Source organism: Micromys minutus (assembly GCF_963924665.1).
Source record: "Micromys minutus genome assembly, chromosome: 29".
Classification (NCBI taxonomy): Eukaryota; Metazoa; Chordata; class Mammalia; order Rodentia; family Muridae; genus Micromys; species Micromys minutus.
Genome location: NC_137964.1, coordinates 35,939,390 through 36,061,285, shown reverse-complemented (window position 1 = coordinate 36,061,285; position 121,896 = coordinate 35,939,390). Strand labels below are relative to the sequence as shown.

General features: G+C 46.0%; 4 protein-coding genes and 1 pseudogene across 10 annotated transcripts in view; 2 read left to right on the top strand and 3 right to left on the bottom strand.

The window, feature by feature from the left end:
* Positions 1–3,009: 3,009 nt before the first annotated feature.
* On the bottom strand, positions 3,010–27,764 carry ULK1 (unc-51 like autophagy activating kinase 1). Of its 2 annotated transcripts, none has more exons than XM_080940760.1 (28): positions 27,317–27,764; positions 26,854–26,946; positions 26,729–26,770; positions 17,070–17,102; positions 16,827–16,863; positions 14,326–14,499; positions 14,151–14,224; positions 13,725–13,826; positions 12,790–12,848; positions 12,626–12,708; positions 12,260–12,310; positions 11,866–11,954; positions 10,979–11,126; positions 10,468–10,528; positions 10,209–10,298; positions 9,721–9,846; positions 9,423–9,568; positions 9,221–9,307; positions 8,571–8,839; positions 7,735–7,928; positions 7,364–7,473; positions 7,145–7,288; positions 6,503–6,693; positions 6,181–6,353; positions 5,982–6,100; positions 5,575–5,732; positions 4,821–4,956; positions 3,010–4,743 (listed from the first exon to the last, which is right to left on the bottom strand). In XM_080940760.1, exons 1-28 carry the CDS (start codon positions 27,425–27,427, stop codon positions 4,688–4,690), a joined length of 3,156 nt encoding a protein of 1,051 aa, XP_080796886.1. In that variant the 5' UTR covers positions 27,428–27,764; the 3' UTR covers positions 3,010–4,687. The 2 variants fall into 2 exon arrangements, with proteins under 2 accessions (XP_080796886.1, XP_080796887.1); XM_080940761.1 differs by having other exon boundaries at positions 6,503–6,639.
* Positions 27,765–50,266: 22,502 nt separating this feature from the next.
* LOC308439520 (phosphatidylethanolamine-binding protein 1-like) lies at positions 50,267–52,566 on the bottom strand (annotated as a pseudogene). Its single transcript has 2 exons — positions 52,555–52,566; positions 50,267–51,382 (listed from the first exon to the last, which is right to left on the bottom strand). The product of its transcript is annotated as a phosphatidylethanolamine-binding protein 1-like (transcript).
* A 180-nt stretch (positions 52,567–52,746) lies between these two features.
* HSCB (HscB mitochondrial iron-sulfur cluster cochaperone) lies at positions 52,747–60,874 on the bottom strand. 4 transcript variants are annotated; one of them, XM_080941459.1, is made up of 6 exons: positions 60,613–60,874; positions 58,346–58,442; positions 57,872–57,961; positions 56,827–56,971; positions 54,022–54,069; positions 52,747–52,878 (listed from the first exon to the last, which is right to left on the bottom strand). In XM_080941459.1, exons 1-6 carry the CDS (start codon positions 60,843–60,845, stop codon positions 52,787–52,789), a joined length of 705 nt encoding a protein of 234 aa, XP_080797585.1. In that variant the 5' UTR covers positions 60,846–60,874; the 3' UTR covers positions 52,747–52,786. The 4 variants fall into 4 exon arrangements, with proteins under 4 accessions (XP_080797585.1, XP_080797586.1, XP_080797587.1 ...); XM_080941460.1 differs by lacking the exons at positions 52,747–52,878; positions 54,022–54,069; positions 56,827–56,971 and adding an exon at positions 56,625–56,784; XM_080941461.1 differs by lacking the exons at positions 52,747–52,878; positions 54,022–54,069; positions 56,827–56,971 and adding an exon at positions 56,656–56,784 and having other exon boundaries at positions 57,867–57,961.
* Positions 60,875–62,244: 1,370 nt separating this feature from the next.
* CHEK2 (checkpoint kinase 2) lies at positions 62,245–91,743 on the top strand (the record flags this gene model as incomplete). The annotated part of the gene is made up of 14 exons (XM_080940545.1): positions 62,245–62,572; positions 68,078–68,202; positions 68,293–68,440; positions 69,142–69,232; positions 74,784–74,892; positions 76,954–77,007; positions 79,345–79,406; positions 81,346–81,445; positions 83,687–83,773; positions 84,442–84,605; positions 84,817–84,932; positions 86,039–86,124; positions 90,178–90,258; positions 91,453–91,743. The coding sequence occupies 14 exons, from the start codon at positions 62,245–62,247 to the stop codon at positions 91,537–91,539; spliced, it is 1,638 nt and encodes a 545-aa protein (XP_080796671.1). The 3' UTR covers positions 91,540–91,743.
* A 5,846-nt stretch (positions 91,744–97,589) lies between these two features.
* Positions 97,590–121,896, top strand: part of TTC28 (tetratricopeptide repeat domain 28) — a 381,921-nt gene continuing 357,614 nt past the window's right edge. For both annotated transcript variants that reach the window (XM_080941079.1, XM_080941078.1), the window contains exons 1-2: positions 97,590–97,685; positions 108,465–108,743. In XM_080941079.1, coding sequence (XP_080797205.1) covers positions 97,602–97,685; positions 108,465–108,743 — 363 coding nt within the window. In that variant the 5' untranslated portion in view covers positions 97,590–97,601. The remainder of the gene's footprint in view (positions 97,686–108,464; positions 108,744–121,896) is intronic.

Genomic DNA, 121,896 nt, shown 5'->3' with positions numbered 1-121,896 from the left:
TGGAAAGGCCCTGGGGACGGCATTGTGGCCAACCCAGCTCAGAACCTGTTCCTTCCTGTAGTAGAGTAATAGGGGCCAACGCTGTCACTTCTAGAGTCTATAGTTAGAGAAACCACAGGTAGAAACAAAGCCAAGAGTCAGTGGCCTTAGGGGTCATGGAAAGGACTTGGTTGTGACCCCCTACTCAAGTGGGATCCCACTGGGCTTTGGGAGGCAAAGCCTCACAAAGGAGCCTGGGGAAGAAAGACTAAGAAGCAGCTGCCTGTGCTGAAGAGTTCCAGATAGTTCACAATGCCCTGGTTTCACACGTACTGAGGAAGGACCCCCCACAGAAAGTCCTTCCCAGCACTTGGCACCCCAGTATCTCTTCATCCACCTTGTTACAGAAAGCCTTGATGTCTCTGCTGTTTAGGTGTGGCCTCACCCTTTGGTATAAACATGTCATGGAAGTGTAACCAGAAAGGTGTGGGAGGCATGAAGGTCTTTGTGCTCACAGATAAACATTAACAGAAGCTAGAATGTTAAACAGGCAACCTGTTTTCTGCCTGGAAGGCCGGACCACCTTTGTGCTGTATGAAGCTAGAGACATTTGTATCACTGGACCTTTCTCCAGACCCCTATCATAAATTTGTTTTCCTCCATCAATCTACAGAACCTGTTGGTATGGGCTGTGTGGAGCTTCGATGTGGTCATGTCCCATCTGTACTTAGCCTGCTTTGTGTATGCTTTGTTGTACATGTAAATTTGAGCTAATTACCACCAAAATTATTTTCACCAAACTGTGCTGTGCTTAAACATGTCTAAAATAAACCATGTGGTGTCAGACTCCAGAAGTTTGAACGCTGGCTACTGAGTTCTGTTGAACTGAACTGCCTCGTTGACTCTGACTGCTGTTTAGGTGACAGGGACCATCACCCCTTAACCAGTCAGCCAGGTCTGCCCCAGCACAGCCATCTAGAAGTCCAGCCATACGAAGTGAAGAAACCTCAGGGTGGAAGAGGGTCAACAGCAGGTCCAGAGCTCCTAGTACATTGTGAAATCACACAGCACAGAACCCTGAATGAAGGCTGGAGGTTCAGATCCCAAAGCCCCAGGAGCATGACAGACAAGTCAAGATGGCCAAATAGCATCTTTGTCACACAACCCAGATCTTTGCCATCCAATTGTGCATAAAACGGACTATATTTGCTCACTTTTTCACAGGCCATCAAGGTGACCCTTGATGACTACAGGGACAATGAGAATGAGCAGGCAGAACTAGAGTTGTAAGGCAGCGCTCGGTTCTGTAAAGTAGTGACGGTAGCACATCGCTGTTCAAGAGTATCCTGGCTTGTCTGGGTGTGGTGGTGCAGATGTTATGTTAGTACTGGGGACGTTGTGGCAGAACAGTCAAATGTCAAAGCCAGCATGGACAATTTCACCAGATTCTGCCTCAAAATAAAAACAAGGGCTGGAGAAAATGCCTTGTGGTTGAGAGTACTCAATCACAAGGACCAGAGTTCAGACCTCAGCACACACATCAGGTCATAAAAATATATCTAACTTCAACACAGAGGGATTCGACAGCCTCCCCTACCTACACACCCGCACAGGCACACACATATGCAAATCAAAGGTCCAGGGATATAGCACAATACTGGGACATTCACAAAGCCATTTAGGCTCAGTCTACCCTAGCACCAAACACGAAGATGCTAACAATAGGTACTAGCTGCAAACAGAAAGAATACTGGGAGCTCCCCTTCTCTCATAAACCTTAAACTCCTCCAGGCATGGTAACACAGAGCCTGCATTTCCAGCATTGGACAGGCTGTGGCAGGATTGTGAGTTCAAAACCAAGTACAGCTAACTAGTATGAAGCTATCTGGCACCTGAAACAATGCCTCAAAGGGCAGAAAAAAAAAAACGACTCCAGGAACATGTAGTGCCTCCCTACTGGCTATTCATGTGGGGTGGGCTCCCTACCCCATTCCTATGTATGTATGTCCAAGTATGTTTAAACCATCAGCATCTCCGCTTCCTCTGGAACTCTGCCTCCTTGATGGACTTTCATTTTTAGTATTGTGGTTTACTATTATGTATAGGTATCACTATACCCAGTAATTTATTTTTATCCTTGAAGATAATACAGATTTAGGACACAAGCCTTACAACCAGGTGTTTGCTTTGCATTAAGAAGGCAGCCCAATGCCAGTGCAGTCAAAGGAGACCACAGGCAGATGGAGGAGCAAACCAGTTCTCTGAGGGAAAAAACAGGTGTGTGTAGCACAGGCAAAGTAGAACTAGACACAGTGATATACATCTATGATTCCAACACCTAGAAGCAGGATTGGTGTTTCAGTTGTTTTTAAATACATGGCATGCATGGTGTTTGCAGCCTGCCTGGACTGTTGAGAGCCTAAGGTATTAAGGGTTCAGAGGGCACAAAGGATCTGAACAACCTACCAAATGATGAAGCATACAGAATGGCCAAAAGGTTATAGAATTAGCATCAGGGACTGGAGAGATGGCTCAGCAGTTAAGAGCACTGACTGCTGTTCCAGAGGCCCTGATTTCAATTACCAGCAACCAGCATGTATGTACTGACATACATCAGATGGTTACTGTCATTAGTGGGAAACTGCACCTCAGAGTATACATGCTAAAGATTACAAGTGAAGCTAGGTGTAATGGGGTGCCCAGACAGTCCCAGCTAGGCAGAGGACAGATCATTTGAGCCTAGGAATCAAAGACCCCATTCCCTCAATAATGTTCTACTCCACCAGCCCCCACCCTCTCTGGATCTTCGACTGACCTAGTGGATACTGTTTTCTTCTTGGGACATAATATGAACCCCCTCAGCTAACCCTGGATCAAACTGAGGCTCGCTTCCAAAGCTGAGCAAGCCACCACTGGCACTGTGAAGCCCTATGGGACTCAATTTGGCTGGAGGACATGGGCAATCTGCAAAAATGGACCTGAAGGCATACCTAGGTCCTGGAGGGACAGTGGCACGCCATGATAGAGTTGACACATAAATAAATCCAAATTTTATTTTTTTAAACTGATATGACACAGTGAAACACAAAAGGGGGGACTCACAAACTCATCTTGAAATTGACAGGCCTGAGCACTGCTTTAGGAGCAGGTTTGGCGCACACCACACACAGCCAGCCACACCCATACACAGCCACCCAGGAGCCTTTAGGAACCAGGTGGTGGGTAAGGAACCCCTGCACTAGCCTCCCTGGTGGCTCTGGGTTCCAGTTGGCCACAAAGCAATAAATACAACATGTTACATGCAATGGGGTGACTAAGGAAGAGACTGGTCTTAGAGATTCGCTTTCTTGTACAACCAAGCACAGTGGCAGTATTTCAAGTATTGCAAAGAAAAACGTGTTTGTCTGTGTGTGGCCTATAATTCTGAATGCTGTTGTGGGACAGAAACCCCACATCTGCTGTGTGGACACGCAGATACTTTCAAGTATGCACGGACATTGTGGTGACAAAGGACTGGCAGACCAGGGAGCCTAGGAAAGTATTAGCTTGTGTCCACCCTGGAGCCTGGAAGACGAGCTTCAGCACAAACCCTGAAGTCAACCAAGCTCAGGAGCCAGACTGGCAGAAAAGCTCTACAGGGGCCATGTTTGCACATGTTATTCTTCACCCACATGTGCCCACTGCATGGGGAAGACGGGGACAGGGCACTGCCCTGTCAGCCATCCTCACGGGAAGTTAAGAGATGGCCAGCAGCACATGCTGCAGCCTCGGCCATGTGGCTGGCACCATCTCCTACAAGGGCAGCATCCAGTGTGATGCTTGGCCTGTCCTGCCTCCACCCTTCCAATCCTTAAACATCTAAAGTTTCCTTTTATGAAGAAAAAAAGTGTTGGGAGGGTGGGGACACATCTTAGGAGTAAAATGTGGAAGTTGAGAAGTTTAGAAAGCATGGTGCTTCACACGATGACTGTCCCTAATGAACATTTAAACACGAGGACTGTCTCTCCCTTCGGAGGCGAGCCTGTTGCTTCCCTCCAAAGACCAGACACAGGAGGAGGAGGAGGTGAACACTGGGCTTTTTATACATGAAGACAAGGTCTGCATCTATACAGCATCTTGGAGGACGAAAGCCAGGAACAGGAGGCAGGTTCCCAGCAGTCTGCACTGCCGGCTAGGTTCTCCAGTCTCTGTATGCATAAAGTGCTCCGGTGACTGAAAAAGCTGGGTGGGTAGTCTCAGAGGGAGAAGTTCCTAGAGAGATCAGGAGGCCAGAAGACCATACCCTTTTTTCTTAGACGAGCAATGGGGCAAGTGAACTGTGAGAAAAAGCTTGCTTTGGCTTGTAGTCAGCAACAGTCTCAGGGCCTCGCCTGTCTGCAGGGCTGCCTTGGGCTTTGCAGGTGGCAGGTGCCCACTCGCACCAATCTACCGTCTCTTGGCGCCATGCCTGCTTGTGAGGAGCCATCTAGGAAGAGTATGTTCAGAAACTCCTGTCCCAGTAGGTAAGGGAGCTGTCCCTGGCACTCTGACATCTACCTGCTAGCAGAGACTGGCAGCCTGGGAAGGAAGGATTGCACCAGTCTGCACAGGTCCACAGTATAGAATCTCTGCTGGAGTTGGCTGGTCAGTCTCAGCACCATCGGATGGATCAGTGTTGAGGACAGTCTGCCAGGTCTCAGACCCTACCCTGCAGGTTGGCAGCAGGTAGTCAGGCATAGATGCCACTCAGCAGGGTTGAGAGTCTCCTCTCGATGCACAGCTTACCTGTGGAATGGAGGAGAGAGCATGAGGCAGGGAGGACACACCTGCCACCCCACTCAGGTACAGGGAAGGACACTCACATTTGGCAATGTTCTCAATGTCTGCCTGGTCCGTGAGAGTGTGCTGCAGCCCCTCCAACAATAGCAGGGCCTTGTGATATCGAGGTACACAGCCCTCTCGGTGCTGGAACATCTCATCGAGGGCAGCTGATTGTACCTACAGGGCAACAGCAAAACTGGGCATAGCTGGCCAGACAGGGGGACTGACTGCTCAGCACACTAAGTTTTTATAGCTTCATCTGTGGTCATATTGTGAGCATAAAAGGGTGAAGGAATTAGCTTACAGGTGCCCATAGAGCTACATGACCTGCCTGCTTGGTGGCCACTGTGTTGTCTGTCCCATCTCGATACAACTCCTCCCCCAGGGCGAGCAAAGGGGCACTGATGGCAGTGTTCAAAGCACCCACTCCTTGCCGTCCCTACCACCATGGCTGACAATGCAATTAATCACTAACTGGGTCACAGCTAACTCAGAAAGGAAGAGATGGGGGAAGGCCTATGAACATGTTCCTCATGTAAGGAGTATATGTATGTCAAAGTAGAAACATTGCCTCAGACCCACAAACGGGGTTCTCCTCACAGAGGCCTTCCATGTTAGCTGAGGAAACGACCTCGGGGAGAGGGCTAGGATGCTACCTCAGCTGATAAGCTGCACAGGGCACAGGATCACTATGTCAGGTCCCAGGAACACCACACCTAACTTCAGAGTCCCAGCCCCTGGGACCTAGGAACAATGTCCTAAGCCCTGCCAGACACAGCACAGATTACCCCATACCATCTGCACAGCGTGGCTAAGGATAAGCCGCTCTGCAGTGACACCATGGATCCCATCCAGCAGCCGTTGCTTGTCCAGAAAGAAGCGCTGAAGCCGCAGGCTGAGGCCCTGGCAGGATACCACACTGGCCTTATACAGCTCATTCAGTCTGCGAACCACTAGGGTGGAGGTGTCAATCATCTCAGGTCCATAGCAATGGCCCACACGCCCTCATGGAAGGGCATGTCACACCCATGCAGGAGCTATAACCCCCACCAGCCACAGCCACATCAATCCCAAGTAGCTCTGTCCTGGGTATACCCATATACTTACACTGTGCTGAGCACAGCCTGCGCTTTGACTTCCCCTCCCACTTCAGGCTTGTTCACTCTTACCCCAGCACCACCTCCCTGAGCCCACTTCCTCACCCTGCTTCACAGTAGACGAAAGGCAGAGCTTGCCAGCCCGAATCTGGTCAATGGCAGTCTGCAAGCCTGCGGACAGCAGCTCAGCCACCTTCAAGTACAGAACCAGTTGCTCTGCAAAGCTAGAGAGCAACAAACAGGTCAGGGGCAAGTCAGAGGCACAAATACTGACAGCCATTCTCCATCCCCAGGTAACACCTACCCCCACTCTCGGCTCAACTGGCTGATCTGGTCAGCTACCACACTTTCCTGAAGCTGGTACTCAGGGCCCCCGGCAGCCTCACTGGCACTACCCTTCAGGGCTGCAATCTCCAGAACTTGCTGTGCAAAGGCTAGTGTGAAGCGCAGACTGTGTAGGGTTTCCGTGTGCTCTTGCTGAGGAAGCAATAAAGGTGAGAGCCTGAGATACACTAGTGTACAGCAGGGCTGAATGGTTGATCTGCCAAAGGGCATCTCTCCCCTAAGTATGAAGCAGGCAGGTTAGAAGGGAGCACCCATGCTTGTCACCTCCACACAAGCCTCACCTCCATGAGGGTCTCCTCTGGGAGGTCAGGAGCCTCGAAGGTCACAGCCCCCTCCAAGTTGGCTGCAAGGGGGTCAGCAAGGCTACAGCGGTGGCCTGGGGCAGAAAGCTCCGCAGCTTCTCCACAGGACCCAGGCACTAAGTGGCGGGCAGAGGAAGAGCCAGTAGAGCCCAGGGAGCTGGAAGAGCCCACTGTAGGTAGATGGCTGGTAAGGGACAGGCAGCCTGCCTGCTGCTTACCCTGTAACCTTTGGCACTCTAAACTCCATCTCTAGAGTTCAGATGTGCCTCAGTTCACAACCTCCTGAGGCTTTGAAGGAACACAGTCAAAGGCACTAGCACCCTGGGGCTTCATCTTGGAATACTCTAGCGCCATCTTCCTAGAGATGGTAAGAAAAGGGAACCATTGCCATCACTGTGAAGCGGCCCTAATGGATCTGTGCCGGAGCCTAGGACCCCCAGCCAACACAGGGTGGCCTTTCAGGGCAGGTGGACATAAAAACTAGCATCTTGGTTACCATCACTGTGCATGTTGGAAATGCCACATACTTCATGGTCTATACTTTAGGACTGTGTCACACAACAAGAGTTGGCCTTCAAAACCTCCACCCTACATGCTGCTTTTCCTCAGCACACACCTTACCTGAGAACATTCTGGTGCGAGTACTCTGGGGTGGTGTGGTACCACTGGGTGGGGAACCCACAGTAAATACCACAGGTGCTGGGCTGCTTGCCCCTCCAGCACGAGCTCCTGGATGCAGAGTCCCTCCAAAGCCAGCAGAGGGAGCTGAAGAACAAGACAGGCTCAGGGATGGGTTCATACCAGACTGGCCACAAGTAGCCCCATAGATCCCTCACATACCAATCTCCATAGGTTTCTCCTGTAGACTGTCAGTGCTGCCTGAGTCAGAGGCCTGTGTCCCAAATGCAGCCTTAAGCAGCAGGTCCGTAAGGCGGCTGGTACTGAAGGACCTGAGGTGCGGGGGGGAGGAGCGCAGTAATGTGGGAGATGGCCTCTGGCCAGCCAGCTGGACATATTTCTGCACATAACCATTCCTCAGGCCAGGCATAACTGGACTACTGAATTCATAACTCAGGACGACGCTTCAGTTCTTTAACTGACTTCTCAAATCTCTCACACAAGGAAACAGGCTGGAGCACACAAGGTATCTCCAATACCTGCCACTCTGGGCAGCCAGAAGCACATGATCTGAGTCTTCCCACTCCACTTACCGGCCAAAGGGGCCCCTGGTATCTTCAGTGGGCCGAAGGCCAGAGCCCAGCTGCTGGCCCTGGATGGGACTGGCCTCTGAGAGGTCAGGCAGTGTGCGGTTCCGAGGCGGTGTCATCACTACACCCTGCCTAGCCAACAGGGTCAGCAAGTTCTGAGAGCTGGGAGCTTTGGGGAAGTCAAACGAGGGCCCAGCCTAGGAGGGAAGGGCAGCACTGAGAAAGTTCAATGTTCTGGAAGACCTCAGAAACCAAAGCACAAGACGGGGCCCAGGGAGGAAATCCTTCCCTCCAGACCAAAGCTGAGAACATATATACATCATGAAATGGTGCTGCTGCCTAGGGTCCCTTTTCCCAAAAAAGGAAAACTAAGACAAACAAAACTAGGCAATCTCTCTGAGGTGGCAAACCCAATTTATGACATTTTTTGAAATGGAGCCCATGCTAGCCTCAATATTCAGATCCTTCAAAAAGCTGAGCTTATAGGTAAGTAGGTACCACAATGCCTAGTCTAATCTTTCACACACCCAAATCAGCCTACACCTAACACCTAGTAGTACCATGCCAGCAAAGAAACGCAGCCACGGTCAGCAAACAGACATGGGGCCCAGGTTTTCTTCCCAAGATGAACTGCAGGGCCAGTCAGGAAAGCCAGAAATCCCAATTGTGTGAGGCCTCACAAAGTAAGGGTGAGAAGCCACTAGGGTTACAGGCCCTACCAGGAACCAGCTCTTTAACCCCACTAGGCCTTTCCAGGGAAGCAGCCTGAGGATGAAGCCCAACAGGCAACCAAAGCACCCAGTCCTTTCCCACCCCTTGTCCCTCCTAGAAGCTATTACCTTGGTGGGAGAGCCTAGGATGGGGGGCAGGGGACTCCGTTGTAGGAAGTCAGGCAGCTTAGGTGAGCCACGCAGTGGCCGGCAAGACTGTAGCCCTGGGCATGGCTGGGGTGCGCTGGTCTGGGGTGGGATGAAGGTGGCTCCCAGTGGGTCTGTTGGGGGCTTAGGCAGCTTGGGACGCACAACATGGAAGTCGGACAGGTTGGGGGCACTGTGCAGGCGGCAGCCCAGCCCGGTGGTTCGTGGAGAGTGCTCAGGCACAGAGGACCCTGGGTACAGGAACAGACTGCATTACTAACCTCAGGTCCTCATACAGGCCCACCGGAATGTGTACCAGATAAGCCATTGCCCCACTCAAGGCCTCTGAGACAACCATTCTGTGGATCCTGCACTCCATGAACAGAGGAATGTTCATAGCTACCTCAGAAAGCCTCTGTATCACACAGGCACAGAAAGGCTGTGCAATCTGTCTAAAGCCACACAGCTGTGGTCTACAAGGAACTGAGCAGCAGGAGGCATCCAAAGGTTGAAGCTACACTATGGCAGAGCTTCCTACTTTCTCCCTCACGACAGGAGGGAAGGCCATACAAGAAGGTCATCTACTGTCCCATGCCGGCTCTACAAACAGTAGGGGACTGTGCCACACCTACCCGGTCGTGGTGACCTGCCAGCCCGCACATCAGCTCCTTGTGGGGAGGGTACTCTACTCCAGCTGGGACGCTCTGGGATAGTTCCCACTGGTAGGAAAAGAGTGGCTACATCAGACCACAGCAAACAGAGGGAGTCCTCACATCCATACACTTACAGATGGGAAGGGAATGCCTACCAGTTCCCATTCCAAGATTTGCTCACCTTGGGGAGAGGGTGTATAAGGACGGCCACCTCCTAGTGACAGCTTCCTGGCCAGCATGGCTCCATCAGTGTGGGAGGGGGGTGACGGGCTGGCCCGACCAAAGCCCAGGGGACTAGTGCTACCTGATCTTCTGATGGCAGAGGACCTGCAAACAGAGACATGGCAGGTGAAGTCTCCTACCAAACACAGCTTGCCAAGAAGATGGGTTCAATGAGTTTAGGAGCCCCGGGAAGTTACAGAACTCTGAAACCTGTCCCCACTAGTGGCAGGACTCTCACTAAGGTCAGGGACACTAACCGGGCTGTCTGCTGTTGAGGGGGCGACTGCAGGTTCTGCTCGATGCGCTGGTAGTTGTGCACCTGAGTGGGGACAGGAATGGGGACCGAGGCACCATACCTGTTGCTGGAGAAGGGGCCAGGCCGGCTGTGAAGAGAGGACAACCATTGTAGACAGCACTGGAAAGAAGTTCAGCCCCAGACATTTTGGTAAAAAGTCTCAACTTTGGCCAGGCCTGAAGTCAGCTGGCTTTTACACTGTAACCACTCAAAACTGTATCTGTGTGAGCCCTGTGTATTTGTTGGCTATAATCTAACCTAGCAGCGGTCCTGAAAGCAGTATTCTCAGTTGGTCCCCTCATCAACCCATTTGTACTTCAATAGGCCTTCAGCAGGACATCCACACTGCCAAGGTCAGATCTGAGCAAATACAGGACCTTTAGATTCAGCAGATCGTGCCAAGAAGCGTGGTCATGACTCTGAGTGTCACTGATGTCTATTTATGCTTACCCAGAGGGGCTGGGAGAGCTGCTGCAGGTCGGAGAGGGAGATGGGGTGCGGCCGTGGCTCTCTAGGCCAGCAGAGGCCACCAATGAGCTCCTAGTGGCAGAAGGGATAAGTAGACACCTTGAGATTGATCCATGCACTCAAACTCCCTCAACAGGCTTCCCACAATGGCCTTATTCCCAGGCAAGACTGGGCCAGGCAAGATAGCGCTGGCTCCCCTAAAGACCCACCTTATCCCTGAACAGAGGTCAAAAGGACTCACCCACTACACAGCAGGCTATCAGGTGGAGGCTTGGCACTGGCTGCCTCAGCGACTAGATCACCTGTGGAAGAAGATGGCATCTAACCAAGGTGTCCTCTGCTCTCCCCTGATTCTTCATGCCAATGGCCAATGTCCCTCCTCTCACTGAGCTTGCAATCAGGGCAGTGCAATTACATGCTAATAAAGTGGCTTTGTAGGGCCCCAGTGCAAGCAGTCTACTCCAGGACAAAAGTAAATGGCAGCCCTTCTCAGTCACCTTTGTGTTGTATATGCATCACCTGAACACAAAGGCTCTCCAGACACACCTGTGGGGTCAGAGTATCCCCAGCAAGCTCACAGCTCTGGATGCTCATTCTAAGTGAGCACAGGTCTGAACCCTACGCTCGCAAATCAAAGGCCTCTATAATCACGCTCATGTCATACCTAGAGAGAGTTTTCTGGCAAATCTGTCATGCTCCCACACCCCAAACAAGCACCCCATGTCCAACAAATACTGTAGAATGGGCCTGACCTGGAAACTGGGCTGGGACCATGACAAAGTCATCTGTGTCACAGGAGTCTTTGCTGCTGCCACCAGAGTCCCGGGAGCCCTGCAGAAAGCCAGCAGCATCGGCTGGGGAGGTAAGGGTCTTCTGCAGCTGTGGCATCTCCCCCAGGGACTGTAGAATGGAACAGGGCTGGTAAACTGAGCCCACAGGCCACCAACCTGGTTGACTGGTGCAGACCACAGTGGAGCTCAGACCCACGGTACAAAGAAGGGAAGCTGGGCTTAGACTGTCTGCAGCACGCAGAGCTTTCTTTCAAACAGTAAAGAGAAACTCCTCTTTAGGGTTAGTGCTGGGAGTTCATACACATTCTGCTCAAAAGCCTTTAGCTCTAGTCATTCATGAAGAATCCATGTCTGGGGCACCGTTCACCGCCTTTGCACCCTACCTCTCCAATTCTGTACAGTAACAAGTCAGAGGACAGTGTAGTGTCCCTTTGAGGAGGGTGCCACTGCAAACCAACACCAACCAGATACCACACAGAAGCACTTCGGCCCCCGGGCAGGTGACAATGCTGGCGCAGTTGTGGGCTATACTCCTCACAGAATGAGCACTAACATAGTGAGCCCCTACCACCACACACAGACCACAGAGCCACTCCTAGTCATGGGAGAGCCTAGGGGACCGGGTCAAACCCAGACACTATCACTGCCCAACAAACACTTCTGAAGAGACATTCAGATGAGGCTTAAGTTCCACAGCACGCTCACTGAGCATCAATGAGAGGAGATCCCTTCCCTAGTCAAGCAGGACAGAATCTATACACATCATGCCTGAAGGGCCAGAGGCAGCTAGATCTACTGCAAACCCATCACAGTCCATGGCCCAACAGAAACCCAAAAAGTCAACTCACCGGTGGAGAGGCCAGGTGGGAGGCGGAGCTGCTGCTGGAGCTGCTGCCGGACCCTGAGCTCGGATATGAGGGCACAGGCACAGGTGGGGCTACAAGGGAAGTGGGTCAGTGTGCACTCGGCCAGATGCCACTGCAGGTTTGGAGACACGGCTGCCTCTGACTAACACCACAGTGACAAGCAGCCAGTATCAGGTGATGCCACCCTGCAAATATCACCTCCAGTGCTACCAAGCCCATGACAGCAGAGCCACCCAGGTACACATGGCCTTGAAGGAAAGGCAGAATGAGGCATTTCACCTTTCCAGAGTATCTCCCAAGATACCAATGTGTCACCTACAGACATTGGGGAACATGTCACAAGCCCTGTCTGTGCCCAAGACTGCAAGAGACTCACACTTCTTGATGGGGGTGCTGGCATCTAAGAAAGGGTGGTGGAAAAATTCATCTGTGGATAAAAGGAAAAAATTATCTTGATGCCCCTGACCCAGACTTACCCCAGAGCCCTGGGTGTCAAAGCCAGGCCACAGCTACCTAGAGGATCAGGACCCCAGAAAATGGCTTCAGAGAACATGTGACCCCCATTTCAGCAGGACTCAGTCTGCTGGATTTGCTGAAATTGGGAACCCAGCACACTGTGGTCCTGTGGACTGACAGCAGCTGGTAAACAACAGGTGCCTGCGTGCTCACTAAGGCCAGCTAGCATAAGGCAGTTAAAGGTAATGCCCAAGACCAAGCAAGGTGACAGGTGGCCTGTGCTCACCAAAGTCCATGCGGTCCTTATGGTTACGCTGCAACAGAGCCAGGAGCAACTGCCGCAGGGGAGCTGATGTCTCCCGAGGGATGCTGGAAGAAAGAGCAGATGTATTTGAATAGACTGTGGGTGCCAGGGTGGACCCACCTTGGGGAGAAAGGAGGGCTGCTTACGCAGGAACTAGTGTCTTGTTCTTCTCATAAAACAGGCGCAAATCCTGAGGGCTGCTGGCCTGTTGAGATAGCAATGAAAAAGTTCAGACTTGTGAAGGACCTACCTGTTACCACAGGGCCTGCCACCTACCACTGCCTAGCCCCTCAAGTGTCTTTATCCCCAGCCATCCCAGGGAGAAGACCACTGGGAAGCTCATGTGCTATGTCCACATGAGGACAATGGGAAGTCAGGTGAGGAGGGAGTCATCAGTCCCTCCAACTGAAAATGGGGTGGCCATGGCTGGGTATATATCCCACAGATGAGCATGGAATCCCTCACTGAGTATCTGTTGGGGACACGTCTGGGAGGCTCAGGGGCTGAGATCCTAGTCTCAGGGCGTAGTTGGGGTAGCTCCTGATCTGGGCAGTCAGTCGTTGACTAGGAGCTATGTCAGGCTCACCAGTCTGAGGTCACTACAGACATCAATGCCACTTCTTGCCAAGAATGACAAAGCCCTCGGTTCTCAAACTCTCCTTGATGCAGACTTTGCTTCCAGGCAAAATATATTTATTATGTTTTAGAAGCAAGGGGTTGGGGGATGGGAGGTCATAGTAGAGGTAACCTCTAACTAACCAAATATTGAGGTTTGGCCTAAGCCCTAGGCAAGAGGGTTATTGTTAGGCAGGATGTGCTCGTGCAGCAGAGGTCAGAACTGACTGGGCATGGCCTAGGGCTACCTTTAATAAGAAAATGCAGAATTATGGTAACCCATGGCACAGGCTGTGATAAGGGCTGCCACCAAGTCTGGTACCAATCAATGATCTCAAACTGACTCTTCATCAGACAACTCTGTATCCTTCCATTCTGAGAACCTACCCTGAATGCCACCCACTGACCCTTACCTTCTAGGGCCTTGGGGATTCACTAGGACCTTAGTGCCATGAGGCTCACTCACCTGAAAAGGGGCCTTCCCTGTCAGACACTGGTAGACAATGGTGCCAATGCTCCACAGGTCAGCCTTCCCATCGTAGTGCTGGGACATGATGACCTCAGGAGCCTACAGGATGACAACACAGGTCAGTATCACTGTATGCAGCATGTAAGAACCAGTAACAGGTGCCAGGCAGCAGCAAACTGGAGAAGGTACCTGCTAGGTACTAAACAACCAACACATACCACACAAGCACCCACCAGACAGTTCTAACTGTGGCAAAATGGTGCACAACTATCTACAATCCAAAAATGAGGCCATGACTGAACCTTAGAAGGTATGACATTCCTACAAAGGGTCTCAGGTTGGAGGCTAACCCCAGCTCTGACTGCAACATCAGGATGCTTGGTGTTGGTTTTAAGTGGTTCTGGACCATGAATGGGTACATACCATGTACATAGGAGAACCACAGAGTGTGGCTGCCATCATGTTGCTCTGGAGGTACCGGGCAAATCCAAAGTCAGCTGCAGGAAGAGGCAGCACCCAGATGGCTTTATCTAAAATTTCTGTGGGAAGGGTCCCCTGCTATAATCTCTCAGGGAACCACCACCCAAACAGATCTCACCAATCTTGACTCGGATGTTGCTGGGGTTGGCACGGCGACCCCCGGGATTGGACAGCAGAATGTTCTGGGGCTTCAAATCCCGGTGAATGATGCCCTTGCTGTGTAATAGCTGCATGGCACCAGCAATCTGTTGTAGGAACAGCCTGACAGTGTCTTCACTCAGTGTGCGCATAGCTGTTAAGAGAAGGTAGGCTTGGGACATCATGATCTCTCCCTGGAAAGTGTCAATGGCTTTGTAGAGAGATAAGCTCAGGGGCTAAGCACCAGTCCACTCTACAGAGGCCTTCCAGCACAGAGCCAACCCATCTGCAAGCCTTCAGGCACCAAGGCCAACTTGTCTTGCAACTTCTAGAAGCAAGTTGATCTACCTCCCCTCTCCCCACATAGTCTTGTAGGACCGCCCCCCCCCCATACAAATCCACACTGCTAGCCCTTGGCTGATGATAGGGTTAGCTTGTGTTGATTTCTACTTCTCCACTGAGTAACTCCTAGATAGTCCCTATCCCTATGGCAAATCAATCACCAGACTCAGTCCCTAGTTCTCGAGTAGGTCTTTTACCCTCTAGACCACAGTGGCTTCCAAAAGTAAGTATGTGAAAAGTAGATACAGGGGCCAGAGAGATGCTCAGCAGTTAAGAGCATTCACAGCTCTCAAAGAGAACCTAGCTGCTTCTTACCACCCACACGGTGGCTCACTCACCACCATCTGTAACTCTAGTACCAGGGTTTCCAATACCCTCTGGAAAGTACCAGGTGGTCTTCATGACAGACAAACCAAACACTTATACACATAAAATTAAAAGGTTTATATTCTCTCTGTGTTTGGGTTTTTTCACATAGGGTTTTACCGTGCAGCTCTAGTTGTCCTGGAATTCACTCTGTAAACCAGGATGGCCTTGAACTCAGAGATGTGTCTGCCTCTGCCTCCAGAGTACTGGGGTTAAAGACCTGAGCCTCAAATGTCTGGCAGAAGTACTTCTTTTAAAAAGCAAATTGCAAACAATGGGTATGCCAACTTGATGCAGAGTCCGGAGCTCTATATATTCAGGCTCAACTGAGCATAGGCCTCACTAACAGTAACTCAGAGTGGAGATGTCAGATAATCAGCTAACTCCCTCCCAGGTAGAAGCCACAGCAAGTCACACCTCACTGGTAACCAGGTCTGAAAAAGCAAAGTGCAAGGACTACCAACACAGAACATGGCAGGATGACACCTTAGATACATGCTTGGTACATGCCCACTGAGAACAAAATTCACTTCAGATTGAGTCTAGGCTGCCCCAACCCCTTTTGCTGGGACACCAGCTCACCACAGCCCCATCACTTGGCAGGTGGCTACTTAGGGAACCTTCAGTGGAGCTCAAACACACACAGGCATAGGGGGTTTTGTGAGCACCCTGAGGCACTCGAGATTACAGGTCTGGCCTGTATTGGCCTGCTCACCCTTTCCTCCCCCACAGACACCTGTGGGGCCTGGAGCCTTGCCAGGAACCACCCAACTACTGAAGGTCATGGGTGCAGCATGCTGTGTGACTGCCCCAGGGGACAGGAACAAATACTGAGTGGGCAAAGCCAAGCACAGCTTAGCCACGTGAACTTGAGCACACAGTGAGCCGACAGGCCAGGAGCCTAAGGATAGCACTTCTGCAACTGCCCCATCCCAGAAGACACACAACCCCTCCTAGACCCAGTGTGTCTCTGATGGCTCAACCAGACGACGGTGTCAGTCTGGGGAGGTGTCCAGAGGCTGCAGCAGACTCAAACAACAGGAGACTGTTCTAAATGTCTGTGTCCCTCTGAAGAAAGGTGCTCAGGGGGAGTCCCTACCCTTAAAAAGGAAGCTAAGGGGTTGTCACTTCTGTCACAGCTGGAGCCAGAAAGCATCATCTGGGAAGAGCTGCTCTGAGCCACCAATTCAAACTGCCTTCTGTTTCATGCTTGCCAAGATAACCGTGGACAGGCACTGCCTCCCTCCAGGTCTTGGGACAAGGTCCCTACACTGGTTCCACTTGCCTTTCTTTCCCCAACCCTCAGAGCATCCCATGAAGAGACAGCGATATTCCTTCACTCTGCTCATCTCAACGTGAGCTCTCCTGCTGCCTGAAGCTTCCCTGCTCTGCTGGGAGTACCCCAGTCTGTAGCCGCAGAATCTCCCAGAGATCTCTTGGCTCAACCCCACAGACTCTAAAGCTGGTTGCCCTACCATGAAAACTGCAAACCATCCCTGTGTGTGTGCCTAACACTGCTTGCTCAGACCCTGGCCTGTGTCCTAATACCTGCCAAAACAGCAGATCCTGAGTATTCTGCTTAAGCCATCCACCCAGCACTTGGGATATAATTCACAAATAGCTGAGGGTAGTCAGGTTGATGGGCCTAAAAGAGCTGGACTTGCTTCCTATATAGCCCCAAAGCAGGAGGATCAATGCCACAATCACGCAGGGGACAAATCAAGCTGCAGCGCTTTAAGCTAGAAACAGAGCGGAGAGGGTGAGCCTACTCACTGTGCAGGTAGTCCGCCAGGTCTCCACCATTACAATACTGCAAAAGACAAAGGACACACCATGAGAACTTGGCCAAATTATCTCAGTCTGACTCAGATGCATTAATCCCCATACCAAGTTCTTGGACATGTCCAGTGTAGGTATTCCCAAAATCCCAGCTAGGAATGTCAATAGTGCATGTTTATACCCACCTATGCCTATCCTGCTGGGCCCTGTGCTTGCACTGGGCCCATGAGAACTCACCTCCATGACCAGGTAGACAGAATTAGCCATTTCCTGTAAGACAGAACAAGCCATTTACGATGGAAGAATACCTTACATAGTTTCTCACTGGACATTACTTAAGAGCCCTTGGTCCATGGCACCAGAGCAGAGTGAACATGGCCAGGTCCAGGTGTCCTTTGTGGCCAGGATTCAGTCTAGGAAACAGGACATATGTGGCAAGAGGCTTGGGGTGTGCATCCCTGTTTCATGGTCATACCAAACATGGCCTCAGTGTCTCAGACCCTAGGTCTAAGGATCTCCATAAGGTTCAGGGTAGGAAAAGCTGATGTGCACATGGACCATTACCTATGAAGTTGACTCATGTTCACAGGGAACTGGCCTTAACTCTTAGGTCCAAGACCTGCTCTGTTCCCAGCTCTGGAGTCTACAAAACAGATTAAAGGCTGGTGCTGTCAGTCAGCAAAAAGACCTCCAGTTGTCCAGATCTTGCCTAGTGAGTGGGGCTTTAGAGGCTAATGCAAACTTCTTAGCAAGAGGCACCCGGGTCTCCCTCCACTGTTCTCTCTCTAACTTAGATCCTTACTGGGTACCAATGTACTCCCTCATCTAATCAATTACTCAACACTAACAGCCTGCTGTGGTGTCTCCCCTAGCAAATCATACCTCTCGTGGCCACAAAAAAAAAAAACCACTCTCACCTGTTTCACTGACTAGAAACTTAGAACCTCGGGGTTGGGGGGTATAATCAAGCTAGTCAGGCTGGGTCTAAGCAACCTACAATCCTCAGGAACTCAGTTATAGATGGAGAGATGCGAGGGACCTCAAATCTCTCTTCTTGGGCCTAGACCAAGAGGGGACAGCAAAAAAAAAAAAAAAAAAAAAAAAAAAGAAAAAAAAAAAAGAAAAAAAAAAAAAAAAAAAACCCTTCTCATGGCCTGTGAAGGCTAAATGGGGGACAGATACCCTCATAACCACTTGACCCCAGCAAACCAACCAATGCTAACTCAATGTTCCACTAGACAGCTGCCCAAAATATGTACTCAGACACTCAGGACCTCCACTCTGTCTTCTGCCCAGCTTCCCAACCCCCAAGGCTAGTGCCTCCACATGAACATCCCAAGAGTGACTAAACACCTAGGATGTAAATGTGTGAAGATCCCACTCATGCACCAGAGGGGCAGCAGAGAAGTGTACTCAGGTAGCTCTCAGCTGTGTGCTGCCAAGTGTCACTAAGCTGAGTATAGCCTGGGTGGGAGGGAGGACATTTACAACAATGGGCCTAGACTGCTTCATGAAGGCCTGAATACCAAGACCCTAAGTCCCTGCCTGAACTTTCCTGCCCTGCCCTAGGGGAGGAGCCTTGGCTTGGCCCCATTTGGCTCCACTCCTGCCTCTGCCTCCAAGTCAGCTACAAGGGAAGGAAACTCTGGGGCAGGCCATGCTCTGTAAAGTCTGCAGTCTGGAACCACAAAGGTAGGCTCAGAAACAGAATAGGAAAGAGGTTAGGGGCAGAGGATGGATGGAGGGACAACATCCAGGTAGGATGGGGACCAAAATAAAGAAACAGCATGCGGCCCTGTCAGCAGTGAGAGCTAGGGGAAGGCTAGGGCACAGCAAAGGTGACAGAGATAAGGACCCATAAATAGCCACTACTACACACACACCCTGCTCCCTTCTGTATCAGAGAAGGCCTGTCTCTGTGGCTTCAGCTTACAGCCCAAGCAAGGGAGGCTTCTGGGGCCACCTGCTGTGGGACACACACATACCCCAGAGAGTGGAAGGTGAATACCCAGGCCTGTCCTTATGATTAGGACATGATCATGTTTTATCCCAGAACCCCAAACTCACCCTCCTAGGCAGGACAAGCAGGGACAGTGACAAGGACAAACAAGATCTGGGAAGACCAAGATGGTATACCTCCCTTAGAGCTACTAAGCCAGGATTCCTAACCAAGGGTTACTGGTAGCAGCCAGCACCCCCTAAACTTATCCTGACACACTAGAGGCAGAGCTGCTGATGAACCACAGGCCTTCAGCATCTACACAAAGACCTCAGCATGAAGTGAGGTCCACAATTCACAACAGTGACCTTACTGCCCCACTCAGACCTACTGTGCAAAAAGAGCAAGTGCTTCCACCAGGCCTGAGCAATGACCTTAGTCCTTCCCTGGCAGCACCATCTTGGCAAGCCTCTCAGGCCTGTACACTCTCCTGCTTCTGTGCTTGATTTCCATGAGCCCCACAGTGGACCAGTGACAGGACGTTCCCCAGCCAGTTTCACAAATGAACATGCCCAGCTCTGTGCAGCAGCCGGGCTCGCCCAGGCAGGCTGCCTTCTAAGCCATCTTCCATCTCCCTGCCTAAGCCAACACCCAACCAGTCCCACCCAACTTGGAACTTTACTGCCTGTCTTCAAGAGCTGGCTCAGGCCGTCTCCAGCCTAGAGGGAATGAGGAGTTGGTAAACCACAAAGCAAGAAGGGCCTCCAAGCAAGAGCTTTTCCAGGAAAATGGTTCACTGGGACCTGTCCCCTTCATTATGAATGGGGAGTAGCAGACAGAGGCCAGAACACAACCACAATGGTCAGAGCTTCCCCACCCTGAGCTCACTCAGGATCACTTCTCTGGCCTCTGCTCTGCTCAGTTGGTTTCTACTGCCAGACTCTCGGGAGTTTAAGACTGCTTCCCTAGCACACACTCCATGACTCTGAGCCGACAGTACCCCTTCCTTCTCAGGGACTGCTTTCCCATTACCACGGGGTAGCAGAAAGTCTTCACCATAATGGAGAATGCCCTGGGCTCCTAAAATTGCCACTGTGGCAGCCAGTTGCCACTGCCCAGCCCTTGAAGAAGGTGACAGAGTGGCTAGTGGGCTAGTCACACTGGTGGCAAAGCAAAGCAGGTCTTGGAGGCACACATCCTCTTGCTGAGCTATCCTTCTTGTACAAAGGAAAAAGAAAACTAAGACAGAACAGAACCAGCACTCCCGTAGGAGCTGGGCCTACTACCCACAGGCACTCACTGCTGGCCCAAGAGTCCAGCATCCTGAGAAGCTGCACGGGCATCTGTGCACGTAGGAGGCTGCCCCGCCCCAGACACTGAGATATTTTGCTTAATAGGATCCCAGCTCTCCACCCTCTGCCTGCTCCACTCTGGTCTGGTGATCTCAGGCTGGATCTGGCAGGCAAGTATCAGGCACTGACCCACTTAAGGTGGCAAGGCTCTAGCCACAGCAAATCTGGGCTCTTCTGGACAGTTGACAGAAGGGAAATCTGCTCATAGCACTAGGTGGTGCTACAGGGGAGTGACCTGTGTAAGGAAGGTCCACTCCATCCCTTGGGCTTCAGCAACTACCCTTTGTTGTAGTTCTCTGACCCAGGCTAGCCTCTTAGAGGAGGCAGGTAGGTCTCCAAGCCTACTGCCATATATCAATTTCTGCATTGTGAGTAGTCAGACCCCAGATAGCCACAGAGAGAGCAGAGGACACAGAGTGGACCCTTGGGAATACAATTCCATATAGTTCCTCTCTAAAACCATACTCCAAAAATCTATCTACTGCAATTCTGACCACAACAGACATCTTACCTACCACAAACAGTACAGTCAGAAAAGGACTCACTCCCCACTTAAAGACAGAACCTAATTTCAACAGAGAGTCAATCTGCTTGCAGGAAGTATACAAACTAACCAGGCAGGAGACCAAAGTAACACAGGGCAAGCTGTAGAAGGCAGGAAGCCTCTAGAACATGGTTATCTATCCCACACAGCCACAGGCTCTGCACCCTCCACACTTGTATGTTATCTACAATTCAAAAGGTAAAAAAAAAAAAAAACCTCAAGTCTGTCAGCAGGCTTCAGTAGATACCTCACAAACATGGTGCACTACCATATGTACAGGGAAACACACACACCTTTAAATGTTTCAAAATAAAGATGACCCTATGGGTAGGTAAAGCTACCTGACAACCTGAGTCCCCAGAATCCCACATGGTTGAAGAATCAGCTCCACTAAGCTGTCCTCTAATCACCACAGCAGCACTGCAGTGTGCACGCCACCCTGTAACATATACAGACATTTAAAAGTTCTACATAAAATGATGGGGCCTGGGCAGAGGTGATGCATGACTTTAACCCCAGCAGATTAACTCAGGAAACAAAAGCAGGTAGATCTGTGAGTTCGAGGCCAGCTGGTATACAAAACCAGTTTGAAAACAGCCAGGGTTGTTACAGAGCTCTGTCTAAAAGACATACATACATACATACATACATACACACATACATACATACACACATACATACATACACACATACATGGAGGGATGGCTCAGTGTTTAAGAGAACTGGATGCTCTTTCAGATTCCAGAGAACCATGATTTGATTCTCATCATTTACATGGCAACCACCTCTAATTCCAGTTCCAGAAGATCTAATACCCTCTTCTGGCCTTCACAAGTGGTGTAGACATACATTATTCATGCAAAAATATCCATATGAAAATAAAGTGATTAAAAATAAAAACAAGTAGGCATAATGGTGCACATCTGTTCCCTGCCTCTAGTAAGATGATGCAGGAAGAGGATCAAATTCAAACCCTGAAAGCTGGGGCAGGACAGATGGCTCAGTGGTTAGGAACACTTCCAGAGGTTCTGAGTTCAATTCCCAGAAACCACATGGAAGCTCACAAATGTCTGCAACTCCAGTTCCTGGGAATCTGACACTATCAAACAGATAAAGTAAAAATAATCTTAAAAAAAAAAAAAAAAGAGCCAGAAGGCTGAATGGTTTGATTGGTGTGTGCTTTTAATCCCAAGAAGGAAGAACATTAGAAAGTCAAGAAGTTTAAGGCTAGCCTTGGGCTACTGAAGACCCTGAATCAAATGACTAAGGAGAAGCTGGGTGTGGTAGCTGGTGGGTGTGGTGGTATATATGCCTTGGATCTCAGCACCTGGAAGGCAGAGGCAAACTCAACTATGAACTCAGGGCCTACTTAGTTTACAGTGAGCTCCAGGCCAAAGTCAGGGATAGTCTCCCCACTCCCCAGCCCACCCCAATAAAAAAGAGAAAAATGCATATTCAACTTTGCAGATACAGACTGCAGATTATCTGAACCGGCCTATTCTTCTCTGACTGAGTCCACAGGATAAGCACAATCTCCGTGAGTGGGAAGCTACAACCAAACCCCATCCCAGGCCAGGACTACAGGCTCTCTTCTAAAGCAGATCTCAGGAGAGCTGTCTGTCTCAAGGTCCAAGTGACTCACCCCTGGGCAACCTGGCAAGGTGGAGGGCTTCAGGGAACCGGCCAGACAGCGTACTAGCCTCCAGGGAGTCAGCAGTAGTTAAGGCTGGTTAAGGCTGGCAAGCAGGCAAGGGCTAATGGAACCCACTTACATCCTGATACCGACTCTGCCAGTGCCCACTCTCCCAGAGAAAGAACAAGTCCAGACACTGAATGTTAGAGGAGAGAGCTTCGTCCCTCCTTGACGAAGCCCATGTTCCAGTTGTCTCCCCAAACCTCTGGTGGACTCAGTGCAGGGAGTTGGAGGTTTAACTCACAAGAGTATGAGTTAAATATACTATAGGCCCCAGATTCAAGGAGGGGCTGGTGTTGTAGGTTTTTGTTTTTTGAGACAGGGTCTATGTAAAGGAGGCTGGCCTGGAACCTAAGAGATCTGCCTACCTCACTGGCCCAAATTCTGGAATTAGAGTGCGCCCTACACCTGGTCAGGGTTATGGTTTGAATGTAAAATGCCTGCACAGGTTCATGTTTGAATACTTGGCCCAAGCTGGTGACACTGTGGAGCCGTCATGGCTAGAAGAATGGCTGAAGGTTATAGCTGAGGACCTTGCAGTCTGAGCTCCTTACATCCCTGAACAAACAACATATGGAAATAATCATGTTCACACTGTCATGAACTCCACTCCACCTTTCTTGTTTTTTTTTTTTTTTTTTTTTTTTTAAAGTACACTGTAGCTGTCTTCAGACACACCAGAAGAGGGCATCAGATCTCATTACAGATGGTTGTGAGCCACCATGTGGTTGTTGGGATTTGAACTCAGGACCTCTGAAAGAGCAGTCAGTGCTCTTAACCACTGAGCCATCTGGCCAGTCCTCCACCTTTCTTGTTATGATGAACTAGAACCCACAGCCAAATTCCCTTAACCTGCTCCTGCCAGGTGTCTGAGAGCAAACTGGATACACCAGGAGGCCCAGGCTACCTCAGTGCTCGAGCGAGTCCTTGTCACAAACAAACAAGCAAACAAGGGGGAGGAGAGACTCCTATGTGCAACCTAAAACAAAAGAACATTTATTTTATAAAGAGCCCATACACCATCAGAAAAATCTACACGAACAGTCAGTACCAAGTGGGCACAGCTGTAAGAACTTTTACTCAGTTGTCACCACAGACCCGGATATTTTCCAGGTGAAAAACACAGGCATGGAGAGGCAGCTTACCACCAGTCTCACTTGACTGGCACTGCTTCCAACATGGGAGACAAAGTAAATTTGTTTACCACTACTCTGAGATATTAGCAGCTAAGAATACTAGCTGCTGTCTAAGGTAAGGTGGCCCACGCCTTTAATCCCAGCAAGCAGGAGGCAGTCAGGTGGAACCCTGTGAGTTCAGGGCCAGCCTGGTCTACAAAGTGAGTTCCAGAACACTCAGGGCTGTAATACAGAGAAATCCCATATTAAAAAAAAAAAAAAAAAAAAACAGAACTGGCTGTTCTTCCAGAGGACCTGGTTCAATTCTCAGCACCCAAGTGACACCTCACACCTGTCTGTAACTCCAGTTCCAGGGCTTTGTCATCCTCACAGACATATGTGCAAGCACACCACCAGTGAAGAACACCCAGCACCCTCCTCATACAACTCACAACTACCTATAACTCCAGTTACAAGTCATTTAACACTTCTCCTGGTCTATGCATAGTACAGACCTGCCTCATACACATATAGAAGAAAGACCCCTACACATTAGTTCATTAGACTACCTCGTTCAGCCTCATTAGGAGAAGATGAATTTAAGCCCACAGCAACTTGAAGTCTCAGGGTTGGGTGGCTTCTCCTTCTCTCAGAAGGGGTGGGGTTAGTGCGGAAGGAATTTGTAAGGGTGGGACTGGGAGAAGGGGTGTGTGATCCAAGGTAATGTAAATAAATTTAAAAGAAAAAAGAAACACTAGCAGCCCAAGGGTGGTGCAAGCCTTTAATCCTAGCAGAAGCCAGTGAATCACCAGAGTTTGAGACAAGGTATACAGAACCAGTTCCAGGACAGCCACAGCCAGAGCTACACAAAAACACTGGGTCTCAACAACAAACAAAAGAACAGCAAAACAAAAAACAAACAAAAAATAACAGAAAAAAAAAAAAAAAAAAAAAAAAAGTAACAAAACCACTAGTGAGATTTTACTGAAAGGGTAAGTTCTGAGCCAGTACAATTTTAAGAGATGGACAACTGCCAGATAACCACTGGCATTGCCTCTCTGGGGGGCAATCTGACAACAGTCCCTCAAACTACAGTATGCACACCTCTTGCCCAGGGCTCCGACTTCTAGGAATCCATCTACTTATCAATCCTAGCCAAAGAGCCCAAGGACAGTCATGACCACATTTTGACTTGCCAGAATCCCAGAATAGCTTGTGTCCCTCAGGAGGGTTAGGTTAGTAAAATGAACCACCTAGGTCAGGCCCTAGGCACCACATGACCTTAAATAACCACCACAGCAACAGAGACAGGAGCAAATACCACCTGTGTTCCCACTGCCCTAACCCATGGCCTGACAGTACTGCCAGTGTAGTCCAACCTCGGAGAGCACGTCACTGCAGTCAGAGAACACTGAGCCTGTGAGCTATCATTCCAATAAGGAACCAAGTGTGATTCTTCAGAGCAGGTGAGACATCAGTGTATGACAAGAAACTGAGGCTTCTTTCCTTCTCTAAGAGACTGTGGAGGACAGTGGGGGTGGTATGTCAGGAAAGGGACACATCTCCATGGAGCAACACAAAACCTGCTGGGATATCTAAGAGGAGACAGGACAGCAGGTCTCCATCTGCACGGGGATTGGACAACTTTTTAAATTTATATATATTTTTAAAGACTTATTTATTTATTATATATAAGTACACTGTAGCTGTCTTCAGACACACCAGAAGAGGACATCAGATCCCATTACAGATGGTTGTGAGCCACCATGTGGTTTCTGGGATTTGAATTCAGGACCCCTGGAAGAGCTGTCAGTGCTCTTAACCACTGACTGAGCCATCTCTCCAGCCCTAATCCCCCGTGCCATGAGGTGAAGGACCCTGGACCCTAAAGAGGGTAAGGGACTGATATCTCTCAGCACTTCCTCTGGGCAAAGAGAGCCACAGCATTGCCAATACTGAAAGAAACGGCAGGTGGCTCAATTGCATGAAGCAGACCAAGTGGAAACCTAAGGGGACAGGCCTCAAGCCTAAAGTGGCCTCCATAGGAATGCCCAGGCAGAGGACTGTGGGACTGGAAGTGACCGAGCAAGGTGCAACGAAGGCCAGAGTCTGTCCCTATGAAGGTCATGCCATCTACTCAGCCCTGGTTCCCCTGAGAAGCACATCCCCCTTCCCACAGCACCGGGGATAGGGGAGGAAAATGCATGGGGAAGGTAGGAAAGGCAGGCTGCCGAGGGGCAACCTCCTGAACCCAGAACACCATGTTTCCAGCTGTTGCCAGGTACTCCCTGCCACACAGGACTTTGGCCCTGCCCACATGTCACCTCATGACATGTCACAGCCCTCAAGGTAAAGTTGGAAGAGGTGCAGGGGAGGAAGGGAAGGAAGGAAGGGGAGGAGGCCACCAAAACACAGCTAGCTGCCCGCTGGGAACTTCCCTCAGCCAGGGCTGGTCCCGTGGCCCCAGTAAACAGGTTTCAAAATCATTAGTCAGCACTTTGCTCGGGGACCAGCACCTAGGGTTCCTGGTCCCCACACGGAGCATCCAGGGCCTACAGCCCCTGCCACCACTCGGCTGGGGGACCTGGAAGGCAGCACAGAAGCTGAGTGGTCAGCTGGCTTGCTTGCTCAGGCTGCCAGTACAGAGGTGGAGGCATCCTCCGGACCGGATGAGTGGGCCCAGCCCCAACTGCCGGCAAGAAGGAATCTCCAACAACCCCTCCCCCTTCCAGCCTCTGACGCAGGAGTGGGTTGGCCAATGCCAGGCCGCTGAAGCAATGTCAACAAACAAACCCGCCAGCCCAGACAGGTGGGCCTGGCTGGGACACCAGTCTCAGTAAGGGCCACTAGGTCAGACAACATAGAGAGGAAAAGGGTCTTGGCACCAGGGTACACTAACAAACCACAAGAACAGTGTGACCTAGTCAATCGTCAAAGATTCAACACTAGCATTTATGGCGGCCTTCCTTCCCATGCAGGCAACAAATAAGCTAGGGAAATCCAGGAAAAACTTGGACCAGAGATGAGGTTTCCCCTGGAAGTGGCCTTACAGTTGGACAAGCCAGAGACAGGGCATTTTGAACCCAGATCCTTTTCACCTAAACCAAATACTAATCTAAGAGCCATCAGCTGCCCTCAGGGGGCTCCAGCCCAACCCCCTCCCCCAACCTAGGGCCTGGGGCTGTGGATAGGACCTGGGCAAGTATAGCATTACCCCTCCCCCAAGCCCAACAGCAGCTGCCTCCGGCCTTACCTGGAAGTCATACAATGCCACAATGTTTTCGTGCTTCAGTTCCTAGGACACAAATCCAAGTTTCTCATGAGCAAGACAAGAGCTCACCCACCCTCTCCCCCTCCCTCGAGGCGCCGCTGGCTCACCTTCAGGATTTTGATTTCCTTTCCCAGCAGTGTCTGGGACTTGGCAAGGTTCTTTTTGTTAATGCATTTGACGGCCACCTCCAGGTCGTGCTTCTGAAAAATCAAACGTGGACCTTCAGGGTTGAAGACATCCCCCCCCCTACTTTGCTCCCCACCAAGCTGGGAACACATAGATGGCTCAGGGTGGCTGTCCCAAGGGTCTTGGAATGGAAGGATGCCAGAGGCAGACAGGTAGTCTGTCAGCCGGGCCTGGACTCTAAGTGGATGAAGTCCCAGGCTAGGTTCTGGTCTGACATCGGGACTAAAGAATCCTGGGCTGGCGTCTCCTGGTTTCTAAAGCTGGAGTAGCAGGTGGGTTTCCGGGGCTGGGGTCCTTAACTGGGTCCCTCTACGGATCACCGGAGGTAAGGTGTTCGACTGGAAGTCCCAGAGTGCGGGGCATCCCCCCGGGAGCTTCACCCACCTCGCGGTGTCTACCCTTGAAGACCACCGCGAAGGCGCCGTGTCCAATCAGGTCCTTGCGAGAGAACTCGAACTTGCCCACGGTCTCGACGCCGCCGCGGCCCGGCTCCATAGCGCGCGCCGGCCGGGGGCGCGGGCCCGGGGGCGGCGCTACGGGGTGCGCTGGGCTCAAGCGGAGGCCGGCGGGCCGCGTACGCGGGGACGGAGGCGGGGGCTCATCGCCGGGGCCCCGCGCCCCATCGGACAGGCCTGGGCCGGGTCCCAGTCCCACAGGCCGGTGGACGGAGGGGCGCGCTCCCTCGGCGTCCTCCGCTGTACCCTCCCGGCGCTGACAGTCGGAACCCACTCCGACTCCGGCCTCGGCTCGAACACACTCCAGCTCCAAGTCGGCCTTGACAGACTATGCGGCTCGGAGCCCCGCAGGGAAACAAAAGATCCGCGGCACCGGGGCCTCGGAGCCCCAGACACCGGCGCAGCCGCACTGCGCGGAGGCGGAACAAGGGGCGGGTCCTGCAGAGCCACGACCTCTTAGGTGGCGGAGCTGGCAAGGGGCGGGTCCGAAATGAAGGACACCTCGTGGGTGGTAGTGAGGGGCGGGGCCTGGTGTGGGTGGTGCCTCCACTTGGACATGCCCCGTAGTGGGCGGGACTTTGGCTAGGGAAGCACGATATGGGCGGGGCCGGAGCGGACTGGGCTGGCCAAAGTATGGCTGTGGCAACTTGCTCTGCCTTAGGCATTTTTTTTTTTTTTTGCTTTATTTTCTTATTTTAGTCACGTGTATATGTGTGTGGCTACATGAGTTTATATGCCTTTATATGCCTTATGTATGTGTATATAAACATGCATATAAACATGTATGTGCAGGGAATCAGATCCTGGAATTGGATTTTCAGACAGTTATAATTCCTGCCATGTGGAAACTGGGACCAAACCAGGAGAGCAGTACTGCACTTAATAGCTGAGCCATCTCTCTAGTTCCGCCCTATGTACGTTCTACTACCTGTTTTTTGGGTTTTTCTAATGTTTTGTTTGCTTTCTTTAGGAGAAGTCAAGACAGGATTTCTTTGTGTATCCCTGTCTATCATGGAACTCCCTCTATAGTAGACCCTGCTGGCCTCAAACTCAGAGATCTGCCTGCCTCTGCCTCCTGAGAACTGGGATTAAAGGTTTTTAAACTAAGTCTTCTTACATCATAACCCAGGCCTCAAAATTCACGGATTATCCCCATCTTCTTCCTCCTGGGTACTGAAAATAAAGACAGGTGCCACCACATCCATTTTCTCTCTTTTATTCATTCGTTTATCTTGTATGTAGAGGGAGACTTGAGAACATGCTCATGAGAAGGTCAGTATAACCTGCAAGTTGGTCTGTCTACCTTGTGGCTCCCATTCTTGAATTCAGGTTGTCAAATTTGGCTACCAGGGCCTTTATCCGTGGAGCTGTCCCACAAACCCTCCTCAGTCTTCTTTCATTTATTGTTTTACTTAATTTTTGTCGTTAGAGGGGAGGTTTGAGGCAGGGTTCCACGTAGTCCAGGCTATCCCAGAGATCATTGCATAGCTAAGGAGAATCATGAACTTCCAACTCTCCTACAAATACTTGGATTTTATCTATAGCATGGGTATTCGGTTTGCCTCAGGTGTTTTTCTTGCCTCTCTGGTCACATGGGGACTTCATGGGCATGTTGGAGCACTTGATGTTTACAACTACTGTCATTTGGGGGTGTATTGGCATGTTGGACCATATGCTTAATTTTTAGCTCAGTCACCTGAGGAGCAGCAAGGGCTTGTTGGCCCACATGCCAAATCATAGGCTCTGTGTGTGTGTCTATATTTGTATCTGTGTGTGTCTGTGTGTGTCTGCATGTGTGTGTGTGTCTGTGTCTGTATGTCTGTGTGTGTGAGTATGTCTGTATGTGTTGAGTGCATATGTGTATGTATGTGTGTGTCTGTATGTGTGTGTATGTGTGTCTATCTGTATGTGTGTGTGGCTGTATGTGTGTCTGCATGTGTCTAAGTGCACATCTGTATGTGTGTCTGTATGTTTGTGTGTCTGCGTGTGTGTCTGTGTGTATTGACCCAAATGCCATTTCCAAACACAATCACATTAGGAAGTGTATAGGTATGTTAGCCCACAAGCTTATTCTGAGTCTCATCACATGAAGGACCGTATGGGCATGTTTGGGCTCATGTTATCTATGACCCCAGTCATTTGGGAAGGTAAGTGGGCATTTTTTTTCACATGCCATTTTTTAGCCCAGTAACGCAGGGAAATGTGTGAGCATGTGTGCACACATGCTCTATTTCAGCCTGGTCCTATCAGAGGTAAAATGATATGTTCACCCTCAAGCCATCTCCTAACCACTCTAATGTGGGGGTGGGGAATGGCCATAATGGCCCACGTGCTATATTGAAGCTGGTAATATGGTAATGTGGGGGACGCCATGGGCGAGTGGGAGGACTTGATATTTACAGGCCTTGTCATTTGCAGGTGGATGAGCATGTTGGCCCACATGCTATTTCAGAAGACGGTCATACAATAGGTGTTGGGTATAGGCCCGCTTGTCAATTCTGAGCCCATTTTACACATAGATGATTGGGTATGTCGCCTGACATGCCATTTACAAGATCTTTCACATGAGATATATATATATATACATATATATATATATATATATATATATACATATATATATATACATATATATATATATATATATATACACACACACACACACCATTTACAAATTGGGTTACATTGTAAGTTTATTTATATGTTAGCTTAAGCGCCATCTCTCAGCACAGACGCATGGGAGGTGGTATATGTGCATGTTAGTCATGTGCCATTTCCAAATCTGGTCATACATGGCACCTCTGGGCATGCTGCCCCACATATGTCGGTATTATGAGTTATGTGGGATAATCAGAGAAAGAGACACTGCAGGACGAACTCCAGCTTCTTAGCATCAGGGTGGATCAGCCTGAACCTTGAACAGCCAGACAGAAGCATATGTATCCATTGTTACACAAAAGCCCCAAATCTAATCTATATGTTTTCCTCCTTTTGGAGAACTGTTTGCAGTACTCAACAATACAAGAAGTTCCAGGTGTGCTGGGACCAAAGAGATGCAAAGGCAGTAAAGGTCCTTCAGAAAAACAACTCTGCAGATGACAGAAAACAATCCTGTTTTCTAGGGAGCTTTCTTCAAGGTCAAAGTACTTTTAGAAAGACAGCAGTTCTAGGTTCTGATGCCTACCCTATATACAATAAAAAAAAAAACTACTTCATTCTAATGAAATAGATATAATGATCCTTTCTAAAATATCTTTTTAAAAAGAATTTTTATTTATTTTATGTATAAGAGTGCACTGTAGGTCTCTTCAGACACATCAGAAGAGGGAATCAGATCCCATTACAGATGGTTGTGAGCCACCATGTGGTTGCTAGGAATTGAACTTAGGACCTTGGGAAAATCAGTCAGTGCTCTTGACCTCTGAGCCATCTCTCCAGCCCAGATATAATAATTTAACTAGAGTTCCACTACACACATATCCATTTTGGGGGACACTGTGGACATGTAGGAATACCTGCCATTTACCACCCGATTTCACATGGAGGGGAGGATGGCTTGTGGGTCCAGATTCCAATTCTGAGCCCATTCATACAGGGGCATTTGCTTAAATACCATGCCTGAGGATGGCTGTACGGGAGGTGTATGTGCCCATTGCTCTGCACGAAGTTTCCAAGCATATTCTAACAAAGGAGGTGTCTGGGAGTGTTTGTCCTCAAGACATTTTGGAGAGGGGTTTATGGGTATGTTCGCCCACATGCCATAAACAAGCCTGGTCATATGCTGGGGGGTGTGCATGTTCCCTCACAAGCAGTTTCCTAAACTATTAACATAGAATAGGACATGGGTACCTTGGCCCACGTGTATATTTTGAAGCTGGTCACATTGAAGCACATGTTACTTATGACTCTAATCATTTGGGGATTTATGTAAATATCTCAGCCCAAATGTCAATTCTGAGCCCTGTCCTATGGTTATAGATTGGTCAACATGCCATTTTCTGATCCTAGTAACATGGTGAGGTGTATGTCTGTGTTGGCCTTGTTATATGGGGGCAGTATGGGCATGTTGACCCACAAGCAGTTTTCAAGTTAAGGTCATTTGGGGTAGTGTATGAACATGTTTGCCCACATGACATTTAAGAGGCTGGTGGAGCGGTAAGTGTAAGAATATGATGTTGCCTTTGCCATTTCTGAGCATCATTGAAAGAAGATGTTGTATGGGCATGTTTGCCCACATGCCTGTTTTGAGCCCGGAACATGGAGGACTGTACCAACATGTTTATGACCAGTTCTGAGCCCTGTCATGTAGAGGAGCAGATGAACGAATTAGTTAGTTAGTTTGTTTGTTTTCCTGGAACTCACTTTGTAGACCAGGCTGGCCTTGAACTCAGAATCGACCGCCTACCTTCTAAATGCTATTTCTGAGCCTATTCTTATAGGAGGCTGTCTAAGCACATTGGCTCATGTGCATTTACAAATCTGGTCACATTGGAGACCCCTCCAATCTGGAGAACAGATTCACCCACATGCTGTTTCAGAGTAAAATCACGTGAGGGAGAGTGTGGACAATGTGCCACCATGCCTATCTGTGGCAGATCATAATAGGGGGCTATGGACCTAGCCTGTTTTGAGCAGGCCACCTGAGAGTCTGAATGGGCATGCTGAAGCATACATCATTTCTGATCATGCTCACATGAAAGGAATTATGGACATGTGGACTCATATATACAAGATGTATGCAGTTATATGGCTATGAGGACAACACGCCATTTTGAAAGCTAGTCATATTGGGGTGTATCTGCATGTTTGCCTGCAAATCATGTATGAGGCTAGTAATAAAGGCTAAGTATGACCATTGTGATGATTTGTACATCCTTGGTCCAGAGAGTAGCACTACTAGGAGGTGTGGCCTTGTAGGAGCAGAAGTGGCCCTGTAGGAGGAGGTGTGGCCTTATTGGAATAGGTGCGTCATTGTGGGCTTGGGCTTTAAGTCCCTCATCCTAGCTGCCTAGAAGTTAGTCTTCTAGCAACTTCCTGATGAAGATCTAGACATCTCAGCTCCTTCTGCACCATGCCTGCCTGGATGCTGCCATGCTCACACCTTGATCATAATGGACTGAACCACTGAAACTGTAAGCCAGCTCCACTTAAATGTTGTCCTTTATTAAGAGTTGCCTTGGTCATGGTGTCTCTTCACATCAATGCAAACTTTAAGACAGAAGTTGGTACCAAGGACTGGGGTATTGCTGTGACAGACTTGATCATGCTTTTGTTTGGAAAAATGTGAATTTGGGGACTTTGGATTTGGAATGAAGTGAAAGATTTTAAGTGGGAGTTACTGGGATATTCTAGTACGAATATGGAACTTTGTAGAACTTTGTTACTGAGTGTGATTTGAATTATGCTGACCTAGCCCAAGAGGATTCAGTGGAGAAGAATTTCAGTATGTGGTATTTTAGTGAAGAATATGGCTGCTTTTTACCATTGTCTGAAGAATCTGCTTGAGGCTAAAGTGAATAAATTTATATTAATTGCAATGACAAGGAAGTCTCAAAAAAAATCCCAACAGAGACTGTTCTCTGGTTAAGTCACATGAAGAGCATTTTGAACAAGAGTAACAAGCTTAGACAGGAAAAAATACAAAATATATGGTTCAAATAATAATAAAGGGGCATCAGGAAGTGAAATGGAGCTTAATTCTTCATTCAAGAATATTAAATTGAATTAACGGAGTGGTTACCTCAGTACAAGATCTCACCCTGTTAAATTAAGGTCCAAGCCATGTTAGTTCAAGCCTTTAATCCCAGGAGGCAAAGCCAAGAAGATTTCTAACTTCTAGGCCAGCAAGTTCTAGGTGAAGAAATGCTTAAATCCAGGAATTTAATCTCAGCCTTCAGGAGACAGAGCCAAGTTGATTTCTGAGTTCAAGATTAATCTACAGAGGGCTGGAGAGATGGCTCAGCAGTTAAGAGCATTGACTGATCTTCCAGAGGTCCTGAGTTCAAATCCCAGCAACCATATGGTGGCTCACAACCATCTGTAATAAGATAATGTGTCTGAAGACAGTTAGAGTACTTATAAACAATAAATAAATAAATAAATCTTTAAAAAAAAGATTAATCTACAGAGCAAGTTCAAGAGCTGGTAAGTTTAGGCAATGAAAGAGTTGGAAAACAGAAAGTTTGTACTAGATTAAAAAGGGGCCATGTTCCAGCTCCAGCAAGCAGCTGAACTCAGCAGCTTTGGCCATTTGGCTCTGGCTTTAGAATCAAAAATAGAATGGTCTACTGGGACAATTAATTCTGGTTAGCTAGAACTAAGAAATTAGCAGTGATTATGAAGAGACTAGCATCACTGAGGTGAAATCTTTAGGGAAGTATTTTCTGAGAGTACAAAGAAACTGTGTTCCAGAGATATCCAAGGTTGTACCTTATGTTGCAACTGTACTTGATAATGTGTAAGAATCACCCAGGTGGTACTGGTTTTGAAGGTATAAATGGGTCAGCTTGGAGATCAGCTGAGGCTTGGCACTGTGAGAGGCCATGGAAGGTCAATGATGAAGGTGCAGCCCAGTTGCAGTTGATGACCGAGGACTAAAGGAGTCATCATGCAAAGATGTTGAGGTTTGGCACCATGAAGAGAGCCTATGAGAGGCTATTGGTAAAGCTAGTTGCAGCAGAAAATCCCAGCATTTTGGAGATGCTGATACCATGGGATGACCACCAAAAACAGCAACAGCAGTGGAGTGACCTCATCCAGAACCTAGAGTGCTACAGAGGGCAGAGTTGGAGAATGATCCAAGCCCTTTGGAGGAGCCAAAAGATCATGTGTGGATCCCAGACATTGGAATAAGAAGCTATAAAGTTGAAGTTACCTTGGAGACCCCAAGGTGTTCCAGATGCCAGAGCTGTAAGTTACCTGCTAATGAAAGCGGTTAACAGGGAGTTGAACCAGCCCAAGAGAAAGAAGTTTGTTGCAGTCAATCAAGATGTGAAAAAGAAGTTGGAGACCTGAAGACCATTTTGACATCAGACATGGAGATGCAGAGTTTGGAGTTTGCTCAGCTGTTTTTCTGTCTTGCTTTGGGGATTACAGTTATATGATTGGATGAATCTCAGAAAAGACTTTGAACTTCGGACTTTTAACTTTGTCGAGACTACTATATACTACAGGGACTTTGGAAGTTGGACTAAATGTATTTTTTCTTATGCTATGGCTAGGTATATCCCTCATATATTCATGTGTTTGAACAAGTTTATGGGAGTCAGAGAATGAAATATGATATATGCTTGGCACAGGGAGTGGCACTATTAGGAGGTGTGGCCTTGTTTGAGTAGATGTGTCACTGTGAACTTGGGCTTTAAGTCCCTCATCCTAGCTGCCTGGAAGTCAGTCTTCTCCTAGCAGCCTTCAGACGAAGATGTAGAACTCTCAGCTCTTCCTGTACCATGCCTGCCTGGATGCTGCCATGCTCCCACTTTGATGATAATGAACTGAACCTCTGAACCTGTATTCCAGTCACAACTAAATATTGTCTTTTATAAGAGTTGCCTTGGTCATGTCATGGTGTCTGTTCACAGCAATGAAAACCCTAAGTAAGGGAGGCTGGAGAGATGGCTCAGTGGTTAAGAGCACTTGTTGCTCTTCCAAAGGTCATGAGTTCAGTTCTCAGCAACCACATAGTGGCTCACAACCATTTGTAATGAGATCTGATTCCCTCTTCTGGTGTGTCAAGGACAGTGTGGTTATACACATAAATAAATAAATCTTAAAAAAGAAAAAGAAAACCCTAACTAAGATACCCATGTTGCTCCACATGCAATTTGTGAGTGTGATGACATCAGAGCAGGTAATATAGAGATGTATGGGCATGTTGGAACACATACTTTTTCCAATGCTACTGCCATGGAAGGGAATCCAAGCAGGAGGGCCCACATTTCAATTCTGAGCCTGTCTGTAAGAGTACATGTCTTACTGTTTTAGTGCTAAGAAGAAACACCATGACCAGTGCAACTTATAAAAGAAAGCATTTAATTGGCAACTTTCTCATAGTTTCAGAGGGACATTCCATTTCCCTCATGGCAGGAAGAGTGGTGGCAGGAGGATGTGGCCTGGAGAAGTAGCTGAGAGCATCTGCAGGCAGAAGGCAGAGAGAGAGGGAGAGAGAGAGAGAGGGAGGGAGGGAGGGAGGGAGGGAGAGAGGGCTCCCACAGGTGTTTGTGTAAGACCCAAATTGAGTCTTATCTATTTGAGGCTCCCATGAATGAGACAAGAGATCAGGGATTGATGCAAAAACAAGAGGTTTATTAGTCCTGTGCAATGGGGTGGCCTACATCCAGAGGAGAGGTGACCCTGAGCCCTCTGTCAGTGGAGTTTTATACACTTAGTAACGGGTGGGCTACAGCGATGGTGACTAGGCATGAGAGCATTGGTGGGTTTAGTTGACTTTTAAATCGATCGGCTGCTGCCAACATGGGTTGCATCTCAGGACCTATGCCCAACATTCCAGGGCTACTCATATAAGACACTGCTCCCCTGGAAGGAGTACTGCTTGGTGCCTGCCTGGGTCATATATTAAGGTTCTTCCCCTACATTCCAGGGGCTGCCCTGATAAGGTTGAAGCACTCCTTCCTAGAGGGTGTGGGACCGCAAAAGTCCTTAGTGGGAGAGGAAGCTGTAAAACCCTCAGTGGGAGGATGTAAGGAGGGTGTGAGACTGTAAAAGGCCTTAGGGTCCCTCATTTGAAATCTCAAAGTCCCATCCCCAATGACACCGTTCTTCCAACAAGACTTCACCTCCTAATTCTTCTAAACAGACCTCTCACTGGGAACTCACCAACCAAACATTCAAATATATGTTTCTAAGGGGACTCGCCCCAGTACACATACGGGAATGTTCACCCTCATTTCCGAGCTTAGTCATATGTCTTAGGATTTCTTAACAGCAAAAGTAGCCCTGATTATGGCAGTGATGGCGATGATGGTGTAGGTAATGGTTATGGTGACTGATGGCTGTCATACAGATGAAAGCGATGATGATGGTGATAAACAGCCTTGTATAGTGTACATGGTTCAAATTACCCATAGAACCAAGTAAGTGAATGGGCTCAAAATAGGGATGCTGGCTAAAGACTAGGGTCATGAAGTTTCTTACCCATGTGACCTGCCTCAAAATAAGCAATGTTGGCCTATACAGCCATGTCCCTCAGCATGTAAACTAGTCTACAAAATGGATTTAGGACAATTATTCCCCTACATCCCTCCAGAAAGCCAGAGCTGGAAATGGCATTTCAGCCAACAGGCCCTTCCACTTCTCCCCACAGGACTAGACTCACATATGGGATCACATACCCTACCTCCCATGGGATGGGACTAGGAAATGACCTGTGACTTTTGTCATTTGACATATGAAATACATACCCATATACTCACCAAATGATCAGCTCCAGAAATGGCACGTGGGCCATCATGCCTATAGTCCACCATGTGTGTGGGCATAGAAATACAACATGGTAAACGAACATGTCCATATGTCCCTACATATGATGCACTGGTTCCACATAGACTTATGCATTTGAAGGCTTGGCCCACAGGGAGCGGCACTATTAGGAGATGTGGCCTTGTTGGACTAGGTGTGGGCTTGCTGAAGGAAATTTCTCACTGCTGGGGCAGGCTTTGAGGTATTAGAAGCTGAAACCAGTTCACTTCCTGCCACCTGCAGATCAAGGTAGAGAACATTCAGCTCTTTCTCTAGCACCATATCTGCTGCAGGATTATGTCTAGGCCTTCTTATTGTTAGGGCCGAAGCTAGGGTTAGGTTCGACTTGGGTTATATGTTGGATTGGATGGGGTTAGTGCTTGTCTTAGGCTTAGGGTTATGTTTAACATATGCATCCCTGCCCAGTTGATCTGTCCTGCCTCACCTCTGCTGCCAGCTCTTTATTTATTTTTTACAAGATGTATCTATTTTATGTATATGAGTACACTGTAGCTGTCCTCAGACACACCAGAATCCCATTATAGAAGGTTGTTAGCCACCATGTGTTTGCCAGGAATTGAACTCAGGATCTGTGAGAGAGCCGAATTCCAGTTGGAACCACTCATCAGCAGGACCACACCTGATGCTTGACCTCTTTCACAATATCTTGGTTTTTATCATGAAAATCATCTTTGCCTCAGGTAAGGAAGGATGATCATTTACATATCGAAAGCTATTAAGAGGATGCCAGATCTGCCGGCACTGAGCTCTTGGCTGGCACAGCAATTAACCATTGAAAACACAGGGGCTTTGGTGCAGGCCTTTAATCCTAGCACTAGAGAGGCAGAGGCAGGTGGATCCCATTGGGTGAGTTCCAAGACAACCAGGGCTAACACAGAGAAACTTCTTTTTGAACTCTCTGCTTCCCTAAAGAAAAGAGAAAGGAAATACAGGGACACACCTAGAAACTATTTAATACACTGTGTGTGTGTGTGGGAGGGGGTCATTCCAAAGTATGTATAGGTTTTTCTTTTTTTTTTTTCAGAAGACAGGGTTTCACTTCGTAGCCCTGGTTGTCCTGGATTCCTTAAAGATCCTCTCCATAGTACTAGAACATTTTATCTTCAGGTTGGGGCAAGGATTAGGGTTCTAATGCTATGAACAGAAACTATGAACAAGGCAACTCTTTAAAGATTTATTTGTTTGTTTATTTATTTATTATAAGTACACTGTTGCTTGTCTTCAGACACACCAGAACAGGGCATCAAATTCCATTACAGATGGTTGTGAGCTACCATGTAGTTGCTGGGAATTGAACTCAGGACCTCTGGAAGAGCAGTCAGTGCGCTTAACCACTGAGTCATCTCTCCAGCCCAAGGCAACTCTTATAAGGACAAAATGTAATTGGGGCTGGCTTACAGGTTCAGCGGTTCAGTCCATTAACATCAAGGCAGGAGCATGGTATAGTACAGAGTGGAGTTTATTCAGGTCATGGGGGGAGTTAAGAGGATAGTAGAGGCAGAGAGAGAGAGGAATAGAGGAGTAGAGACTGGCCATGAGCATGTGCAGTGAGAGGGGGAAGAGAAGGGGAAGAGGAGGAGTAAGGGGGGGGAGCAAGGGAGTGAGCAAGAAGAAGAGCAAGAGAACAAGAGGGAGAGATAGGAGAGGGGGCAAGCAGCCACCTTTATAGTATCCGGTCACTGGGGCAGAGCATACCTGGCTATTGCCAGGTAACTGAGGGGTGGGGTTTACCTGGCTGTTGCTAGGTAACAAAGGGGTGGGGTTTACAGAATCCCAACAATAAGTGTTATATTAGCCTAATTTCTAGGGTTCGTATAAAGTTAGGACTGGCCCTGGGCTTTTGTTTAAAAACAGGTTTTCTCTGTATATCCCTGGCTGTGCTGGAACTGCCTCCCAAGTGCTGGGAGTAAAGGTGTTTACCATTACTTCCTAGTAGGTTAGGGCAATTGTTAGTGTTAGGTTAGGTTTAAGATTGAAGTAGGCTTAGGTTAGAAGGCTGGGACATGGGTTAGTGTTTTAGTTAGGGTTTCATTACTGTGGAGAGACATTATGACCATGGCAACTCTAATAAAACAAAACATGTAACTGGGGCTAGCTTACAGTGTCAGAGGGTTAGTCCATTATCATCACAGCAAGAAGCAGGGCAGTGTGCAGACAGACATAGTACTTGAGGATCTCAGAGTTCTACACCTTGATCTCCAGGCAACAAAAAGAGACTGTGTTCCACACTAGCTGTAGTTTGAGCATAGGAGACCTCAAAGCCTGCCTCCACAGTGACACACTTCCTCCAACAAGGTCACACCTAATCCAGCGAGGCCACACCTCCTAGTAGTGCCACAATTAGAACCAAACATTCAAACACGGGAGTCTATGAAAGCCAAACCCGTTCAAAGCACCACAGTTAATGCTAGATTAGGCTTGGTTGATAGAGACGAGACAATATCTAATGGTTTGCCTAGGATTAGCCTTAGAATTAGGTTTAGTCTATGATTAGTTTTAGGATTAGAGCTAGACTTGTGATTCTAGATATGGTTAGTGTTAGGATTATCCTAGATGCGGTATTGTTAGGGCTACGGTGGTTATGTGACAGACCTACACTCTGGGTTAATGCTAGGGTTAGGGTTAGCCTTTGTGTAATGGCTAGAGGAATAACTGGAGCAAGGGTGAAGGTTATAATTAGGGTTAGTTCTTAGGTCTAGTGTTTGTGCTAAGGTTAGGGTTAGAATTATGTTTAGAATCCAGGTGTATGGTTATATTTATGGTTATCCCAGGATTTTGGTTAGTTCAATGTTGAGGGTTAGCATCAGGGCTATGGATTAGTTCATGTCTACGCTTAAAACTAGTTTCAGATTCAAGATTATGTTTGCTTTCTGGTTTTGAGCTAGGGTTATGATTAGGACTAGGGTTAGAGTTTATCTTAAGGTTTTCAGTGCTTTGAAGAGACATCATGACCAAGGCAGCTCTTATAAGGACAACATTTAATTGGGACTGGCTTACAGATTTAGATGTTCAGTCCATTATCATCCTGGCAGAAAGCATTCATGGGAGCATCCAGGCAGATATAGTGCTGGACAAAGAGCTGAGAGATCTACATCTTGGTCCCAAGGCAGCCAGAAGGAGAATGTCTTTTGCAGAGGATGCCACTCCACAGTGGACGGAGCCTGAGCATAGGAAGAGACCTCTAAATCCCACTCTCACAGTAACACACTTCTTCCAGCAAGACCACACCTCAACAAGGCCACACCTCCAACAAGGCCACACCTCCAACAAAGCCACACCCCCAACAAGGCCATACCTCCAACAAGGCCACACCTCCTAATAGTAGCACTTCCCTTGGGACAAGCATATTCAAACCACCACAGAGTTTATGGTTAATATTATGATTAGAGAAGGTTGGGGTTATGCTGACATCTAGAGTTATTGTTCAATTCAGGTGTATGTTAGTGCTAGGGTATCAAAATGTTTAGGGGCTAGCTTAGAGACAGGGTTTTTGGCTAGGGCCAGTGGTATGGCTATGAATATGGTTAAGGTTAGGACTAGACAAATGTTAAAACTAGACTCAGGGCTAGCTTTAATTTGTAGTTAGATTTTGGTTTGTTCTAAATTATCATTAGAGCTGCATTTAATACTTAAATTAAAGCTCAGGTCAGAGTTATGGCTGGCTTAGGATTATACACAGTGTTAGGGTTTGGGCTAGAGGTAGACTTAGGTCTAGGTCTTGTTTTATGGTAATGATTAAGGTTAATGGTATGGTGAGGGTCACATCAGGGATAGATTTAGGGATTGGGCCATGTTCCAGACCAGTTAAGGTTAGGATGGTCCTAGTGTTAGGATTAGGCTCATGATTGGGTTTTGTTCCTGCTAGCTTTTGGCTCTGGGTGATGTAGTAGAGATGAGACAAGTTTTAATTTTCATCTAGGGTCAGGCTTATGGTTATTGCTAAGGTTAGAGTCGTAGTTGAGGATACAGTGAAGGTGAATTCAAGGGTTGGGCTTATGTTTAGGTTTTGGTGCTTATATAAGGATATGTGTATGGTTAGCCTTCGTCATGGATCTGTGCTGGGGACGTCAGAACTAAGGCTAGGTTTCTGGATATTGTTAAGTCTAGATATAGATAAAGGTTATGGTTGTGCATTAAATTATTTTAGAGTAAGCACTATAGCTAGACTGGGGGCTGTAGGAATCAAGTGAAATGGTTTCTGTAGAAGATTTCTTTCTTTCTTTCTTCCTTTTTTTTTTTGTGTGTTGTCTTAGTCAGGGTTTCTATTCCTGCACAAACATCATGACCAAGAAACAAGTTGGGGAGGAAAGGGTTTATTCAGCTTACACTTCCATATCGCTGTTTATCACCAGAGGAAGTCAGGACTGGAACTCAAGCAGGTCAGGAAGCAGGAGCTGATGCAGAGGCCATGGAGGGATGTTACTCTCTGGCTTGCTTCCCCTGGCTTGCTCAGCCTGCTTTCTTATAGAACCCAGGACCACCAGCCCAGGGATGGCTCCACCTACAATGGACTGGGCCCTCCCCCCTTGATCACTAGTTGAGAAAATGCCTTACAGCTGGATCTCATGGAGGCATTTCCCCAACTGAGGCTCCTTTCTCTGTGAGAACTCCAGCTAGTGTCAAGTTGACAAAAAACCAGGCAGTTCATGTGTGTAGAAGATTTCTTAAGAAGCCAGCATTAGGGGCTAAGAGATGGCTCAGTGGTTAAGAGCATTGACTGCTCTTCCAGAGATCTTGAGTTCAATTCCCAGCAACCACATGGTGGCTCACAACCATCTGTAATGAGATCTGATGCTCTCTTCTGGCTTGCAGGTATATACACATATAGAATATTGTATACATAATAAGCAAGCAAGCAAGCAAACAAAGAAGCTAGCATTGTTTCCTTATGACTTCTTGAGAGAAGTAAGTGTCCAGTGTTCTTTTGGACTCATCTCTAACCGTGGCTGTGTTTTGAGTAAAGTGTCCTTCCTGATCACCATGAATCGTTCACTAGTGCTTTGACTACCTCAATGGCCCCATAAGCCTTAGAATGAACTACATAGTTGTTACTTAGGAAATAATGCAGGTGTGGCGGTGGTAGCTCACACCTTTAATCCAAGCACTCAAGAAACAGAGGCAGGCAGATCTCTGAGTTGGAAGTTATTCTGATCTAAGACAGCCAAGGCTATACAGAGAAACCCAGACTTGAAAAACAAAAAACAAAACAAAAAAAGATAATGGAGAGAGAGTTTTTTCAGCTTGTCTAAACAGTTTCTGATAGGAAACTTTCTTTTAATTTTTAAGATTTATTTCTTTATTTTATTTATATGAGTATACTGTAGTTATCTTCAGACACACCAAAAGAAGGCATTGGACTTGAACTCAGGACCTCTGGAAGCTGCACTCTTGACCACTGAGCCGTTTCTCCAGCCCCATAGCAAACTCTTCACAGGTTCTGTAGGTCATTATGAAATAAAACGGAAGCGTATTCTTTCCTTTGAAAATGCACAAAGGACATATCTCTAGGAGGGACTGGGTTACAGGTAGTGACTCCTACCCCATGGGCATGTACTGTTCACTACAGAAGTAGAGGCCTATGGGGTCTTAGCAGTTACATTACATTAAGTTACTAAAAAGAAATTAGGATGGAACAAATGCCCTAACACTTGGACAAAGCAGTTTCTGAGAAATTTAACTTTTTAAAAAATATTTATTTATTTATTTTATGTGCATCCATGTTTTGCTTGAATGTGTGAGGGCACCAATCCTTTGCAATTAGAGTTACAGATGGTTGTGGGAATGGGACTCAGATTCTCTGGAAGAGTAGCCAGTGCTCTTAACTGCTGAGCCATCTCTCCAGCATGGTTTATTTGTTTGTTTGTTTGTTTTGTTTTTGTGACATGGTTTCTCTGTGTATCTTAGATATCCAGGAACTCACTCAGTAGACCAGGCTGGCCTTGAACTTGGAGAAATCTGTCTGTCTCTGCCACTGAAGTGCTGGGATTAAAGGTGTACACCACCATGCTTGGAGAGAAATTTGGCTTATTAGCAGCTGTTTTAGGAACAGGTTACTATAAAAGCAAAAAGAAAGGGTATTCTTTCCTTTACAATAAAAAAAGAAATTTAGAAAGCAAATGATCATCATGTGATTTCTTAAAAGAATTCTGTCTTGGGAATCTTGTGGAGGTTTCTCTCACAAGTGATTTTGTTATAAGCAGTGACACATTGCCCCACAATTGTGAAAGTAAAGACTTATCAGACCAGTTTATTGACACTTCAAGAACCCAGAGAGTGACTGAATTATTGGCAATCTCGAAGAGAAATTAAGTAATGAAGACTCTTAACAACTTGCAGAAAGAGTGTCTGGGAAATTATACTTAACTGGTGCTGTGGGAACAGGTTTTTGTGCAGACAAAAGGAAGCATGTTTATTATTTTGACAATGTAGGAGGTCAGGATGCAAGAGATCATAACTCCTTAGATGTCTTCTTGAGCAAAGGCCATCTTTGAGGCTTTGTGCTTTAAGGTGGACTGTTTTGAAAGCAGTCAGACCTACTCTGTCAGGCTGAATTGTTCAATACAAATAAAGAGTTCTTTGTAGCCACCTGATTAAAGATAGTCCAAAAAGCCTGAGATTAACTGTGTTCCTGTAACCATGTAAAACAAAGTGAAGAAAGCTGTAACTGCTAGACGTCACATACACACACACATGCACATATACATGCATGCACACACATACATGCACACACATGTGCACACATATCCTACTGAGACAGGTTTTCTCTGTGTGGCTCTAGCTGTCCTGGAACTTGCTCTGCAGACCAGGCTGGGCTCACAGAGATCTGCTGGTGTCTGCTTCCTGAGTTCGAGATTAAAGGCATATGCTACCACCACTTGAAATAGCCTCATAGGATCTGTGAAAGCAGAGGTTGTATTCTGTCCTTTGAACATTAAAACGATAAGAAGCCAGAGATCCCATGTCCTAGTATGGCTTTTTGAGGAAGAGGACATCAAACTACCCATTTTGTGGATTTGTTTCTTTTGGGTTTTTAGTATGTCGGTTGTGCTCCCAGAATCCTGTAGCATGGTCAGGTGATGCACTTGCTGAGTTGGTGCATTTGCTCCAATCAAAAGTCCTTAGGTTATTGTTGCCCAACTGCCTGGTGAGACCAGATACTCCTGGATAGGAGTTTTGGTCTGACCGGAGCTATTTTTGATTGATGGAGTTCCACAACTTAGGCCTTACATTTTGTTGAGATGGAGTCACATAGCCCAAGTTGGCCTAGAACTGTGCAGCCATGGTCTTAAGCTTGTGATCCTCCTGCCTCTGTATCCTAGGTGGTGGAATTATGTGAGCCTCATCATGCCTGTTTTTCCAGTCTCGAAGATTTAAGTTCTCACATGGTAGGTAGCATGTCTAAGTCATTATAAACATGCCAAACTGTCTTTGCTGTTGCCTTAGAGCTGGGTTTCCTGACCCCAGCTCAGAGCCAACCTAAAGTCCTTTCTTAGTTCTTTTGTTTCAAAAAGTATTCTTACATCATATGAAACCTTTGTGTTTTCATTGGGGGAGGTAAGACTTTCCATAATGCCCTGTTTCTGCTGTACAAGGTCTCTGCCTGGACCTGGAGCTTGCTGACCAGCAAGGTATAGGGACAACTGTCTACCTCCCCAGCACTGAAATGACTTTTTAAAATATCTTGTCAGTTGAGTATTGAATTGGCATCTATCTCTGCTTTTGGGGTCCTCGACAGCCTAACTACTGACCAGATACAGCCTGGAGTCTACAAAGGCGAAACCTCACTGGGGAATTTGTCTAACTCGGGGGGGGGGGGAGGGGGAATAAAGCGATCTAGGCAAGTCTGAGCAACTTCCTTGTTTATGAGTGATGTAGGAGGGCTTAGCCCACTGTGGGCTGCACCACCATTCCTTTGGAAGGTGGCCTGAGCTATATAAGAAAGCTAGCTAATTAAAGTTGGAGAGATGGGTTAAGAGTACTGGTTGCTCTTCCAGAGAACCCAAGCTTAGTTCCCAGCATTTATGCATTCTCACAACCACCTGCAACCACCATCTCTGGGGGATCTGACACCCTCTTCTGGCCTCAGTGGGTATACATAAGGCACCCTAACCCCATTCCCATAAATGAAAATTAAAGTTATCTAGGCATGAGCCTGTGTGATAGAGGTAAAGATTGAAAGGCCACGAGAGAAGCATGGTACTATGAGTCAGGGCCAGAGTCTCTGAGGGGAGCCCAGGTGATGTCAATGAAGGTGTATCCCATTTGCTGTTGTGACCCCAGGATCTTGGAGATTGCAGAACCATGCTATGACCATCATCATTATCATTGTCTTAGTTAGGGTTTTACTGCTGTGAGCAGACGCCATGACCAAGGCAAGACTTATAAATAACAACATTTAATCAGGGCTGGCTTACAGGTTCAGAGGTTCAGTCCATTACCATCAAGACAAGAGCATGGCAGCATCCAGGCAGGCATGGTACATGAGGAGCTGAGAGTTCTACATCTTCATCCAAAGGAAGCCAGGAACATCCTCAGGCAGCTAGGAGGAGTATCTCCAAGCCCACCCCAGAGTGACACACGTCCTCCAACAAGGCCACACCTTCTAATAGTGCCACTCCCTGGGCCAAGCTCATGCAAACCATCACGAAATCATCATCATCATCATCATCATCATCATCATCATCATCATCATCATCATCATCATCATCATCAGGAGCAGCAGTAGCAGCACCTGTGGAATGGTGTCAGCCTGAGCCTTGGGGAGGTGAGAGTAATAGAGGTAGGGAAAGTGAAGAGAGCTTCCAGAGAACTGTAGCTTCTTGTTCTTGGAAAGCATTGTGAAGGGGAAACAGCTGGAAAGCTGTGGTGGAGGTGGGTACCTAAACAGGACCAATAGGAGAAAGGGGAGGAGGACCCAGGGACTCTGCAGAACAGACCTCCAGCTGTAGGTCCTTTCTCATCATGCAGGAACAAAGTGGTAACTTTTTTACTTTTTTGTTGCTTGGTCTTCTATTTCTCTGGATGTTTGATTCAAGGAACAAATCGGAAACCCCCTAGACAACAAACAGTCCTGCTGTGTGCTCTGGGCTGCAGAGACAGCAGTGGAGCTGCCCTGTCTTTTGAGCACAGCAGATCTCAGACACTGAGCTGACAGGAGCTGATTTACACTGGTAGATGTTGGGTTTGCTTTTGATTTGATTCAAACTATGCCCTGGTTTGAATAAAAAGTATTCAGAATAAAAAGTATGTAACGTGTGATTTTACAGGAGTCCATGGTTGACTTAGGACTTTAAAAAATACAAACATAATAAAAAGATTTTGAATATCTATTTATGTATTTATTTTTCGAGACAGGGTTTTTTGTGTAGCCTTGGTTGTCTTGGAACTCACTATATAGACCAGGCTGGCCTTGAACTAACAGACAATTGCCTGCCTCTGGCAAGGAGGGTATGTACCAGCATGCCTGCTAACTCTGGGACTTTTAAAGTTATACTGTATTTTATATTGTGTGTGTGTGTTTTAAAATATTTGCTGATTATGTATACATCATACAGCATTCTGCCTGCAGGTCAGAAGAGGGAACCAAATTTCATTACACATGGTTATGAACCATCATGTGGTTGCTGAGAATTGAACTCAGGACCTCCGGAAGAGCAGACAGTGCTCTAACCGCTGAGCCATCTCTCCAGCCCTATATTGTGGTTTTAACATGAGGACTTGGTGGTTCAATAGCAATGTGTCTGTGTGTCATGTCGACAAGGGGTCAGCTGTGCCAGTCAGTTTTTCTGTCAACGACACAAACCTGGAAGAGAAATCACTCCGATTAGATTGGTCGGCAGGCAGATCTGTGTCTGTGGGGACATTCTCTTTAGTAATGATTGGGAGGGCCTAGACCACTGCAGACTGTGACACCTATAGGCCCGTGGGCCTGGGTTGTGGAAGAAGAGAGCCATGAAAATGAAGCCGTTTATCAACTGCCCTCCCTGTTCTTTTCTTCAGCTCCTGTTTTGGTTCCTGCTCTGACTTTCCTCAGTGACAGTCTCCATGTGGAAGGGTGAGAGGAAACAAACCCTTTCATTCTCAAATTGCTTTCTGTTATGGTGTTGATCATGGCGATAGAAAGCAAACTAGGACACTCATTGATCTCAGAAGCTAGGTTTCAGAAACAACATCTTTTTTAATTTGTGCCCAAGATTGGGAAGGAAGGAGCAGCCTCTCCAGCTAATGGAATGGGTAAAGTGAGAATTTCTTTCATAGCCCTCCAGAGTTGTCAGTGTTTATCTGATTTCTTTTTGTGGTTAGGCTGGTTTGGTGCTGATCATTGTTCTGAGGAATGAGAATTGTCTTCTTAAGTATGTTAACCCCCTTTCGTCTCTACGGCTGCAGAAGCACTCCACATAATCAGCACATTTGTCTGCATTGTAATTATCTGCTTAAAGGGCTCCTGGTGTGTTCAGACAAGTAGCTGATTCTTTATCGTAAACTGTGGGGCAGGTAGAGACAGCCCTGATACACCCGATATCTTCAGGCCATGCAACTGCTATGATAATCAATAAATCCTGTTAAGTGAGTAAACCCACATCCAGAACCTCAAAATTCAATGTTGGACAGGGTCAAGCTGTTGCATTTGAGTTTGTTTTCTTTGGGAGAACTGGTTCAGATATGTGTGTGTCTATTCATGTGCTAGTGTATGACTGTACGTACAGATGTGAAACCCAGAGTGATATCAGGTGTGGTCTTTTAGAGTTTTCTTTATTGCCCTGAAACACAAAGGCCCTGTTGTGACTGACCTCCCAAGCCAAGCAGCCACCATCCACCATCTTGGGGAGTTAAGCTATGACTCCTTGCAAATGGTCAGCCCACATGGGCTGACTGATCTTGTTCCCTCTCTCTCTCTCTCTCTCTCTCTCTCTCTCTCTCTCTCTCTCATACACACACACACACACACACACACACACACACACGCCAAGCACACATACAAGCTTTCTAGCTTCATCTACATCTAGCTTTCTATAACCTGACAATGTTGCAGGGACCTGGAGAGGGGCTGGATGTATTAGAGTGTATATATGTATGTATATGTATGTATATGTATGTATATGTATGTATGGTTTATATGCATGCCAGGGAAGACTAAAGCAGAGCTCCATCTATGCAGCTGTTGACAGTCTGCATAGTCCTCAGCCCTGTTGGGTTTAGGCATGAGTACCCACAACCCTAGAGGACCCCAATAAAGGGCTTGTGCAGGATCAGCTTCGATTTTTATGCTGAGACTTTGGAAGGAGAGGTGGACATTGCCCTCTTCTGGTGTGTCTGAAAACAGCTACGGTGTACTCATATACATAAAATACATAAATCTTAAATAAACAATGTAATCACATTTTCATTAATACCCGTCAATAAGAAGCAGGCGGCATATGTATTGCTTTATCGTGAATGTCTTCTGTGAGCTGATCCTCAGGTTTTAACTTCCAGAGTTCATTAGCACAGAGTTTAGCTTTCGATCGTTTTTTTCCCCTTTAGAAATTTAGGCTGGATATATAAATCTTGTCGCTCCCTTCAAGTAACCCAGAGAGACCTCTCCTGTTTTGCCTTTCACTCTCTCGGCTGCTCTCTCATTTTACAGACACTCCATGCTGGTCTAATTCACTCAGATCCTCCAAAGTTCTTTCTACTTCAGAGCCTGTCCCACCAAAGGGTTCAGCAGTCTTGAGGTTTCTATGGACCAGGTTGTTCCTTAAGTGTCTGGTGAACACCGACCTATCAGGCACTGTGAATGGGGCACTGGATACTGCTTTCTTCATACCTAGTTCCCTCAGTGCGCCGGCCCCTCTCCTCTCGTCCTCTAACCCAGTATCCATGAGACTTCCATTGGTGATGTGTGTCTAATGGCTCATAAAAGCCCGATTCTATGCAACCGGAACCTCGGATGTATGGTTGTATTGCTTGGGATTCTGAGTCTGCTGTAACACGCAGACTGATCACACCTGCTCCCGTACCCCACAGCCTCCCAAGCCAGGATGCTTATTTAAAGCCTTTCCTTAATTCCAAAAACCACAGTGTTGAATATTCTCTAGTTACCATGGTCTCTCAAACTAGACCAATGTTAAGGTTGCCATCTAGCCAAGGGTGGTAATACACGTCTTTAATCCCAGAACTGGGAGGGAGAGGAAGGCAAATCCCTTTCAGTTTGAGGTCACGCTGGTCTACATAGAGAGTTCCAGGTCAGCCAGGGCTGTGGAGAGAGACCCTGACTCAAAATAAAAAAATAAAAACAAACCCATGTCCATGCAGGCTTGTGGATTTTGGATTTTTCCCTTTTATTTTTCTATCTTTTGTTAGAAAAATAAAAAAAGAGTGACCATCTTGGTTAGAAAAAAAAAGTGACCTCTTCCTCATTGTTAATCAAATTTTCTTTTCTGTATTTATTAAAAATGTTAAGCTTCTAAAGCATTTATGAAAGGCCCATGGAAGAGGGGGAGGAGGGCAGACACTAACACCTCAGAAGTTTCTGGAATTAGGCATGGGCCGACTTAGGCTTCAGAGGATTCCTTAGGAAGGTGCTCTATTGCATTTCTTATTGCCTTGGGTCCTGGACCTGACTTTTAAAATTAAGAAGTGATTCTCTGCGTAATAGTTCTGATGCTATTTCTTGAAACTGTATAATTAGAATGTTCTGTTTGAAATTGTAATCTCTTCTGCACCAGAGACAGAAAAACCTACCCTTCTCCTCTCATTGCCTGGGAAGTGACTCAAGAGCTTAAACCAAGTTCCCAAAGATCCAAGAAATGGTGGGGCTGCTCTGAGCTTACAAACTGCACACAGTCCGGTGTCAACACAAGCTCCCAGCAAGAAGCTAACAGGACTTTGTCAAGTAGTTGGCTGGTTAGAACTTCCATGATTTTGGAGGATGACACACAGAGGCACTTACTTCAGTTCCCTAACAGTTATTCCTTGCCCACCAGTGTCAGACTTAATGTTCTGTGACTAGCACAGGAAAAACCTTTTGGAATGTATTCATAAAACTGTGGTTTCTACCAACCAAAGGGCTAAAGCCATCAGACAGTACCCGAGGCCTTTCACTGCTTTTCTGTAAGTCCTTATTAATGTTTCTGAAACCGATGTGGAGTTTTGATTTATGACTTTGCTCCTTTCCTATAAAAACTTAATGAAGCCGCTACCACATTGAAACATAGAATCTGGGGTAATCTGTTTCTCTGTTCATGTTCATTCATATTTGGCTCCAGAATAAACTCTCTCCACCCACTTTGAGGCCAGTTATGTTTCTGAGGTAAGGACCAGGCAGCATAAAACATGGCTACTGTTACAAGATTCATTCTTGTTTTCTGCCTTTTAGATCCCCGATTTTTTTTTTAATGCAATGACTTTTATTTGTATTTGATGAGGATTAACACACCCAGCAATTCTGGTGACTTTTGCTTACCCCACTGAGAAGCGAGGGGCTTAACAGGGTCTCGCTCCACAGCCACACCTCCACACAGCAGCACTGTTCTTGTTGGAGGGACATTGATACCTATTCAGCCACCTGACCTGGAGAGTCAGGACTCAGCTGAGATGGGAGTCTTGGGTTGTCTCAGTCAGGGGACAGGGTCCTAAAAGCCTACCTCAAAAGATGTCCCTGGGCCTGTTCTGGACAAAGTCTCCACTTCCAGGCAACACTAGCCCTGCTCTCCTCTGGGGACCTGATCCCGGCAGTGTTCTCTCAGTGTTGCTCTTAAATCAATGATAGAACGACTCCATCAGAACACCAGACACCTCCCCAGATGGAGCCTAAACTCAGTCAAACAGAAACGGGGATGTGACCTTCCAGACTCATGATGGCAGCAGCGGGAAGACACCCTCACCCTCTATCCTAGCACAGCTGAGAACGCCCTATGGGAGGGTAGGAAGGAAGGATGGGAGACAACGGCACACTTTACACAACTTGACAATACTGTGGGGGTCGCTGGGTCTGCTGGCATACTCTGCAGCACCCCTACTTCCCAGACAGCTGCTCATACAGCGTGGGCACACAGTCATCCCACTCTGCCTGGTAACACGTGCCTGCCACGGGGGCTCCCAGGCCCATACTTCTTGCGGAAGGCCTCCACCTTGAACTGGCCACGGTTGTCTCCAGACCTGTTGCTGATGGGCTCGTCACAGGTCAGCTGCTGTTTCTGCTCGTACACCAGCCAGACGAGATCTGTGTCGCTGGGAGGACCAGAGCCCATGTAATCCGAGGACAGTGCCACTGCTAATGTCATTGCCCTTCATGTTAACCATCAGGAAATGGTGCCACTCCCTGAATTTGAGGTCCTTCCTGCCGGGAGCATCTGGGTCTATGAGGACCAGAGTGTAATTTCCCTGGGTCAAGGCCATCCCATGAGATGCTGCTGGGCCTATTCTTAACCTGGGTGGGCATCACCTCACCGTACTTGACCTACAGAGTATGCTGGGGTGGCTCGTCTACCTCCTGAAGGCACAGCGGCCCGGCCCACTGTGATGTCCGTGGCCATGGCGACAGGGAGATGGAAGACACTGAGTCCCGTGTGCTCGATCTTTTTTCTTTTTTTTAAATTTGTGATGGGATAACATTATCTAGGAGAATCCTAGGTGGCTTGGCTTGTTCCCAAACAGTATTCCCAAGGCTGCAGAAACGAAGTGAGTTATACATCTTCCTGAAAGCCAGGCCACCAGAAAGAAGCTGTGGTTGCTGCTGGCCCTGGCCTGCTTTCTGTTTCATACATACTCTCCTCTCCTGCTTGTGTTATGATGGCAGACTTCTGCAGTTACAAGAGCTCCCGCAGCCTGCTAGGCCAAATCAAAGTTCATTCCGGAGAACCAATGAGTTTATTACCTACAGATCATGGGTGACCCTAAAGCAGTACATAGGAAGGTCAGCACCCAGTGTGAACAATGACTCCCTCATGACTGTTGTGAATATTATGGGAGATTTTACCCTAATAGACCACATAGTTCCCAAATAAAGACACACATCTCTTGAAGCATTAGAGCTGGGCAGATACCAGGCCTCTGTTTGTCCATTCCTGGTGTCACTCCTTGCCATGTCACTCCTGGACTGCTCTCACAGAACGTGCTCACAATCCACCAACCCCACAGCAACTTCTTTCCCCTCTTTTTCCCCTTGTAGTCTATGCCTGAGATCCCAAGCCTTGGACCTGAAGCCCCGGCTGTTAGACCCTTCTGCCTACCTACAGACTGCAGGCATCTTTATTAACCAATTTTTGATAACTTAGGGGGGCAAAGTTTACACAACAAAAGCCACTATACATGAGGATCTGCTTCTCCTGGACCAACCAGATCTTGGGGTACAGAATTTAGCATCTGAATACAAGCAGCACTAGACCAACCTCCTACCCCTGTTGATGGACCCCTCTTTCTTTCAGCTCTCTCCACCTATACTCTCTAGTCCCCCCAGAGACCCGGACATCACCGGCCGGAACAGCTGGATGCTAAGGGATGTCAACGGTTAGTAAGCTGAGCTATGGTGACCTTTTGCAAGCAGGCACAGCTGAACTCTTGAAGATGGTGCGGCAGATCAGGTGGGCCTCCACTCCACCTCTCACCCACTAGCCCAGCAGAGGTACATACTGTATCACTTCTCTGATGAATTAACTGAGCACACAGGTTCTAACAGGCACTGCTCACCTTGCCAGCCATGCTACCTGAGACGTCAACTGAATCAAAGTCAGATAAATGGTTAAAGCCTATCTGTTCCCTCTGTCTCCTCCTCACTTTCTGTGGTAATGGGGTTCAAATCCACTGGCTTCCATATGCTAGGCAAGTGTCCTACTCCTGAGCTATGCCGCAGCCCCCATATCCATTTCCAATTAGCAGAAGCCGGAGAAGAAATACAAAGTTTATTTTTACAACTTTAAGGCTAGAGAGGAGTCTTGCTTAACTTGATCTTTTCTTCTATGTTTGAAAAGTATCTCATCTTTGTCAGGAGCTCCTTGGCTTTTTCAAAGTCACCTGAAACACACAAGAGATGAGATCAGGAAACAACAGAACTCAACTCTGGCACCCGAGGCAGCCAGATCAAAGGGCCAAGAGGCTGGTGGCTTCACTTGAAGGTAAGAGTGTCCTACAGCAACACTTGCCAAAGTCGAGATGTATTTCTGGCTGCCATAACTAGGGAAGTAGAAGTGAGACCTACTGGGTGAAAGCCAGGACCACTGAAAGCCTCCCCCAGAAAAAAACATCATTTCACTAATGTCAGTCAGGTTGAGAAACTCCAACCTAGACAAAGATAACACAGTGTTAATGCTAAAGTCAAGGTCTTTTGTGGCCAAACCTGAGAATATTAAATATTATGTAATGTGCTCACCCCAGCATGAGGGTGCTTGCTGCACACTGTGCACACTAAAGTATACTTGGGAGGCAGAGGCAGGCGGAGCTCTAAGTTCAAGGCCCACCTGGTCTACAGAGTGAGTTTCAGGACAGCCAGAACTACACAGTGAAAACCGTCTTTTTAAAAACCAGCCAACCAACCAACCAACCAACACCCCCCACAAAGAAAAATCCCACAAAAAAAAAAAAAAACCAAAAATCAACCAACCAACCAGAAAAGATAAACTAGTATATAGAAAACATAGGAAACCTACCAATAAGTTTACTTAGAGAATATCAGTTATACAGCAGCCATACCAGACCACTGTTAAGGCCCCATTTTGGCAAGTGTGGTGGCTCACATCTTTAAGCCCAGGACTCAGGAGACAGAGGCAGGCAGATCTCTGTGAGTTGAGACCAGCCTGATCTACAGACAGATCTATAGACAGAAACTGTCTCAAAAAACAAACAATAAATCTCACCACCACCAAAACCCCCAAAACCCAACCCAAGGCAATATGTGCCCTGGGTTTCCCCATTTTCTGTACCCTTTGTTGCTTCCTAGTTACTCTTCCCACTGGTGCCCATGTTTTCTTTTTGTACAAGATAATTTATTAAGGCCCAGTGGGTAAGGCACACACTTGCTGCTGAGTCTGACAACCCAGGGGGGCCTCACGGTGGAAGAGAACTGACTGATGAAAACTATCCTCCAATCTCCTCATGATGCCCACACACCCACATACATCCTCACTAAATAAATGTAATTTAAAAAAAGAGATGGGATACCTTGTTCAAAAGCTCTGTTTACACTGTCGGTTAATTCTTTCTGTTTAGCTAGAAGAGAAAAACAGTTATTTTACTTTTTCTATCTAAGTTAACCTACGATCATAATAAGTAGGCTTGTTATATGAAGACAGCACTTCGTGACATGCTGCCCCATACAGAGGAAGGACTTGGGCTCAAGGTTTTATAGCCTTTGCCCTTTTGTGGTGCTGAGGGCTGTACCAAGGCCCTAGGCATACTGTGCAGTCTCCACTACGGAGCCACACTCTCGGCCCTTGCATTCTTTTGACACAGGACTGGTCTTGAACTCACTATTTTCCTGCCTCTCTCAAATGGCGCCTTCATGCCTGTCTAGCATCTATTGGCAGCACTAACAGGTCCCATTTACATTTCCACCCATGGAAGATCTGTGGGGAGGGGGAAGAAGGGATAGTCAGTTTGGATAACTCTCCTTCAGAGATCCTGATGTTGAAAGCCTGGCTGGTGTTGCCAAAAGGTGAGGCGGAGCCTAGTGGGAGGAGCTTAGGACACCAGAGGCAGGACCCGGAGAGAGGAATCCTGGGACCTAGGCTCTTGTGGTTTTTCTCCTGCCACATCTCCAGGAGCAACTGGGTCAACCATGGACTGAACCCTTAAAACTGTAAAAGCTTCTCTCATTTCCAGTACTTTTTTACATCAAGGAAAAGAGAATCAACACAGGTGTCAAGGGTGAGCTTTACCTTTCTCTACTGAGCAGTCTTCTATACGTTAATACTCCACAATCATGGCATTAATTACCATTCCTTACCAAGTGTTTAGGAAACTGCTTGCAACTTATATGGCCAGCCAGGAGAATGAAAACATTTTCATTACATCATACCATAGAAGAGAAAGCGCCAAGAGTAACGCAGATACTGAGAGTTCACTCATTTTTCTCTTCTAACATTTATAGTTAGGGAAAAGGTCACCCTTCTGCTGGCTAGTTTTATGACAACCTGATGCAAGTTAGAGTCATCTGAAGAGGAAATCTCCACTGGGCTATAGGTAAGCCTGTAGGACAATTTTTTTAAAAGAATGATTTATTTTTATTTATGTGTATTGGTGTCTTACCTGCACGTATGTGTGTGTGTGTGGCAGAGTTACAGACACATACTGTAACTCTGGAGCTGCACGTGGGTGCTGGGAATCGAACCCAAGTGCTCTGGAAGAGCAGCCAGTTCCCGTAAGTTTTGGCCATCTCTCCAGCCCCAGAGTATTTTCTTAATTAGTGATTGATGGGGAAGGGCACAGCCCACTGTGGGTGGCATCCCTAGGCAGGTGGGTCTAAGGAGAGATCTCCAAGCTGAGCAAGCTAGTAAGCAGCATTCCCACACGGTTCCTGCCCCGACATTCCTCGGTGATGGACTGTTACTGAGAAATCTAAGTGTAAATATTTATTTCAATAAGCAGTTTCCTCTTCAAGTTGCTTTTGGTCATGGTGTTTTGTCATAGCGATAGAAACCGTAACTATGCCAACCCTCAACACTGAGCGGGTCTCATTCGATTATGTGCAAAAAACCCGGGGATCTAAGGAAAGGACCTCTGCTCAAAGATAGCAGAACAGAGCGGTGCACCAGTAACCGGAGCACCGAGGGAGGTAGCAGACAGTTCAAAGTCACCCTTAGTTCCAGCAGTGAGCTTAAGGCCAACCTAGGATACACAAGACTATCCAGGACGTACACAATAAAACAACAAACCCAGTAAAATAGAGGGTGGGTGTGCTCAGTGGCTGAGCACTTACCCAACTAAGTCCTTGGTTTAGATCCCTAACACAAGAACAATATTCAAGACTGTGACACAAAAATCCAACCTGGCTGGGTGTTGATGGCACACACCTTTAATCCCCAAACCCAAAAGGCAGAGGCAGATTTCCGAGTTTGAAGCCAGCCAAGTCTACAGGGGAAGTTCCAGGAGAGCAAGAGCTACACGGAGAAACCATATCTCAGAGAAAAACAAAACAAAAAACAATCCAACTTGAATTCTTGGCCTGTTCTGCTCTATTAGTGTGTGTGTGTGCCACAGCCCCTGTGTGGAAGTAAGAGACAATGTGTGGGAATTGTAGGGACTGAACTCAAGTCCTCCTGGTTGCAAGCAAACATGTACACAAACAGCTTATGACCACAGGCCTTGCTCTGTAGCTTCTGTGTGTCAGCCTCCACACATGTTTGGGCCAGTTCTGTGAAATAATTAGACCTATCCCCTGCGGGTTTTCTAGAGATCCTTCACTGATACACTGTGGAATGAAACAAAAACTGAACAGGTTGGGTCAGAAGGTTAGGGTTTCGGTGCTTGCTCTGCTGAAGCTCTGTGTGATCTGGAGGCATGTCTACCAACTTCTACCTACTAGGGGATTCATTGTCCTGCCTAGAGATAATGACAGCACCTAAATAACACCCCAGATAGGAGCAATCACTGCCATACATTCTTGGAGTATAATTACACTCTTGGTTTAACCTGTCTTCCAAAGTCAGTTTTTGTATGCAATGAGGGCCAACAAGTGTCTGTCCGTCTGTCTCTTTTTCTTTCTAAGATTTATTTATCTCATGTATGTGAGTACACTGTCATTCTCTTTGGACATACCAGGAGAGGGCATCAGATCCCATTACAGATGGTTGTGAGCCACCATGTGGTTGCTGGGACTTGAACTCAGGACCTCTGGAAGAGCAGCCAGTGCTCTTAACCTCGAAGCCATCTCTCCAGCCCCAAGTGTTTTTCTTCTCACTTCCCCTCTAAGGTGGTCATGTACTCCTTGGGGAAATAAAGCATATTTGTTAGCATTTTATCCTTTACCTCGGACAGCAGCCTCTATCTCTTCCATGGCAGCCTCGCTTTCAGCGTCTGCGAGCCTTTCATTGATTTCCATGATTTCCACAAGGAACCGACTGTCTGTTTTATAATCCGTCCCTTCAGAAATTTCTATTCCTTGGAGCTTTAGCTATTTGGGAGGAGAACAAGGAGGAGTTGTGTTAGGAAACACCCAGGGTTATGTAAATGCTGCTCACTCCTGGGGGAAACCTTGAGTATCAGGTGAGATGAGCCCAGAGCCTAGTACATGTTCAAAAAGCACCGTACCGAAGACTCACATGTCCAGCCTGGGAAACTCGAGCTGTCCTAGTAATAGTGGAAACACAGACTGAGACAGGAGTACTTGGCTGCCTGCAGCCCTGGACAGTCACACCCCTGGACAGTCACACCCCTCCTCAGCTGTCAAATGAATGTTTATAAACTTTCTCTTCAGTTCTAAAATCGTCTAGATGCTCTTGCAGAGAAGGCTCCCCAGGCAACCTTTATCATCAAATTTATAGAAAACAGTTAAAGTACCGCAATCGGGGACGTTAGTATATGTAAAAGGATCTAGGTCCATCTCAGGAGGCCGAGGCAGGAAGATCACATGTCAGGTCTAGCCTGGGCAGCAAGTGAGACGGGTTCAAAACCTAGCACCACCAAAGCAAACAAGCAAGCGAACAAAAGAGAGCCCAGTAAAGATCAAGCAGGGCCATGGCTCCGTTCAGAGCTCTTCCTTAGCACAGGGCACTAGGTTCAATACTTAGTACTGAAGGAAAAAACCAGAAAGGAGCTGGATGTGGGTGTGGTGAAGCAAGAGAATTAGTAACTTGGAGCCAGCCTGGGCTACAACAGTGAGGTTTTCTTTCAAAGGACACAAATGTTGGGTTGATGGATTTACAAAGAACACCAAGAAGATTCTACTTGTATAAAAACTTTCCCCTTCTTTCCTCTTCTGTAGTATTTTTAAGGTAAATATCATTAGCTTCCTGGATAAGGCCAGGTCTCATACAGAGGAGTCCCAGACAGATGGGTTGGGAAATCACCTTACAAGATATAGTCCTCTGCTCAGGGGAGCCTGAAGAGTCTTATAGGCATCATTCACCAGGGTCGAATGCTTCTCGGAGAACTGTTTTTCAGTCTGTTCATAGAGGTAAAGACAGTTTTATTATCACAAGAGCCAGTCAAGTTGGTGAGTTTTCTGTTATCTGGGAAGCCAGATAAAAACTGGGAGAAAGGGAATGTCAGGGTGGGGAAGTGGGAAGACACCCTTGTAGAAGCAGGGGTGGAGGGAATGGGATAGGGAGGGAAAACCTGGAAGGGGATAACATGAAATGTAAATAAAATATATCCAATAAAAGTAAAAAAAAAAAAGGCTGGGAGGAGGAAATGAGGTCTCTGGGGCTTGGTCCTGAAGGGGCAGGCTGCCACAGGGTGGAGCTAGTAGCCCAACTCTTTCCCAGAGCATCAGAGCCACTCACCCAGCTGGGCAAATGCATGAGGACTTGTGTGTGTCAGTAGATACCTGAGACTTTTGGCTGAAGAAATCTGGGTGGACAAGACGCTGCAGGTACTGATACCTGTGCTGAAGTTTCGTGACGTCAACCCTGAAGGATCGGTTGCTGGAAGGAAGCTAGATGTTATTTGTGCAACCAAAACAGTAGTGATAGCTATTCCCTAGGGTCCAGTTCTGCTCTTGGGGAGGACGTGGTAAACACGTAAACAGAGGTTATTTTCAAGATGTGGTAGCTATAATGGTGGAAAATGGGACAGGTTAGGAAGAGGTGGCACAGGTGTGACATTAGAGACGAGACCCAGATCAGCAAAGATCAGAAAGGGACATGAGTGGAGAGACACTGAACTGACCAGGAGGTCCATAGCTAGACACACTAAGGAATGAGGTTAGTGTGATGCATTGTAAGTTCTCGGTGACTGAGGGTTCTCTGGCATGCAGAGCAAAGATTTAGCAACACACTCCCTTCCCTCATCTTTACTACCAGGCCTCTTTTTACTTTTTGAGACAGACTTTCTTAACTAAGGTACCCAGCTTGACTTGGAAGTCACTCTATGTACAGCCCGGGCCTGCACTGATTTGCAATGCATCCACTTTAGCCTTCCTTATATGTGGGATTACAGGAGAAGGAGGGAGGGAGGATCTTGTGGATCCCAAGCTGTCATCAAACTTGCTATGTAGCCAAGTTTGCCAAACTTTAAAAAACAAAAACAAAACACTAGGGCTGCTCAATCGTCCAGGGCTGAAATGTTTGAGCCTCCTTCTTCAGCTTTCTGAGTAGTTGGAATTATAGGTAGAGACTACTACACAGGGCCATTAATACCTAGAAGCAGGATCTGAACCCAGGCCTTTGCTAATCCAAGGATAGAAATCAGGGAGTGATTCAGACTGACTCTGCGACTGTGCAGCCCAGACTGTAGGATGCAAACTGAACTCTATCTTCTCACTTTTGGCTGGAGGTTGGGATCGCAGGTGTGCACTACCACACTTTAATGTGGTGGCTTTCCACTTTAATCTTTAGTTCAACTCTGCTCACAGTTCGGTACCTCTCCAATCACTAGGGAAAAACAAACAAACTTCTTGGTCTCTCTCTCCTTCAAATCTTCCACCTGAATTAAACTTGTTTTTCTTGAGACGGGTTCTCACTGCTTATCCCACATTGTGACCCTTCTCCCTCAGCTTCCTGAATACTGGGATTCCAGACAAAGGCTACCACACTTGGTTTGTTTTGTTCTTAATTGCTTTTGGGTTTTTTCTTTCTTTTTTTTTTTTTAAAGATTTTATTTATGAGTACACCTCAGCTGTCAGACACACCAGAAGAGGGCATCAGATCCCATTACAGATGGCTGTGAGCCACCATGTGGTTGCTGGGAATTGAACTCAGGACCTCTGGAAGAGCACTCAGTGCTCTAACCACTGAGCCATCTCTCCAGCTCTGCTTTTGGTTTTTGAGACCTAGTTTCATGCAGCCCAGAGGCTCATCGAACTTGACATATAATAGCTCAGGCTGCCCTCGAATTAGTAATCCCCTTGCTGTATCCTGAGTGCTGGACTCACAGGCACAACACCAACAGCACACCTGGCTTTCGTTTTCCGTTAAATAAATAATTTGAGATGTGATAGTCCCTGTTTTTGTGGTTGGCCGCCAACTGGGGAATCCTCCTACCATAGTCTAGCATGCTTTTAACTCCGGCATTGGGGAGGCAGAAGGGGGGTGGATGTCTGAATTCACAGCCTGATGAGGCTACCTTTAAAAAAACAAAAAACAAAAACAAAAAAAAAAGCCCTCCCACTTTCTGCTTCCCTGAGTCTGGCCAATGGATTTCCCTTTTCCAGAAGCCCCACTCCTCAAAACTCCCTATATTGTAAGCTCGTCCGTTTCCGTTTGTTGATGTTGAAAAAACAAGGTCCTTGTAGCAGAGGCTAGACTTGGATTCCTGAACCTGTGGCTGCCACTTCTCAAATGCTTAGATCGCAGGCATCTGCAACTTCGCTCCTGTTTAACCCCCGCCTCCACCCTGTAGTCTGTAACTTTATTCCCTCCTTACCGTCTCAGGAAAACTAGAATCTCACTATGCACTATATTATACCTATGACCGATATACTTATCCATCTTTTTAGTTGTTTTGAATCAGTCTCCAAAAATTGCCTAAGCTGGTCTTTCTGCCTCAGTGCGCCCAGCTGGCTGGAAATTACCAGCCCGCAGACGCCGCCCCAAGCCTCGGTGGCTAGGGTTACGAAGCCCTAGTGGCCCTCCCGTCACGCCGTGCCGCCTGTACCAGTTCATGAGGCTGAAGTAGTCCCGAGTTGGGTCAGGAGGCTGCAGCGCGCGGCAGTGTGCGCAGAAGAACTCATCCCCACACCCGGCTCCCCTCGCGCGGCCGCAGCTCCAGCATTGCGGCGCGATGCCCTTCCCCGAGGCCGCATCGCTGCTCAGCAGTCTCCTTCCCAGGAACCCTGCCAGCCGCACCTCCCACACGCACAGCAGGGCTCGGGCCCTGGAGCCCCACATCCGGACGGCCGCCTGCGGGCCTGGGTCGCCTGACCGGAGGAAGGGGAGGAAAGAGCGGCTCGCTGCCGATTGGTTAAGGGAACCTAGGAGGCGGGATCAGCTGCGGGAAACCAAGACGCTGAGTCCCGTTCTGCCTTCTGAACTACAACTCCCAGCAAGCCTTGAGGCTAAGCAAGGAAGTCACCTCCGGGCTTTTTTATTGGTTCTGCGGAGGAGGAAGGCGTTCTGATTGGCTGAGGGTGGAGTTTGTATCGGTAGGTTTAGCGCCACAGCACTGGCTGCGGCTCTAGAGTGTTTGTGTCTCCTGGTGGTCTCACGCGGTGAGTCATAAGTGGGAAACTTTTTTTTTTAAGTGTTGGAGGATTCGAATACCGTTCTCAGGCTTTTCGTGCAAATGGGCCCTCTGCAGCTTCCGCTTTGTCTGCTTACTTGAGCGAGCGAGGTGGCGCTGTGCGTAGGCAACTCTTTTTATCTGCCCTTGCGGGGGGGGGGGGGGAGCGAGTTTTTTTTCCCCTTGTTACTTGCGAGCTGAAACAGGTCTGGACACATACGAAGGCATAACGCTGGGCTGTTCGGTGCCAGAGCGAAGGAGTTTTCATAACGAACATTATAAATGTTCGTGCCAATTCCCTAGTTTGCTTTTTCCCCAAATACCTACTGAGAACCCAATCTTCGCTGCTAGGCTCTGCAGGTACTGAAGAGGGTACTTCAGCGTACTCAGCAAGTATGTGGGGTAGGGCAGTTAAGGAATGGATAGGAGACAACCAATCCATTCTCATCTTCTGTACTGCTTTGTAAGTGGCCTCTGGAATTCTATTCATAATCCTGGGATTTTGCTGTGGTCACCTTTGTGTTTTCACTTGTAAATGGACCTGCCTTTCATTTTTGAGGTGGTCATAATGTGCCCGTTCCTTTAAGCTTCTTCTTCTTCTTCTTTTTTTTTTTTTTTTTAAATAAAAAAGTCTATTACCACGTGTCTAAGTCTGTGCAGTGTGCACGGGGGCCAGTAGGGGGTATTCTATCCCTCAAGAGCTGGAATTACAGCTGTTTGTGATCTTCTGGATGTGGGTGCTGGGAACTGTACATTTTTTAAAAAAAGATTTATTACATATAATGTACACTGTAGCTGCCTTCGGACACACCAGAAGAGGGCATCAGATCCCATTACAGATGGTTGTGAGCCACCGTGTGGTTGCTGGGAATTGAACTCAGGACCTCTGGAAGAGCAGTCAGTGCTCTTAAATGCTGAGCCATCTCTTCTGCCCAGGCACATACTGTTTTTGCAGAACCCTTTAAAAAAAAGAATAGTATGCACCCTTTCCTGCTCTAGCTCCCTTTCTTTACTCTTGAATCTTGAGCCTTGTTCCTCATTGTTGGATTCTTGTTTTTGAGGTCGGATATGAAGAGTCATCTGTCCCATGGCAGCACCCCGTCAAAGGCTCATGACGGTGCTTCCTGTTCACAGTCCCAGGGTGGCTTCAGCCAGTCGATAGGCTGTCCGTCTCAGTTGCAGGACCTCTCACAGTATCAGGGAGCATCCGGTTCCTCCACCAGCACGGTGCCATCCTCCAGCCAGTCCTCCCACTCCAGCTCTGGAACACTGAGCTCCTTAGAGACGGTGTCTACTCAGGAACTCTGCTCTATTCCTGAGGACCAAGAACCCGAGGAGACTGGTCCTGCCCCTTGGGCTCGGCTATGGGCTCTTCAGGATGGATTCTCCAATCTAGGTAAGGCATTTTTTATGTAATGCAGTGTGTTGTTCAGATAAACAGGGAAGGTGGTTAGGTTGTTGCAGCAGAAATCTCAGGGCCCCTGTAACTGGCTATGGTGGAGTGCGTCTCTTCCTGGCGGCCTTCTTCATACTGAGTATCAGATAGATTTAAGCCTTATGCATGGTAGAGAGAGCTTTTACACTGAGCTTTATCCAATGTCCTATCCATGGTTACCACCTTATTTTTATTTTCAAAGAGAATCTTGTTAAATTTCATAGGCTGGCCTCATCTTTTTATTTTTCTCTTCAGGTCTCATGTAGCCTGGGTTTATAGCACACATTACCACCAGGTTCTACTCGTTTGTGAGACGAGGGATTCTGCAGCTCAGGCTGGCTCAGTGCTCTTGACCTAGTTCTTTGGGGCCTTGAACTTGCACTGGTCTTGTCACAGTTGGGATTACACATGCCACAGCCATACATGGTTCAAATTTACTCATCTGAATGTGGATATCCAGTTCATTCTGAGCCAGTTTTGAACGATACTTGTATTAAGGTTCTCTAGAGGAACAGAACTGATAGAGTGAATGTGTGTGTGTGTGTGTGTGTGTGTGTGTGTGTGTGTGTGTGTATGGGGGCTGATTAAGTGGCTTACATTGCTGTGGTCCAGCTAATTCAATAATGGCTACCCATGGGAGGTCTAAGAATCCAGTAGTTTTCAGTCCACAAGGCAGGATGTCTTAGTCTTTAGTACACACCAGAGTCCTCTGTGGAATTGGCTCTAACGCCAGAGAAGGAATGCTGGCAAAGAGGGAGCAAGCTTCCTTCTTTACGTCCTTCATACAGGCTGCCGGCAGAAGGTGCAGTCCGGGTTAAAGGTGTGGATCTTCCCACCTCAAAAGGTCTGGATTAGTCCAGATGCAGTGGTACCAAGGAAGCAGAGGCAAAATGAGCTCTGAGGTTTTTTTGTTTAAAAAGATTTATGTATTTTATTTCATGTATGTGAGTACACTATCGCTGTCTTCAGACACACCAGAAGAGGGCATCGGATTTCATTACATATGGTTGTGAGCCACCCTGTGGTTGCTGGGATTTAAACTCAGGACCTCTGGAAGAACAGTCAGTGCTTTTAACCACTGAGCCATCTCTTTAGCCCTGTGAGCTCTGAGTTTGAGGGTAGCCTGGAAATTTTAGGATTGCCAGGGCTACACAGAGAAACTCTGTCTCCAAAAAGAAAAAAAAAAAAAAGAAAACACCAAAAAACAACCAAAATAGGGCTGGAGAGATGGCTGAGTGGTTAAGAGCACTGACTATTCTTCCAGAGGTCCTGAGTTCAAATCCCAGCAACCACAACCACATGATGGTTCACAACCATCTGTAATGAGATCAGATGCCCTCTTCTGGTGTTTCTGAAGACAACTACAGTGTACTTATATATAAAAAATAAATAAAATTATTAAAAAAAAAAACAAAACAACCCCAAACTGGGGGAAGAGGGTTTGTTAAATTGGTTTACACAATATGGTCTGGATGGTCCTTTAAGTTTTCTTCATGATGGAGAGACTTAAAACCTCGTGTTTGCTCAGTGCAGGGTTAGATGTCTCAGTGGTGCCAGTTTGTCTCTGACAGCCTGGGGGGTTCCTAGAGAGCTGCTGATCTTCATTGGAAAGAAGCAGCAAAGAACAGTAGCAGACACAATGAAACAGACACACTTACCCGCAAGAAGTGTAGGCAGGCAAGCAACACCTTTTCCTTGGACCTTTCTGTCTTGGCTCACAGAATGTGGTACCCATTCTGTTATGAAGTCTCTTCCCTCCAGCTAATACTTCACAACTAAGAGGTCTGTCTCTGAGTTGTTTTCAGATTCAGTCAGGTTGACAGTGGAGGTTAACCGTCACCGTTATTTTTTCATGTTTCCAGGCTGTCTCACCAAGTTCTTATCTCACCTCTTGAATGGAAAGGTAAGATAAGAACAGGATTAGGTAGTGTACCCTGTTGTGTGTAGTTTCTACTAACCCTGCTTTAAGCTCTGGGCGGACTGCCATTACCCTGGTTCCCTTAGATCCACAGATGAAAAACACACACACTTTTTTTTTTTTTAATTTCATTTTTTTTTTAAAGATTTATTTACTTTTTTATGTGAGTACACTGTAGCTGTCTTCAGACACACCAGAAGAGGGCATCAGATCCCATTACAGATTGTTGTGAGCCATCATGTGGTTGCAGGGAATTGAACTCAGGACCTCTGGAAGAGCAGTGCTCTTAACCGTTCTCCAATCTGAACACTAGCTTATTTTTAATATGCTTTTTAGCACAATGGCTGAGCAATTCCAAGCCTCCCACAGCTAGCATGCCTTTCCCTCTGGTACTCTTGGCTAAACCCCTAAATTTGCCCTCAGCTTAGTTGCCTGGTTACCTTCTCAAGTACCCCAAATATACCCTTAGCTTAGTTGCATTTCTAATCTCCCACCTGCTACCCCTGGTCCAGTTGGGGAACTGGCCAATGGCTACTCCGCCTGAGCTTTTAAATGGCTGGTGGCTCTCTCTCCCTCCAAAGCATGGTTAATCTTTTTTCTCCTGCATTTCTTAGCCTATGGTGGTGGTGGTGGTGGTGGTGGTGGTGGAACCAGGAGGTTTGACCTTCTCAGCCCATTCATTGGCCACTAGCATCTTTATTGATCAGTCAAGAACCAACTGGGAATAGAATCTTCAGTGTTCACACTCCCAATCAAAGCATCAGAACCACTCCCTACAGTACCCAGCAAGAAAGATCAGTTAATAACCATGATGTCTTCAATCTATGAATGTGGGGTATCTTCCCAGAAGTCAACTTTTAGTTCCTTTGGACAACGCATTGAAAATTTTGATATGCAAGTCTTACCTCTTTTTTATACTTTGTTTTCTTTTATGATACTCATCTGCTTGCTGTGAAGATGAAGCTGTCTGTGAACCCCTGAACCACCAGTCTCAACCTCTTTAACAGTACAGCAGACTTTGCTTATCTAGGGGACAGAACCTTGGTTTTTAACCTGGCCCAGTTTGGAACTCACCAAGTAGACTTGTAGGTTCTGCCTCAGGCTCCTGAACGCTGGGTCACAGGTGTGGACTGTGGACATCATCGACACTACCTCCTGCTCCTGTTTTTCCATCACTTCTGAATCTACATTTGTTAGGGACACTGGTTTATAGCTGTCTTGAACTGACTTTGTTACTAAGGTGTAGCTGGCCTCAGAGTGAGTCAAGAAGGTTCCTTTTTCCTTTCCTTCTTCACCTTCTCTCCCTTCATTTTCTTTGTTTTCTGTTCTTAAAGCAATTCTCTTGTCTTTTATTTCTTTTTGTTTTCTTGAGTGTCTCATGGAGCCCGTACTGACCTCAAACTGTGTTGTGTAGCCAAGGATGACCTTAAACTTCTTGTGTTTCTTCTAGTGCCCTCTGCATGCCAAGGTTACTGGTGTGAACCACCAGGCCTGGCTGTAGATCTGTCCTCCATGCTTCCCTCCCCCCCCTTTTTTTTTTTTCTTGAGATAGTCTTTCTACACAACCCTGGTCATCCTGGAACTCACCGTGTGCACCAGACTGGCCTTAACTCACAGAAATCATCCTGCCTCTGCCTCCCAGTGCTGGGATTAAAGGTTGTGCCACCACCAACCTGCCTGGAGCCACACTGTTGAGTAAAATGCTCACAGCTGTCCTCATGGACTTCATGTTGTAATGGGGAAGGTTTTCGGAGAAGTAGTCCTCCTTGATGTGCAGATGAGCTCTGTTGGGGTTACTGACGGAATAGCTGGCATCCATCTGCTTCTGCTTCCCGGGGTGAGCAGTTACTTAGAGGAACAGAAATGACTCAAAGGCAACTGCCCCACCAAAGCCCACCCCAGCATCTGGAGCATGCCGCACAGCTTCTAGGCAGCTCACCAGGTTGGAGGTAGCCCTATCCTGATGGATCAGTAGGTCTGAACCTCTTCCAGGCTCCTCTGTTGTTTTCTTCTAGGCAGTTGGTCAGACAGTGTGGCTAGTCTGAGTGTCTTTGCCATTTGTCTTGTTGTCTAAGTGACTCACAGCTGTCTTTACTGCTTATGTACTCCTGGGGAGGGTGGACTTAGTGAATCTGGTCAAAAGCTACTTTTTTTTGTTGTTGTTTTTCTGTCTTAAGGATCCTGCCTGCACGATGGAGTTACTGCATCTCATTAGAACAACTCTTTGTTTCACCCATAGACCCTTTGTTAAAATATCCTCTTGTTACACCTCCATTTACTCATCCTGTCTTACAGCGTTTTCCTCCAAGACGGAAGGTTTTAAGCTTTGAGGAACCTGCTACGCAATGGGAATGTGGGTTGTTTAGGCAGTGAAGTTGAGACCAGTGGAGCTGGGGTGGTTAGCGAGGGGGAGAGGCATCGGGGAGGCAAGTGCCTAGACTTGAGCACCTGCTAGGGCGTGAAGATTGTAGATTTTGTACGGAACATAACAGGAAACCAATAATTCAGGTAATTAAATACTTTTCAAAATCATTAAAAAATTATTTGAGAAGCTTTTTGAGAAGTTCTTTGGTTTTTTGAGACAGGTTTTTTTTTTTTTTTTTTTTTTTTTCTTTTTTCTTTTTCTTCTGTTAGCCCTGTCTTTGAACTCACTTCACTTTGTAGACCAGGTTGTCTGGGAACTCAGACATCTGCCTGCTCTGCTTCCTAAGCGCTGGGATTGAGGGTGCACCACTGCTGCCTGGCTTATTCAAGGAGTCTTAATGGCTGCCCTTCATTTCATGGATATGCAGAAACCGCCAATTATTTAACCCACGGTTACAGCCTGGGGTAGTGGCACATGCCTGTAATCTTGGCATTTGGGAGGCTGAGGCGGGAGGATCTGGAATTCGTGTCCAGCCTCATCGACATAGCAGGTTCAAGTCCAGCTGGGTTATGTGAGACTCTCAAAGTGTGAGTAAATTGAGCTGGGCAGTAGCTCAGTTGGTAAAGCGTTTGTCTCGTGTGTCTAGAGGTCTGGGTTTTTATCCCTAGCACCGCATGAATTTGGAATGGTCAGTGCTTGATTGCAAACCTAGCATCGGGGACAGTTGAGGCAGGATTACCATCACTCTTGGCTACATAGAGAATTAGAAGCCAGCCTGGAGGGGTTTGAGACCCTGCCTCAAATACCAGGGTCAAATAATCACATAACAAAATGCCTAAAACAAAACAAAGCCATTGTTTAATTATTTCCTCCCTCCCCTTTTTTTGTCTCTCTGGGGATTAAGCCCAAAGCCATGAATTTGCTAAGCTTGCAATGTGCGCTGACTTATACCCCAGCCGGTGTCCCCCAGTTTTTAATAAAAAAATTTGATATTAAATCTGTACTTTTGATCATCTTTTTACACACTGCTGTTCTGACAGCGTCTTTCTGTGTAGGCAAGTTTGCCAAGCTTGTGCTGTGGGGCTGACATGATGCAACGCTCCACAGACTCAGACCCTTTCTCCAGTTAGCACTGCCAAAGCCTGTCTGATACGCTCTCTGCTGTGTGTTTGTGTATTAACAGACTGTGTTAATGACAACTACTGGTTTGGGAGGGATAAAAGCTGTGAATATTGCTTCGATGGACCACTGCTGAGAAGGACAGACAAGTACCGGACTTACAGCAAGAAGCACTTTCGCATCTTCAGGGTAGGTGCCGTGTCGGTTCTCCCCTCAGAGACCTGGTGATCCAGTAACTCCTGCTGTCAAAACCTGGAAATGAAATGTCCTTTGTTTTAGGAAATGGGCCCTAAGAATTGTTACATTGTATATATAGAAGATCATAGTGGAAATGGGACCTTTGTAAATACCGAGCTCATTGGGAAAGGGAAACGCTGTCCTTTGAGTAACAACTCTGAAATCGCACTTTCACTGTGTAGAAATAAAGGTAATGTTATGAACTTTTCTTAGCTTCCTTTGTAAAGCTTAATTTTTGTGTTTCTAAAGATTATGCTTTAAATCGGTCAAATTAAGTAAGTTAGCATTCAATACCATTGAAGAGTTAGCTCCTGAGCTGTGGCGCTTGTTCGTTTTTGTTTTTTAGACAAGGTCTTACTATAGAATTCCCTGTGTAGATCAGGGTGGCTTTGGACCCTGCCTGCCTTCTGAGTGTCGAATACTTACTTTGTGTGTGTGTGTGTGTGTGTGGTTTATGTGTTTGTGTATTTGTGTAGATGTGAAGGCCAGTGGGTAATATAAAGGCGTCTTTCTCTCATCTCCACCTCATTTACATTTGCTAATTGTGTGTGTGTGAGTGTGTGTGAGTAAAAGAGACTTGTGTGTCCATGTGTCCATGTGTGGGCTTACATGTTATAGTCTGCATGTAGGGGTCAGAGAACAACTGTTGTGAGTTAATTTTCTCCCTCCACTGTGGGTTCTGAGGGCCAAACTGAAGACGTTAGGCATACACGTACACAGCAAATGATTTTTACCCTCTGAACTATCTTGTTGGCCCCCGGGTTAAAAATAATTAGTTTTGTATTACACGATAAATATAATTCTGTAGCTTATATCCTATGTGTAGTTAAAACTTGAGAACCAGTTTTTTGATCATGAATTAACGAGCCCATTTCTGTCCTTCCTCCTCAGTTTTTGTATTCTTTGATCTGACTGTAGATGATCAGTCAGTTTATCCTAAGGAGCTAAGAGAGGAATACATCATGTCAAAAACTCTTGGAAGGTAAATTTGTTTTCCTTTATATAATAAACTAAAACTCATTTTTTTTCCTATGTGTTCTCCTGGGTTAGTTTTCTTATACCTGATTTTATAGCATTGTTGTTTATAAAATAGCTGTCAAACTTTGTGATACATGCACTACTGATTTATTTGATAATGATCAAGTAAATTTTTTCCTTATATATTTTAGTACTGGGATTAGCTTTGCCACCAGTATATTGGCTTCTCTGATAATAACGTGTGTGTGTGTGTGTGTGTGTGTGTGTGTGTGTGTGTGTTCTATACGCTTGCCTGTGAGGATGATTGTGTGCAGAGCCCCAGGGTCTGTGTTGGTGTCTTATTCAGTGGCTCTGCACTTTGTATTTTGTAGCTCACTGAGCCTGGAGCATTCTGACTCAGTTTTTCTTGTTGGATAGCAAGCCCTAGAATGTACCAGTCTTCACCACATCAGCACTGGGATTAGAGACAGGCTTTTAATGCAGGTGCTGAGTATCCAAACTTAGGTTCGTATGCTTGTGTAGCAAACGCTTTATAGGCTGAGATGTCTCCCAGCTCTATTTTATTTTAATTAACTAAGTTATTCTCAACACAGGGTTTTATTTTGTTGCCGTGACTGTCTTAGAACTCATAGAGTCTCCTGCTTCTGCCTCCCAAGTGTTTGGATTACGGTGGGCACCCCCGTGCCTGGCTGCTTTGTTCTGTCATGCAGCTTACTGTGGCCTCAACCTCACTATGCAATCGAGGACGATCTTGAACTCCTGACACTCTTGCCTCTACCTCCCCAGACAGCATTCCAAGCCTGCCTAACTAGTGATGACTTGTGGGAAGCAGCTGTAATGACCTGTGATTCACCACATGTCTGTATGTGTGTGTGGGCACACTTTTGACAAAGTGAGTGTGTGGAGGCCAGAGGACAACGTGGGTCCCCTCTCTCCTGTGTAGATTGAATTCGCCATGCTCCATGTAGATGCCATTGCGTGCTGAGTAACCGTGGTTGCTCTGCCTTATTTGTTTGTTTGCTTAGTATTTGGCAGTGTTAGTGTTTGAACCAGGATTCTCTGATGTTTGGTACAGTGTTAGACTACTGAGCCTTATCCCTGATTAATATTTTTGCTTTTTTTTTTTTTTTTTTGGAACAGAGACTTACTCTGTAATGTAGACTGGCATGAACTCAGTGTAGCCCATGCTGACCTCAAACTCATGGGCAGTTCTTTTCTCTTACCTCCTGAGGGGTATAGGCATTACCTACCATGGCCAGTGTATTTCTTCCCCCCCGCCCCCCCCCCCGTGTGGGGTGTGTGGGGGGAGGGAAGGAGGGAGAGCACGGTGTATACCGTGGTGTGCACGTGGAACTCAAAGGAGGGGCTTCAGGGGTTTTCTTCTTCCATAGATTCCGTTTGAATCTGGTCATCAGGCTTGTCCATGTCCTAACTTGCTTCTTGCTGCTGTGATAAGTGACACAATCGAAGCCAGCTGCAGAGGAGGTTTATCCAGCTGACGCGTCCTGATCACAGTCTGTCACTGAGTGAAGCCAAGGGAAAAACTGAAGCAGGGCAGGAACCTAGGTAGAACTGAAGCAGAGTCTGTGGGTAGTGTTGCTTTCTAGTGGGCCTCCCAAAGGTTTGCTCAGCTTGCTTTTCTCTATAATTCAGGACCACCTGCCTCAGTCATTAATCAAGAGAACGCCCCACAGATTTGTGTAAAAGCTAATCTGATGGAGACATTTTTTTCCTGTTGTGGTTTCATCTTCCCAGATGGTTCTAGATTGTGTCAAGTTGACAAGACAAAATCAAAATGAAAAAAAACAAACAAAAAGCCAGTACAATTGATTCCTTATCAGCTTGACATATAAACAAATCACTATCTTAACCTTTGTTTCCTTGTTTGTTCCCAAGATGTCATATTATTGCTGATGTCATGGGCTGCGGGTAGTGATGCATGCCTTTAATCCTGGTACTTGGGAGGCAAGTGGCTCTTTGTGAATTTGGGGCCAGCCTGGTCTACATAGTGAGTTTCAGGACCGCCAGGACTATGTAGAGAGAACCTGTCTCAAAAGAAAAACCAAAACAAACTAACAAAAATTAAAAAAATTAAAAAATGAACGTCACTTTGTCAAACACAATCTTTCCCCCCCAAGTCCCACAGTCTTTTAAAAAGGAGAATTTGGGACTGGAGAGCAAACACCGGTTGCTCTTCTAGAGGACCCAAGTTTGATCTCCAGTACCTGCATGAAGGCTCATAACTAACTGCCTACAGTTATTCCTGGGTATCTGATACCTTCTTCTAGTCTCTGGGGGATACTGCACAGACCTAGACAGGAACAGCAGCCATACACATAAAATGAAAAAAAAAAAAGTTTTACTTTTAGCAAAGAACCAGGGTTACAGTCAGATCAAAAGCAAAAAACAAATCTCAGTAGTGTAAGCAAGCAGCTCAGTGTCCAAGGTCTGGGCGCCACTCCTGGTCTGAGAAGGCATCAGCAGCTAACCCTCCCCCCATCCCCTCATCGCACACAGTTTGTCTTAGAGTGGAAGGCTGGCACCCCTTCACTGCTGCTGCCCTCTGTGGTCATCTCATAGTCTGGACATTGGCATTATGGGGTCTCCACCTGCAGCTGGGGCTGCATCTTTGTCAGTGAGCTCCTGGGCTCTCTTCAGGGATGCTGCGGCCTTTAGCTGAGGGCTAAACTTCAGCTGCTGCCCAAGATCCCTTCACACCTTCAAAGCTCGTCTCCTCTGGGAGACTCTACACATTGTGAAGTTCCAGCTTGAGATGCAGCTTGGGACTCTTCCTGGGCCACAGCTTTTGTGTGCTGACCCAGATCTTACCTTGAAGATGTTGGTGAGGTTGGGTTCTTATTAATTACAGTAGATTTTAAAGCCCCAGCTAATTAGCATTGATTTTTCTCAGTGCACTGAAGGTTTAATTTCACACTTTTTTTTTTTTTTTTTTTAAGACATGGTTTCTCTGCATATCCCTGGCTGTCCTGGAACTCATTGTATAGAGCAGTCTGGCTTTGAACTCACAGAGATCTGCCTGCCCCAGACTCCCAAGTCCTGGGATTAAAGGCATGCATCACTTCACCCAACTTCACTTTCACGTAATTTTTTTTCTAATTTAAGATTTATTTAGTGTGTATACAGCATTCTGCCTGCATGTATGCCTTCAGCCTCTCAGAGGACCCGAAACCTCATTACAGATGGTTGTGAGCCACCATGTGGTTCCTGGGAATTGAACTCAGGACCTCTGGAAGAGCAGTCAGTGTTCATAGCCGCTGAGCCATCTCTCCAGCCTTTACAGAATCTTCATTGAAAATGTCACACAAATGACTCTAATAGAGTCCTTACAGGACTCAGATTTCTCTCTGAAATTCCACAGGCCAGGCCTCTGTCGTTTGCGTTCCTCTCAGCATTTGTCTGCAAAACAAGTATGCAACAGCTTTTCTACCCCAAAGCTCCAAAGCCCTGTAATCCTTTCCCCAAAACAGCATGGCTGCGGCCATCGTGACAGTCCACTCCTGGCACAGGGACTGAATTACTTTGCTTCCTTTTGCTGTGATAAGCACTGACAAGAAGCAACGTTAGAGGCGGGTGTATTGGTTTTGTGTTGTGATCACCATCCATGCCTGATGGAAGCCAATGTAGGAGCTCCAGCAGAGCAACCATGGAGGACACCGCTTACTGCCTCAGTTTCCATGGCCTGATTAGTCTGCTTTCTTATATGCTAGGGACAGACAGTATTGCATAAACTGGGGTGGGCTGTCCTAAATTAAAAGAAAATGCCCCACAGACTTGTCTACCAGACATTCTAATGGAAGCATTTTTTTTTTCAAGTGAAGTTCCCTTCTAGCAGATGATTCTTGCTATTGAGCCAAGTTGACAAAAAACAAAACAAAAAAAAAAAAAAACAAAAAAAAAAACAGAATATGGGACAATCACTTGTACATGGGCTGGGCCATCTTGTCAGCCCCTGGCCTTCTGAGGTAGGTATGCAGTTTAGTGTAAAATGTTTAGTTCAGTTTCTAGCAGAAAAAGGCAGCTGGGCAAGGTGTAGGCATACGTGGAATTTAACAACTTAAAAAACGGAGCAGGAGAAACAGGAATTCAGTGTTGTCCTTGGTATGATAGTCATTCAAGGACAGCCTGAGCTTCCTAAGGCTCTTGTCTCAAAGGTGAGGGGTGGAGGGATACGTGGCTAGGGAGAGGTCGTAATGGGATGTTCCAGCTCCTAGAACAATTAGGACCAAATCATTATATCAGGATCCAGTCTCAGACAAGTAATAAAGGCGTATTGGTAACTGCTATGCATAGATGAGCTTTGAAAACATTTAAGCTGGGTTGGAGAGATGGCTCAGCGGTTAAGAGCACTGACTGCTCTTCCAGACGTCCTGAGTTTAATTCCCAGCAACCCCATGGTGGCTCACAACCATCTGCGATGGGATCTGATGCCCTTTTCTGGTGTGTTTGAAGACAACTACAGTGTACTCATATATAATAAATAAATCTTAAAACATTAAGCTAAGAGAAAGAAGTACTATTTCATGGATCATTTTTAAGAAAGCCGTTTAGAGATAGCTGGGGCAAGGTATAATGGTTTACCTAATTGGAGCTAGATAGTAGTAATTGCAGAGCATTGGGTATGTACTGACTATGACTAAAATCCTACACTTGAAAATCATTACCATGGTACATTTAATGTTACCTACTGTACTGGCTGGTTTTGTGTGTTAACTTGACACAAGCTGGAGTTATCACAGAGAAAGGAGCCTCCCTTGAGGAAATGTCTCCATGAAATCCAGCAGTAAGGCATTTTCTTAATTAGTGATTCAGGGTGGGAGGGCCCATTGGAGGTGGTGCCATCCCTGGGCTGGTACTCTTAGGCTCTTTAAGAAAGCAAGCTGAGCAAGCCCGGGGAAACGAGCCAGTAAGTAACATCTCTCCATGGCCTCTGCATCAGCTCCTGCTTCCTGACCTGCTTGAGTTCCAGTTCTGACTTTCTTTGGTGATGAACAGCATTGTGGAAGTGTAAGCTGAATAAACCCTTTCCTTTTGACAGTTTACTCTGGTGAGGTTTCAGTGTGTCCTTTCAGCATAAAGACAATGAAAAAAATGTTACATGGACAATATGAAATTTCTCTTGTGTGTGGACACATCTCTGTGCATGTGGCAGTGTACCCCTGTGTGTGTGTGTGTGTGTGTGTGTATATATGAAAGTGCAGAACTTCACATGCCACAGAATTTGTGTGGAGGTCAGAAGACAGTCTTGGGTGTTGGTCTCACCTTCTACCTTGAGACTAGGTCTCTGTTTTCTGCTGTGCATGCATGGCAGGCTGGCCCACAATCTTCTAGAGTTTTCTTGTGCCTCCAGGCTTACTGTTTGTTGCCTGGTTACATGGGGTTTGTGTGTTTGAGCTCAGATTCTGTACTTGTATGACAAACACTTTACCCACCTGAACAACCTCCTCAGGTTGTTTTAATTTCTTACGGTCAAGACAGACTCGGTGTTTCATGATGAGATCATCCTGAAAAGTCACTGTCTGTGATTTTCCCCTTAGTGGTGCTTGTGGGGAGGTAAAGATGGCGTTTGAGAGGAAAACTTGTAAGAAAGTGGCCATAAAGATCATCAGCAAGCGGAGGTTTGCTCTCGGCTCACTGAGAGAAGCCGTAAGTACCCGGCTCTCACACTCCCTTTAGTAACTCTGGAGGGTGTCTCAATCTCAAGAAGCTTGGGTGGCTTAGGCATAGCAATTCTTCAGCCAAACAACACTGGGCCCTTTTAAGTGTCTCTTAATTAATCTAGAAACTTTTATTTATAATTTAATTCTAGAAATAATTGGTTGTGTGTAATCCTGTACATAGTAACAGGCTTTCTTTTCCTTCTAAAGTAGCTATGAAGGGATTGGGGGGAAGCGGGTCTAATGGCCAATGCAGCCTCCTAGCTGCCTTCAGCCTCTCTCATCTTGGTGGAGAAGCTGGTTGTAGAGACAGATGTCTCACCGAGTTTGGACAGCTCACCTTTTCAATCTCACAGGCACATCCCAGGAAACTGCTCCTAGTCATCCCTCGGCTTTATCACAGTGACTTTCCTGCAGCCCAGCCTTGTAAACATTGAATGGAGTAATGCTGGGGATGTTGTAGCAGAGATGAAACTTGTTGGGTGTTAAGAGGTCGAGTGAAAAGGAAAAATAATCTCACAACAGTTGGGTTTAATCCTACCCCAGATGCTCTCTCTGCTCAGCATTCCTTTTAAAAGCATCTGTTGAAGTGTAACATGCTCAGTACCTACAGTGCAGCATTTTGACTTATTCTATGAAGTACGGTGATTACTCTCAGTTTGACGGTATAGTTCCCCTGTTTGCAACTATGAATTTGAAAATGGTAAAGGAGAAGAGCAATGTCTCTCCCTACGCCCTGCTGACCCCATTTGCTCTGTAAGGTCTTGTTTTCCAGTCAGTTAGTTTGCATGCGTGACACCTTCCTTGCCTGATAGGTTCCCGGTTCTGAGGTGACCACTACAAATGTTCTGGATAATATCAGACAGATTAAACAGGTTCTCAGAGACATCACTAGGAAGGAATGCCCCCAACTTCATCATAACTTGTGCAGACAATTCTTTGCCTGGTTGTTGAGGTAACTTCAAATTCTTCCCTCTTTTGAGTGTTGTGTCAGTGGCTAGGAGTTAGTTAATTATAGAAACATGTTTTTAAAAACTCAGGAATACCAGACACGTGCTCTACCACCGAGATGACATTTTTATGTCTGGGTTTCAGTTTTTTAGAATGTGAATAATTTTTTTTCTTACAACTTTATTTAAAAAAGAGAGATACATGTACAGATTTTAAAAAACATTTTGGCATAAAACTATATGAGTGAATAATTTTTACGTACCAGCTATTTATCACGTTTTCTGTAATCCTCGTTTACCGAGTGAGTGAAGTGGCCAGCTGTATTAATTTTTTTTTTTTTTCCCCACAAGTAACCCGACAAAGTAACGTAAAAGTGGAGCCCAGGCACCTCTTCCTGTCCAGCCAGCTGTTTCTGGCTTTAACATTCTTCAAGCTGTTTTTCCCAAGATAATTCTATTCTTACATGGCAGGAGGAATTTCCGGGCTGTGTTCAATTCGTTCTAGGCCTTTGACCTCATGATTCTGGATTTGTTTCTCATTTAGGGGAGAAAAGGGTACCTCCTGGGTTGTTGAAAACTTAGCATCATTCTTTACTCCTTAACTGTTCTCCTCCATTAGACTCTGTACGACCTCTCAGTGAATAGAACCTCCTCACCCCCACCCCTGCCATGTAGTAATGAGTGTGCAAGTGCAAATAAAGTCTGGAGTTAAACATTTTTAATCTGGGCTGAGCGGTGGACAGATGGGTCAGTGGTCAGGAGCATTTCCTGGTCCTCCAGATGACCCGTGTTCAATTTGTCACTGCCATGGCTGCTCACAGCAGTGTGACCCTAGTCTTAGAGGACTGGACACCCTCACACAGACATGCATGCACTCGAAACACCAAAGTGCATAAAATAAAAGTGAAAAAAAAACATTAAAAAAATTTAAATCTGGGTTTCTTAGCTGAAGTCCATTTTACATATATGGAGTCTTGTGTCCTCTGTATGAGCAGAGCCTGGTTTGTAACTCAGCCATCCTAATATAAATATATTTTCAAAATACTGGACATTATGATTATTGTTACTAATGAACTCTGATGCTGTTTTCTTTATTTAAGGACACGGCTCCCAGTGTGGAAACTGAAATAGAAATTTTGAAGAAACTAAATCACGTAAGTATTACTGTCATTTGTAGTAACTTATCTCATGTGTGGAAAGTGTGCCAGGCATTGCAGAAGGAGGCCAGTTGTCGCTCCTTTGCGTGTGAGAACACACATGGACCTGCCTCTTATTTATCTCAGATGAATTTTAGAGTTTTAAGAATACAATCCTGTGGAAAAGGATTTGTGACCTCATGATTTAATACTCAGTATTTTTTATTGAGATCTTGGGGGAGATTTTTATAAAGATTAGTTATATTTGCAAGGAAAATGAAAGTTTTAGTTAGGCTACTTATATCTGAAATTTGAGTCCTTTTAAATACCTTTTATTTGGAGTAATCCAGTAAAGCCATGGTATCTGACAGGTAAGAAGAATGCCATCGTTACATCTGATTCGTGGGTGGGGAGCCATGTTGGATGTAAGTGTGCCTTACCTAACCTATTTTGTAAGGTTGACTTTATGTCTGTGGCAGGCATGGGGCCTGATATTGGATTCTTTTTGCTGGTTTTCTCCGTCTCCTCATTAGTTTCTGAGAACCCATAATGCAGGCTCAGTAGGCGTCGGAGTTAAACTTGACCCACATCTTGCCAGAGTCACTAAGGATTTCCTCTTCTCTCTTTTGACCTCCAGTCAGAATTTTTCTCTCTGCCACCTCCTCACATCCCTCCAAGAGCTACTAGGTTTATTTATTCTAGATTACTGTGTTCGATACAATGTCTCCACAGCCTGTTTACAACTTGGATCCGCCAATTCTCCGGACTCCAGCGGCCAGCCCTGCTACTTGCCTGTCCTGTGCTTCAAGTGCAGCTTCTCCTTCCCTGTCTTCCTTCCCTGCTCTCTCTTTGCTTTCGTTTTCCTTCTGCCTTTTCTCCCCATCCCTAATTCCCCTTCTTCCTTTTTTTTTTTTTGTTAAGAGACAGCCCTGCCTTGTTACCCTGGCAAGTCTGGGAATACTGGACTCACATGACCTTCTGTCTCTGCCTCTTGAGTGGAGTTTTGTTCTTTTCCACAGGCACTGGCTGAATTGGCCAGGCTCACCCGATTTCTGGCTCAAGCAATCTTCCTGCTGAAGCTGGCTTTGCCTAGTTTTGTTTCTTTTTCTTTTTCCTTTCTTTCTTTCTTTTTTTCTTTTTTTTAAAAACACATTCACTGTTAGTAGAATGACTCAGAGTGAAGGAGCTTGCTGCCAAGGCTGGCCATCTGAGTTTGATCCCTAGGACTCACATTGGAGGAAGCAGAGAACCAGTTCCACACATGCTCCGTGGCATGCACAGATACAGAGACGGACGTGATTAAACAACATCTCCCTATAGGTTGTACTGGTTAAGTTCGATACTCATTAAGATGGAAGTCTCTCAACAGCACTTACTAGGCAGCGTTTCCAAGGCCATGTTGGGAAGCTGTGGGTGTTCTTCACGGACTCTCCTACAGTTACAGGGAACCATGAACACTGTGACACATCTCAACTCTTACAGTCTCAACCCGGGAAGGGTTATAGGCTGTCTCTGAGTCTCTTGTGATCAGTCCTCTGTGCTGGCTTCCTTCTGTGTTCCTGATACACACTCAGTCTCTTACCTGCCACTGAGCTTGGCTGTGATTTCAAATAAAACAAGTATGCTTTCTCAGTGGAAAATCGTAATGCTAAGTCTGCATTCTAGACACTCTAAGCCTGGTCTCCCCTGCCCATGGTGCTGTGTTCCCCACACGGATGATAAACTACCAACCATGCTTTAAAGCGCTTATACAACGAGAGCATATTATCATACAGGTTCCATTCTCCATGGCTCCAATGCCGGAGCCACAGGAATCTGGGAGGTATAATTGGGCTTCCTCCCTAACCTTCTTTGTTATTGAGACAGGGTCTAGTGTTGCCCAGGCCAACCTTGAACTAGCTTTTATAGACAAGGCTAGCCTTGAGTTCTTAATTTTTCTTCCTTGCTCTCCCATGTGCTGGGTTCACAAATAGCTCTATGGTCTCTGATCTTGCGTCCTGTTGAGGAAAAGGGCTTGGGATCTCAGGCTGGGTGAGGAAACACTGCACCCCACCCTGGAGTATGCAGCTCCTGTCAGGCTCCTCGAGGTCTGTTTTGAGGAATGAGGAGGAAGTCTGGGAAGGCCCACTGTCATTTAATTTGTAGGCAGGCTCCTAAGCAGACTTGAGTTACTTCTTGCTGACACTGTATGATGACGTGTTTCTTGTGAGTTCTCAGTGAGGAGTTGGCTGCATTCCATTCTGCCTTCTATGCTTGACTTAACAGCATTCCCCAGACAAGCACAACCCAGTGCCTCAGGTTCTGTGACTTAGGATTTCTGGAATTTCTCATTTTCTTCTTTCTTCTCTCTTATAGCCTTGCATAATCAAGATTAAAGATGTCTTTGATGTGGAAGATTATTACATTGTTCTGGAACTGTAAGTAGTAACATTTCAATTGAAACACTTAAGCTTATGTTTCCATGTAAAGAACTGAATGCAGATTAGTCCGGAGGTGGTGGCACACTCCTTTAATCCCAGCACCCAGGAGGCAGAGGCAGAGGTAAATATCTGAGTTCAAGGCCAGCCTGGTCTACAGTGTCCTAGGACTGTATGGAGAAACTCTGTCTCAAGAAAACAGTAACAGATATTTTAAATTCAGTTTTGCTATTGTTGTTTAGCTCAAAGGGATTAAGTAGCTCACACAGAACTACAGCGGTGAAGAACTGAATGAACTGGGGTTCAGACACCAGTTGCCTGGCCCAGATAGGTAGTCTGTTTCCACTCCATACATGTAGGAACACTGTAAGAATGCAAATCTCTGGGCCTCTTTCCAGCTTCTGGAATCAGATTTTCATTTATTTTATCTTTTGGGTTTTCAAGATAAGAGTTTTTCCTTTTTTTTTAAAGATTTATTTATTTTATTTATATGAGTACACTGTAGGTGTCTACAGGTACACCAGAAGAGGTCATCGGATTCCATTATAGAAGATTGTGAGCCACCACGTGGTTGCTGGGAATTGAACTCGAGACCTGGAAGAGCAGTTAGTGCTCTTAACCGCTGAGCCATCTCTCCAGCCTGACAAGTGTTTTCTGTGTAGCCCTGACAGTTCTAGAACTCTCTTTGTAGACCAGGCTGGCCTCTAACTCAGATCTGCTTCCAAGTGCTGGGATCAAAGGTGTGAATCACCACCACCCTGCTGGAATCAGTTTTTTAAACGTTCCCAAAGAAGTCTCCATTGCTTATTATAAATTCCATCTTTCCCTCTTTTCCTACCTGGGCATCTGATTATGGATAAGGCTTATGAGGTCATTAATTTGTTGTAAGACTTATGTTTGATTATTTTTAGTTATGTGTTTGTGTGAGTATGTACCTATAACTGTAGTGGGCTTTGGTCTCCTGAGATGGAGTTACAGGTACATTCGAGTTGGACGTGGGTGCTGGGAACTGAACTCGGGTCTTCTGTGAGAGGAGTGAGAAGTGAGGACGCAGTCCTCCCAGGTGTGGTTGAGGAAAAGGTTTTTATTGTTCATAAAAGGGAGAGCAGAGGCAGCCATAAGATTCCAGAGCAGGGAGAGGAAGTGGCAGATGAGGCATGGCCAAGAGACTGAACCTGGCCATGAGAGAAGAGAGCAGTAAGAAGAGGTAGAGAGGAAGGGGGAGGGAGGTGGAAGACGAGGAGGAGGAGGGAACACAGAGGAGAAGAGGAGAGGGGGCTATGAGAGCTCATGGCTGAAAAGGTAGGTGGGACTGAGAAGCTGAGGGGGGAGGGAGCTCATGAGCTGGAGAAGTTCAGGGTAGGGGATGGGTGAAGAGAGCTATGAGGAGCCAAGGTCCTTTGAGGAGTAGAGTGAGCCTGAGCCAGCAAGTCCTCTGGCATGCTGCTAGCCTCCCCTGTGGGTTTCTATGGACCAGCTATTTCTCTAGCCCTTAAGAGAGTGACATGTATTTCTTCATTTGTGTATTAGAGTCTATTTAGTTTTGGTTTTTGGGAGACAAGGTTTTTCTGTGTAGCCTGGCTGAGCTGGAACTCACTCTGGAGATTAGGCTGGACCATCTTAATGCAGAGATCAGCCTGCCTCTGCCTCCCAAGTGCAGGGGTAAAAGACCAAATTGCTTGGCATATTTGTTTATTTTGAGAAGAGCATTCCTATCTCTGGCTGGCCTGGGGCTTTGAGCTTTGAGTGCTGGTGTTAAAGGTCTGCTCCACCCTGCCCAGCCAAGCTCATTCTTTTTAAAAGTGACGTCAAGACTGAGAAAAACATGAACCGTGTTTCAGCCTCTGGCACGAGGCAAGTGCTCATTGACCCCCCAGTCCTCATTTTTCTGGGTTAGGTGAGTTTGTTTCACTGGTGTCATGCTCTGTCTGTGTTTCAGGATGGAAGGAGGAGAACTGTTTGACCGGGTGGTGGGGAGCAAACGCCTGAAAGAAGCCACCTGCAAGCTCTACTTCTATCAGATGCTTTTAGCTGTACAGGTAGGAGAAGTCCTGGTGGCAGGGAGGGGCCAAGGCACCAAGGCTCTGTGTGTTCTGCTCTAGGCAAAAAGACAGAAATGGCTGCCCCCTGTGACTCAGGTGATCAAGCTCTTGCCTGGTGTGTGAGACCCTAAGGAAGGGAACTGAGGAAGGAAACATATTACCAGGTCCAGTGGCACAGCCAGGAATCTCGGCTATTTAGGGAGATTAAGGCAGGATTCTCAGGTTCAAAGCCAGCTCCCTCCAGCAATTTAGAGAGAGCTTGTTTCAAATAAAATGGAGAATACTTCAGAGGTAGAGTGGTTGCCCAGCACGCACAAAGCCTTGGCTGTCTGTCTCTCTATCTCTCCTATCTTAGGAAAAACAATCTGAACAACCCATCTATGCCACCGTCTGGGGTCTTTCTAGAGGGACGTTGATTCTGCTCCTGCCTGACCCTTGTGGCAATAATTTGGTTTGCAGAGTGTGAAGGTGAGAATGAAAGCAAGGCTGACTGGTTGGGATGATTGAGGTAGACATCTGTTCTTCCACAGACCAGTAATGTGTTCCACAGGAATGGAGGGGACTCTACTTTCCCTTGATCCTAGATCCTGTTACAACCCCTCCCACCTTCCTTTCTCTTTTTCTTCTCACAGTCCTGGGGATAGAACCCACAACCAAAGACACACACACACACACACACCCACACACACACACCACAGAGCACATATACACCATTCCCACATCCCACCACCACATATACTCATATAGGTCAAGTGTACCCTGCAAATGTGTGGCAGTTGCCATGGCAATGGACTTGAGGGTCCTTGTCGCCTAAGGGTGACATTGCTGGATTGGGAGGCTTCTGATGCCAACACACACTGCACTCTCTCACACATAGTACACACACTCTCACAAGCATCACTCACACAAACACCACACACTTTTACTCACACACATACCATACACACACACACTCACACACTCACATACTCACACACACATACATACTCAACACTCACAACATACACACTCACATACATACCACTTTACCTGTATCCCTGGTAGCCCTTTGTAAGCCAAAGGCTGACCTTAACTTCACTCTGAGGTTAACTTGGCTTTGAACTTTTGATTTTTCTGCTTTCACTCCCAAGTGCTTAGAGTACAGGCACGCTTAGCTTCTCAGTTCACTTTAAAAAAAAGGTTTTACTTATTTTATTTATATGAGCACACTGTAGCTGTCTTCAGACACACCAGAAGAGGGCATCAGATCCCATTACAGATAGTTGTGAGCCACCGTGTGGTTGCTGGGAATTGAACTCAGGACCTCTGGAAAAACAGTCAGTGCTCTAACCACTGAGCCATCTCTGAAGCTCAACTAACAAGGTAATTTTAAAGTACTGAAGCTAGCCTTTGCACCTAGGAATAGATTAGTAGTTTAGTTATTGATGTTTATAGCATTTGGGGGTTAAGCATAGTTTATGCTAGGCTAGTCCTGTATCTCCAGCTTTCAGAGTACCTCTGCTTTGTGTGTGTGTGTTTCCGTATTTGTATATATGTGTGATTGTGTGTGTGTGTGTGAGAGAGAGAATGTATGAGTATGTGAGAGTATGTTTGGGGTGTGAGTGTGTGTAAGAGTGTGGGAGAGAGTATGTGTGTGTGACAGTGTATGAGAGAGCGAGAGAGTGTATGTGAGAGAGAGATTGTGTATGTGTAAGAGATTTTGTGTGTGTGTATGTGTGTGAAAGAGTGTGTGTATGTGTGAGAGAGAGATTGTGTGTGTGTGTGTGTGTGTGTGTGTGTGTGTGTGTGTGTGTGTGTGTGTTAGAGAACAACCTGGAGAGACCTATTCTTCTTCCATGATTTCTGGGGCTTGAGGTCAGTTTGGTGGCATGTACCTTTCAAATATTCTTAGGAATTAAACAACAAAATGTATAATTTTGATGGAATTCCTATGATGTATTATCACTTATTTAAATGTTTATTGGACAGACACTGTGCTTGTCTATGAGGAGGTTTTTGTTTTCTGGAATTGTAAAACCATAAGTTTACCATTCTAAGTTGCTTTTTTTTATTTTTACGCTTTTTAAAGGTTTTTATGTGACATAAATTTCTGAGTGCTCAGGCCTGGTACAGCTGTGACTTTGAGGATGCTGATGCATAATTCAGCTTAATTTTGCCCAGGCTAATAGTTAAGTGTTGGGAACTGTGTCTCCTTACGCGTGTGCATACAAACCAACAGTCCTGCCTGTTTTTGTACAGTACCTTCACGAAAATGGGATTATACATCGGGACCTAAAGCCGGAGAACGTTCTCTTATCGTCTCAGGAAGAGGACTGTCTCATCAAGGTGACCATGCTTGTCCTTCTTGTGGCCACTGCTGTATATTTCTGCTCAAACTGCCTTTTAATTTCTTACATTAAAAAAATAGGAATATCAAAAGGTTGAGAATCTCACTCGCCAGTCTTGCCAATTATTGTTGAGATGGCCCAGTGTTCCACCATCTAATGAGCAGCTACTGAACTCCAGAGCATATGAACCTCTGTGTTCAGAGGGAGGGAAGCGGGTCTAAATGGACCAACGGGTCACAGACCCTACCTTTCTTCCTGAGCCTAGCTTCTCTTTAGAATCTCCTGTTACAGTTGCAAGACAAAAAGCAAGAAGACCCAAAACATAAAACTTGAGTGACAAAGGTGCATTTCATTTCTTTCCTGTGATGATGTAAAATGTAAGAGTGTTAGGTGCATAGGTATTCATTCCCTAATGTGTTGATAGCTGGCTTACACAGTTTTTGTAAGGTTAAAATGATCATAGGCAAATTATTTCTCAGGGTTCCTAGGCCCAGGGATTTTCTTTTAAGCAAAATTATTGTGCAAAGGCACGGAACTGTATACATTTTGGGTTAATGGCGGGTGTCTGAATGACAGATTAATTCAGTTTCCGTGTCTCTTGGGATGGTGAGATATGACAATGTTTGTATTTCTTTTTTTTTTTTTTTTTTATGCTTATAATTTTAGATCACTGATTTTGGGCAGTCCAAGATCTTGGGGGAGACCTCCCTGATGAGAACTCTATGTGGTACGCCCACTTACCTGGCTCCTGAGGTCCTTGTCTCCAACGGGACCGCTGGGTACAGCCGCGCTGTGGACTGCTGGAGCTTAGGTGTTATTCTTTTCATCTGGTAGGAGACACTTTCGTGGTTCCGAAGTCTGGGTGGGTGAAGTCAGATGAGATCGTGCCCGTGTCCGGGCAGAGAGCTTCTGTTTGTCTCAGGTCACGCTTTGATCTTTAACTTAAGAAAAGCTGATTTTTCCTCATTGCAGAGAAGCCTGTGCCAATGCCGCTGACAACGCCAGTTGACTTTTTTCCTTTCTTTCTCTACCAATGTTAAGCCTAAGTGGGTATCCACCTTTCTCTGAGCATAAGACCCAAGTGTCACTGAAGGATCAGATCACCAGTGGAAAGTACAACCTTATTCCTGAAGTCTGGACAGATGTCTCAGAGAAGGGTATGATACTGAAGGGTCACAGACTCGTGGTTTGCTGACATGTGGGTGTCCTGCTGGTGGGAGTTTCTCCTCAGACTGCTGCTTCTCTCCCATCTGGTCATTGCGGTGCTGGGCACCACAATGACAGGAAGAGGACATGATTCAGATCCTGAGCGTCAGAGCCTGAGCATCTAGGTCTGCTACTTGTCACATGTGTGCCCTTGAACAAGTTATTTAATGTCCTTGAGTCTCTGTTTTCCTTGTTTGTAAACAAGTGGTCATTAACCCTGGCATTAAAGGTTTTGTGTGGGGTTTAGTATAACATAGTCAAGGGCCTGTCACCCATTCAAGTGTGCTAAACGGCTCCTGATAACAAACATTCTTTGAGTAAATAGAATGTAAGAGCTCAATGTCATTGGTTATTTGTATTTTATTTATTTATTTACAAATATTATTTATTTTATGTATGCAAGTCTTTAGACACGCCAGAAGAGGGTATCAGATCTCATCACAGATGATTGTGAGCCACCATGTGGTTGCTGGGAATTGAACTCAGGTCCTCTGGAAGAGCTGAGCCATCTCTCCAGCCTGTATTTTACTATTTAAAAGTGCAACCTTGCAACTCCCCGGATAAAAGGTGTGTTAAAATCAAGTGTCTAATGATATAACCTAGGTGATTGTCTCAAGAATTTAAGGGAGAATTTTGTTGCAGCATGCAAGCCAGCCTTTGGTTTTTGCTTGCTTTCGAGGTAGGGCTTTATTTGCTTATAGGAAGCCCCTCTCTGGTCTCTAATCATCAAGCAATGGGATCTAGAGTTTCAGTTGCATTGTAAGTATCTCAGAACTGGGTAGAAGTTCAGTTTAAATTTGCCTGGACTCGAGCAAGAAAAGGAATGGAAAAAGTAGTGATGTCAGAGTAGGGAGAGAAGGGGTGCATCCTCCTTCTTAAGGTCCCAATCTTCTGTATTCAGAGAGGGAGGGGCTTGGAGGGCTCTCTCCACCAAATCTGATGGTTCTGTGCTTCCCTCCTCTCTGGCTGGTGGTCTGTAGATCTGGCGTAGTTTAATGCAGGTGGAATGTATTTATTCTTTTTATTGTGATTTTTCCCAATTCTCTTGCTACTTTAGCTCTGGACCTTGTCAAGAAACTGTTGGTTGTGGACCCAAAGGCTAGGCTTACCACAGAGGAAGCCTTAAATCACCCATGGCTTCAGGTGGGTACAAGGCAGTTCCTTTTTGTCTAACATTCAGGGGAGCCCCTCACTGCTTTAAGCGAGGTGAGGCGGAGGGTTGTACAGTTTCTGTGTTGTTGGGTTCATTATGTAAGTGTTTTCAGTCTGCTGGTAGGTAAAGTGTGTGTGCAATTGTTTCTAATCAGTACACACACATGTGGAGGAGGAGATCGAGAGATGGGGGAATGGGAGGAGTGAGTGAATGAATATGTGTGTGTGTTTTGGGTGTCACCTCTTTCCATGTGACTCTTGGCTCACTTCATATCAGGTTTTAGTTCTGTCTGCCCTGAGATTTCAGTGTGGCTGAAATTTCTTTGAGAGTTTTGTCTTTCTCAACCTCCAACCATCTCTCTTTTCTGCTCTTCTGCTTGGTGGAGTAGACTGTGCTGGGGTCCAGCCATTTTTCACCTTTAATCAAGAAAACTGGGGCAGGTCCAGGAAGGCAGTCTCCCTAAGGGAACTCAGCCACTTTCTGAGCCAGGTGGCTGTTTTAAAGGGTCTCATTCTTGTTCCAGATGAGCAAGCTTGTTCTTAGCGCAGGCTGTAACCTGCACCCTTTTTAGTGTGCGTGATATCCATGTTCACATGTCCCTGTTGCTTTCAGATTTTTGTGCCAGGCTCATTCAAAACCTGCTGTTAGTGTAAGAGTGTCTGTCTGTAACGTTGGGAGATTAATTGTTGACTTGGAAGAGCATCATCCACTTATCTGGTAGATGTGTTATTTCTACTCTTCATCTTGGCCACACTTTTCTGTGAACTTCCTTCTGGCCTTTGTCTCCTTTGGGGATGTCATAGGTAGCTGGAGCTTTCCTGTCTTTGGTTCTCTGTTCGGGAATCACCTTGAAAAGTGTTCTTATGGGGTTCTGGAACATTGTTCCCTTTCTGTGCAACCTTACACACCTAAGTTTTGGTCAGACTAGCTCAGGTCTCGAACAGCAAATCCTTAAGGAAGGAGAGTAGCTGGACCTGAGGGGATGTCTCACCAGGCCCAGCACAAAATCTGACAACCCGAGATTGATCCCCAGAATCCACATGGTGGAACAAAGAACCGGCTCCTGAGAGTTGTCCTCTGATTGATTCTACACACACACGTAACATAAATGAAAAATGCAGTAAAATACTTTTTTAAAAGGGGAGCTGGGGAAGGGGACAGATATATATGTTTTAGTTGTTGCTCTGGAAACATGGTTCTCCTCTGAGAAGAAATCTTGTCAGATGATTTAATGTTTACTAGACCACACAGGTCTGAAAGCAGCAAGGGCCTTGGAGACAAGGAGTTTGGAAACAAAGATGTCTTTGCATGTGGGAATTTAACTTTAATGAAAAGAGAAGCCCACCCTTTGGCTCTTTTCACACGCCTTAATAGGGCAGTTTCTGGGATCCAAACAGAGGTAGACTCACTGTGTTGGCTTTCTGTTAGCTTTGGAGAGGAAGCATGGCTGGCCAATCAGGCCTAGCAACGGGGTTTGCATTTGCCTGAGATGCTTGAACTTCTTGTCTCTTAAAAAAAAATCTGTTATTCACAAGTAATTAAAGCTGAAGCCCAGCTCTGCTCCGACCTCTAGTGAAGACACTTCTTGTCAGTGTTTTGCTTGGAAAACATCGTGGGTTCTAGATGAGGAGGGTGAGGGCGCAGGGGGTCGTCTAAGCATCTGCTAATGATGAGGTTCAGGGAAATGTCTCCTTCTCTCTCTTCTCTCTGCCTTGTCATTTGCTGGCTGATGTTCTGTAGGAGCTCTCCTCCATTTTGGTAATATAGAAAAATCCTTCCTGCTTGCTTTTCAGGGGCGTTGTAACTTAATATTTTTGGATGTAGACTTCCCACAGGTTTACAGAACTCTTGATACTTGGTGTTGAGATGCTTTCTCCCCTTCCGGTTGACCTGTGGCTTGTGAATGTGATGCAGGTAGCCACAAGCCATGAATGGCTTCATCAGACAGTGTCCAGAAGAAGGACGTTTGTGCTTGTTAGTTTTCCATCAGCTGTGGCACACCTAGATCAACGTAGAAAGAGAAAAGGGTTATTTTGTTTACATTTGTGGGGGAGGCCAGTCCATGATCAGTAGGAGAAAACAGAGGAAGAGGTTCCGGGGAGACGGCTTGTCTTACAAATGTGAGGAACTGAGAGATTGGGGGTGCATAGTCCCCTGCAGCTTGTAAGCCAGCTAGCTCGACTGTACGTGGTGGTGAGCAACAAGAGACTCTTAAACAAGATGGAAGGCAAGGACTGACACGCAAGGTTAACCTCTGACCTCCACATGCATGCTATGACATGCTGGAAAGACCTGGGAAGATTTGTTTTATTTTTAGTTTTGTGTGTATGTGTGTGCGCACGCACACACGTGTGCATGCGTGCAGGCTCATACCTGGGAGTGCCAAGCTGAGCTCATACACAAAGGTTTTTAAAGGAAGAGGAAAAGGTCCATGATTTTCTTCTAGGCTATCTCCCAATAATGTAACTCCTTCCCGGTGGCCTCTGTTCTCAAGGCCTAGTGTCTTCCTGTTAGAGGTCAAATGCTGAGCACGCAGGACTTGCAGCACTTACCTAGTTCATAGAGGGCAGTCTGTGTTGGTTTTACTCACGCATCCATCCCTTCAGAACACAGTTAATGAGTCCATGTGTTTGAAACACATGTTGGGCACCATGATCTACAGAGCAGAGCAATACACATGAATGAGCTTTGTGCTGTCCAGATAGGTGTCCTGTGAGTAGCCAGTAAGACAAGAAAGTAGGCACTGGCACCCACAAAACTCACTCTTAATAGATGCCATCGTAGAGGTAGAAAAATATGTCAAGTGCACAGGGCATTGAGATGGTCTGTAGTCTAGTTTGGTTTCTCTGTTATTGTGGTAAACACAGTACTAAAGGACTAAACCCCTTAAAGAGGACAGAGTTTATTTCATTTTACACTTCCACATCACCGGGAAGTCAGGGTAGGAGGGAACTTAAGGCAAGATCCTGAAGCAGAAACTGTAGAAGAATGGTACTCACTGGCATGCTTACCATGGCTTGCTCCTTTATATAACTTAGGACCACCAGCCTAGGAATGGCACCACCCACAGTGGGCGTTATTGCCTACTGGCTAATCTGATGGAAACTGGTCCTTTTCAAGACGATTCTAGCTTGTGTCAAGTTGACAAAGTGTAGATGAGGAATGGCTTCAGACACAAAATTTCACTACTCTATACCTTTTGGGTGCTGTGATTTAAAGGTGATGCAGGCAAATCTCTGATTCAAGGACTGGTTTACATAGCCAGTCAGGGATGCACAGTGAGACCTTGGGTGGTAGTGTGGGATTGTGAGTGCTTGGTGCTTGATGTGGGTGCTGTAAACCAGATTCAGGTCTTCTCCAAGAGCGGTTCATATTCTTACCTCTGAGCATCTCTCTCTAGCCTAGATGTTTTATGTGGAACGGTGCCAGGCTACCTCAGAGCTTCTGCGTGCAGGTTCTTGAATCCTGCAGGATTTTGCCTTGAGGGAATCGGGACCTAGTTATGTGCTTTTGAGAAGATTTCTTCTTGTTTATGCTTCCTCTGCTCCATCTCTCCCTCTTACAGCCCAGAATACCTACAACATCTGGTCCTGTCTATTGCCATCTCTTCCATGAGATGTGGACTATGACCCTTCTGTTAACTTGCTTTTTCTCACTTGCTGGATTAGCTGTTTGGATGACCTGCGTAATTGGCTCTGTTTGTGTTAGGGAGGAAGGGGTCTGGTTCTGTGAGGACTCAGGGTGGCACAGTATCAACTTTGTGTTTGGGCCTCCTGACTAGTGTTCCCCACAGCATGTTGCTGGTTCTGAACCATAGCTGGGGTCTGGTTCTCTGGTTAATAAGAGCTCATGATAGTTGAGTTTGGTGTAGCAAATGCTGATTGATTACAGGGGTGAGCAGCCATGCCCCTTCATTAGGAAACTTCAGCAGAAGTATGAGGTTTGATGTCAGGAAGACAGCCTTGGGCATTTATTTACCTGTCAGTCTGGGAGCTTGCTTTTCCTCATACGCAGCCTACCCATGCCTTTTGATTTCTTCACAGGATGAGTACATGAAGAAAAAATTTCAGGATCTACTGGTGCAGGAAAAGAACTCGGTGAACCTCCCACTGGCTCCCGCCCAGGTATTCTGATGACTTTACTGTATTCTAGAATGAGTTGCTGTTGAGCAAATCTTAATGACTGAACGTTCTGTGGAGAGGCAGGTGCTCAACCTTTAAAAAAATGTCCGGCTTGGTGACACATACATATGATGTCAGCTCTTAGAAGGCTGAAACAGGACATTATCTCAATAGAGGCAGTGGGGTTGGTAGTCATAAGCCAGCTTGTTTGCATAATGTTGGGTAGTAGATTATCTTACTTGCTGGCTGTACTTGGGATTGAACCCGGGGCCTTATGCTGCTTAGCCAAGCCCTCCAGCCAGAGCCAGTGCCTCTGTGTTTTGTTTTGATGATACGTTCCTGCCACCTCGGAAGATTGAATCACGCAGGATGTGCTGAATGAATTGGAACATAAGATGGGCTGATCTCCAGGTCTTTCTCATGGCAGGATGCAAGATCGAGTCTGTTAGTGACACAAGTTTAAATTTTTGGGAAATGTAAAACTTGGGCAAATAGTCTCTGATGGGTTCTGTTTTAAGGATTTTGTTGTTAGTGAGTAAAAGTTTAATTTTACCATGGTTTGATGGTGGCAGCTTCTTGATGGCAGTTTTATTGTTTTCAAGTTCTTTGTAAGTATAAACGAGTCTGTTTACCCTTGCCGTGTTTTGGTCAGGGGTCTTGTTCCTTTTCCCTCGCTGTCCTTTCCTAATTTTATGAGTAGGAAAACTCTAAGTAGCTATAAGTAGACAGTGTCAGGAGCTGGTAACCAAGGGAAGCTGTCGGTGCGGCCCCACTGTCCTTTGGCTTCCCAAGGAACTCATCTCAAGTTGGAGGCATTTTAAATAAAAAGTGCATGTCATGATTTCAGCCCGTGTAGCACAATAGAGTGTGATCTCCCGGCAACCCTGACTCTGGAAGCTGGACGCGGGGGCTGCCTTACGCCTCGCCTCACCTAGAATTTGACAGGGAAAAGAGCCAATTTGAACTTGCTTTTGTGTCACTGGATGGCTTTTTTTTTTTTTTTTTTTTTTTTAAAGTGGCTGTGCACTATTAGCAGTTAGAAACCGCTGGGGAGAGTCCAGAGGTGTGTTAGGAGGACTCAGTTGTCATGACAACTAGTAATTTTCATGCAATGCCCCTAGTTTACCGAACTGTGAGGAGCTTTGACAGAAGCTGTGCTTTTTCTCTTGAACACTTCTCCTTTTGCTTTATTTCCAGACTTCCGGTCAAAAGCGGCCCCTGGAACTGGAGGTAGAGGGCGCAGAGAGCACAAAGCGCTTGGCCGTGTGTGGGGGTGTGCTGTGAGCTTTGAACATGAAAGAAATGTGCTTCCTTCTACACTGCCTTCTCCACCTTGAAGTCTTTTTTTTTTTAAAGGCTATATATTTTGTAAAAATATAGTCTGTATTTTAATGATGGGAACAATTGCTTTTTCCATCACTGACACACAATTACAAACCTTATGGAAACTGGCCTCTGGGCTTATGTTTCATGACCTGCACTTTAGATGAATAGCTTTCTTTTTTTTTTTTTTTTTTAAAGAAAAAAATGTTAGGGGGGTTGTGTTGAGAGATGGTTGAGTGATTAAGAACACTCCTGTAGAGGACAGGAGTTCCCAGCACCCGTGTGACTACATTCTAGATTTGATGCTCTCTCCTGGCCTCTCTGGTCACCTACATACGTGTTCATGTGCGCGGACACACATAAACATTAAAAAGAATATTCTAAAACAATGTTAGTAGTTGTCGTGGCTTTTCATCTGGATCCTCACATTGCCTGTCAGTCTGCCCTCTCAGGATGTCACTCTGGTTTGGGGGTCATCTCTGAATACAAATTCTGAAGGTTCCTTAGAAGGTCTTAGTTCCATTGGCTGTGGTGATCCACACCTTTAATCCCAGACGCTGGAGGCAGAGGCAAGAGAATGTTTGGGTTGACTTTGAGGCCTGCCTGGTCTTTAGATCAAATATCAGGATAGCCGGGGTACACAGAGACTCACTCTCTCTCTCTCTCTCTCTCTCTCTCTCTCTCTCTCTCTCTCTCTCTCACACACACACACACACACACACACTCAGTCCTTAGAAAGAAAAGGACATGGTGATGGTTATGTTGGGTGATTTGTAGTGGCTGGCTGCCAAGCAACCCATGTGACCATGGTGCTGCTTGTATCGTGAGCCAGTCTGAAATTCATATCCCTTAGAGCTCACACTCCTGTAATCCATCCTAGGCCTTGAGAAGCAGGATAGTGTGCTTGAGGGCAGCCTGGGCTGTATAGTGAGACTTTTACCTTAAAAACAAAAAACAAAAAAAACCAAAAGAAATAATGCTCAGTCCTGTACAGTTTACATCTCTGAACTCTCGGGGCTACATTAATTGGAGATATTAATTCCCCCCAATTTTTAGGTATGTGAGACAGGAGTTCTCTAGATTAGGTCCTCCAACCATCCTTGTGTTATTATCATAGACCATGTAGACCTCCATGGCCTGGGCTGCTGAATGAGACCTCATGGATGCCTAAGGGATGTGCAGAGCTGGCTCTACCCCTCACTGGCTGCAGCAATCAGGGGAGCACAGAGCTGGCCCTTGTGGTGGTAGTGGGGGCACACATGAGCTGGTTCCACTGTCATGATGAGCATGGATACAGTGGAGACACCCTCCCCCACCCTTCAACACCTGAGGCAGTTGGGAGAACAGGCTCTAGGTCAAGAGAGCAGGCTTGGGGTGGCCTTGCACCTTCCCGGGCAACAGCCAGCACTGAGGGGTTGAGAGTGGGAGAGCTGGCCCAGCCCCTCACAGCGTTGGGTGAGCTAGCGGGAGCAGTGCTGGAGAGCTGGCCCTGGTGGGGCAGATTGGAGAGAGCTGGCAGGCTAACCATCTCAGGTACCCCCCCCCCCAAATCCAGGGCTGTGAGTTGGCCCACCCCAACATCTACCTCACCTATGAACTGCTGGAGCATGTGAAAGGGCTGTTCCTGCAGACCCAAAGCTAAAGGATTTCTATGATCCAGATCAACAACAGGACACCAGAGAGAGGAGTCCTGTGAGGATCCAGCATTGATGGTGTAGCAGAAGCCAGAGATCTCGAACCAGACCAACGACTAAGTGCAATGAACATTCGCAAGGTGTGTGAACAAGATAGTGTACTGTAGGACACACTGTGACATACTGCATGTCCACAAGACGCTTTCCATGTTTTCTGTGTGAGAGAATGTGTGTGTGTGTGTGTGTGTGAGTGTATATGTGTGAATGTGTGTGTCTGAGTATGTATATGTAAGTGCGTGTGTGTGAGTGAGGTGTTTTTCTTTTGTGGGGGAGTTGCAAGGGAAGAGGGTGGATATGAAGGGATGGGGAGATGAGTGGAATTGGAGTGCATGATGTGAAACTCACAAGAAGTCAACAAAAAGTTAAAAAAAAAAAAGGCATTGACTGCTCTTCTAAGAGGACCTGAGTTCAATTACCAACATCTATATGGTGGCTCAACTAACTTAACTGCAGGGTGGTGGCACATGCTTTTAATCCTAGCACTTGGCAGTCAGCTGCAGGTGGATCTGAGTTTGAGACCAGCCTTGCGTAGAGTGAGATCCAATACAGACAGGACTGTGAAACCCTGTCTCCATAAACTAAAAACTAGACCAAGCCAAACTATAACTTCATCTTAGGTTTAACTCCTCTTAAGTTTGAGGTATTTTAAATTAAAAAAATGCATTTAATAATTCCAATAATACACAACAGAGCTCCCTGGTAGTTCAATGGTTGACTGGAAATTCTAGGGCCTCAACACCCTCTGGCTTCTGTGGGTACTGTGCATGCAAGTGGTGCATAGATAACATAGAAAACACTCATTCACATAAAATTAGGGGAAGGAGGAAGAGGAGGGGAGGAAGAAGAGTCTGAGAGGTCTTTCTGACTATACATGATGTACTAGTTAATTAAGTCATACTAAGGAATGTTGACTCACCCAACAGAATCATAAAAGACAATCAAAGAATCATTATATCTAAAAAGCATTTTTTTTGTTTTGTTCCAAGATAGGGTTTTTCTGTGTAGCCTGGCTCTCCTTGAGCCACCACCTCCTGGTTTAAACTTTTTAAAGATTTATCTTTATTTTATGTAGGTGAGTATGCCTGCCTGTATGTACAGGGGAGAGGGCACTGGGGCTTCTGGCACTGGAGTACAAGTGAGTCACCTGGAATTTGAACCCAAGTTCTCAGCCAAAGGAGCAGGTGCTCTTAAACCCTGAGTCTTTAGAACTCTTAACCTCCGGGTGAACTGGGAACTGCCAAAAGAAACAAAGACCCTAAAGCTACTGTTGTGACAGTCCTTTGATGTGTAGAAACTGAAACTTTGTTGCTGGCCTACTCTTTACCTCATAAAAAGTGGAATTCGTTTTGGGAGTGTGTATGGCTGGGCTCTCTGTAGTCACAGAATACCTGCAGGGCAATTCTAATAGCAACTTCTGTTTGTTTGTTTTCAGTTTCTGACCCTTTGTAACTTTGCTAATTGATGACGACCCACACTTTAGCTAATTGACCAAGCTCTCTGTTGCACAATGTGCTTCAGAAACTCTTTAGCAGGAGAGGACATTCAAGGACATTCCTGTGAATAGTAGGTAGCTAGTAGTTTCCCTTGGGGGGCTGTTCTGAAGTTCAGCTGGTCCAGTGCAGAGGGCAGATGGGAATTCAGTTGGTTTGAACTTTTACTGCAGCAAAGGTAAGGAAGACAAAAGAGGGTGTGAAGACTGGCAGGTTTCTGTAGGAATGAGAAGCTCGGGGAAGGGAAGTCCTGGAGAAGTTTAGGGTAGGGGGCGTGGTGAGAAGTGCCTAGAAGAGCCCAAGTAATTGTTAAACTGAGAGAGTCTAGGAGCCAGCATGCACTTTGATATGCTAATTGGTACCAAGAAGAGCTCTTAGGGCCTCTCCCTCTTATTTTGGACCAGAACTGGGAACCTTTTTCTTCAGTAGAAAGAACCTCTTGAGAAGTAATCTCTGACTGAAGGCTCAAGGCTTATTTGATAGGTTGGTCCAGGTAGAAAAGATCCCAGGCGCAACTACTTATGAAGGTGAGGGACACTATCAGTTACGTGTCCAGGAATGTTCTTTTTTGTTTGTTAGGTTAAGTTTTGTGTCACTTGTGTCTGATAAAGATGAGGAACAAAAAAGTAAGTAAGAATTGCAAGAGTAACCAGGCAGTGGTGCATGCTATGAGGTGGTCTGAGGCTGGTCTGGTCTACACAGCAAGTTCCAGGCCATCTACATCTACAAAATGGGGCAAAGGTTTCAGGAGACTTTAGCAGTAGGGGAAATGTTCTCTGTTCTTGTTTTTCTCCTATCTTTTGTATGTTCAGAGAAGTTTGTGGCAGAGAGGTTTAAAAAGAATGGTTGGGTGAGCTCTGCCTTGCTAATTATACGGAGTTTGAAAACTGAGTCCTTCTCATTATTATTTTAAGATTTACTTATTTTATAAGTACACTGTCGCTGTCTTCAGACACACCAGAAAAGGGTGTCGATTCCCATTACAGATGGTTGTGAGCCACCATGTGGTTGCTGGGGATTGAACTCAGAACCTCTGGAAGAGCAATCAGTGCTCTTAACCACTGAGCCTCTGAGTCTCTCCAGCCCTCCATTATTATTATTATTATTATTATTATTATTATTATTGACTTTCACTTTTGGAGGATACAGCAGGAATTATACCTTCCAGCTGGGAGGGCCTAGTCTGTGCCAGACATTGTGCACACACTATTTATTTTTTTATTATGTGCTCTTTGTGTGTGTGTGTGTGTGTGTGTGTGTGTGTGTGTGTGAAGGTGTCTGGCTATCTTGGAAGTGGGATTACAGACAGTTGTGTGAATTGTTAAGGTGGTGTATGATTGGACAGTGGAGAGGTAGGTGGAGAAAAGGTAGGAAAATGGAAGAGGGGTGGAAGAGAAAGGGAGAAGCAAGATGGAGCTGGAAAAGCACATCTGGGTCCAGGTGGATGGGTAGATATGAATATTTTAAGGGTTTCTTTTAGGGGTTATTTTATCTCATGTAAAAGGGCAGTTTGTATCTTTGCCCATTGGATGTAATCTTATTGTGTAGAGAATTTGTGGATTGAGAATTACATATATAAACCTACCATGAAAAGTTACTCAGGCTTTGGAGTAATGTTTGTGCTGGGTGGTAGTGGAAAGAAACACTCCGGGGCGGTCCTATCCACCTGAGACAGAAGTAACAGGGGCAGTGGAGTGAACCACGCCTGAGTTTTTAGAGGGGGCCTGGAGTGCCAAGTGGTGTGGGGACCAAATATGTGCTAGTCTCCACACTGAAACGGCTGCGGGGGGGGGGGGCTGATGATAAACAATAATCACTTTAAATATTTACAGCAACATTGTTGAGTTGCCTGGTGGGTCCTGGGAACTGAACTCTGGTCCTAAGAGCATCTCCTGAGCCATCTCTTCGGCCTTTATGCATGCATTATTAGCCACCATCAATCACCCCCAAGAAAAAGGTCAAGCCAGGCCAGGCCTATGAAATACTACATGCACATGTTGAACATTGAGGAAACCAAGGCTATCTTGCCTTCCTGACAAGTTCCTGCCTTTTGTTTGTTTCTTTTATCTTTAGAGACAAGTTTTTCTGTGTGTATTCCTGGCTGTCCTGGAACTTTTGAGATCTGCCTAACTAACTCCTCTTCCAAGTGCTGGGATTAAGAGTGCACCATCTCTCTACATAAACTCATAGCTTTAAAAAAATTTATCTTAATTTTATGTGCATTGGTGTTTTGTCTGCATACATATCTGTGAGGATGTCAGATTCCCTGCACATAGTCGTGTGCTGTCATGGGTGCTAGGAATCGAATCTCGATTCTCTGGAAGAGCAAGCAACCAGTGCTCTTAATCGCTGAGCCATCTCTCCAGCTCCATGTTCATAGTTTTTAAGGCCTTTTCCAGGGTTCTTAACTGCTCGAAACACAAGGTCTGGCCTCCAGAGAGCCACCCAGTGAGGACTAGTCCTTGGATGCAGGAGGTGGGCTTCTGAAGATTCGATCCTAGTTGGACAAGGGAGAGCGCTGACTCGGGCCATAGAGGGAAGAGTCACCTACGTTGGCGCGCCTTTGCGCGCCCCGACTCCGCGTGGTGCCCTCGGGGTGGTCCGCAGTGCGGCGGGTGGCCGCGCAAAGCCGGGAACAGCGAGCGACCCGCTCCGGGAGGGCTCAGGCTGGGAACGCACTTGCGCGGTGTGAGCTGGCTGGGCGCGCGCACGCGTGCGCGGTGAGGGCGGGGGCGCTCGGCGGCGCGCGGCTCGGCAGGAACATGGCGCGCGGGAGCGGTGCGCGCGCCTAGCTGGCGGGACCGTTAGCTCTAGGCAGTCGCCGACGGGCCCCGCGGGGATGGAACAGCCGCCGCCTCTGGCGCCCGAGCCGGCCTCGGCGCGGAGCCGCAGGCGGCGGGAGCTCGAGTCTCCGCCGGCGTCGGTGAGTGTGCGCGGGGCGCGGACCGGGAGACTTTCTTTGTGAAACTCTGTCGGTGCGAGCCGGGCCGGGCCTCTGCGGCCGACGATGACCTGCAGGCGGAGCTCCCCCCCCCCCCCCGCAGGGTTCGAGCCCCGCAGCGAAGCATTAGGCAGACCCTGTGTATCATCTGCCTGCCTGCCTCAGTTTCCACGGCTGTGTGTTTGGAATGCAGCGAATGCCTAACGTCCCGCACCTCCTCTTTCTCGACCCCGCCCCCTCAGAGCGGGACGGGGCTGGGACGCTGGGCGGGGGCACTCGAGTCCACTGGGGCTGTAGCAGGGAGGCTCGGGGGTCGCCATCCCAGGCGTGGTTGCTAGGGAGTGGGCTCTAAGGCAACAAGGTTTTTGGTGCTTCACCACTTACAGGTACTGGATGGAGAGCTTTAGGTCCACCTGGGCTTCCAAGTGTTTGGGTGTGTCACTCAGTGAGGGATGCTGAGCAAAATGGACTTTTCCTGCCCGGAGTAGTGCGGCCTTTCTCCCTCTACTCTGTGGTGTAGTTTTCAAGCCACTAACTAACCGGGGTATAAGTAATAATCTGGAGCAACGTACGGCACCAACAGACACAGGCACGGAGTGATTTGCCAAGGCGGAGAAGGAAAATTTGAATTTTGAGCAAGCTCTTGAAGTTGTGACTGGGAGAGTTTGGCCAGCTGTAAAGCGTCCCATAAGCAGACAACTTCCCCCGAATGGTGCCTCCTAGCATGTAGTAGATGTTCATTATATATTTGTAGAACAGAATGACCCTGGGGTCACAACGTCGGAGACCTTGAGACACTTAAGATGCCTTTTGAGATAAATACCTGTCAGTCTTAACTTCATATGATTTTTTTTTCTTCAGCACCCAGTTTAACCACTATTTCTAATGTGATGTTCCCAGGTGTTTATGTAAAAATCAAGGCAAATGTTGGTTAGTATAAAGGATCAGCTCTGTATATCGTGGTTCTATTAAAATTAATTCTGAGGGTCAGGGAGATAGTGTCTCAGTGGATAAGTGTGTCTGCCACCAAGTTTCGGTTCCTGGGACCCACACAGTAGGATAGAGTGGATTCTGGGCAAGTTGTCCTTTGACCTTCCCCAGGTGCACACCACACACACACACACACTCACACCCCACACCACACCACATACACACACACACACACACCAGAGAGAGAGAGAGAGAGAGAGAGAGAGAGAGAGAGAGAGGGAGAGAGCTCGAGCGATAAGATAAAATTAGATCTGAATTTTAAACATACACTATTTTGTTTTTCAAGGTAAATGTTTACATTTTCTTTAAAAAATTTACACACTATTTTTTTATACAAATGAGTGTTTTGTTTAGATGTACTTTTATAGCAGAGGTAGAAAGGATGTTGGAGCCCTTCTGTAGTTACATATAGTTATGAGCCACGACGTGGGTGCTGAGAGCTGAGCCCTGGTCCTTGGCAAGAGCAGTTAGTGCTTTGATCCACTGAGCCAGCTCATCACCAATACTTACGTTCCCATCATGCAAGTCTGGATTATTGTTTATTCAGGAAAGTTGGCAGTTGCTCTTTTGTACACTTTTTTCTCTTTTTGCCAATACAACAATTGTTTGATGCTATGGATTTTCTCCCTTTATGTCACTGAATTTCATTTAATTGATTTTGCTTCAATATGGTCTTTCAGGAATAGAAAATTAAAGTATAAGAAAGGATCGTTAGAGGCGAGGTTGAGTCAGGGAAAATGGTAAAGTAAAGGGATGTGTTCTCTAGATGTGTTGTTTTATAACTTGTAGGGACATTTTCCTGAAAACAGTTGTCTTTAGGGGTTGGGGGATGACTCAGTGGGTAAAGTGCTTTCTATGCAGGCAGAGGGACTTGAGCTCCACCCCCAGTGCCCTCCTGAGGATGGACGGGTGGCATGGACCTGTAACCTCAGAACTGGGAATTAGGAAGTGTTGGAGGAAGGTGAGTCCTTCTTGCTCACTGGCCAGCTAGCCTGTCTGAAACAGTGGCCTTAGGGAAAGCTGGGCATGGCGGCTTACCCCTGTAATCCCAGCATTCGGGAGGCAGAGGCAGGCAGGGCTTTAGGAGTTTAAGGCTATTCTGGTCAACTTAGAGAGTTCCAGGACAGCCAGGGCTGTTGATGCACAGAGAGACCATGTCTCAAAAAAATCAACCAACCAACCAACCACCACCATCACCACCAAAACCAACCAACCAACCAAACCCCCAAAACAACCATTAAAAAAAAAACATAAAAAGGTAAAATGCTTTATTTCCTGTGTGTGTGGTACACCTTTAATTCCTGTGCTTGGGAGCTGGGAGTAAGATGATCATAGTGAGGCCTGTCTTTATAACAATAACAATAAAACAGACAGAAAAGCTTTATTCCCAGCCCGCCTGTCTATACCACAAGTCCTGTACCCAGGGCGCAGGGAACAGTGTGGAAGATGAGGACATAAAGGTTGTCAGAGCCTGTGGAAACAGGTGTTTGTTGTGAGACTGTGTTACCAATATGGCTGTGGAAACATGACTGAACTCCCATGATGCAGGCAGGTGGTTGTGGGGAGAGGAAAAGCTCAGGAAGCCTCAATCCTAGACAGGGAACAACAGGAAGGGCAAGGAATGCTGGGAGCTAGGGAAGGAGTCTTCACTAGGGACAGACACACGGACTGGTTATCTCATGCCAAATGGTCAGCCCTGAAAACATACATGTAAGTAACATTGTAAGGACTGAGCAGTTGTATTCATGCGTTTAGATATTATACAAATACCATTACACATATTTGTACACACATGTATATATGTATATATATTACATAACACATGTGTATGCACTACATATGTATATTATATTAAGCACATATCCATATTACATCTTACATGTACACACACATATATATTATATTACACACACATTATATATTACATTACACACACAGACACATACAGGCACACACGCATGCACGCAAGCGCTTGTCCCGGCATGCACATGCAAGAATATGACAAGTGATGAAGAAAGGCCACAGATTGAAAGTCAGCAGGGACAGGGTATGTGGGAGGGTTGGAAAGAGGAAAAGGAAGGGGGAGGGGACATGTTATAATTATTTTATAATCAAAAAAATTTTAAAAGCTTATTGAAAAAATAAAATGTTGACAGCAGCACCAATTCCTAATTAAGCCAGACAGTAATTTATGTGTAAAGTCCCATCTTTTGGGACTGAAGCAGGAGAATAACGTGACTCTGAGGCCAGCCAGGCCAGGCTGATTAGAGTGAGGCTGTAAACTGGGAAAGACTGAGCTGAGGGCTGACTGATTTAGGAGCTCTTGCTGATCTCAGAGGACATAGGTTTGCTTCCCAGTACTCCATTGGGTGTTTCACAACTGCCTATAATTGCACTTTCAAAGGGGCTGATACTCTCTTTTGATCTCCACTATATGTGAATTGTGCACATACTTACACACACACACACACACACACACACACACACACACACAGAAAGCATTAACAAACAAATATATTTTTAAAAAAGAGAAAGTAAAATATAAAATGAATACAGCCTTTGTTATTCATAGGTTTTCCTCCCTAGAGCCAGGTCTCATTACCCTAGACTGTACTTGAGCTTGATGTGTAGATAAAGATGATGATGCCCTTGAACCTCTGGTTTTCCTGCCTCTGCTTCTCAACTATGGGGTTACAGGCGTGTGCCATCATACAGAGCTGGATCAAACCCATAGTTTCATTTATCAACGGAGTTACATCTTTGGCACCATCTGATACTTTAATGTGAATTTGAAAAATGACCTCCTCTTTTGAACCATAGGAATAATTTGGTATCAGGCTAAAAAGATGGTTCAACAGTTAAAAGCAGGAGCTTTTCATCCGGAGGACTCAGGTTTAGTTCCCAGCACCTTCATGGCAGCTAACAACCTTCTGTATCTCCAGTTCTAGAGTATTCAGTGCCCTCTTCTGAGATACCTGTATACATAAAATAAATTTAAAAAGGAATAACTTTATGCATAAAATAAATTTAAAAAGGAATAACTTGGTGAGGTGAAAGTAACTTCGTGTGATTTAGAAAATAATAGCTTATAGGCAAAGGCAACATGTGTGTGTGTGTGTGTGTGTGTGTGTCTGTACATGTGTATATCTGGATGTATGTATAAGTGTGTGTGCATGTGTGTTGGACATATGTGTGGACATATGTGTATATGTATGTGTGTGCATTTATGTGTGTGTAGGTTGGTGTTCTGTGGCCTTATTGTTTTTAATTTTTATTTATATTGAGACATTTATTGTTTTAGTCAGTTCCATTGCTCTGAAGAGACACCAAGACCACTGAAACTCATAAAAGAGAGAATTTAATTGGAGCTTGTGTACAGTTTTACAGGTAAACTAGTTTAGTAATTAATTAGTTCATTATTGTCATAGTGGGAAACATGACAGCACATAGGAAGTCATAGTGTTAGAGAAGTAGCTGAAACCGTAAGCCAGCTTCAACTAGATGTTTGCCTTTGTAGGAGTTGCCTTGGTCATGGTATCTCTTTACAGCAATGAAAACCCAACCTGAGACAATACCCTAGGGCACAGTTAAACCATTACATTTAATTCATCCAGTTGAGCAGCAGCATTTCTGACTCTTAAGATCTAGCACAGATGACAGAGTTCTTTAAATTTGCTGATGTTCTTCAGTATTTTACATCTTAGATCAGTAGTGAAGGGTAAGCTTCCTGGACACACTCATTGTGGAGGATTAGGTTTTAGTGTATGTGCTTCAACATTCCAGTTCCCCTGAACATTAAAAGTCCTTCATCAACACCAGACCAAGGGAGATCAGGCCTCTCTAGGTCTTTCTCAGTAGGCCATTTTTTTTTTTTTTTTTTGACAAATATTACAGCTGACAAATTAAACAGACTTTTAGCCAAACTTCTGGCACTTAAAAAAAATAAAACAAAAACAAACAAACAAAAAAACCCAAAAACTGGGGCTGAAGAGATGGCTCCACGGTTAAGAGCACTGGCTGCTCTTCCAGAGGTTCTGAGTTCAATTCCCAGCAACCACATGGTGACTCACAACCATCTATAATGGGATCCGGTACCTTCCCTGGTATGTCTGAATACTCGGAGCCATCTCTCCAGTATTAAGTTCTTTAGTGTTGTAGCTTATGTCTTTGTATCACACAGCCTATCCTACCTCCAAGAGCCTGCTTAGAGTTGAGCTGGGTGGACACTGAAGGAAGGAAGGTCATTGTTGGTTGTATAATATAGGATCGATCCCCTTAGACGAAATCTGGAGAGGGCGGTGCTGCTGGGGCTGGAGATGGGGGTGTATCCTCTGTTAAAGGCGGAGAGACCACTTCCTCAGGTGAAATAAACCCTTCAGAGTCTGAGAGTTCAAATTCCTTAGCCTGTTAAGGTCTCTCCAGACATTTTTATCCCTATTACAGGTTCCCACCATTAGTTCTCTGACACATTGCTGTTTCCTCTACCAAACAAAGTATCGAACCAAAACTAGCATGGAGGGGCTGGAGAGATGGCTCAGTGGTTAGAGTACTGATTACTCTTCCAGAGGTCCTGAGTTCACTTCCCAGCAACCATGTGGTGGCTCACAACCATCTGTAATGGGATCTGGTGCCCTCTTCTGGTGTGTTGAAGACAGTGACAGTGTAGTTACATATATAAAATAAAATAAATACATTTTTTAAAAAAAATACTAGCATGGATCTCTGGAGAGATTACAGAGATTAGAGCCACCATCAAGGACCTGAAGTGGTTCTTAGCACATTTCTGTTTACCTCTTTCATTTGGCCTGTGCAGAAGACAGATGGATCATAGCAGTTGGCTCTTGAAAATGTAATCATGTAGTGGACTCCAGATTGTAGCTGCTGCACACTCTTGGGGATGTGGTATTTTTATGTGAACAGAGCACATCTCCTGTACATGGTGTGCAGTTACTGATGGAACCTTTTTGTCAGTATCTGTCAGTAAGGACCACAGAATCAATTTGCTTTCAGCTGGTGAAGCTAGCATTACACATTTATTGTTTTACATCAAGAACTATTAATTCTCCAGCCCCGTGTTATGACTTATTTTGCAAGGATCTTGATCATCATTGCGTTCCTCTGTATTGATATATTATGTTGATCGATTGAATCAACTGAACAGGAAGTAGTGACATAGAAGAAACTTAAAGAAATAAAATTGATATTATAAAGGATTTGTTAATAGATTGGCTTTGGAGACATTGAATCACACAAAGTACAATTTAGCTAAGTGGGCACTGTCTTCCGAATACTCCAAAGATAAGTACTATGTTTGTATTAGTTAGGGTTTCCATTGCTGTGAAGCTATACCATGACCAAGGCAACTCTTATAAAGAAAAAGATTTACTTGGGACTGGCTTACAGTTTCAGAGGTTCAGTCCATTGTCAGTGTGGCAGGAACATGGCAGTGTCCATGCAGGCATGTTGCTGGAGAAGCTGAGAGTTCTACATCTTGTTCCAAACTGGAGAAGACTGGCTTCCAGGCAGCTAAGAGGAAGGTCTCTCAAATCCCACCCCCACAGTGACACAGTTCCTTTAACAGGACCACACCTCCTAATAGTGCTACTCCCTTGGCTAAGCCTATTCAAACCAACGCAGTGCTAATCCAGCCTGTTTGGGATAAACAAATTAACAATGCTACTAAATGTGTTTGTTCACCAAGGTTGACCTGCCATTAGACTCATTCCCAAAGAACATGCCTCTGACATGCTCAAGGGGGCAGTGCAGAGCCACAGCCAGTGTTAAGTCCTGGTCTGACATAAGCCCCCTGCTCCCTTCTGGGGAAAACACAATTCTGCCAGAATATGTTAGTAAAACTTTCTATTTGAGGTCAACTTATTTGGGCATCAGTTTCATTTGTCCTGGTGATTTAGTAAAGAGCTCTTTTCTCCTTCATCTCCAAGTATATGGAGTGATCACCCCCCCACTGGGAAAGCATATGATTTCTATTGGAATGGCAGCCATTTTGCACATCTTGGTAATACATATGTATATCAGAGGTGGGGTTAGAGTAAGAATGACCTCCATAGGCGCATAGATTTGAATGCTTGGTCCCCAGGGAGTGCCACTATTAGGAGTACCACTTATTAGACTATGGCCTTGTTGGAGGACATATGTCTTTGGTTCAAATGCTCAACTCAGGCATAGTGTCTCTCTCTGCTGCCTTCTTATCTGGATGTAGAACTCCCTCTTCAGCACCATGTCTGCTTGCGTTCTTCCATGCTTCCCACCATGGCAAAAATGAACTAAATCTCTGAACCTGTGAGTTTCATTTAAATGTTTTCCTTTCTAAGAGTTGCCAAAGTCATGTGTCTCTTTACAGGAAAAGAACATTTACTAAGACAACAGGATAGGAAATAAATGTAACTAAAACTCAAGTGCCACTACCTCATTGACATTTGTAGGAGTTCAGTGGTCTGGGGTGTGCAGAGATATTCCTTCTAAGGTGAAGGATAAGCTGTTGCACCTTGTCACACCCACTACCATGGAAAAAGCACAATTCTTACTGGTACTGTTTAGATTTTAGAGATAGCACAATCCTCATATGCTAATGTACTCAGAAGCTGCTAGCTTTGAATGGAACAGGAGAAGGCAGTGTGGGCTATTCTACCACTTGGGCCATATGATCCAGGAGACTGGATGGTATTTGATACACATGTCAGTGGCAGATAAGAATCCTGGTTGGAGTCTCGGGCAGGTCCCTTTATCACAGTGCAGACCCTTGGATCTTGGAGCAAGCTTGGTACTCATCAGCAAGAGATTGTTAGGAGACAGATGGTTGGCCTGTCGTTTAGCCTTAGTGGAAACTGAACATTTGACAGTGGGCCACAAAGTTGCTATGTGATTTATGCTTCCCATCATGAGTTGGGTATAATCTGACCCACCAAGCCATAAAGTCGGACATTATCAAATGATCCCGGGATCATGCATCAGCAGGCCTAGGTGGGTCCTGAGGGCACGAGCAAGTCACTTGATACCTGAGTGCTTACTCGTGTTTACTCTAGTTACAATGAATTCTGCTCCTAAACATGCAGCTATGGCCCTCATGGGGTGCTGACTGAGGAAGAGAAAGCGAGGGCCTCTTTTACTATTGAATCTGCACTGTCTTAGTCACTTTTTGATTCCTGTGACAAAGCACAACACCTAAGGCAATTTATAAGAGAAAACATTTAATTTGGGGCTCATGGATCCAGAAATATGATCTCATGGACTCATGGTAAAGTCCAAGACTGTCCTAGTGGATTACATGACAGCAGGTCAACAGGCAGGGCACTGGAGCAGTAGCTGGGAGCTTACAGTTGAACCACAGACATGAGATAGACAGAGTTTACTGGGATAGCTTAGGCTTTGAAACTTCAAGGCCTACTCCCCCCAGTGACACACCTCCTCCAACAAAACCACACTTTCTAATTCTTTTCAAACCATTCTACTAACCAGGGACCAAGCATTCAAATATATGAGCTCATGGGATGCATTCTCCTTCAGACCCCACATGTACATTCAAGCATCGCCTGGAGGTGGAGAGGTGCAGCCTTCCATCCCTTCCTGGGACAACCCTGAATAACTTCAGAGGAGGATCTTTACAGTGGGCAGAACTTCGGGCAGTGCACATAAGCTGTACATTCTGCTTGGAAGGAGAAATGGCCAGATGTGTGGTTATTTACTGATTTTCGTGGGCTATGGTTAGGGACTTAGAAAAAAGAACATGATTGGAATTTGGTGAAAAAGATTTTTGGAGAAGAATTATGTGTCTCCAGATGGGCAAAGGATGTGAAGATACTCATGTCCCATGTAGGTATTCATAAAAATGTGACCTCAGCAGAGGCATTCAGGAAGATTGGATAACATGTTCTGTGGACAAGCAGCCTCTTTCTTTGCTGTCTCTGTCATTGCCCTGGTGCCCCATAAACAAAGTGGCCGCGGTGGCAGTGATGGATGGTCTCAGTGACATGGGTTCCCACTCACCAAGGCTAATCTGGCTACAGTTACCTACTGCCAGATCTGCCAGCAGTAGAGGCCAGCACTGGGCTCTCACACGGCAACCATGCCTAGGGACTGAGTAGTCAGTGACCTGACTGCAGGTGGATGACACTGAGTCACTTCCTCTGTGGGAAGGAAGAAGTGAAGTGGTTTTTTTTCTTTACATCCACAACTAAGACTAAGAGGCTTTGACCCGATGAGTCTGTTCAGTCAGGTATCAGGATACAAAGTTGGCCAACAGTAAACAAGCATTGCTGTATACCAATCGTGAACTGGCTAAAACAGAAACCAGGGAAACAATTCTTTCCACAGAAGCCTCAAAAAAGAAAAATGAAACAAGTGAGGGAAAGAATGAGTTAATTTAAGTCTGTCCTAACCAAGGAAGCAAAAGGCCTGTAGAGAAAATGAGCAGCAAAGAAAGAAGTTGAGGGAGATATTATAAAATCAAGAGTCTGTATTGTCATGATGGATGGAGCAAATATCAACATGGCCATGTTAACTGAATCCTTCACTTTTATGTGAACAAGAAAAAACAAAACAAAAACCAAAACATCATGACCAAGGCAACTTACAAAAAGTTTATTTTGGCTTATGGTTACAAAGAGAGAAGAGTCCGTCCTGTGAGGGCTGGGGTGGCAGCAGGCATGGCGAATAAAGCAAGATGTTGAGAACTTACATCATGAGCACAAAGCAGGGGAAGAGAAAATGCTTGGAACGACCCGAGACTTTGAAACCTCAAAGTCTGCATGTAGTGATGTGCTGGACCCAAGTAATGCAACCGATGGACGACCCTGTGTTCAGACACCTGAGCCTATAAAGGACATCCTCATCCAAATACCACATTCCAGTCCTTGGTCCTCACAGGTTCTTAGTTATGTCATATGAAAAATGTATCAGTTTGAAGTTTCCAAAGTTCCTATAGTTTTTCACAGTTTCAATACTGTTTAAAGTCACTTCTGCATCTTCATGACATCTCTCTCTCTTTTCAACAAGATTTATTTATTTATTTATTATTTATTTATTATTATTTATGTGAGTACACTGTAGCTCTTCAGACACACCAGAAGAGGGCAGTAGATCCCATTTCAGATGGTTGTGAGCCACCATGTGGTTGCTGGGAATTGAACTCAGGACCTCTGGAAGAGCAGTTAATGCTTTTAACCACTGAGCCATCTCTCTAGCCCCCATGACATTCCTGAAGTGTAACCTACTATAAAATAGGAAAAGCACATACTTCCAAAGTAAGACAGCGTGCAGTCTTAGTGCTATGGAGGTAAGGGCAGGAAGATCTCTGAGGTCAAGTCCACCTTGCTATACATAGAGTTATATGCCAGCCAAGATTAGAGAGAACATATCTTAAAAACCAATCCTGCTTCTCTATTTAGCCTCTTAGTACGGGGAACCTGTCTGTTCCCGAGAATGAAGATGATGGGTGGCCACCATACCTGCCAAGGTTTTCATGAGGGTTTTAGATTTCAACCCAGTGTTCATGCTTCCATGACAAGAATGTTAGCCACTGAGCTGTCTCCCCAACACAGCTGTATGTCTGTTGCAGGGACTGTTAGCTGTTTCAAGGAAAGCTTATTGTTTAGGACAAGAGTTAACTTACAGAAGCATCATTGTTTAACCCTAGTAGGTTCAGGAGACCTTGCCTCAGTGAGTAAAGATGAGAGAAATCAAGGAAGATGCCTGACATCGATTTCAGGCCTCAGGCATCTGTGTTGGAACTTACAACAATTTCTCTGTTTGTAGATTCCTCTCTTTGGTGCTAAGACTATTGTCCAGAGAAGTCCTGATGAACCAGCACTGAGCAAAGCTGAATTTGTTGAGAAAGTTCGTCAGAGTAACCAGGCCTGTCATGATGGAGACTTCCACACAGCTATTGTTTTGTACAATGAAGCCCTGGCAGTTGACCCTCAGAACTGCATTTTGTATAGCAACAGATCTGCAGCCTACATGAAAACCCAACAGTACCACAAGGCGCTGGATGATGCCATCAAAGCCCGGCTCCTCAACCCCAAGTGGCCAAAGGTAGAATCTGTTCACTTTCACAGAAGTGCCTGTTGTGATTTCTTACTTTAGGATAGCATTTCATTGATTCAGTACAGATATGCAGTCGTAGACTCGGTACCTCAGCAAGATCTACAGCAAGTGAAACTCAGCAGCCATCTTCTTTTCAGTGGGTGTGAGTGTACTTTCTGTCCATGCTTCTTTCAGTTCCTTCTTGAGTTAAAAGATCCATTCAGGTTTTAGATACCCCTTTTTCCATACAGAAGTCTTAGATGTGGTATAGTGACTGTATCTTCTTCAATTAAAATGAACTGATTTACCAGGTGGTGGTGCACATCTTTTATCTCAGCACTTGGGAGACAGAGGCAGGAGGATCTCTGTGAGGAGTTTGAGCCATGCTGGTCTACAGAGTAATCTCTGGGGAAGTCAGGGCTACACAGAAAAACACTGTCTCAAAACCCTCCAAAACAAAACTAATTTATTTCCACAAGTACCTGTTTGTTTTAAGAATGTTGTTTAGTCAGGGAAATCCCATCTTAAAAAAAATCATCATTAATTATATTCCCTTGAGCCCTGCAAGCTGCAAGTTGTTTATTTTGTTTTGTGTATAAAGATGCTTAACCTGGGCTGGAGGGACTGCTCAGTGGTTAGAGCACTGACTGCTCTTCCAGAGGTCCTGAGTTCAAATCCCAGCAACCACATGGTAGCTCACAACTATCTGTAATGAGATCTGATGCCCTCTTCTAGTGTGTGTCTGAAGACAGCTACAGTGTACTCATAAAATAAATAAATTTTTAAAAAAATCATTAAAAAAAGACGCTTAAGTCAATGATAGCATTACATTACATATACATATATACATGTTTATGTATAGATGGTAAGTCGAAAATAACTTTAGTGAAGGATAAATAATACTGGGAATGGTAGTGTACATACCCAGCATCCAGGAGGCCAAAGCAGGAGGATCATAAGTTTAAGGCCACTGCTCTAATTAAGATAAGACTTAACATGTATTCAAAACATGTAACCTATCAAACATCTTAGTTAGTCTGCCTTTACTGTGCTCAGTGCCCTTGGGCTGGCAGTTAGACCACCACAAGCTGGATGTGGGCTCCTGCTTGTCACTATCACAAGAAGGAAGACTGAGGCTAGCTTAACCTTGACAGAAAGTTCTGAGATCATTTGGGCTGCACAGCAAGCCCCATGTTGAAACAACTGATGGTGCCATTTCTGGATAGATGTAGCAGTGGAGGGTGAAGGCTGGGCAGGCAGACCTAGGGGCGCACGAAGCCATGAGGTCATGGGAGCTGAGGTGCCTGGGCGCACATCTCCTTCACAGAGGATGCAAGGAACACATGTTTGTGGCTGAAGTCAGTCCCTGATGTGCCTGAGAGCACACAAGCACACACACACACACACACACACACACACACACACACACCCCAATTTTATTAAAAGTTGAGCTTTGCAGTTTGGAGGATCATCTTTTCAGATGGTTTAAATCAAAGCAGCAAAATAAAAACAAGAAAATAAATCAGCCAGAAAAGAAGATTGTCCAGAGTCGCAAGCTGGTGGTCCACCAAGTAAGAAACTGGGGATATGTACATCTCTAGATGCCCCATGTCTCCTCCCTGATGTTTTAAGTTTTAATGGGACTCAGGGCCAGCACACCCATACTTAGGAGGTGCTAGTAGGTCCTAGCTTTGCATCTTTCTAGGTACATATTTATACAAGAAGTCCTTTTAGGAGTCAGTTTTCTCTTGTACCTGGTTAGACAGGGTCTCACTGTCTGTGGTGTTGGTGTTGGGTGCTCTAGGCTGGCTGGTTAATGGGCTTTGGTCTCCTGTCTCTGTCTCCCACTTGCTGTGGGATTGCTGGGATTTCAGCCTTACCCAGCAGGGATGAGGCACAAGGGCTTCTCTGTGGCTGAATAAATGATGCCTTAGCTCTAGTTTTAACATTTTGTAGTATTTGGCTGATAGTTCTCTTTCTGACTGTATTACTTTTGCTCTTATCTTTTGAACCATTTGTGACTAAGTTGAAGACAGATTGTCTTACCACTTCTAAACCCTTCAGCATATATTGAGAATATTCTGTTACATAAGCACAGTGTAATCACTAGCCCAGAGCACTAACGTTAATGTGCTCGTGTTATCCAGTCTACCCGCCCTGTTCACAGCTCAGTGATTCCTCAAGCAATGTCCTTGTGGAAATAATTTGTTTTCTGGCCCGAGAACTACCTTTTTGACAGAACTGTGTTAGATTTTATATAATTGAGTATAGTCTCAGACCTATAGCACTTGCCCACATATTCTAAGTAACTTACTTGGTGTTCTAGATTTGGTTGGCTGGTTACTTTTCTATTGTTTCGAAGACACCCTGACCAAGGCAACCTAAAAAAGAAGGCATTTAATTATTGGAACAGGAGTTTGCTTACAGTTTTAGAGCATAAGTCTATGAACATCTCTTAATTCCACCCGGAGAGAATAGACTACTACTACTACTACAGTTTTTGGGCCAGATTTGAAGCAAGCTTTATTAAATCTTTGCCAGGAAGGTAGACACTCGCCAGCTCCATGTCCAGGATCCCCAGGGAATGGTTGAGAATATGTCAGTCAGGTGCTTGTAAAGGCAAAGCCTACAAGGCTACCCATGTTGAAATGGGGAAAAGCATACATATCTGACGTACTTCCTCTCCAAGTACCTTCACCTAAACGTGTACATCCTGTGTATAGAAGTCAAAACATATGGTTTGTTATCTTACATGAACAGCCCCCAGTATTTCAGGAAGTTATCTGTCTTTGGGCAAGTGGGCTTACAGGTTAGATGCCTTTTTATTTTATATAGATCACTTATCCATGGTAATTAAAACTTAAAACATAACTTTAACCCTCACACATCATGTCCAAGAGCATGCACTAGGCAGACAGCAGGCATGCTTTGTGCAGTAGCTGAGACTTTGGATCTGATCCACAGCAGGAGACTTTCTGATGCATGAGCCTTTGGGGTCCCTTGTCATTCAAACTACCACAGCTCCTATATTTGCCTAAGAAGTTAGATTGAAAGGGACTGCATGCCAATTACAGTCTCATGCTTAACCTTTCTAAAACATCCAAAGTCTCTTGACTTGGGTTTTGTAAAATAAAAAACTTGTCTTCTTACTCCAAGAGGTAAGAAAAAGAATACAATTCACCATCAAAGTAGAACCAACAGTTAATTTTAGCCGTTGGGATTTATTCATGATCTAAGAAGGCTCTGAAGGGCTATCCTGGAACTCTGTACACCAGGCTGGTTTCTAACTTGTAGAGATGGCTTGCCTCTGCCTCCCGAGTGCCAGGATTACACTGCCTTGCCTGATTCTGGCCTTTTCTTCAGAGTCAGCAAAGGTCTCACATCAGTGGTCCTTTTCTCTAATTAACCACAGAAGATTTTTTTAGCTTCAGCTGACAAGACCCATAGCTACTCCATTCAAAATATCAAGTAGTCTCAATAAAATGTTTTAAGGGACTCTAAAATTTACCATTGAAACTTCAAAAGTTAGGCTTCCATGCCTGCACCAGTTTGCACAATAGCTTCTAAAGCTTTGAATACTAGATTGCCTTTCTAGCCCAACATTCCAGTATCCTTTTGAAAATTTCCCCCAAACTAGCAAATCTAGTACCATGATTGATTTTATAGAAACATTTCTGGAAGAGTTGAAAATATATATCTCAGAATTTATTCAGTCAGCTTTAAAAAATAGTAATAACAGCTAAGTCTCACCCAGGAAACTGAGAACTCTGTGGTGGCTCTGTCCTCGAGTCTGGGCTTCTCAGCAGCTGGAGTTGTCCCACAAAAGCTGTCTCTCCTTGATGGTGGTGGGGTTGGGGATGGCAGCAGCAACCAGTGCTTACTCCTTCCACAAGATGGCTTGCCTACCTTGTTTGTCCCAAAGTGATGCTTAGGGTCTGGAAGTTTCCCAGAGAGCTGATGGTCCTTATTTTAGAATGCAAGCTTAGAATTACTGCTTCCGCCATCATGGGACGACTGAGCAGCAGCAACAACAGGAGAGGGAAGCCTAGCCAGCAAAAAGCAAGGTAATCTTTCAGATACATACTTTTAAAAATTAGGATTGCTCCCTGTTGCTGCCCACAGTCAGGTGGGCCTCCTCACATTGACCAAGGCAGTCGGAACAGAGTCTCAGGTGAGTCTCCTACTCAGATAGTCCCAGTTTGTGGACATTTGAAGTTAAAACCAACCATAAAAATCCATCCGTTGATTTCTGGCTATAAGTGAAACCGTTTCATATGTAGGATGTGGATTCAAACCCCACCCAAGTCCTCCAGGCTATTGCCATCCAACTGACATTTTAGCTGTATTTTCAAAAGGCCATTCCACCAGTCTGTTGAGACAGCTGCTTCAGGATGGTGGAGAAAGTAGTCAGACCAGTGGATTCTTTGGGCATGAGCCACACTGTTCTTAGCTGTGAAAAGTGTTCCCTGCTTTGTTTCAGTAAGAACAAGCACTGTCCCCTCTTCAATGGAAATGGTCCATTGAAATCAACTTGGCAGGTTGCTGGATGGTCACCCTGGGGAATAGTGCCATGTTGGGGACTCAGTGTTGGACTTTGCCACTGGTAGATCTGGCCCTCAGCAGTGGCTGTGGCCAGAATATAAGCCTTAATGAGTGTCAATCAGTGCTTGCCTTGCCTCTATAGACACTTTGCTTTGTTAATGGGTCCATCGGGCAATGACAGGTGTGACTAGGGAAGGAGGCTGTCTATAGAAGGGGTCATTCTGTTAGGGGAAGGATGAAGAGAGTGGGGGTCATATGGCCTATGGAGATGCAGCGAGGCCTGGGGGCAAGGGAGATGCCTCTGAGGGGCCCATGTTGGGAATCCCTTCCCCCTGAGGGATAGCCACACAACGGTGTAGTACAGAATAGAGTTTATTCAGGTCATAGGAGAGTTAAGAGGGCGGTAGAGGCAGAGGAGGGGGGAGGAGTAGAGGAGTGGAGGCTGGCCATGAGCACGTGGAGAGAGAGGGGGGGAAGGGAAGGGGAAGAGGCGGGGTAGGGTTGGGAGAGCAAGAGAGCCAGGAGGCAAGAGAGGCCAAGAGAGAGCAGAGGGGGCAAGCAGCCCCTTTTATAGTGTCAGGTCACTGGGGCGGAGCATACCTGGCTACTGCCAGGTAATTGAGGGGTGGGGTTTACAGAATCCCAACACATTCTATCTACTTGATTATTAAACTCTTCCTCTTCTGTTGATAAGCATTTACACGGAACACATGTATCTTCCCATCCTTTGCTCATTTGGAGGGATATACATACACACCATCATCAATTTTCTCACCAATTTTTCAGCTGTGGCTTCTAGTCTCTGACCATCTAGCCAACCCATTGGCTACCACAAATCAGTCACACTTCTGTTTATTCCTCCATCCAAATAAACAACTGTGCACAGCCTGAAGTTTGCCTACAGTGAAGTTTCCTTCCACCGCCTTTCCTGGCTTTCCTAGGAAGGAGCTGCGATTCTGTGGCATCCCACCCCTGGGTGGATGCTGCATAGCACGGAGAACTACTTGCTAACCACGAGCCAGCTTTCGCTCTCTCGTCTATAGGGCATACTTTAGAGGTGAATGCTGTGCTGTTTGGAGTCTGTGGCAGCCCCATAGGTGATTCACAGTAAGGGATTTCAGAGCAAGGCCATCTACAGAAAACTGAACATTGATTATGGGCCAACCTGCAGCCCTTTATGATCAGGGTGTTATCTGATCCACCAAACCATGAAGTCACACATGCACAGCGACAATCCAGATGAAGCAGTGTGTATGTGACCTGGCTGGAGCATGTCCTGAGGGAACAGAAAGTTATGTGAAGTTGCCCAAACACTGGTTCCTGTACCCAGGAAAAGGCCTCCTAACCTCAAGTATCCATTTTTTTCAGGGGTAGCACAGTCTCTGATGGGCTTAGCTCTCCTGTACCAATGATTTATCAAGAAAATGACCTGCAGACTTGCCTCCAGGCAATCTGTTGAAGGCATTTTCTCTATTGAGGTTCCTCTTTCAGATGACTCTAGCTTGTGTCAAACCTAACCCAACCCCAACCCAAACCCTAACTTAACCCAAACCCCAACACCAAACAACCGAACCCCAACCAACCCAACCCCAACACCAACCCAAACCCCAACCACAAACAACCCAACCCAACCCAACCCCAACCCAAACCCTAACTTAACCCAAACCCCAACACCAAACAACCAAACCCCAACCAACCCAACCCCAACACCAACCCAAACCCCAACCACAAACAACCCAACCCAACCCAACCCCAACCCCAAACAACTCAACCCAACCCAACCACAACCCCAAACAACTCAACCCAACCCAACCACAACCCAAACCCCAACTTAACCCAAACCTCAACCCCAACCAACCAAACCCAACCCAATCCAACCCAACCACAAACAACCCAACCACAAACAACACAACACAACCCCAACCCAAACCCTAACTTAACCCAAACCCCAACCCCAACCAATCGAACCCCAAACAACCCAACTCAACCCCAACCCCAAACAACCCAACCCCAACCCCAACTAACCCAACCCCAACCCAAACCCAAACAACCCAACCCTAACCCAAGCCCCAAATTAACCCAAACCCCAGTCCCAACCAACCCAACCCCAACCAACCCAACCCCAACTCCAAACAACCAACCCCAAACAATCCAACCCAACCCCAACCCAAACCCCAACTTAACCAAAACCCCAACCCCAAATAACCAACCCAACCCAACCTAACCCCTAACTTAACCCAAACCCCAACCCCAAACAACCCAACCCCAAACAATCCAACCCCAAACAACCCTACCCAACCCCAACCCAACCCCAACCCAAACCCTAACTTAACCCAAACTCCAACCCCAAACAACCCAACCCAACCCCAACCAACCCAAACCCAAACAACCCATCCCCAAACAACCCAACTCCAAACAACCCTACCCAACCCACCCTAACTTAACCCAAACCCCAACCCCAAACAACCCAACCCCAAACAACTCAACCCAAGCCAACCCCAACCCAAACCCCAACATAACCCAAACCCAAACCCCAACCAACCCAACCCAACCCAACCCCAACCCAATCCCAAACAACCCAACCCAACCCCAAGCAACCCAACCCCAAATAACCCAAGCCCAACCCCAACCCCACACAACCCAAACAACACAAACAACCCAAACCCAAACCACTCAAACCCAACCTAAACCCAACCCTAACAAACCAAACCAAACCAAACAAGAATGACCCTCTGAGGCTCCTGTAGTTGGAAGTGCTGTTTGGAGACGGTTAACAGATGTGGTCTTGTCAGAGGAAGCAAGTCACACTGGAGGGCTTTAATGGCTTCCAACTTCTCTCTGCTTTGTGCTTGTGGTTCAAGAGCTCTCAGCTGTCTATGCTGACTGCTGGCAGCCGTGAAGGACTCTGTCTTCAGTGAGAAAAGTCCAAATAGAGCCTTCCTTGGCCATGCTGTTTTACCACAGCAACAGAAAAGTAACTAATGTCGAATCCTCACAGCCAAGTAAAACCTCAGCATCCAGGGCTTTTGTTGATACCAATCTCAGGTATTCTTGGCTTGGTTTTCGAGTCCCCCCATGGTTACTCGGATTCTCTAGATTCATCAGGATTAGACTGGTTTGGTACAGGTTTATGAAACATTTTGCTAAATCAATTTTAGAGATTTTGCAGAAAGGATCATGCAATGCGTACAGAATCCTTTTCTAATAGAGAAGTGATTAAACAGTGGCACCAAAGGTTTGGTTACCAAAGAGTCAGCATTTGAGAATGTCCTCCTACCTACTAGATCTTAACAGAACCTTTTGCTTATGGAGGCTTGAAAGCCTTTTAAAAAATAGAATTTTATATGACTTTTTTGTGTTATGCTCAAATTAAATATAATTTACCCATTAAAGGTGTGAGATACGTATCCTTTCATGTGAGTCCTGTGTAGTTTTATTTTACTTGTTTATTTATTTATTCATTTATTTTTGTTGTTATGTGCTATGGTCTTTTTATTTTTTACTTTTTTGAGACAGGGTTTCTCTGTGTTACCCTGGCTGTCCTGGAACTCACTCTGTAGACTAGGTTGGCCTCAAGCTCAGAGATCCACCTGTCTGTGCCCCTGAATGCTGGAATTAAAGGACTGTGCTGCCACATAACTGGCTCTGTGGTGTGTTTGAGACAAGCTCTGAGTATATTGTTCAGGCTGGTTTTGAAGCGAGGGGTTGAGTAATCTTCTTGCCTAAGAACACTGGGAGTATAGGCAGGTGCCACAGTGCCCTGCTCCTGTGTAGTTCTGTAGCTCATGGTGTCACAGGATACAGGATTTCTCTGTTACTAATTTGTAAGAACTGCACATGTCCTTGTAGTTTTGTAATTTTCACTGAATAACTAACCTCTTTGTGTTAGCAGGTTAACAGTCATTCTGTTGTTTGTGGTACTTGGGATTGAACCTGATGCCTCACACATGTTGGGCAAGCACTGCATGGCTGTGGTGCTGCACACCAAAGTTTGTCTTTCTATGTCCAAGTGGATAGAGGAGCTTTTGGTGTCTTCATGTCTCACACACTCCATAAAATATGACAGTGCTTGGTAAATCATTGCATAAGTAGCACTGTATCAGCTGTTCCTTGATTGTAAGCAATGCATACATTTTTATCTGGGCATAATAGCATATGACTGACTTTCAGCACTGAGAGCTGAGACAGGAGGATGACTATGAAGTTGGCTTAGGTTGCATAGTACCTGCATTTAAGAACTTCCCAAGGAACAGCCACACCAGGTTCCTGTAAGAAAGTGCCTCTCGGCAACAGCAACTGTGTGTGTGTGTGTGAGTGTGTGTGTGTGTGTGTGTGAGTGTGTGTGTGTGTGTGTGTGTGAGTGTGTGTGTGTGTGTGTGTGTGTGTGTGAGTGTGTGAGTGTGTGTGAGTGTGTGTGTGTGTGTGTGTGTGCATGTTAGTATATGCAGACAGGATAGATTCCCAGGTGGGCAGTCCTGGGATGGCCCTGCCTTCAGTCTCTGCTCCATTTTTTTGTCCCTGTTTTTCCTTTGGACAGGAACATTTCAAGGTTAAAACTTTGAGATGCGTGGGTGGCCCCATCCCTCCCCCCACTGGGGGCCGTGCCTATCTACTGGAGATGGGTCTCTACAGGTTCTCTCTACTGCTGCACACATTGCATTCTGGTTAAAGTCATTCCTGTTGGGTCCTTGGAGCCTCTCGCTTCCCTGTTGCCTGGGATCCTTCAGTGACTACCCCCAGTTCCTCATCCCCCACTACTACATGTCTTCTGGCCCTCTGTACCTCTCTCTTGTCCCCTCCAGTACCTGATTTTGCCCCCTTTATTTCCTTCCCCTCCTCTCTCCCTCCCAGGTCCCCTGTCTTTCCACCTCCCGCAATCATCCTGTTCCCCACTCAATGCATTACTGAAGCATCCACATCCTGGTCTTCCTTCCTCCTAAGCTCCATATGGTTTGTGGGTTGTATCTTGGGTATTGTGAGATTTTGGGCTAATATCCATTTATCAGTGAGTATATATCATGTATTTTTTTTTGGGGGTGTGGGTTACCTCACTCAGGATGATATTTTCTAGTTTCCTTCTATTTGCCTAAGAATTTCATAACGTCATTGTTTTTGGTAGCTGAGTAGTACTTTATTGTGTAAATATATCACATTTTCTGTATCCATTCTTTGGTTGAGGGACATTTTTTTTCTCCCAGTGTCTGGCTATTATAAATAAGGCTGCTATGAAGATAGTGGAACATGTGTCCTTGTTATATGTTGGAGCGTCTTTTGGGTATATGCCCAGGAGTGGTAGAGCTGGGTCTTCAGGTAGAACTATTTCAAATTTTCTCAGGAACAGTCTGGTTTTACTGGCTTGCAGCCCTACTAGCAAGGAAGAAGTGTTGTTCCTCTTTCTTTACATCCTTGCCAGCATCTGCTGTCACCTTCATTTTTGATCTTAGCCATTCTGATAGGTGTGAAGTGGAATCTCAGGGTTGTTTTGATTTGCATTTCCCTGATAGCTAAGGGTGTTGGACATATCTTTACGTGCTTCTCAGCCATTGGAGATTTCTCAGATGAGGATTCTCTGTTTAGCTCTGTACCCCATCTTTAATAGGGTTATTCGGTTCTCTGGAGTCTAACTTCTTGAGTTCTTTATGTATATTGGATATTAACCCTCTATTGGATGTAGGATTGGTAAGGATCTTTTCTCAATCTGTGGGTTGCCATTTTGTCCTATTTACAGTTATGAATATTGATGCAAAAATACCCAATAAAGTTCTTGCAAACCAAATCCAAGAACACATCAAAATGATCATTCACCATGATGAAGTTGGCTTCATTCCAAGGATGCAAGGATAAGTCAATATATGGAAATCCATTAGCATAATCACTATAAAAACAAACTCAAAAAAAAAAAAACATGATCATTTCATTAGATGCTGAGAAAACATTTGACAAAATTCAACACCCCTTCCTGATAAAACTTTTGGAAAGATCATGAATTCAAGGTCCATACCTAAACACAGTAAAAGCAATATACAGCAAACAAGTAGTCAGTATCAAATTAAATGGAGAGAAACTTGAAGCAACCCCACTAAAATCAGGGACAAGAAAATGCTGGCCACTCTTTCCCTATTTATTCAATATAGTACTTGAAGTTATAGCCAGAGCAATTAGACAAAAAAAGGTGATCAAAGGGTTACAAATAGGGAAGGAGGAAGTCAAGATATCACTATTTGCAGATCATATGATAGTACACATAAGTGACCCCAAAAATTTTACCAGAGAGCTTCTACAGCTGATAAAGAACTTCAGCAAAGTGGCTGGATATAAAATAAACTCTTAACAAATCAGAAGCCTTTCTCTATTCAAAGGATAAACAAACTGAGAAAGAAATTAGGGAAACAACACCATTCACAATTGTCACAAATAATATAAATATCTTGGTGTGACTCTAGCTAAGCAAGTGAAAGATCTGAATGACAAGAACTTCAAGTTGCCGAAGAAAGAAATCAAAGAATACCTCAGAAGGTGGAAAGATCTCCCATGCTCATGCATTGGCAGGATTAATATAGTAAAAATGGACATCTTACTGAAAGCAATCTACAGATTCAATGCAATCCCTATCAAAATTCCAACTCAATTCTTCATAGAGTTAGAAAGAGGAAGCCTTAAATTCATTTGGAATAACAAAAACCTTGGATAGCAAAACATATCCTCAACAATGAGGAAATTCTGGGGAATCATCATCCCTGACCTCATACTCTACTACAGAGCAATTATGATAAAACACATGATATTGGTACAGAAACAGGCAGATCAATGGAATAGAATTGAAGACCCAGAAATGAACACACACACACACACACACACACACGTTCACTTGATCTTTGACAAAGAAGCTAGAACCATTCAGTGGAAAAAAGACAGCATTTTCAACAAATGGTGCTGATTCAACTGGAGGTCAGCATGTAGAAGAATGCAGACTGACCCATTCTTATCTCCTTGTACAAAGCTCAAGTCCAAGTGGATCAAAGACCTCCACATAAAACCAGATACACTGAAACTAATAGAAGAGAAAGTGAGGAAGATCCTCAAACACATGGGCATAGGGGAAAATTTCCTGAACAGAATACCAGTGGCTCATGCTCTAAGATCTACAACCGACAAATGGGATCTCATAAAATTGCAAAGCTTCTGTAAAGCAAAGGGCACTGTCAATAGGACAAAAAGCAGCCCCTTTACTTTCTAGCCACCGTGCGGGAACTGCTGAATTAAATTAAGAGTTACTGGCTGGAGCTCTGGTGAAGCAGCTTACCAGTAGCCACGTGAGAACATGTTAGTAGTGCACCTTCAGCCTCAGGAGGCAGCAGTGTAGCAAGAAGGCTGCAAGAGTGCCAGTCAGCCAACAGCTGCATGCTTGAGGGAATGACTTCTCGTCTACCCATCAGATGTCAGGGCTTCTTGATTTGTTGCCACTCCCCTCAGCACTACATGGTTTTGTTTGGCGCTCAGAGAGAGCTTTACTCCTTCAGTACTCGGAGTATATGGATATGCAGGGGTGGATCTTTATATGCACAGGAGTGCTAACTTTACTTCATTATATTATACCACACTATAGCTGTTTTTTTCCTATGTATTTTGGGTGTGGGTAGATTGTTGAGCCCAACCTCTACCCGCAAGGAAAAGACAAAACTTGGCCAGGTTCTTCTCTCAGCAGTTTATTCAGGACTCCTTTCTTGATGGATCGGGGAGCCCCGTATCCGGGAGGCTCTCTCCTTTTATCCTCCCCACCCATCTGCCAGCTGAGGTGTCTTATCATAATTGGTCAGTAACATGTCGTGATACAAGCGAATGTACTCTTGGGGTGTTTACTAGTTAGAGAGGGAAGACACCATCTTAGGGCGCGGTTCCTTGTCCCAAATCCAATACGGCTTCCTACAGTAGATTAAAATTTTTATGAATTGAATCCTTTAAATTGGGGCTGTGGGTGTAGCTCAGCTTATAGATTATGATGCCCTGGTTTTACCCCTGGCACTACATAAATTTTGTCTGGCAGCCCAGGTCACCAATCTTAGCACATAGAAGGTAGAAGGAGGGCGGTCAGAGATTTAAGGTCATCCTTGGCTACAAAGCAGGTTTGAGGCTAGTTTAGTATACACGAGACCCTGTCTCAGCAAAGAAGGAAATAAAAAAGAAAAGATGAGAAAGAAATCATAATAGCCGACGTTACAAAGAAAGTTTAGCCCATTTTGCTCTTTTAAAAGAAGAGTGAGCCCTGGGAAGGAGGAAGGGACCCAGACTCCCCTTACCTTTGGAGTGGATAGAGAAGGAAAGAATCATACTGAGAGGCATAAAACGGACACTTCTGGAAACTGTGCTTTTTGCATCAGATCCTTGGATTTGATGTTAGTAAATCTGTTTTTTTTTTTCTTTTTTTGGAGGGGGGCTTTTTTTTTTTTTTACAGATATAAATATACTTTAAGAGCTTTTAAGTTTATGGGTATACGTGTGTCTGTGCACAGGGTTAGGGTTAGGTACCCATGGGGTAGAGGTCATCTAATCATTTGGAGCTAGAGTTACAATTTTATGTAGTATGGATGTTGGGTCTTGAACTTGGGTATCCTAGGAGAGT

Coding starts and splice junctions, on each gene's coding strand:
- HSCB (XM_080941459.1), bottom strand. CDS start 60,845: ATGTGGGGCTCCAGGGCCCGAGCCCTGCTGTGCGTGTGGGAGGTGCGG. Junction 58,443..60,612: donor TACTTCAGCCTCATGAACTG/GTACAGGCGGCA, acceptor GCTTCCTTCCAG/CAACCGATCCTTCAGGGTTG. Junction 56,972..57,871: donor TGAGCAGAGGACTATATCTT/GTAAGGTGATTT, acceptor CCTCCCAAATAG/CTAAAGCTCCAAGGAATAGA.
- ULK1 (XM_080940760.1), bottom strand. CDS start 27,427: ATGGAGCCGGGCCGCGGCGGCGTCGAGACCGTGGGCAAGTTCGAGTTC. Junction 26,947..27,316: donor TCAAGGGTAGACACCGCGAG/GTGGGTGAAGCT, acceptor TTGATTTTTCAG/AAGCACGACCTGGAGGTGGC. Junction 16,864..17,069: donor CTGTCTACCTGGTCATGGAG/GTGAGTTCTCAT, acceptor TGTCTTTTGCAG/TATTGTAATGGTGGAGACCT.